This window comes from Lissotriton helveticus, chromosome 3_1 (genome assembly GCF_964261635.1).
Source record: "Lissotriton helveticus chromosome 3_1, aLisHel1.1, whole genome shotgun sequence".
Classification (NCBI taxonomy): Eukaryota; Metazoa; Chordata; class Amphibia; order Caudata; family Salamandridae; genus Lissotriton; species Lissotriton helveticus.
The window spans coordinates 1,481,239,774-1,481,383,952 of record NC_136061.1 but is presented as its reverse complement, the minus strand read 5'-3'; positions in this window follow the sequence as shown (position 1 = coordinate 1,481,383,952).

Here is a 144,179-nt window from a genome sequence, read left to right as displayed (position 1 = left end):
CTCATGCATTCCGGGGTAGGCTCGAGTGAATGTTACGCTACCAACCACAGAAGCTGATCTTTGGGTCCTGACACCCGTGGAGGTGGTGGTCCCTAGGGCCCGAGGGTCCTCAACGGACCCCCACCAGTAATTTAAGTTTACCCTGGCAAGGTGGTAGTCCCCGGGGCAGTGTGGGGAGGGGCAAGAACCCCCCACACAAATTTTAATTATTGAAGCCCCGGGAAGGTGGCAGTCCCTGGGGCTTGGGGGGCTCGTGAGGCCCCTGCCATTAAATAAAATGTGTGCCCCGGGGAGGTGGTGGTCCCCGGGGTAGTGTGGGGAGGGCCAGGAGCCCCCCACACTTTAATTTATTTTGAGCCCCAGGGAGGTGGCGGTCCCTGGGGCAGCATTTGGGGGCAGTAGCCCCCACATATTTTATTTTAAAAAAGCCCCGGGGAGGTGGCGGTCTTGGGGCTGCAGGGCAGGGAGTGTCCCACCCACATACATGTATCTAAGCCCCAGAAGGTGGCCCCTGGGGAACAGGGCCTCCCCAGGGGCCCCCACTAATTAACTGGGTATTGCCACTGGTACCTGGTCCACCTGGGGGCTTATAATTAACAAAGCGCGGGAGCCCGCACTCCAATTTTGTTTTACAAAAAATGCTTTGTTTGCCCTGGGGGTCCTTGAGAGACCCCCTGAGCAGGCCTAGGGGGGAAGGGTGTTTGTACCCAGCATCTTTTCTTGTTTTTTGCCTTTGTTTTACATTTTTCTTGTGACTCGGTTTTACTGAGTCACAAGATGGCTGCCAACACATTCTGGTTTAGAGTGTGACAGCCAATCAGAGTGAAGCTCGTGCCCAGGAGGGTTCGTGTATCCACCTTGGTGCTCAGATATTGATATTTTTATCTTTTGAATTTCTCAGCAATTACTGAACGGATTTACGCCATTTTAAAAAAAGCACGCTTTCTAGACCAAGACCTACCTTTTTGCCAAATTTGGTGTAATTTGGTATAATTACGTTCAGCAGTTCGGGCTGTAGCTTTGTCTAAAGTTTCCTATGGAAATTAAAAAAATGTATCTGCCCCTGCTTGAAGAATCACCCCGAAACTTTCATGACATGAAAATTTAATGCCCCCCATTAGGTTTGAAAATTACGTGAAGATTCGTCAACTGGTGCCAAAGATATTGGCAAATCAAAAAACGCTTTTCCTATGGATAATAGGTCCTAACTGTAACTACCTACTGGAGACCGCCAGTAGGCAATATTTATATATATATATATTTATTTATACTTATGTAACAATGAACACTTCTCAGCCTCCCGCCTCCCTCCTTAATGCGTCCCCACTTTACACCCAGCGAGAATGAAAGTAATCGGCACAACTCCATAATTCACCATCAATCTTTTTATTTGCAGCATGCATTAAGCTTTTATTTTTGTGCATGATTTATGCAGAACTAGGCCTGGAGTGGTAAAAGGATTTTGTCAGTCAGTCAGTCAAACCACTTTATTCAGTTAATAAAAACCATAAAAATACCATACTTAAATTACAAAACGATACATAAATCACATATAACACACAATAAAATGTCATAACCGAATCATCAAAAATAAGGGCGACATAAGACAATACTGGAAGGCTATAAATCAGAGCTCATGAAGTTACTTAAAATCTTGGCTGTAGATAAAACAATTAAAACAGTGCATCATTGCAATAAAATAATTGAATATTAAAAAGGCAATTATTAAAGGATTAATAACATGAGCTTTACGAATACTCATAAGATAACATAGGGTGCTGTATTTTCCTAAGTCTCACAGCAGCGACAAAAAAGCTTGCAATATTAAAAATCTCCCATGGGTCATTAAGCAGCTGTAAGTACAGTAAAGTGGGTGTGACCTGTATAAAACCTTTCCCCTTTAAAATCGGAACTAGGATCCTGCTGCGAATATCACGATAATGGTCACAGTACATAGTAAAAGGCAAAATGCATTGTGTCCTGAAGCGAAAAATTGTCACAGGTACAGGGACCTAAATCACACGTCCTGCTCCAGCCTTGCGAATTACCCAGAAAAAATAAATTAAATTAAGATGAATCTGGTTAAAAGCAGGCGGTGGAACAGCTTTGTGACAATCCTCAAGTAAGGTTCAATTTCGGGGGAGGTTTTTAACAAGAAATGGGCTTCAACAGACAGTTTCATTAACTCGATCTCCTCTCGCTCTACCGACTTCAAATTCAGAAAGTGTATTTTTACCCACGCCAAGTCAACTTTTCTTATTTTATCAGGGAAATAAAATAAGTCTGAACGTCGAAGGTTAGTTAAAATGCTCTTAACATAATTTAGTCATGGAATATTGTTAACACGGTCCAGGGTGACACAATCCCTAATGATCTTATGATTCAGAGTTTGTTGGGGGTTGAGCCAAGTGTTAAGCCAACAGAGCACCAGGGCCAGTCTCAGCCTGTCTGCCACATCACCAACACCTAACTCTTGATGAATTACAAAAGTAGGAGTGGATTCGGGGACAGACAAGAGGGTGCGTAGGAATTTATTTTCAGCTGTCTGTATCCCAACTGACTTGTAACCCCAAATGGCTGAGCCATATAGTGCAATGGCTAAATATTTGGCCCTGTAAATATTGAGCATGGCCTCTATTGGTTTAGCCCTCAGTCGCTATGCAAATCCATTCACGGCAGCCATAGACCTTGCCATTGCATTTATTTTTACTTTCTGTGGTGGAACCCAGGAGCCCCACTCATCTAAAAGTACTCCTAGATAAGTAAAGGAGGTCACCTTAGTCATTTCAGCACCTTTACAAAAGAATGTTTTTGTTTTAGATGTTTCCATCCCATGGTCATTATGTGTGATTTGGCTATGTTAACCACTAGAGCCAAAGATTTCATATAGGCCCTTAAGGAATCTAAAAGCCTCTGGAGCCCTACAGCTGTGCGGGCTAATAAGACGGCCTTGTCCGCGTATAGGAGCACAGGAATGGAGCTGTCCCCTATACGTCGTACGTCCAGACTAGCCCCTTCTAAAAACTTGCCTAAGTTATTAATATATAAAGTAAAAAGTAGTGGTGCTTGAATGCAACCTTGGCAAACACCTCTACCAGATGTAAAGTGTCTAGTGCATTTTCCGTCTTGGTTAACCCTCACCCTTGCGGTGAGATCCCAGTGTAGATCAGCCAGGAAGTAAACTAAAATTGAATCAATGTCAATGTCTAGCAGGATATGCCAGAGTTTGGATCGATTTACCTAGTCGAAAGGCGACGAAAGATTCATAAACGCCAGCTGTAGCGTACCCTCGTTAGCTATAGTATATTTGCCTGTTAATAGAAATAAATTTAGGCACTGATCCAAAGTACACCTACCACTTCTAAAACCATATTTGAAACTAGTTAAAACCTCATTTTCTTCCAGCCAATCCATTAACTTAGTTAAAATCACTCTCCCTAAAACTTAAACTGTGGAATCTATTAGTGAAATCGGCCTATAACAGAGAGGGTCCCCTCTCTGACCTTTTTTAAAAACCGGAATGATGATAGAAGATGCCCACAATGACGGGAAACCCTGACAATTTTACACATTAAAAACATTTGTCAGGATTTTGGCCCAGAAGGATGGATTTTGTTTATATAAATCCGGCGGGACACCATCAGGGCTGGGGGCCTTATTACTAGGCATTCGTATAATTGCTGATTCTACTTCACCTTCATTAAAAATGATTGTGGGGGAGGCCCTCCTGAGTTCGCAACTAGTCGGTGCTTCTGGGCTATCGGTGGCCTTATATATCGCCTCAAAAGGAGAAAGCGACTGTGATTCTGTGATATTGCATTCAATGGGGCATTTCCTGCCCCGGTTAAAAAAAGGTTTATTAACAATGGCCCAGAAGCTAAAGCTATCTTTTATAACCTCTACTGATAGTAGAGCACTCCAAGCTTCTTCTCTGATTTCCTTTTTCCGTAGAGATAGGGCTAGCTTGTACTCCTTTTGTAACCTAGCTATGTAATCTTGGTCTCGTGGGGCCCTTTTCAGTTCTGCTATCAATTTTCAATGGGCTTCAGAGCAGTTACTGTCAAACCATTTCTCTCCTATGGTGTGCCTAAATCTTGTTGGTAGGGTGAAGTCTGACGCTACCTGCGCTTATCTGCCTTCAAAGGCTAAAAGGACCCCCGGCCCCTGTTTGGAGTAATTGAGACAGGTTACAATTATATCCCAGCCTTCTCACAAAGGTCCTGGAAAAAGAGGTCCAGGAGTACTTTGGCCCATTTTAGCCTCCGTCCTTGATCAGTTGTTTACTGGCAGATTTCACCCTCTAGCTTTTCCGATTTCCCCTTTAGGCCGCAGCCTCTGTCCAACACAAGAATTACCGGATTATGGTAGCTAAAATGAGACCAGTTGGCATTATAGGAGGTTACTTGAGATAGAAGAGTAGAGGCAATAAAAATGAAATCTATACTAGTATTCCTCCCCGTGATTTAAAAGTAGGAATCCTCTCCTCAGTGTCAATGGAGCTTAGTTCAAAAAGATCTACAGTAGCCAAGAGCTCTTCCAAACATCCCCCATGTGGTGTATGCTCAAAATGTGGCGTTGGCAGATTTGCCGGCCCTAAAAATTATTTTCCCTGACAGTTCAAATCACATACCTGAATATTAAAATCGCCCATAATTATTATTGAATATTACGTGGTTTGCTTCAATCGATCCATTTCTAAAAAACATTTCTATTTAAGTAAATGTTCGTTTTTAAAAGCTACTTTCACCTGAATTATAAAAATTGACAAACAACACTTTAAACGAGCTGTGAGCAGTGAATTCAATTGCCTGACAATTGTAAGAACCCACATCCACCATCTTATTCAAAGCTGTAATACTGTACCTGGAGTGGTAAAAACGCTTTTGTCATTTTACAGCTCGGCTTCGATGACACTGTGATAATCCTATGCTTAAAGACTTTGCTATAGAACTGGCAAAATACTTTGTCCCTTTCTATCTTAGCATGGGTGACACTGTGATAATCCTTTGCTTAAAAACTTTGCTAGAAAAGCAGACATTTGAAGTGAGCAAATTTAGAGTGTTGCTGGTGTTTTAGGGTGCCCCACACAGGAGATGCTTTCCACCTGAACATTGGAACTTCCCAGAGATCTCTCCTTCTTTTTAGCATAATTGATGCAGCACTCTATGCCTGAAAGGGTATTGTTTTGACTTATACTGGGTGCTCTCTTGTGTCTGGACAAAGCTACACCTCTCTGAAGAGCTATAATGATAGCAAAACATGTGTCAAGGGTTGCTTTTGTTCATTCAGGTTGGCTTGGATGGTATTTTACAAATCCAAAGCTGTAATACTGTGCCTGGAGTGGTAAAAGGCTTTTGTTATTTTTTAGCTTGGCCTGGATGACACTGTGCTAATCCTATCCTTAAGGACTTTAGGTGTGATAAGACGATCTGTTTGCGTTTTCTTTTAAACCATAGAAATGTACTGAAAAATAATTAAAGGTTAAAGTAACGTTGTAGAGAGGTGAATTTGCCAGTGACAGCATTAACGATTTGAACAAAAAAATCTGTGAAAGGTTCTTTCGACTATCCACACACATTTGTTGCATTCTACAAACAGATGTTTTAATAAATTCAATAAAAACTAAAATGTGTTTACCGAGGTCAAAAGCCTCAAGTAATTAAATGATAAACTGAGGTGTGAAACAAATAGATTAAAGCTTGTTGGCGCAAGTCCAACATGCTGTTGTGTTCCTATCAACACACCTCTACTCTGCATGTTATTGCAAATAGTTACACTCCTTGTGCAAAGCATTAGCCATTAGATTTACATACATTCAAAACAATGTGCCCTTAGGGGATCAACATGTTTTTCAAAGGTTCTGAACAATAATAGTTTACCTTTTTATATTTATCCTTATTCTGATGTAGTTGATAGTCAAGTCTTGTTTATTTTATTGCCCTTGTCATAACAACTCAACAAAAGAACAATCACCAATAAAACATATAATTCAGATTAGAATATACAATAAAAAAGCTGAATAATATTGCACTATAGGCCACTGGGAAGTTACAGTTAGGTCTCCATAGGAAAAGCGTTTTTGAGTTTGCTTATAATTTTCGAGCTGTTTGACGAATCTTCACAAAGCTTTTTTTAAAAGTTCTCATTCACCTCACCATACTCCTGGAAAATGTTGGGGGTGATCTGTCAAGCGCGAGCTGGGAAAAAGGGGGTCCCAAAACGTATTTTCCCCATTCACTTTTACATAGGAAAATTGAACAGTGATAGCACAAAAATGCCAAATTTAGAAGAAAGCTAGATCTTGGTCCAGATGTAAATCTGTTCAGTAGTTTGTGAGACATTAAGGCTTAAAATCTGTATATTTTATTCTGCGAAGGATGCGTGGAAACGGCAGATCTCAAGATAAGATCTGACTTGCTGCTAACAGTTTAACAATGATGTGGCGGTAGAAATCTTAGGACTCGGGAACGCAGACCCTGTCCCACGTAAAAGTAAAAAAAGATCTCTACCTTGCCCCCTATGCCTGGTGAGGGGGATTCATAGTGGAGCCAAATATAACAAAAGGTTTCTATTGATGTCGCGGATTATCCACTTCAATTTAAAAAAAAAAGTCAATCTCTTGCCTTTGATTTAAAAAACCCTGGAGGAGCCGGGCCCAAGGGGGTAGTACAAACACAATTTGAGGGATGGAGAAGTGCAGCCTCCCTCCCTCAGGCTCTCTGAAGCCCCAGAGGACCAAATCTCAAGGATACTGGCTTGGGAGGCAGCTGGCATTGTGGGGCCTTGGGGTTTCCCCCAAACCTCAATAATGGCTGTGATGTGTGTGTTACAAAAAGGTTTAGCTCCTGCCAATCAGGAGACACTTATTTATATTCACTGCTCCAGAGAAGGAGAGCCCCTTAATGTCATGCACAGGCTTTTTACTTATATAATTGTGGAGATTGGTGATGCCCCTAGAAAGGCCAGGCACACAATCAAGAGTTTTTTTTAATTCTTGTGGGGGGGGGGGCTCCGGGAAGTCCAGCAGACCCAAAACAACGTTAAACAAACAAAGTCTCCTGCGTCATTTAATCCAGGACCCCAGTGAGCTTACAGTAGTTTTTAAAGCACTCCGATTTGAAGCTGTATGCTCTTCTGCTCGAGTACAGGAACCCTTGTGGTGGATTCTATGGCTGCACTTTGTGATCTGAAAAATGTTGAAAGAAATACTCAAAAGCATGTTTTTTTATTTTAAATAAGGTTCTATAAAAACAATGTTATGATAATAAAAGTTTTTACCATTCAAATGAAGATTCAATCAGGTAAGTGACATAGAGATTTGCCCAAGAGTCAGTAGCTCTTAATAGCACCTGTACACATAATCGAGCCTGACTCTTTCATGCAAGATCAAGGAATGCATCTCCTCAGAGGAGAGTGCAAAGAGGAATCTGGCATAAATAACCCAGCAATGCATAATTAAAAAAATGTCTTCTACGAAGTTACAACTCCTACGATTCCAATGAAGAGAACCAATCATGATCAAACATGTTACGATAATAAAGGTTTGATTAATTTTCAAAGTTAACTTACATGCAGTCTTTGCTGCATGACCTTCAGCTAGATAACCATAGTAGGATGATACAATTATATTAGGACATTCGCGCTTGCGGGTGTGTTCTCATTATTTCACTATCCACGGAACATACACAGACAAACATTCATACTAAAAACAAACAAGAAATTCATTTTAATTAACGTTTGCTGGTACGTTTTCAATAAGCATTTATTCTCCAACGAGAAAGAGGAAAGACATTCACAGCAGGCATAAAACATTGCAACTAATAGGAGTCATTTTAAATTGACGTCTTCATTACCTATGGTCAACTTTAAGCGGATATCAAACAATGTAATCTCTATGCATGATGTAGATTAATGTAAATAAATGTGTGGAAAAGCATTTAGTAATAAAATCACCATCAATCCTCCCTCTGATAACTCTGAGAGTAATTCCTCATTACACTCACAAATCCCATTGAGACGGTACTTCATATACCAGTTGTTTACTTTTGCTCTTTACATCTCTACTCCTCTAAATCTCTCACCTCATTATAAATTGGCTCTGCAACTTCTCAACTCTACCTACCTGTTCTCTCTCTTTTTCTTTCATTCAGTTTTGTCAACTGTTCTCAGCCATTACATTTTGACCCACTCTTTGCAGTAATTTGTTTAATTCCCCTTACAAAAAGAAATTAGCATATCACAGTAATTGCAATGATTAATAGAGGAGTTCATATAGTTCCAAAAAGCCCAGTGTCAATGCCACCAAGCCATCTGCAGATAATTCTTTCTCTAGTGCCTCCCAGGCACCTGTTTCTTCTAACTGCATCAAATATTAGGAAACATCTGCTATATTAGTAACAAACTTATTCATCTCACTACCCTTGTTAGGCACTAAGCACTGCTGGCCACATAGGATAGGCTCAGCCCCTTTTGTAATACATCTAAATTAAGCCTGTTTTGCAATACAATTGCCCTAATTGCCATAAGCTCCATATTGATAGCAGTTAGTGCCCCTGCAGCATTGGTTGCCAGATGGTCAACCAATATAGATCGTTTCCCTAACTTCAGGCCATTTTAAACTACTCAAACAGAACTAATCATAGTGCCAAAGATGTCCCCCACTATTTGAGGAACATTATGTTAGGTTTTTCCATGATTCACTATTCCATTGGCATCTATTACATCTACATGGCATACCTCAAGAAACATCAAAGCTAAGTAGTAGCTTTGTAGGAAGGATTATTCCTGCCCACATGAACTCGAGGAGCAACAGGTTCCTTCCTAGCAAATATCTGCTCTCCCAGAACTTCAAATCTCTTTACACATTACCTCCAACCCACCATCTGAGGATTTCTAACCTTATTCTTTTTTCTCCTTAAAAGAGATTTTCTCCCATTGCCAATCCAAATCTAACTTTGGATGAATTCCAGCATATATCAACATTTCTACTTCTTTGTCCTAATCTTTCATAGTTCCTCTAGTGACCTTTAGCTCAATTTCTTCCCTTCTTTCTTCCAATTATTCAATAAAATCTATCTTGGGTCTAGTCAATCACAGGATATTTTTTCTTTAAGGAAGCAGAGAACATCAATTTCTGTGAGAGACTTAAACAACGTTTCACTTTCTTTATATACTTAGCGTTATAATGTAGATGAAGAAGGTGTCATAGTTCACAAAATAATACTCATAGCTACCTTTCTGATCAAGAAGACTAAGATTTATGCTACAACAGAATGAAAAGAAAAGTACCAAATGGTGATATGTAACTCTCATTGCTGTGGATGCACTTAGGTAGGTGTGATGGAGCAAGGTTTCGTGGAAAAGAGACTTGCTCGGATGCAATCCACTTGTTTAACTTACTAACGAATTCATTAACAAAGTGTCATAAATAATTAATATGCACCACTTTGAACACACGGGTTAGTGTAGCTTGCATAAGTGTGTACTAATGCGGATAACAATGAAGACGGACTAATACCACCTTAAACAGGGAATTGTTTGCGCATTTGTCAACTACATCTACGTAGAATGACGTATTAATGCTTGGAGGGAAATTCGGGCGCATGAGCAGAAGACACTAAAATGTAGTCTTGAAGACTCGCGTGCATGGCATCTGCTTACTTGAAACGAAAACAAGCTATTCTACTAATGCTAATGCGGGAAAAGTATTAATAAGTAAAGGGGAATAGAGTAGAGGTGGGTGGTATACAGTGCAACCACTTTATTTGTGAAATTAATATTTGTCTTTCTGACTTTATCACTAGTGCATATTTGGGCCTCTCTCGTATAACTGAATTAAGCTGAGTGATGCAAACTCCGCACATGCCCACTGAGGGAAGCCATGAAGGTCATGACTGTGCTATTGAAAGGGAGCCAATAACAAGTGTTACACCATGAGAATGGATGGTGAAGAGTTCAACTATGAAGACTCGTATTCAAAATGTTAATAAAATGCTGCAAAGTGAACTAAAAGACATATGAGTACTACATTTATGAATAAAAATTAAGGGGATTGGTTTGCGAACAATAGTTGAACTGATTTTATTGACATGTAAGCATGGTGTGATGGAGCTTCCTCCCTTGCCTGACCAATCATATTTCGTATTTTTATGATATTGAAACATTAATTGTTGGAACATGCAGAACGAAAGGTATAACTAAGATAGCATTAGTTAGTTAGTCAGAGCTGAGAACTGAGAGAAGCGGATGAAGAATTGCAGAGAGTGCGAGAGATGCTGTTGCTGGCAGAGATGCTGTGAGATGCTGAATCTAATGCAGAACCTGAAGCAGAACCTTCCATCCTAATTGAAATTGGGTTAGATCAGAAGATCGTGGAAGAATCTCGAGGAGGAAGAGAGTGTCAGAGAGGGGTGCAGCCCAATCATCGAAATTCTAGAGAAGTCATTTATCCTGTCCTGAATCCTATCCTGGAGTCTTTGTCTCCTGCCCTATTACGGGGGACCCTCACCAGCCCTTTGGCCAGGGGGTTGGTCTTTCACACCATCCTTGGTAACTATATTTTTCTTGTTATTTGTTGAAGTCCTTTTCTCTCTGTCCTCTCCCTTTCAAAGCATTGATTATTGTATGAGTCCGAAGTATATGCTTGGTGTTTTATGAATTGAATTTTCTCTCCAATGAGTGACGGTGACTGCACTGTATTTTGGAATGGTTTCACATACATTAATTTAGGTAAAGATTTAAAACTTTCCTGAGTCTGTGGTTATTTACATTGAATAAAAGAACAGTTAGTTTTATGTTAATTTTCACCATCAACTAGTTCAAATAGTGGTCCATTGACCAGAAGAAAGAACCTTTTGATCAGTGAAAGGTTAGTTAGAAGTATTAAGTAACTAATCTTGAGCACTGTGGAAATCACACATTTAACCGACCAGTGGTTTTCACCACTTGTGAATTTATGGGCCCAGGTGAGTATATGGTAGTGGAGTATCTGTTGTTGGTGAACCGCTGGATCAGGTGCATATCTAACATTCATGCATATGCATGACTTGTGAGTATTCAAGCAAAAGATTAAAGGAAACAGTGTAAGGGAAATTTTCCACAGATCCATCTCAAAGTAAAATCTTCATATTAAATCAGTGCTGTTGCTCTATATAAGTTGAATTAGGTGTAGTTTTAGTGGAAGTACACTCAACAGAAGAATTTAAGCCCACTAGTAGAGCAACCATCAAGATAACTGAGGCAATTGCCACTATGGCTATGACTCTATGGTTGTTTAGTAAATTAGACACCATAATTTCTCTCAAGTCAGGCCAAAATAGCACAAAGATCAAAGCAGATTCTACTCAAGGTTTTCTAATCGTGTAAAGTGGCAAACGTCGATTAGTTCAAAATGAGTATACAAGTTCAGTTAACTTCAGAAGTTATCCCTAACCCTATATCAGCTTCTTTTCATAGTGACAAGCCTATCTTCTACTGGAGCATAAGCCCTAAATTGTTTCACAAATTGCGGGCAAAAGTCTTTAATCATCTGGATAGATCGCATGAATCAAGTCAGCCACAATACAAAATCAATCAGTATGCATTGTGTTAGACCGTTTCATGAAGGGTTTTCAAAAACGTTCTGTTGAGCCCCAGTCTCAAGTTTCCTTAAGCCAGTCTCACTCTCAGCAAAGTATGTCCATTCAGCAGCTGAGTACCTTCATCTTGGCACCTGTGTTATCTTCGATCGCTTCACTATTGGCTGTTGCTAGTCACTGTTGTTTTGTTCACTTCTCTGTCTTTTCGTTGATCGTTCCTAGGATGCTTTTCTCTGACACTACAGAGCTGTCTTTACCCTTTCTTGGCCATCTTTCTCTTCTCAACCTCTCTCTGACCAAGCTGCTTGCTCCTTTTTCAAGCTCAAAGAGCTCGCTCACAGTCTCTTCAGCTTGGTTCACTGTGGCTACTCTTGGCTCATTCACCACAGGTTCTGGACTTGCTTCAGGTTGGCTCTGAGATACTTGTGCTCAATCTTCGTCCACCTCTGAGTATTCAGTTTGCATTGGAGCTTGACTCTGCAAATCAAGTGTTGCTATCACTACTGATTCATCAGCTTGTCTCACTCTCTTGGTGAGGGAAGCATATACCAAATTTAGAAGACCTCCACACTTCACAGAAGTGTTCGTCACAAAGATGACTTGGAAGGGGTCAAGCCAGCGGGGCTCCTGGCAACTTTTCCTAATGTGTTTTTCTTTACTAGAACCCAGTCTCCCAAACTAAGGTCATGGAATTGTTCTTGCCTTGGAAGGGGAGTCACCAACTCATCCTGGTGAGAGACAGAATGGACCACATCAAATAGTCATTTGCGGTAGTCAAGAATCATATCATCAGTTATATTCACAGGTGCAGTTAGAGGCATAGCGGGAAATCTCATGGCTCTTGCCATTAGAATCTCCTGGGGTACAGCCAGTCCTGTTTAACGATCAAGAGTGCTTTGGAGACTCATCAGTACCAGGGGAAGGGCATTTGAGGGACAGCAACACACACACCTTGCTAAGTTGGAACTTCAACATCCTGTTGACCTTTTCGACAATGGCCAGCACCTCTGGCCTGTAACAACAATGGAACCTCTGATCTACTTGCAGGACTACACACAGCATTCACATGACTTCCTGATTGAAATGTGTCCTGACATCTGACTTCTTAAAAGCCAGTAGGTTGAACTGAGGAATCAACTCCCTCCACAATAGTTTGGCCATAGTGAGACTGTCATTATTTCTAGCCAATATGTTTCCACTAAATGGAAAAAGATGCACACTACCATTAAGATGTAGCGAAGCCCATTGCAAACAGGCATCTCGAGAACGTCAAGTTGCATACAATTGAAGGGACCAGCTGATCTTCCTATGAGACTCATGGTTACAACTGTCCTCCTGCCCACATTTACGGCTGGCAGATAACACATTGTGGCACAGATTCTCTACAATGACACGGAAATGGGTATGGAATCAATACGCCCTGAAAAGACGTAACAACAGGTTTGTGGCAAAATCATGTTCTGATTCACATGAATGATCTCTATTCAATATACAAGACTCAAGAGCACAGTATGTTATCTTCCTGTCCGCGTAGTGTCTTCCTGCTGTCGCATAATCACATCCATAATGTACTGCACATTTGACTAATGCTATTTTAGTGGGCAGCTTTAAAGCAACAACCAGGTCCATCATATAATTCCCATTTCATATCGGAGACCTAGAGGCAGTCATGAAGGATGTATGACGTTACAACGCAGGCTATTACAACGCCTGCCTTTACAGCGCGTTTTTTACATCGCAATCCATTACAACGCATAGTGCTTTTGGGTGTTGGATAGTGAATTATTTAATTTACTATTCCAACACCAGTCCCCGTGGACACTAGGGAAGGTGTTGGATAGTAAATTAAACTTATTCCCTATCCTAGAGCGCCCCCCAGCGCAATGCGTTGTAATGTTTTGCGTTGTAATGACTGCGTTGTAATGGTAGTGCGTTGTAAAAGTTTCGTTGTAAAGGTTGTTTACCAGTCATGAAGCCTCTCTGGGACCACTACTGCTCAAAATGTGACCAATACTAGGGTCAAGCTGGCCAATAGTTTATTCAGGCAGTGCTGGCAGTGCTTGATGAGCAGGGTGTGGGCTGTTTTTTTATCAGTTTGTGGGCCGATGTATGGTCAGGTAGGCCGGTTTGTACTGTGGATTCCCCTGATATTACCACAAGCTTTGCCTGAAGCAAACACAAATGCATGCCGTCTCATATACCTTGCAAAATACCCATATAGCATGACTTTACTAGTTGGAAGCTGACCTGATTTACGAATGTGGGTCACTTTTTGAGCTATTTAAGTCAGCACTTTTATTTTGGCACCCAGGCCTATGTTTGTCTCTGTCCGACCCTGGCCCATACAGGTTATCAGTATAGATGGTGACTCTCAAATAGTTAAAGACACAGCAAGCTCTAGTAAGAGCAATCAGTTCAGCAACCTGAAGTTACATTGCATGAGTAGGAAACTTTCCACAACACCTTCTAAGGTGCAAACGGCATAATCTGCTCTCACAATTCCTCGTCCATCTTTCAAACAAGAGCCGTCTACAAACAAGGTACAATCTGGCTGTTCCAGAGGGACATATCGAATTTCAGGTCTTTTTTTGTCACAGAATTCTGTAACGTCCAGGTAGCCATGGTCAACCCCATCATCATCTTCAACAGACATAGGCAAAGGCAATAGTGTGGCAAGATTAAGGAAAACACATTTCTATGTGTATTTTACTTGGTAGCAAGTATCACCTACTCATAGCAGGTATTCCCGCTGTTAGTCATGTGTTGAGTTTGAGTGCAAGTTAGCAAGATTTCAACAGAATGCTGATCCATATCTGTAAGCTGGTACACCATGACGACACTTAACATGGCTGAATGCTGACAACAACCTCAGCCACAGTCTTTAGTCAACCTGGCAATGCTGCGGCTATCGGGTTAAGAGTGGCAGAGAAGTAGGCGACAGGATGTTAAGATTCTCCATCGGTCTGTTTTGAAACAGACAGTGCACACCCTTTGCATTGACAGCAGTACAGGACAAAATCCTTCTCATAATGAAGCATTCTTAGATCCGAGTCATGATAGAGACTTTCTCTCAGCTCAGTAAAGGCACTCATGCATTAGTTCTCAAAAGGTAATCGACCACACACATCTTATATCTTATCAGTATAGATGGTGACTCTCAAATAGTTAAAGACACAGCAAGCTCTAGTAAGAGCAATCAGTTCAGCAACCTGAAGTTACATTGCATGAGTAGGAAACTTTCCACAACACCTTCTAAGGTGCAAACGGCATAATCTGCTCTCACAATTCCTCGTCCATCTTTCAAACAAGAGCCGTCTACAAACAAGGTACAATCTGGCTGTTCCAGAGGGACATATCGAATTTCAGGTCTTTTTTTTGTCACAGAATTCTGTAACGTCCAGGTAGCCATGGTCAACCCCATCATCATCTTCAACAGACATAGGCAAAGGCAATAGTGTGGCAAGATTAAGGAAAACACATTTCTATGTGTATGATCTAAGAATGCTTCATTATGAGAAGGATTTTTTTTTGCGTAAGCCTCTGTAGAGGTTTTGCCACTAGGGAAAAGATGGGAATCCACTGAAGACAGTAGCCAACCATTTCCAGAAACAACCTGATTTCTCTTTGTGTCGTGGGAGGGTTCATTTGTCAGAATGGTCGAGATTCTGTCAGGGGACACCTTTCTGGCTCCTTTCTCAACTTGATGTTCCAGATACAGAACCTCTCTCTGACAGTATCATAGGGGATATCTTGTGTCCATTCTGTGCCAAATGGTTCAACAGGGCGATTGTGTGTTACTTACATGCAACTTGTATTGTCGCCGCCAAAAGTAGGCCGTAAATATACTGGACCAGGCCTCTTTGTATACCCCTGTGGAGTTTGGCACAATGTCAGAACTTTATTTTGGAATAGGAACACAAAACGCATCCAACTATCCTCTTGTAGAGGAATAGAAAAGAATGTTTGACATGGGTTGATAACCATGAACCACTCAGCATCGCAGGGTAGTTAAAAAAGTATCACAGCAGAATTTAGTACCAAGGGACAACATAATACAACAGTATTATTGACCCATCGCAGCTCCAGCACAATTCTTGATTTTTTTTCTGGAAACCCATTATAGGTGAATTGCATGGAACCCCTAGAAATTACTGTAAATTGTCTTGCTCGGCATGGATTCAATCACAGATGTAATTCCAGCCAAGCCTCTGGTGAGAGGCTGCACTGGGGAGTCCGGGGATACTCTCCATTTTGCTTGATGGTTATTCTCACAGGCTCAACATCCTTGATTAGACCAATATATTTGCCAATAAAATCCCAGAAGTCCTTCTTTATTGAGTCTTTTAAGTCAGGAGGTAAATGTTTCTTGTCAAAGCCAGGAGCAATCCCATGGCTTACTCTTGAGTACTCGGTTTAAAGTCTGCATCTTCATTATGCATCTGAAGCTTAACAGTAATAGCAAGCAGCTGCAATAGATACCACTATTAACTTTGCAGAGTAGATTCCTGCCCTATAGAGTGACTGGACTTAAGTTGCATATTACAAATTGATGATCCTCTTCAAGACGGCCCATTTTCATGGGGGAGGCTTTGGCTGAAACAGGATTCCCAATCTGTTTATTTGATGTACCTACAAGTTGGACTTGTTTTTACGAGTGTGGTAGGTTTGGGTCCTCTTCAGATTTAACAGTAAAGCTGGTGGCTCCAGGGTCAATCCGAAAAGACATATGGGTCACTATGGTCTACCTCAATGACTGTGCCAAGCATACAATCTTCCTCCCTTCTGTTTTGAATGTGGCTTCTCACCAATAAGCCACACCCAATCACTGCACTCCCACCTGGGAGGCAAATATATCATTACACCTGTGAATAATATACACTTTTGAGCATGTCTTACCACCCCTGGCACAGCAAGACTTCAACACAAAACAAACAGCACCTTTTGAAAAGGAGTTTTATTTAACAACATGCAAAGGCTCTATCACTTTTAGAATAAGGCTTGGGGTTTATTACATAATACTCTCTAAACAAAGGCTCTTTCGGATAACAAATGCATAAGATTCAAATATCTGTAGCAAACTTATAATCTAAAGGCATGAATCAACAACTGAGCAAACTTATAATCTAAATGGCATGAATCAATAACTGAGCAAACTATAATACTGATTAATAAACAAGCATTAACTGATATAAGATAAGATACACTGGACGTCCTGCAAGAGATCAGAAAGATATATATACAGAGTAGAGGATCACTCTGGATGTGCACCTCCCACACCACAAAGAAAACACCTCAAACGATCACAGCCACTGGCTCACATCACAATGGCAATAACCACAAAACTCAATACATCACCTGATGCTTACACTGCCCACTTCTGGCCGGTGAAAGTCTTCACACAGCCGGGGATCAGAGCTCAGCAATCAGGGTTCAATCCGAGATAGACACGTCTGGCCTCACTTGGAATTCAAACACCCAAACTTCCACCAGACCAGTGGAGGCTCCCCCTGTTTATACAAGTGGAAACTTTGGTTGAAGCTTCTAGCAAGCCTCACCTCCTTTTCCCATCAGATTCCGTACTACTCCGTGCTGAGGACACAGCATCAGCTGATCAGGGCTTTGCTATGACTTTGAGAAGGAGCCTGTACATTCCTCCGATAAAGAACGGTTTCTCCAGTCAGAAAAGTGTGAAAAACAGGAGGAAAGCAAAACATGCCGTGTTCAGCTCTGCAGCTTTGTGCAGGGACAGAAAATGGCTTCAGCCATGAAAATGGAGTTAGTTAAGCCATGCACACAGAAAGGCCCAAAGCAAGACGAAATTGAAAAGCAAGATCACATGAGAGCATGTCAAAGGCAATAGTCAGCACTGCCATAAAGCAAGGTAAAGTCAGAAAACAGAATGGTCAAAGCCAATAGTAAGAACTCATAATTCTCACCAATACACAATACAATACACATTCCTGCACAACTGCACACCTTCAAATACACATCCCACACGCTCTGCTCTTGGCAAGACTGTTCCACTCCGTTACAGCTCCCACTGAAAGACAGCAAGATTACAGAACAGAAGCGAAGCAGGCAAATGCAGGACCATCCTACATTAAGGCTAGGGTAAAATAACACACTAAAATCATTTAAAATGGTGGTAGTTGGAGGTCATCATAGGGTGCCAGACTACAAAAGTGGCTCTTTCACTACATTCCACCCCATGACCTTCGAATATCACCATTCACATATATCGAAAATTGAATCACTTAACTAAAGACATAAAAACTGCATTTCTCAACTAAAAAACACTATGATTGAAAAACTCAGTAAAACCACAAAAGCATATGCCAAAGCAAGTCTCATCTGAGACACAATTATGTCATTTCTCAATTGAAAGCAAACCATCTAAAACTATGTGTCATAATTAAAAGAAGACTGCATTTCCCAAATACATGTAAAAGCATTAACTCTGGTGCTAAACTGAAAAGCACAAAAATACATATCTGGATACCTGTTTAATGGATACACAAAATAAATGAATCAAGCTTTTGAACTTCTACTGCTTAGGCAGCCAAACTAATATGAATTGCCCGCTGAAAAATAAAAGCATCATCAACAGGTGTCTCTCTGTTCAGTCTCTAGCTCAGAAAATATCTGCTCAAATTGCAGCACAACATCTCAGTTGTTCACCTTCTTTTGTGCTCAAACTAACAGTTCATCTGTGTGAAAGACACACAGCTCTTGAATTTTGTTTCCTTCACAGGTCAATAAAACGACTCCAATTGCAGCACATCCTGCTATTCACGTAAAAACCAACAGTCATCTGTGTGAAAGGCATACAGCCTTCTCACTAGTCGCGTCATCTCCATCTCCAGCGCATCAGTTCAGTTCGCTTGGCATAGAAGGACCACATCCGGTCCGGTCAGCCACAGGACTTCTGCTTCCACTGTCCGGTGATCACTCCAGGCTTGGGGGGGAGGGAAGGAAAAGGGCGGGAATCCCACTCATACGGGGACTGGGCGCCACACACACATCAAGGCGCTGCAGTATGATGATCTGGAAAAAAAAAGCATCACTCTTCTTGCAAAAAACATTTTTCATCACTGTCTGCACAGCTCTCCTCTAGCTCTGGGGAATTATCTGAGAATTCTACCCACGCTTTAATCTCATGACCCTTGGTATGAGAATAAAACTCTCTTTTTCTCTGCACAGCAAGAAGGGCTGGGGCAGTATCCTTCATGAATATTTCTCCACTCACTGCTGGATACGTGCTCCCTTTATCTATTGGCAGAAACCCAGGACACTTCATCTGCTCCGGTAGTTTTCCTTTCCTCAACCGGCATTTCACTTTCTATGGGACTTGTCTGGCTTGTGCATTTTGGCACATAAGAATCACAATTCAGATGAAATCTTGGGGAAATCCCTTTATTTTCTGCTCACCTGCTTGTATGATCTTTATCTCCTAGGTGCTCGTATTTAGGTATGCACACCAAATCTGAATCGTGTCTCCAAGACTTTAGCCTTGTCATCTGTAAGGAAATCAAAGCTTCAGTCATGCACCATCAGCACACTCTGTGGAATCTTATATTCTCAATCTCTACCCCTGGATTTTTCACGAGGACCTGAGAAACAACATTGTATTTCATTGTAATACTCTCTGTCCAGAATCTGTCAATGCGCAATAACACAAAAGTATCTGTAACTTTTAAAAACATATTTTCCCTTTCCCTATTCCTTACAAAAACTATAAAGAACACATTTCTCTTGAACTGACACACAAAAAAGACTGCCACATTTCTAAATTGACTACATTTTAAAACCATTCTACACAAACTGCTTGTGTAGAGTTAAAAACATTGCTGCATTCATTTCCTAAGATAACATTCCTCCCTGTAAAACAAAATTAATTATTCACCAACATGTCTAATTTATACCTACGAACAGTGATCGTTAACTCGAATAAAAAAAACTGGTCTGCTCATTTTCCTCAAGTTCTCTAAACTCACGTTTTTTCACATCTGACTCATCCTAGCTGGTCAAAACAAATGGCTTGGGTACATGTGTAATTCTCTCTTAAAAAAAACAACAACTTGTTTTCAAATTGCTTTAAAAACACATCTCTTCAGCTAATGTTCAAATCTGCTTCAAGGATGGCAAAAGGACACCTTTTAACTCCTATTCTCTGTACCTTTTTCCTACTTCATTTTTCGAACTATCAGAAGCTGCTCTCTGTGTGCTGTCTCTCAATCCCCCTTAAGCGCTGCACCTCCTTCTTAAGATTTCTGCGGCCTATTGCCAAAAATAACAAGCAGAGCCTTCGTTCTGGCCCCCACCTTATCTCCTCCAAGGCCGGAGTGCCATGCACGTCTGCCAACTTTCGTCTGCTCCTATCTGCTCTGCGACTCTCCTCATGGGGGGGGGGGGGTAAACCTGCGCATTTACAAGCCTCCCAAATATCCATCTGAAAGAAGCTGTCTCTGTCTGCTGGGGTGACCCCTCCAATTGGAATTTCTCCTCAGTCTTCCCAGAAAGCCTGACCTCTTCTCAGCGCTACTGGATGATCTCACTGCAAGCCTCCCAAACATCTAACTCAAAGATGCAAGCACTTCACCATCACTGACTGTGTATTTCATTTCTCCTCCTGCACCAGATTTTTACGTGCCATCCACTCCCAGGACATTTCATGTCTGAAACGGAAAACAGACTCACATTCTTTTCTCAACCCTTTCACCTCTTGTCAGAATGAAACAGAATTCACAAGCTAAACATTTTATTCAACTCTAATACACCACTGTCTACCTTTCTTCTGTTCTTATCTCAAAGCTATAAACTGCCCCCTGTCAGACCATGAGTCTGTATTTCACTTGTCCTAGTGCACATTTAAAATGCGTGTCTGTGCAGCACAAATTCACACCTCATGTGGAATCACTTCCTATGTTAAAATAATGTACATTCTATTTTAGTACTTTTAATCAGACCATATTTTTACATTGGTTACATTTTACAAATTAAGAACAACCAGGACAACGAGAAACTCTTTCCAGGCATTTTCAGAAAAGGACCAAGTTCATTAATTTGCCTGAGAAAGCAATTGCAAACGCTACTTTTATTTTATCATGTTCTCAAAGAAACCACACAATTTCAAGTGCTTTTTCCAAAGACTTCACATGAAGAACATCCCACATTTCAAGGTTCCAGTCCATTCCAACCTTTAAACGCAATGTTGTCCTATTGACCCTTCCTCTGCTTTTCCTTTACTTATTTTGCATGATACAAACAATATCCTTTTTCTGCAACAGTCTGGCAAGTTTCCCACTTATCTTTGCAATAATTTATTCTGACATGTTAACATTGCAGAGGTATTTTTGGCTCCACAAACCATGTCTCTCATGTCTCAAATTCACACTGCAGCTGAACATGTTTTGTATACATTTCTTACTAAAGGCTTGAAAGGGATCCAGCCCTTTCTGCCTAACGCAGCAAATCATTTATGAACACTTTTTACAAAATGCACTTAAACACACACTCCAATTCTCACTCAACCCAGCACAATTAGCTCACTCACAGGCTAGCACACCACATGGGCTACCTCCCATCCAAATATATACATATATCAATTGGTATCTGAGAGTCCACTTTCAATTTCTAGAAAACATATTTCTTCCCCTTTTAAATCAATGTTCATATCCTGCAACCGACTACGCCAAAACATTCCTCACCAATAAGCCATACCCAATCACTGCACTCCCATCTGGGAGGGAAATATATCATTACACCTTTGAATAATATACACTTTTGAGTATGTTTTACCACCTCTGGCACAGCAAGACTTCAACACAAAACAAACAGCACATTTTGAAAAGGAGTTGTATTTAACAACATGCAAAGACTCTATCACTTTTAGAATAAGGCTTGGGGTTTATTACATAATACTCTCTAAACAAAGGCGGTCTCAGATACCAAATGCATAAGATTCAAATATGTGTAGCAAACTTATAATCTAAAGGCATGAGTCAATAAATGAGCAAACTTATAATCTAAATGGCATGAATCAATAACTGACCAAACTATAATACTAATTAATAAACAAGCATTAACTGATACAAGATAAGATACACTGGACGTCCTGCAAGAGATCAGAAAGATATATATACAGAGTAGACGATCACTCTGGATGTGCACCTCCCAAATCACAAAGAAAACACCTCAAATGATCACAGCCACTGGCTCACATCACAATGGCAATAACCACAAAACTCAATACATCACCTGATGCATACACTGCCCACTTCTGGTGGAGAAGTCTTCACACAGCCGGGGATCAGAGCTCAGCAATCAGGGTTCAATCCGAGATAGACACGTCTGCCCTTACTCGGAATCTAAACTCCCAAACTTCCACCAGATTAGTGGAGGCTCCCCCTTCTAATACAAGTGGAAACGTTGGTCGAAGCTTCTAGCAAGCCTCGCCTCCTTTTCCCATCAGATTCCATACCACTCCGTGCCAAGGACACAGCATCAGCTGATCAGGCCTTTGCTATGACTTCGAGAAGGAGCCTGCACATTCCTCCGATAAGAGCCGGTTTCTCCAGTCAGAAAAGTGTGAAAAACAGGAGGAAAGCAAAACATGCCCTGTTCAGCTCTTCAGCTTCTGCTCTGTGTGTAAAACGATTTACTATGCTACATGTTTTTTGGTAAAATGTAAGATGGTGAGAGATGGTGAGATAGTATGAGCACAAACACACATATTGCATGCAGAGACAAACATGGTAGATTACCTGGTCATGTGCCTAAGATCACACTGTGAGTCAAGCTTGATTTGAAATGAATCTGGGTGAATAATTTGCTTAGTTGATGTGTTTAAAAATATGGGAATACATGTATTCTTGAAGTCAGTTAGGCTTTAGGATATGTACTAGTAGAGAATCTTAGGCAGCATGTCTGTTAGGCCTCTTAGTTCACAAATAGGCTCTAAGCTGTGAAATAAAGATCCAGGGTGTGCTGTTGAAATGAAAAAGGAATGTTATGTCTTGCTTATAAATATATGGTCTGTTTTTTGCCAGTAGAGACAGTGAGATAGTATGAGCACAAACACACATATTACATGCAGAGACAGACATGGTAGATTACATGTAACATCCTGGTCAAGTGCCTAAGATCACACTGTGAGTCAAACTTGAATTTAAATGAATCTGGGTGAATAATTTGCTCAGTTGATGTGTTTAAAAATATGTGAATACATGTATTCTTGAAGTCAGTTAGGCTTTAGGATATGTACTAGTAGAAAATGTTAGGCAGCATGTCTGTCTGGCCTCTTAGTTCCCAAATAGGCTCTAAGCTGTGAAATAAAGATCCATAGTGTGCTGTTGAAATGAATAAGGAATGTTATGTTTTGCTTATATATATATATGGTCTGTTTTTTTGCCAGTAGAGACAGTGAGATAGTATGAGCAGAAACACACATATTGCATGCAGAGACAGACATGGTAGATTACATGTAACATCCTGGTCATGTGCCTAAGATCACACTGTGAGTCAAGCTTGATTTTAAATGAATCTGGGTGAATAATTTGCTTAGTTGATGTGTTTAAAAATATGGGAATACATGTATTCTTGAAGTCAGTTAGGCTTTAGGATATGTACTAGTAGACAAACTTAGGCAGCATGTCTGTTAGGCCTCTTAATTCACAAATAGGCTCTAAGCTGTGCTATAAAGATCCAGGGTGTGCTGTTGAAATGAATAAGGAATGTTATGTCTTGCTTATATATATATGGTCTGTTTTTTGCCAGTAGAGACTGTGAGATAGTATGAGCAGAGACACACATATTGCATGCAGAGACAGACACGGTAGATTACATGTAACCTCCTGGTCATGTGCCTAAGATCACACTGTGAGTCAAGCTTGATTTTAAATGAATCTGGGTGAATACTTTGCTTAGTTGATGTGTTTAAAAATATGGGAATACATGTATTCTTGAAGTCAGTTAGGCTTTAGGATATGTACTAGTAGAGAATCTTAGGCAGCATGTCTGTCTGGCCTCTTAGTTCCCAAATAGGCTCTAAGCTGTGCAATAAAGATCCAGGGTGTGCTGTTGAAATGAATAAGGAATGTTATGTCTTGCTTATATATATATATATGGTCTGTTCTTTGCCAGTAGAGACAGTGAGATAGTATGAGCAGGAACACACATATTGTATGCAGAGACAGACATGGTAGATTAAATGTAACATCCTGGTCATGTGCCTAAGATCACACTGTGAGTCAAGCTTGATTTAAAATGAATCTGGGTGAATAATTTGCTTAGTTGATGTGTTTAAAAATATGGGAATACATGTATTCTTGAAGTCAGTTAGGCTTTAGGATATGTACTAGTAGAAAATCTTAGGTAGCATGTCTGTCTGGCCTCTTAGTTCTCAAATAGGCTCTAAGCTGTGCAATAAAGATCCAGGGTGTGCTGTTGAAATGAATAAGGAATGTTATGTCTTGCTTATATATATATATGGTCTGTTCTTTGCCAGTAGAGACAGTGAGATAGTATGAGCAGAAACACACATATTGCATGCAGAGACAGACATGGTAGATTACATGTAACATCCTGGTCATGTGCCTAAGATCACACTGTGAGTCAAGCTTGATTTTAAATGAATCTAGGTGAATAATTTCCTTAGTTGATGTGTTTAGAAATATGGGAATACATGTAGTCTTGAAGTCAGTTAGGCTTTAGGATATGTACTAGTAGACAAACTTAGTCAGCATGTCTGTTAGGCCTCTTAGTTCACAAATAGGCTCTAAGCTGTGCAATAAAGATCCAGGGTGTGCTGTTGAAATGAATAAGGAATGTTATGTCTCGCTTATATATATATATGGTCTGTTTTTTGCCTGTAGAGACAGTGAGATAGCATGAGCAGAAACACACATATTGCATGCAGAGACAGACATGGTAGATTACATTTAACATCCTGGTCATGTGCCTAAGATCACACTGTGAGTCAAGCTTGATTTTAAATGAATTTGGGTGAATAATTTGCTTAGTTGATGTGTTTAAAAATATGGGAATACATGTATTGTTGAAGTCAGTTAGGCTTTAGGCTATGTACTAGTAGAAAATCTTAGGCAGCATGTCTGTCTGGCCTCTTAGTTCCCAAATAGGCTCTAAGCTGTGCAATAAAGATCAAGGGTGTGCTGTTGAAATGAATAAGGAATGTTGTGTCTTGCTTATATATATATGGCCTGTTTTTTGCCAGTAGAGACAGTGAGATAGTATGAGCAGAGAGACACATATTGCATGCAGAGACAGACATGGTAGATTACATGTAACATCCTGGTCATGTGCCTAAGATCACACTGTGTGTCAAGCTTGATTTAAAATGAATTTGGGTGAATAATTTGCTTAGTTGATGTGAGACACAGGCACAGAGTACCCTTTAAGCCTCACTCATCTCATTCTGTGCCTGTGTCTCATTTCACTCTGTGCCTGTGTCTCATCTCACTCATTTATGGCAAGGATCACACTGAGTGCCTGTGTGAAATAAGGAATTATATTTTCACATTTTTCAATAATGTCACCTCTGTCTGCTCACAGTTTGCATCTCTTAGCTTAAACGGTACTCTGTGCCTGTGTCTCATCTCACTCTGTGCCTGTATCTCAACTCACTCTGTGACTGTGTCTCATCTCACTCTGTGCCTGCCCCATCTCTCTCTTTGTGTGTGTCATTTCTCTCTTTGCATTTCTCTTCTCACTCTGTGCCTGTGTCTCATCTCACTCTGTGTCTGTGTCTCATCTCACTCATTTTGGACAAGGATCACACTGAGTGTCCTTATTTCACACAGGCACAGAGTGAGATGAGACACGCAAAGAGAGAAATGACACACACAAAGAGAGAGATGGGGCAGGCACAGAGTGAGATGGGACACAGGCACAGAGTGAGGTGAGACACAGGCACAGAGTCAGGTGAGACACAGGCACAGAGTCAGATGAGACACGCAAAGAGTGAGATGGGACAGGCAGAGAGTGAGATTAATAATGAAACTGTACTGCACTGTTGCTGTGATACCATTTTATGATGTTAGCAGTGCATCATAATAAAGTGAGGAAATTAGTGAGAAGGTTGTATTATGCAAAAAGTCCAGCACTTAAGCTGAAACAGTTAAACAGTGCTATTTTGAATGGATCTGAATTAGATGTGAAGAACATTTGTGAAGAAATTGAGTTTTGTTATTATGGTGAAAAAGAGGGCAGTGCAGAAACTGATACAGTAATAGAAGGTAATGTGGAAGAGAATGTACAGATTTCAAGTACAGAAAAATATGACCATGAAATTACAAAGTATAAGGTCAATTCAAGTGAAAGGCCTAATTTTTCTTGTGTGTGTTGTCGACGAACTCATTATAAGAATCAGACTAGGTTAGTTGATTTATATGTAAAAAGTGAAATGGAAAATAATAATGAGTGGAAGGATTTTGCAACTTATTTGTTGGCAGAAAATTGTTTTGATTTGGGGTCTGATCAACGTATTTGTAAATATGGTTATAATAAATTAAATGAAAACAGAATGCCTGCTAGAGCTGTTCATAATAATCTGAAGTTGGTAGACATGTATCCTGAATTGATGGATTTAAATACCTATGAGTCTATTCTGATTCAATGTGTGCATCCTTTTCAGGCTATTGTTCGCATGGAGCCTAAGACAGGGAAATTGCCTCCTTCAGATTTACAGAGAGGATTAAAGGAAAGAGTTGTTTATTTGCCTCTAGATTTTAAGAAAAATATTGATACAATTGGTGTAGAAAAAGTAGAAGAGGAACCTCTGGTTATTCTAGTTAATGCTGTTCCGACAAAGAGTAAGAAAATCTGGCAAGAATTAGTGGATGTTAGGAAAGTCAAAAAGGCAACGTTGTATTTGGTAAAAAACAATCACTACTACAAAAATGTATATGTTGGAGAAGAGGAAACAACTGTAGAAGAGGACAGTGATTTATCAGCTGGGCAAGTTGAAAAAGTTGATGTCTCTAGAAGTGAAGACATTTATGAACATTATAGTGTTCATCCTTTGCATTCCAAAGAAGTAATGGGGAATGCTATTGACTTGTTTCAAATGAAAGAAGCAAAAGGAAGTCCCATTAGTGTATGGGAAGAAAGTTTGGAAGCTCGTTGTTTTCCTCAGTTATTTCCAACAGGTCAAGGTGAACGATATGACGACCGACCTGTTCAAAATCCTGCATCTGAATACCGGACTTTAAGATTATATGGAGAAGATCCAAGGTTTCATCAATGCATTCCATATTTGTTTCATCTACTGTTTGAGAGTGACTTGTCTGCACTTTCTTATGCAGTGAACCATATACTGAAAAGTGAAGTACATCTGAAAAATGTTTCTGCAAGGGACTTTATGGATAAAGTCAAACTGCAAGACAGTATTTTGGAATCTCACCTAATTAATCTCATGGCATGTCAGCGTGGTACCAGCGAGTATTGGTACCGTCGTCATGGGGAATTGAAATGTATGCTAAGAAACTTAGGAACTCCTACATGGTTCCTCACTCTTAGCTGTGCTGAGTATGCTTGGGAAGACTTACTTCAATTTCTACGAGAGGCAAATGTAAACATTGAAAATATAGAATACAAGACAACTGGAGAACTGTGCTCTTTGGATCCAGTTAATGTATGCAGGTATTTCAATCATAGGTTTGAAGCTATGATGTCTTTTATCACAAACAAAAAAAATCCTCCGCTTGGAGAGGTTTTGGATTTCTTTTGGAGAAAGGAGTATCAAGCAAGAGGTGCTCCTCACATACATATGCTGCTATGGATCAAAGATGCACCCAAATTCGGAACAGATTCAGATGAGACAGTGATGAGTTTTATTGAACAGTATTCTACATGTGCTGTTCCAAAAAGTACAGAAAAAAACAATTTAAGACATCAAGTTTTACGCTTTCAAACCCATCGTTGTGGAAAATACTGTAGTCGAAAATACAAATCCAAGGACAAGTTCTACACAAAATGTCGTTTTGCGTTTCCACGTCCAGTAACATCGAAAGGAAGAGTGAACAATTTTATGTCTTCTCTGCGACATACTGTGAGAAGAAAATCACCGAAAAATACATACAACTTAAGAAGAAATGAAGAGTCGAAATATATAAATGACTACAATCCAGTGATTTTGTCCATGTGGAATGCTAACATGGATATTCAATATGTTGCTGACTACTCATTTGCTGTGGCTCGATATGTGACGTCTTACATCACAAAATCAGAAAATACGGAACTGAAGGAAATGTGGGAGGAAATTTCACATGAAAAGAGTCTAAGTAAGAAGTTGTACAGTTACAGTCTGAAGATGTTGTCCCATCGAGAAATTGGAGCATATGAATGTTCTGATCGGTTATCATCAGCAAGTCTATATGCCAAATCTAGAACAATCATTTGGGTGAGTCTAGGTCTTGCTGCAACACAAAACCGAGTTTTGAAATCTGTACAAGAAATTGAGTATTTGGCGGAGAAAGAACCAAACAGTACAGATATTTTGAAGACAAACATGTTGGATACATACTATCCAAATAGAAGTAGTCATCTTGAGAACGTTTGTCTCTATGAAGTTCTGCAAAGCTATACTTTTAAGAAGAACATCACAGAAGATATCAATAAAGGAGTATATGCTGTAATTGGATGTGAAGGATGTCTGGTGAAACAAAGAAAAGGCCATTTGATTAATCATCGGAAATTGAGTTGCGAATCTCTTGACAAAAGGGAATTTTACTATTTAGCTCTTTTGCAACTCTTTAAGCCTTGGCGTACAGAAGAGGAACTACTTGGAGATTTTCTCAGTTATGAAGATTCCTTCAATGGAACCAAGGATACTATAGAATGTCCTGTTTTTTCAAATTATCTGCAAATGTTGAACGAGGAAATACAGCAAGAAGCTACAATTGCAGCAGAGATTGCTAGAGACAGTTCTCAAGACAGTCAGAGTTTTGCTTCATTGAGTCAGGATCCACTAGGAGGACCAATTATCCAAAATGAAGCTGCCACTGCCATGGATGAAGTGGAAAGAGCCATGGAACAAGCGCAGGAGGATGTAGTTAACTGAGAAGATTTGGAAAAAGAACTAAACATTGAGCAGAAACAAATATATGACGAAGTCACAGAAGAGATTGAGCATGGTTTATATCATGAGAAAAAAGAGTGCTCATGTACGTCATTTATGCCTGTCCGACTGTACGTGAGTGGAGAAGCAGGAACTGGAAAACGTTTTCTGATTAAAGCAATTGCAACTTATCTGCATAAAAGAACGGAGTCATCGCTGTCTTGTGTTGTTACCGCCCCAACTGGGTTGGCAGCACATAACATTAAAGGGATTACTTTACATCGTTTATTGATGCTGCCAGTAGAGCATGATAATAAATTACAATACCACAAGCTATCTGGAGAAGCTTGTTGTGAAGTTTCCCGAGTCTTGAAGAAAATCAAACTTCTTAGCATTGATGAGGTAAGCATGGTATCAAATGTAATGCTTGCTTTTGTGTATTTAAGAATGCAAGAAATTCTTAAAACAGAGTATGATGTGTTATTTGGAGGCAAACACATCATTGTTTTTGGAGAGCTACTGCAGCTAACTCCAGTGAAAGGCCAACCAGTGTTTAAAATGCTTACGCATGAAGATACCAGGAAGTGCCTAGGAAGCATTGTAAATGTTAACATATGGTTGAATTTCAAATATGCAGACTTGCTTCAAAATATGCGACAGTCAAAGGATGAAGATTATAAAAATATTCTACAAGATGTAAGAATTGGAAAAGTAAGTGAGCGTGGCAAAGAAGCTTTACATGCACGATTAATTTCAAATTTGTTTCCAAATGAAAAGATTCTCCCAGAGAATATTTGTAAGAAAATTCCTGAAAACAAATCTGTGATATGCGTGATGCCAACTCTGCAAAAATGTTTAATCTTCAACAACAAAATGTTAAAGTTAGGAAATCAAGAGATTGTGAAACTGGAAGTTATTGATAAAATAGAGCATGAAGGAGCAACTATTATTTTGTCAGAGAAGTTGAAATCAAAATTGGATTCTTTAGAGAAGACAATATCTAAAACTGCTGGTTTGGAAAAGACTCTGTATGCATGTTTAAATTGTCGTATAATTTTACGACGGAATTTACATGTGGAAAGAGATTTAGTAAATGGAGCAATGGGTCATGTTGTTGATTTTGTGAATTACCGAAATAGAGATGGAATTGAATTTTTAAAAATTTAATTTGATGGAATTGAAGAAGTACAACAAATCAGTCGTCGTTCTGCTCGATTTTTGCATGTGAAAGATATATATGTCCGCCAAAAACAGTTTCCTGTTTCTTTGGCATATGCGGTGACTATTCATAAATCTCAATGTTTAAGTGTAGATAGTGCTTTGGTGAATATTGGAAGTTCTGTGTTCAAGGAGGGTATGGTATATGTTGCTTTATCTCGAGTCAGAACTTTATCTGGATTGTACTCGATTGATTTTGATGAGACAAAGATTAGTGCAGATCTAAATTGTGTAAAAGAATATAATAGGTTAAGAAGAGAGTATGCTCCGAATTTACCTCAATATCCTCCATTTGAAAAGCGTGTGGTAGGCCGAAAAAGAAAAAATGAGAAAAATTGTAGTGAAGTTGTAGCAAAAAGAAAAAAAGTAGATGAACCAGTAATTGTAAGCATAAAGGAAAAGGATTCAGTTAAAGATGTTGTTGGATTTCAGTTTGAAAACAGTTCTGGTGTCAACTGCTATGCTAATGTAGTGGTTAATGTTGTTTTTTTTCTCCATACTGTACAAGAACAGATTGTTGAAAATCGTGATCAAAGATTTTGTTGTTTGTTGAATTCTGTGTTTGAAAAATGTAGCAGTGATAGAACAAAAATGTTTCTGAAATTCGAAATGTTTTAGACATATGTTCTGGTCTAAATCAATTTTCACAGAATATTCAGCAAGATTGTCAGGAATTTCTAATGTATATGCTTGTTGTATTCCAAGATGAAGGTATAGATGTAGAAAATCTTTTTGGCCTTTCTTATAAATGGCAGCATAACTGCGACAATTGTTCTTTTTCAAGTACTACTACAATAGACACTCAAAGATTTATATATTTGACTTTACCAGACTGCAAATCAGTGTCTTTTAATAATCTAGTTAGAGAAGTAAATCAAAACATGGTATGTACTCAATGTAAATCTGCAATGCTATCAACATTATTTATACAAAGATATGGACAGTACAGTATGTAATTTTAATGTTCCAACGATGTAGACCTGATGGAACTAAATTGACAACTTTAATTAAAAATTGTGTGGCTTCTCAATTATCAATTTCAGGAAGAACTTTTGCAACTGCAGCAATTATTTTCCATGATGGTCCTTCGACAACATCAGGACATTACACAGCTTATTTAAAATGTGAAAAAGGCTGGACTAATTGTAATGATACTCAATTGACTTTCAAACAACGTTTGCCTTTTTGACTTACCAAATTCTTACCTAGTGTTCTTACAACCGAAATTTTAGGAAAGGTAATTGGCCTATGAAGATTGGAGCAGTTAATAAAACGTAGTCTGCTGTTCAAAATTACTTTGTGAGTTAGAGTGATCAAGATAATAAAAAACTTGTAGTTGTCATAGAGGTAGTGTAAGTGTATCACATAGTGAGTGATATCAGTATTATAGGAAATGTTGATCATGAGTGAGCCAGAGGTGAAAATATAAGTATTGTTACATGATGTAAAAGATGTTGCAGCTTTTCTTTCAGAAAGTTGGGTAAATGGAAGCTTAAGTTTACTATTGAGTAATTTCCAAAGAAAAGGACTTTCCATATATTATTTGGCCTCGTGGAAAAGTAAGTGGATCACAAATGAGTTAAGATATGTTTTTTCTAAGTTTTACATTATATATTGAAACGTTGTATGGGTTTTTTAAACACAATCTTTTTGATTGTGGTTTTTTTTTGCCCGCTGTCATATGATGAGTAGTATTGAACTCACTGTTTAAAGTGAAATTCAGTATATTCTGAGAACAGCAAAAATAAAGCATATAACATGTTGTACAAGTTATTTTGTATTTTCTATTGTGAAATATATATTATACTCCCCTTATCTCACGCTCACTCACCTTTTTCCACCCTCTATCACCCCTCTTTACTCACTGCCCTTCTCTCAGTCTCCTTCACCTCCGTTCCCTTACTCCACTTCTCTCACTACCCCTCTTTCCCCATTCCTTTACTCCCCTTTCCTTCTCTCCCCTCCACCACTTTCCAACTCTCAGTCACTCTACTTCACTCCCCTTCCCCTTCTTTCCTTCCTTTGCTCCCTCAATAATTCCCCTTCTCTCACTCACCTTACTCCACTTCACTCACTCCTTCCCTCACTCCCTCTGTCCTCTCACATCCTCACTCCTCTTCCCTCACTCTCTCACTCTTACCCTCACTCCCTCCATCCCCTCACTTTGTCACTCCCCTTCCCTCACACTCACTCCCTTTAACTCACCAACACTCCCTCATTTACCTTTCTATGCTCCCTCACTTAGTCTCCTCTCACTCCTTCCTTCACTACCTCTATGTCCTCACTCCCTCAGTCCCCTTGTCTCACGCTCACTTGCCTTTATCCACCCTCTATCACTCTTCTTTCCTCAACCTCACTGCCCTTCTCTCACCTTCCCTCACCCCCGTTTCCTTACTCCACTTCCCTCACTTATCCTCATTCCCCATCCTTAACTCCCCTTACCCTCACTCTTCTCTCGCAGTCACCTTTTCCCAGTCCCTCTGCTTCAATACCCTTCCCCTTCTTTCCTTCCTTTGCTCCCTCAGTCATTCCCCTTCACTCACTCACCTTATTCCACTTTACTCACTCCTTCCCTCACTCCCTCTGTTCTCTCACTTCCTCACTCCTCTTCCCTCACTCACTCTTTGTTACCCTCACTCCCATTGTCCCCTCACTCTCTTTTGCCCCTACACTCACCCTCACTCACCTTCCATCTCTCATTGTCGTGAATGCACCCTCACTCACTCCCCCTTCCCTGTCACTCACTACCCTTTCCTTACTCCCCTTTCCTCCTTTAGTTTTCCTAACTCACATTCCTTTAATATCTTACTCACCTTCAGTTCATTTCTCTCTCCCTCTTTTCCTCTCTGTCACTGAATCTATCCGTCTCATTATCCTCTTAGTAATTTGCTCTACGTCTATTTCTTTTTCCCTCTCTCTGTCCTTCACCATTCCTTTGTTTCCCTTTCTGTGTCCTTCACTCCTACTTTATCTCTTAGTACCCTTTTATGACTTTTAATCTCCTGCCTTGTCTCTTGTATTTTGAAATATATATTAAAAAAATTATAACTTATTTTTTTCCTCTTTTTCAGATATTAAATTTAGTAAAAAATATGTAATTAAGTTTATATTACTTATAAGGTAAGTTTGAAACGAAATTTAGTTTCTCATCACTCTTTTCCTTAACCTCACTACTCTTCTCTCACCCACCCACACCCCGTTCCCTTACTACGCTTTCCTCATTTATTCGCATTCCCCATGTTTACTCACCTTTCTCCCACTCCCCTCCCACACTCACCTTCTTTCAGACCCCCTGATTTACTTCCCTTCCCCTCTCTTCCCATCCTTCGCTCCTTCACTCAGTCCCCTTCCCTTACTTACCTTACTCCATTTCACTCACTCCTTCTCTCACTCCCTCTGTCCTCTCACATCCTCACTCCCCTTCCCTCACTCTCTCACTCTTACCCTCACTCCCTCCATCCCCTCACTTTGTCACTCCCCCTTCCCTCACACTCACTCCCTTTAACTCACCAATACTCCCTCATTCATTTACCTTTCTATGCTCCCTCACGTAGTCTCCTTCTCTCACTCCTTCCTTCACTACCTCTATCCCCTCACTCCCTCACTCCCCTTGTCTTACCCTCACTTACTTTTATCCACCCTCTTTCACCCCTCTTTACTCACACTCTCTGCCCTTCTCTCACCCTCCCTCACCCCGTTCCCTTACTCCAGTTCCCTCACTACCCCTTATTCCCCATCCTTCTCTCCCCTTCCCTTTACTTTCATCCCCCACTCACCTTCTCTCAGTACCTATGCTTCAGTCCTCTTCCCCTCTATTTCCTTCCTTCGCTCACTCACTCATTTCCCTTGCCTCACTCATCTTACTCCACTTCACTCACTCCTTCTCTCACTCCCTCTGTCCTGTCACATCCTCATTCTCCTTCCCTCACTCCCTCTCTTTTAGCTTCACTACCTCTGTCCCCTCACTCTCTCTGTCCCCTTCCCTCATGCTCACTCCCTTTAACTCACCCACACTCCCTCACTTACCTTTCTATGCACCCTCACTCAGTCCCCTTCTCTCACTCTTTCCTTCACTCCCTCTGTCTCCTCACTTCCTCACTCCCGTTGTCTCACGCTCACTTGCCTTTATCCACCCTCTATCACCACTCTTTCCTCAACCTCACTGCTCTTCTCTTACCCTTCCTCACCCCCGCTGCCTTACTCCGCTTTCCTCACTTATCCTCATTCCCCATGTTCACTCCCCTTCCCCTCACTCATCTCCCACACTCACCTTCTTTCAGTCCCCCTGCTTCACTTCCCTTCCCCTCTCGTCCCTTCCTTCCTCCCTCACTCATTTTCCTTTCCTCTCTCACTGTACTCCACTTCACTCACTCCTTGAGAATATGTAAGGAATATAGCTCTTTTTGGAGAATTGGAGGTAGTTCTGAAAAGAACTGTTTTTTTCTTCTTTTTTAGTTTTAAATTATTTTTTTTTACTTTTCCCGAACGTTTTTAATTTTTGGGGGTATTTTTTATAGAACAAAAACAAAACTAGGGAATGCAAAACTGCTCAACAGGAGCAAAAAAAAAGGGGAAAATTAGGGCTGAGGGGCGCAGCGGTGTTCTTCCCTTTTTCTAACAATTAGTTGAATGCTCTGCTCCCCATAACAAAGCAGTTCGTCACACTGCTTACAACGAATTGTAATGTCTGCAAAAACAGGCTGATTATTTTTGGTATCATGACTGCTGGTCTTCCTCTCACCGATGATGTTGATGCCCCGGTGGAAGTGGAGGGGCCATCTCTTGGGGGATTGCGTGCCAGGTCCCTGGTGCTCTCCCTTACGAAATTATTTGGGTGCCTCCTCTGTACATGCCGGATCAAGTTGGCATTCCCAAACCTATATTTGCGGGTGGGATCCCCACATGACAAAGTTGTGTCACATAGTTTGCAGGTCACTTTTGCTGCATTAACTTTTTTTTGCCCCTCTGGGAAACTGAAGAACTTCCAAATGAAGTGCTCTTTCACTTTTCTCTAGGGGGTGTCCTCAGGTAGGAATTCCAGATCAGAGTCCGAAGAGGGCTCCCTGGAACCAGACATCTTTCCAAAAAAAGAAGCATTTTCAAGAAGAATGGAGTAGAGGTGTTCTCTCAGCACTTGCAAAGAGGTAGTGAGGGAAATGGGCGGAGACTTTCCATAGTTGTGTAAAAACTGTTATTAACCAATCAAAAGTGTTGTTTTAAGGTCACATGGCATGACGCGCGCTTACGCTGCGCGCTCCGGGGCGCTTCCGGGGGCGCTTAAGCGGCATGTACGTAGGCGCTTACGAAGGCGCTTCCGGGGGCGCTTACGCGGCGCGAATGTATGACGTGTTGCTCGATTTTCGGAAATGTGTTTAAAAGTCAAAATACGGTGATTAAAAATCAAAAATACTACTTTTGTGAGTATGCCACTGAATGTCTTGCATTATTATTTACTTTAAATACATACATATATTTTTTTTCGATCACGGGAATAGCGCTCACGCTGCGTGTACGGCTGCGCTTACCGGTACGCGCTCCCTGAGCGCTCCAGGGTTTAAATATTTTTAAAAAACAGGAAAAATACATTCCAAAAATAATATTATAAAAATATAGAATATTGGAATAATTAGAAAAAAATATAATAATTAATAGCTATAATAATTAGCTATTAAAAAAACTTACTAATTCACTTAAAAACCCATAGGTTTGTCACTCGATATAGTTAGGAATTAGCATTTAAAAAACCTTTGCAATTCACTGAAAAACCATAGGTTTCACACCAGTTATAGTTAGCTGAACATTTTACTCATACAAAACCATTGAAATTCCCACGTTATGGTTAGTTGTACTCACTATGACTCGCGCGCCCGCAATCCACTGCTGATGATGTCACATATTACATCATTCATGACATGGTCAGTGACATCACTGATGACATCACTGATGACATCTCAAATGACATCACTGCTGACATCACTGATGACATCTCAAATGACATCACTGATGACATCACTGATGACATCATTCATGAGATAATACAATGCACCTCCTCACACTCTAATCTAACCTTTGATACACCCTGTATTAAATACAGACTACCATTCTTGAAACCATTGACACACCAATACCAGTTACTACATATGCACTCACTGATTCCTAACTCTACACACACATCTACTCATTCACCCATGCAATCACTCATACATACAGTCACTCATCAATACAACACTATCATATGCACTCATACACCTATACAGACACTCACACACTGCCACTCATCCATGGAGTTACTCACACACCTAGTCAAACATGCAAAGAATCAATCACACTCCCATTTCTTCATCTATACAGTTATACACACAAAACCTTACTTATTCAAACATATACTAACACATACTTACTCTCTTTTACAATCACTGATACAAGTACACATTGATCCACGCAGCCACTTGCACAATCACTGGCTCTCATGTATAGTCATTTATATATGCCAACTCTCACATGCACTGTGTTTTACATATGTACTTACTTGGACATGTAGCACTGAGATATCCATTCACACACCAACACACCAATGCACACAGTCAACTGCCCATACAGTTGTTTCCTCATGCACTCTTGAACCCATACACCAAGTGAATCAACTGCTCACACATCTATGCACAGAGTCACACAACTCCCAGCCAGCAACACACACACTCAGCCTCACATACAAATACTTGGGCAACTGATCAACACATGCAGCAGCTTACACAACAACAGACATAATGATGCACACATTCAGACAATTTACTCACTAACCCATGCATTCAGTAAGACACATTTAATCACTCACTCATACAGTCAGTCACGCACCTACTAAATCCTTCATCCAGACACTTATACATCCACTCATTCTTCAATATGTAAAACATATTTAAACTTTACAGAAACAAACAGTCGCTGGATTATGTCATCAGTGATGTCATTTGAGATGTCATCAGTGATGTCATCAGTGATGTCACTGACCATGTCATGAATTATGTAATATGTGACATCATCAGCAGTGGATTACGGGCGCGTGAGTTATAGTGAGTACAACTAACTATAACGTGGGAATTTCAATGGTTTTGTATGAGTAAAATGTTCAGCTAACTATAACTGGTGTGAAACCTATGTTTTTTTCAGTGAATTTCAAAGGTTTTTTAAATGCTAATTCCTAACTATAATGAGTGTCAAACTTATGGTTTTTTCAGTGAATATATATATATATATATTACCTACTGGCGGTCGCCAGTAGGTATATATAGTTAGGATTTTTTCTCTATGGGATTTTTGAAAATTCTATGTCGAATAACTTTGGCGTTTGAGGACGGAATTGGCTGAAATTTTCAGGAAAATGGAACATTTTGTTTCTGAGCAGCCCCTGAAAATTTGGGGGGGTTTTGTCAAGGGGGGGCCGAGAAAAAAGGGGGGTCCCAAAACGCGTTTTTCCCATGCAATTTTCCATAGGGCGGTTGGCCTCACTTTTAGCTCGAACGGCTGAATGGATTTCCACGAAACTTGGCAAAATTGTAGGGACTGGTAGCCCGATGTGCCTTTGCTAGGTCTCAATATATGTGTTTCAGTGGATTTTGAGAAATTAACGTTCAAAAAAATATATATATCTGTAAGCGCGCTCCGGGCAGCGCCCCAGTTCGCGTACCTGACGCGTAACGGAACTTCGCGAAGCAAAGCTGATTGGCTCTCCGGTGTCTGTCAACATTCTAAACAGTCCGGAGCGGCCGCCATCTTGTCTCTCGGTAGGATCGAGAGACAAGAGGAGGCCAAACAAAGGGGTAAATGACCATAAGGGGGCATAGCAGATCCTCCCTGACCCCCTAGGTTTGATGTGGAGGCTTTAAAAGGGCCCCGCGGGGGAAAAGAAAAAAATAAATCGTTTTTTTTGCGTGGGGAGCGCCCGGTACGCGCACCGGGAAGCGGTCCGGGGAGCGTAATATAAGGAAAAAAGAATGATAGACTTTTTAAATATTGTATGTTTATTGATTGTTCGTTTTGTTGTTTTTTTTTTCGTTTTTTTTTATTTAAGTAGCAATATGTAGGTACCAATGCAGAGTCAAAAAATTAATATACACCGTCTCCTTTGTAGATATCTTGCATGTTGTTTCAGAAGTTATTGTGGAATATGGAATTCATACCATAGTGTGTCAGGAAAGCAGAAACAATATGGAGGCAGGAGATGATAAAGAGATGTTAAATACACATTGAAGATAATATAAAGTTGCACAGTATACTATAAGTCTGACTTTACATTATAATCAATTTGGTACTAGTTTATGAATTAGATATAAAAATGATTAAAGACTCGAACAATTTTTGATTATTAAATATAAATTTATGTTTCTGATTCTTTTTCAAAATGTAATAGAATGTCTAACATTTGACTGTCCGATATGTCTTCTTTTTGACTGAACATAACTTCCCACATTTGACCGTCCTCATATTGAAGTAAGAAATCCACAGATTCTACACATTGTAGAAGTTCATGGTCTCGTGATTCATCCATGAATTCCAAGTCAATGGGTTCAATGATTTCTTTAACAATTTCAAAGGAAACGTTCTGTTCTCCTTCCATTTTTGTGCTGAAATTTGCATAAAAAATAAATATATCAGTAGAGATAGGGCACTGTTGGGTTTAAGTTCAGACAGGTACTTTTCAGGCGTGAAGTAGTACTATTAAAAAGTGCCTGTGAAAAAGCCTAAGTAAATTCATAATTATACCACAGAAACCTAAATCAATCCATAATTATAATAAACAAGCCTTTCTCAATGTCTAACTCTTACAGAGGGATAGTATATAACTATCTGAAAATGTTTTCAAATTTATAAAATAACATCTTACCTTTTAAAAACAAGTTTAAGTTGTCAGTGAAAATGATCTTGCAATGTAGTTCAGGAAGTAGTAGTCAAAATGGCTGTGTTTCTCTCTCTTTCTTTATATATATTCAGGTACATAACCAATCAAATGTCAGGTAAAAAAAGTAGAAAATGAAAGTAACATTTTAATTGGTTGTCAATTCCAACACTTCAGATGTGTTTTGTGAAGTAATTTACCTCAGGGTATTTAGAGAGGTCTACAGGCTAAATGGCTAAATGGATTTCCAACCAAATTTGTGAAAATGGTAGGGATTGGTATGTAGTATGAGCTAATCTATATTTGGTGAAAGTGTCTCCAGTGGTTTTTCTGTATATTACTTTCCCACCTTTTTTGAGCGAGCGCTTCCCGGTGCGCGCCCCGGTACGCGAACCGGCAGCGTTACGGGAGTCCTCCATTTTGTGTTTCGGTAGATTTGAGATACAAGATGGAGGGCAAATAATGTTGAGAATGGGTAGAAGGGGGCACGGTAGATGTATCCTGACCCCCTAGGTTTTCTGAGGGTGGCTGAGGAGGCCCATATGTGCGGAAAAAAAACATTTTTTTTCAAATTTTCGCGCGGTTAGCGTCTGGTGCGCGTACCGGGTAGCGCTCCGGGGAGCGTACTTTCGTGAAAATTAGTGAAAAAAGATAGAGTAAAATAATAATTGTGAGTGATCAGATGTAGGGTAGCTCTGAAAAGAGCTTTTGGGTCCTGTGGCTGATGTAGGTACCTACAAGTAGGTACCAATGCACAGTCTTAAATTGAGGATGAAAATTCTGTTCCCCTCATCTGAGAAGTGAACTCCATCTGCTCTGTAGATGTCTTGCATGTAGTAACGCAAGTTATTGTTGTAGATGGAGCCCATTCCATGGTCTCTCATGTAAGCTGAAACAGATTTATTTACATGCTTCCTCGATTTCTCAATTTGTGGACAAAATTGGTTTGACCACCTCCATTTCTGTCTTTGGCATATATTTGAATATACCAAGGCAGTTTGAGGAAATAGTGCCATCAATTGCTCAAAGGTGTCCTTTAAAAGCATTTCCAGACCTACCCCAGTCAAAGTGCCCAAGTCATTTCCTCCACAGTGCACAATTAACAGGTCAGGTTTTGGCAAATGCAAAAAGGTTTTCACTAATGGTATCAATTGGTGACATCTTAATCCTCTGTGGCCAATCCAGTTGATTTCCACTTTTTGTAAATTGAGGTTGTGTAAATTTCTGTTATCAGCATACCTTTGAGCCCAGTGGATATAACTATGTCCAACAATCCAGACAGAAAACATGGTGAGAGGAGGTTCTGCTGCCGTCAGATGAAGTGTGGTAATGAAATGGCAGTTGAAACAGTAGGAGTATGTAATGAAAAAAACTGTGGAGTTTCTGTGGTAATTAATCAGTAGCAGTGATTGGTGGATTTTGATTGCTGAAAACAGAAAGTTAGGGTGCATGGATGAGTTCTTTGAAAGATGTAATTTGAATGGTCAATAAAAAATCATTTTATGAAAGATTTCACTGGATACGCAGGTGTACTGAGAGTTCAGAGTTCAATTGAAACATTGTTGTGTGAACTTGCAAACATGAGAGGTCTTTCAGGAGGTGGTTGCTATGGAAAAAAGGCAGAAAGGGCAGAGGGGGGAAGGGTGTTGATTTGAAAAAAGTGAGGGAAGAGTTTTGATTGGGTGACATGAGAGATATGTGTGATGAATTACAGCATTTCTGTGCCATTGTTGGTTGCAGCCTCCGGAGTGCATACCTTTTGCTCTGCTGAAGACAAATTGGTGTGTGTCTGAGACTGTTTTGAAACTCGAAAAGTATTTGCTAAGGGGAGAAAAAATTTATTTAATTTAGATAGAGAATAGTATGCTTTAAGGAGAAAATTATGAAGAAATTTGTGTATTTAAAATGTTGCTAGACTTTCATAGGTTGCTTGGGGCATATTTACAAGGTCTTTGAGTCCCTTTGATGTTATTTTCCCCATTTTAATTTAAGTCATTTCCCCGTGGTGCAAGGTCCTTGTAAATATGCCCCCATGTGTGCTTGGCAAATTTAGATTTTGTTTCTTTGAGTTACATAGCCATGTTAAAAGTGATGGAAAAATGGTGCAAGGGCCTTCAAAATACGCTTTCATGTGTGTTAGGGCATTTTAAGTCACTTCCCCTTGAATGTAGTTGAATAACTGCTTTAGTTGATGTGTTTAAAAACGTTTATTGAAGTCATTTAAGTTTCTTGATGTGTACTGCTAAAGTTTCATAGGCTGCTTGGGGCATATTTACAAGGCCTTTGAGTCCCTTTGATGTTATTTTCCCCATTTTAATTTAAGTCATTTCCCCGTGGTGCAAGGTCCTTGTAAATACGCCCCGATGTGTGCTTGGCAAATTTAGATTTTGTTTCTTTGAGTTACATAGCCATGTTAAAAGTGATGGAAAAATGGTTTAAGGGCCTTCACAATACGCTTTCATGTGTGTTAGGGCATTTTAAGTCACTTCCCCATGAATGTAGTTGAATAACTGCTTTACTTGATGTGTTTAAAAACGTTTATTGAAGTCATTTAAGTTTCTTGATATGTACTGCTAGAGTTTCATAGGTTGCTTGGGGCATATTTACAAGGTCTTTGAGTCCCTTTGATTTTATTTTTCCCATTTTAATTTAAGACATTTCCCCGTGGTGCAAGGTCCTTGTAAATACGCCCCCATGTGTGCTTGGCAAATTTAGATTTTGTTTCTTTGAGTTACATAGCCATGTTAAAAGTGATGCAAAAATGGTTTAAGGGCCTTCAAAATACGCTTTCATGTGTGTTAGGGCATTTTAAGTCACTTCCCCATGAATGTAGTTGAATAACTGCTTTACTTGATGTGTTTAAAAACGTTTATTGAAGTCATTTAAGTTTCTTGATATGTACTGCTAGAGTTTCATAGGCTGCTTGGGGCATATTTAAAAGGCCTTTGAGTCCCTTTGATGTTATTTTCCCCATTTTAATTTAAGTTATTTCCCTGTGGTGTAAAGTCCTTGTAAATACGCCCCCATGTGTGCTTGGCTAATTTAAGTACTGATAGGATGTGCTTCTACATAGGACCTGTGTTGTGTTTTCAAATTATGACCAGAAAATCGTTTTTAAAAAAAAAAACGCTTTTCACATTTATGAGAAGGTCATATTTTGTGTGCTTCTTTAAATAAATATTGAACTGAGAAATATTAAACTGAGGCTTCTGTAAGTGTCAAAGGAGGTGAGTAATGTACATTGCTCTGTTGGATACAGTCCTCATCCTCTGCGTACTCTTGGATATGCTAGACTAAATCTGCTCAATGAGATAACTAAGCTGAGGAAACACAGGTTATGTGATTCTGAAATGAGGAAAAGAAATTCCACATTTTTCAATTACATCACCTGTGTTTCCTAACTTTACGAATCACATTGTGCAGATGAGGTTTAGGCCTGTCCACGGACACAGAAGAGGTCTGGCCTTTGTTCAAGAGTGAAGTGGACATGACTCACTTCATTGGTAGGCCTGCACATGTATTATCTCCTCTTTACTCTTCAACAAGCCTAAATTTCATCTGCAACCCTGAGTAGGCCTCACCTCAAACAAACCTCTGGATAGGCCACACCTTATCGTCATCCTGAATCAATCATTTAAAATGTTAGGGGCAGATTTATGATGGCCGTGTGCCTCTTTTGCGCCACTGTGCGTCACTTTTGTGACGCAGCGGCGGTGCAAATGATTTGCTATGTTGCGACATATTTACAACTTGATGCATCTAGGCAGATGTGTCATGCTGTAAAGTCCTGTGCCACATGAAACCGATGCAGCAGTGATGCAAAAGATGCACCATGTTGCAAGACAGGCCTCACTTCATCTCCAACAAGATACCGTCAGTTTAAACTGTAAACATTTAGGACTGTGTAGGGGGCATGGAGAAGCTGAATCTTCTGTAAATGTCAAAATTGTTGTATACAGTGCTCAACTTCTGTGTACTCTTTGATATGCTAGACTCCATCTGCACAATGAGATACCTAAGCAAAGGAAACACAGGTGATGTGATTGTGAAATGAGGAAAAGAAATTCCACATTTTTCAATTACATCACCTGTGTTTCCTAACTTTACGAATCACATTGTGCAGATGAGGTTTAGGCGTGTCCCTTGGATGATTTAAATCCTGAGGATGATGAAGAACATGATGAGGATGCCGATTTGTCAGAATTGTATGACATAGGGTGGGAAGCTGACCTGCTTGAGCCTATGGAACTATAAACATTTATTTTTAAAAGTTACTGGAAATGAAAAGTAAACATGTAAACCGTTTCATTTAAAATTAAACACAACTTCAAAAACAGCTTGTGTGTAGTGTCTTTAATAAAATAGTCAAATATGCTCATAAAATTAGTTCAGATTCACATATAAAAGAGCAGAGGTCAAATGTAGAAGCATTTCATTTCTTTGCTACTATTTGTGACTACTAAATTTGCCAATGCACTAAAAATTATTGTATGTAAAATTGACAAGTAGTGTGTTACATTTTTGACGACTGTTATTGATTTACTGTTTGGTAATAGTGGTTGATAACATTTTTTATTATATTTTACCACAGATTCAACTGCAGATCATTTCAAAAGTACATAATGCCATCTAAAGAACGAAACCGAAAGGCTACAAAACGTAAAAGACAGCAGATTACTAAATGCTTGCAGCAGTCCTCTACAATAAAAACTCGTCAAGTCACCAAGAAAGCTCCGGGTAAGACAACAAAATCATTCCTAAGAAACATTTGTAGAAAAAAAGTAGTACTACAGAAAATGTTTTAGTCCAGAAAAAGAGAACCAATTTAAATGGAAAGGAAAGGCCAATCAAAAATGTTACTGCTAGAGCAGGAGATAACTCTGTGCATGGTAGTAGAAGGAAAAATCAGTTTAGGGACATTCGTAGACGAATGTTCCGCAACAGGATAATTGGCAATTTGTTAAAAAATATTAAGAAAGGGCAACAGAAAGTGTTTTTTTATAAGAGAAAAAAAAAAGTTGAGAAAATTATTGATCAGGCATTCGAAATTAAGCGAAAGTTATTTATTTTGATAATCATTAGAATTAGGAAACTAAACAAGGCAATTTATGATTTCAAAACAAATAGTAGATGGAAGAGAACAGTTAATCGTAGTAATTTTTGTGAAGTTTTTTCAGGAGAATGGATGCATAGTTCAAGTTGTGAGGCATTTTTTAATGAGGAGAGTTATTTCCAGAATAATGATTTGGTGCATGCAGTTGACACCAGTGGTCGAGCTTATGAGGTGAAAGATGGTTGTCCAGTTGAAAAAGAAAAACTTGTGACAACAGAGGCAGAAGAGGTGTTAGGTAATGAGGTTTTAGGAAGACGTCCTAAGGGACCAGTGTATACCTGGAAGTGTAGTAGTATTTGCAGTGTGCGACAGGATTCCATCAATTTGCTTTGTGATTTTGTACGGACATTTAATAAGAAAACTTTAAAACAGAAAATGAAGTTGTTGCAAGAATTAGATCCTTGCAGAGTGAGAGAAGTGACGGGTTTGCATGGTCATTCACTGGCTTGTCTTTCCAGGACAGTATGCCAGAGTGTTTTTCATCATTGCAGGATGCTAGCAGTGCATCATAATAAAGTGAGGAAATTAGTTAGAATGTTGTATTATGCTAAGAGTCCAGCAATTATGCTTAAACAATTATGCACTGGTCTTTTGCATGGTTCTGAAGTAGATGTGAAGAATATTTGTGAAGAAATTGAGTTTTGTTACTTTGCAAGTAAAGAGGAGAATGTTGAAATTGACCCAGAAGAAGAAGGTAATGTGGAAGATAGTGTACAGGTTTCCAGTACAGATAATTTTCAGAAAGAAATTGCCACGTTTCAGGTGAAATCAAGTGAGAGGCCTAATTTTACTTGTGTGTGTTGTCGACGCACTTATTATAAGAATCAGACTAAGTTAGTGGATTTATATGCGAAAAGTGAAAGTGAAAATAATAGTGAATGGAAGGATTTTGCAACATACTTGATGGTAGAAAATTGTTTTGATTTGGGATTGGATCAACGTGTGTGTACTTATTGTTGTAACAAATTAAATCAAAACCGGATGCCTGCTAGAGCGGTTCATAATAATCTGGAATTGGTTGAGATTCCTTCTGAATTGAAGGATTTAAATACTTATGAATCTATTTTGATTCAAAGTATCCATCCCTTTCAGGCTATTGTACGAATGGAGCCAAAGACAGGGAAATTGCCTCCTTCAGATTTACAGAGAGGATTAAAGGAAAGAGTTGTTTATTTGCCTCTAGATTTTAAGAAAAATATTGATACAATTGGTGTAGAAAAAGTAGAAGAGGAACCTCTGGTTATTCTAGTTAATGCTGTTCCGACAAAGAGTAAGAAAATCTGGCAAGATTTAGTGGATGTTAGGAAAGTCAAAAAGGCAACATTGTATTTGAAGAAAAACAATAAGTACTACAAGAATGTATATGTTGCAGAAGAGGAAGTAAGTGAAGAAGAGGATAGCGATTTGTGTGCTGGTCAAATTGAGAAAGTAGAAGCCTCTAAAAATGAAGAAATATATGAACATTATAGTGTTCATCCTTTGCATTCCAAGGAAGTCATGGGGAATGCTATTGACTTGTTTCAAATGAAACAAGCCAAAGGGAGTCCCATTAGTGTTTGGGAGGAAAGTTTGGAAGCTCGGTGTTTCCCACAGCTATTTCCAACAGGTCAAGGAGGAAGATATGATGAGCGACCTGATCAAATTCCTGCTTCTGAATACCGGACTTTATGATTGTATGCAGAATATCCTAGGTTTCGTCAATGCATTCCCTATTTGTTTCATCTAATGTTTGAAAGCGATCTGTCTGGACTGTCATATGCAGTGAACCACATCTTGAAAAGTGGTGTACAGATGCAAAATATCTCGGCAAGTGACTTTATGGATAAAGTCAATGTGCAAGACAGTATTTTGGATTCTCACCTGATTAATCTCATGGCGTGTCAGCGTGGTACTAATGAGTACTGGTACCGTCGTCATGGTGATTTAAAATGTATGCTGAGGAACTTAGGAACTCCCACATGGTTCCTCACTCTCAGCTGTTCCGAGTATGGCTGGGAAGATTTACTTGAATTTCTACGAGAGGCAAATGCAAACATTGAAAATATAGAATACAAGACACCTGGAGAACTGTGCTCTTTGGACCCAGTTAATGTATGCAGGTATTTCAATCATAGGTTTGAAGCTATGATGTCTTTTATCACAAAAAAAATCCTCCGCTTGGAGAGGTTTTGGATTTCTTTTGGAGAAAGGAGTATCAAGCAAGAGGTGCTCCTCACATACATATGCTGCTATGGATCAAAGATGCACCCAAATTTGGAACAGATTCAGATGAGACAGTGATGAGTTTTATTGAACAGTATTCTACATGTGCTGTTCCTAAAAGTACAGAAAAAAACAATTTAAGACATCAAGTTTTAGTTGTGGAAAATACTGTAGTCGAAAATACAAATCCAAGGACAAGTTCTACACAAAATGTCGTTTTGCGTTTCCACGTCCAGTAACATCGAAAGGAAGAGTGAACAATTTTATGTCTTCTCTGCGACATACTGTGACAAGAAAATCACCGAAAAATACATACAACTTAAGAAGAAATGAAGAGTCGAAATATATAAATGACTACAACCCAGTCATTTTGTCCATGTGGAATGCTAACATGGATATTCAATATGTTGCTGACAACTCAATTGCTGTGGCTCGATATGTGACGTCTTACATCACAAAATCAGAAAAGACGGAACTGAAGGAAATGTGGGAGGAAATTTCACATGAAAAGAGTCTAAGTAAGAAGTTGTACAGTTACAGTCTGAAGATGTTGTCCCATCGAGAAATTGGAGCATATGAATGTTCTGATCGGTTATCATCAGCAAGTCTATATGCCAAATCTAGAACAATCATTTGGGTGAGTCTAGGTCTTGCTGCAACACAAAACCGAGTTTTGAAATCTGTACAAGAAATTGAGTATTTGGCGGAGAAAGAACCAAACACTACAGATATTTTGAAGACAAACATGTTGGATACATACTATCCCAATAGAAGTAGTCATCTTGAGAACGTTTGTCTCTATGAAGTTCTGCAAAGCTATACTTTTAAGAAGAACATCACAGAAGATATCAATAAAGGAGTATATTCTGTAATTGGATGTGAAGGATGTCTGGTGAAACAAAGAAAAGGCCATTTGATTAATCATCGGAAATTGAGTTGCGAATCTCCTCACAAAAGGGAATTTTACTATTTAGCTCTTTTGCAACTCTTTAAGCCTTGGCGTACAGAAGAGGAACTACTTGGAGATTTTCTCAGTTATGAAGATTCCTTCAATGGAACCAAGGATACTATAGAATGTCCTGTTTTTTCAAATTATCTGCAAATGTTGAACGAGGAAATACAGCAAGAAGCTACAATTGCAGCAGAGATTGCTAGAGACAGTTCTCAAGACAGTCAGAGTTTTGCTTCATTGAGTCAGGATCCACTAGGAGGACCAATTATCCAAAATGAAGCTGCCACTGCCATGGATGAAGTGGAAAGAGCCATGGAACAAGCTCAGGAGGATGTAGTTAACTGAGAAGATTTGGAAAAAGAACTAAACATTGAGCAGAAACAAATATATGACGAAGTCACAGAAGAGATTGAGCATGGTTTATATCATGAGAAAAAAGAGTGCTCATGTATGTCATTTATGCCTGTCCGACTGTACGTGAGTGGAGAAGCAGGAACTGGAAAAAGTTTTCTGATTAAAGCAATTGCAACTTATCTGCATAAAAGAACGGAGTCATCGCTGTCTTGTCTTGTTACCGCCCCAACTGGGTTGGCAGCACATAACATTAAAGGGATTACTTTACATTGTTTATTGATGCTGCCAGTAGAGCATGATAATAAATTACAATACCACAAGCTATCTGGAGAAGCTTGTTGTGAAGTTTCCCGAGTCTTGAAGAAAATCAAACTTCTTAGCATTGATGAGGTAAGCATGGTATCAAATGTAATGCTTGCTTTTGTGCATTTAAGAATGCAAGAAATTCTTAAAACAGAGTATGATGTGTTATTTGGAGGCAAACACATCATTGTTTTTGGAGAGCTACTGCAGCTAACTCCAGTGAAAGGACAACCAGTGTTTAAAATGCTTACGCATGAAGATACCAGGTAGTGCCTAGGAAACATTGGAAATGTTAACATATGGTTAAATTTCAAATATGCAGAATTGCTTCAAAATATGCGACAGTCAAAGGATGAAGATTATAAAAATATTCTACAAGATGTAAGAATTGGAAAAGTAAGTGAGCGTGGCAAAGAAGCTTTACATGCACGATTAATTTCAAATTTGTTTCCAAATGAAAAGATTCTCCCAGAGAATATTTTTAAGAAAATTCCTGAAAACAAATCTGTGATATGGTGATGCCAACTCTGCAAGAATGTTCAATCTTCAACAACAAAATGTTAAAGTTAGAAAATCAAGAGATTGTGAAACTGGAAGCTATTGATAAAATAGAGCATGAAGGAGCAACTATTATTTTGTCAGAGAAGTTGAAATCAAAATTGGATTCTTTAGAGAAGACAATATCTAAAACTGCTGGTTTGGAAAAGACTCTGTATGCATGTTTAAATTGTCGTATAATTTTACGACGGAATTTACATGTGGAAAGAGATTTAGTAAATGGAGCAATGGGTCATGTTGTTGATTTTGTGAATTACCGAAATAGAGATGGAATTGAATTTTTAAAAATTAAATTTGATGGAATTGAAGAAGTACAACAAATCAGTCGTCGTTCTGCTCGATTTTTGCATGTGAAAGATATATATGTCCGCCAAAAACAGTTTCCTGTTTCTTTGGCATATGCGGTGACTATTCATAAATCTCAATGTTTAAGTGTAGATAGTGCTTTGGTGAATATTGGAAGTTCTGTGTTCAAGGAGGGTATGGCATATGTTGCTTTATCTCGAGTCAGAACTTTATCTGGATTGTACTTGATTGATTTTGATGAGACAAAGATTAGTGCAGATCTAAATTGTGTAAAAGAATATAATAGGTTAAGAAGAGAGTATGCTCCGAATTTACCTCAATATCCTCCATTTGAAAAGCGTGTGGTAGGCCGAAAAAGAAAAAATGAGAAAAATTGTAGTGAAGTTGTAGCAAAAAGAAAAAAAGTAGATGAACCAGTAATTGTAAGCATAAAGGAAAAGGATTCAGTTAAAGATGTTGTTGGATTTCAGTTTGAAAACAGTTCTGGTGTCAACTGCTATGCTAATGTAGTGGTTAATGTTGTTTTTTTTCTCCATACTGTACAAGAACAGATTGTTGAAAATCGTGATCAAAGATTTTGTTGTTTGTTGAATTCTGTGTTTGAAAAATGTAGCAGTGATAGAACAAAAATACAAAGTGTTTCTGAAATTCGAAATGTTTTAGACATATGTTCTGGTCTAAATCAATTTTCACTGAATATTCAGCAAGATTGTCAGGAATTTCTAATGTATATGCTTGTTGTATTGCAAGATGAAGGTATAGATGTAGAAAATCTTTTTGGCCTTTCTTATAAATGGCAGCATAACTGCGACAATTGTTCCTTTTCAAGTACTACTACAATAGACACTGAAAGATTTATATATTTGACTTTACCAGACTGCAAATCAGTGTCTTTTAATAATCTAGTTAGAGAAGCAAATCAAAACATGGTATGTACTCAATGTAAATCTGCAATGCTATCAACATTATTTATACAAAGATATGGACAGTACAGTATGTAATATTAATGTTCCAACGATGTAGACCTGATGGAACTAAATTGACAACTTTAATTAAAAAATTTGTGGCTTCTCAATTATCAATTTCAGGAAGAACTTTTGCAACTGCAGCAATTATTTTCCATGATGGTCCTTCGACAACATCAGGACATTACACAGCTTATTTAAAATGTGAAAAAGGCTGGACTAATTGTAATGATACTCAATTGACTTTCAAACAACGTTTGCCTTTTGACTTACCAAATTCTTACCTAGTGTTCTTACAACCGAAATTTTAGGAAAGGTAATTGGCCTATGAAGATTGGAGCAGTTAATAAAACGTAGTCTGCTGTTCAAAATTACTTTGTGAGTTAGAGTGATCAAGATAATAAAAAACTTGTAGTTGTCATAGAGGTAGTGTAAGTGTATCACATAGTGAGTGATATCAGTATTATAGGAAATGTTGATCATGAGTGAGCCAGAGGTGAAAATATAAGTATTGTTACATGATGTAAAAGATGTTGCAGCTTTTCTTTCAGAAAGTTGGGTAAATGGAAGCTTAAGTTTACTATTGAGTAATTTCCAAAGAAAAGGACTTTCCATATATTATTTGGCCTCGTGGAAAAGTAAGTGGATCACAAATAAGTTAAGATATGTTTTTTCTAAGTTTTACATTATATATTGAAACGTTGTATGGGTTTTTTAAACACAATCTTTTTGATTGTGTTTTTTTTTTTGCCCGCTGTCATATGATGAGTAGTATTGAACTCACTGTTTAAAGTGAAATTCAGTATATTCTGAGAACAGCAAAAATAAAGCATATAACATGTTGTACAAGTTATTTTGTATTTTCTATTGTGAAATATATATTATACTCCCCTTATCTCACGCTCACTCACCTTTTTCCACCCTCTATCACCCCTCTTTACTCACTGCCCTTCTCTCAGTCTCCTTCACCTCCGTTCCCTTACTCCACTTCTCTCACTACCCCTCTTTCCCCATTCCTTTACTCCCCTTTCCTTCTCTCCCCTCCACCACTTTCCAACTCTCAGTCACTCTACTTCACTCCCCTTCCCCTTCTTTCCTTCCTTTGCTCCCTCAATAATTCCCCTTCTCTCACTCACCTTACTCCACTTCACTCACTCTTTCCCTCACTCCCTCTGTCCTCTCACATCCTCACTCCTCCTCCCTCACTCTCTCACTCTTACCCTCACTCCCTCCATCCCCTCACTTTGTCACTCCCCCTTCCCTCACACTCACTCCCTTTAACTCACCAACACTCCCTCATTTACCTTTCTATGCTCCCTCACTTAGTCTCCTTCTCTCACTCCTTCCTTCACTACCTCTATGTCCTCACTCCCTCAGTCCCCTTGTCTCACGCTCACTCGCCTTTATCCACTCTCTATCACTCTTCTTTCCTCAACCTCACTGCCCTTCTCTCACCTTCCCTCACCCCCATTTCCTTACTCCACTTCCCTCACTTATCCTCATTCCCCATCCTTAACTCCCCTTACCCTCACTCTTCTCTCGCAGTCACCTTTTCCCAGTCCCTCTGCTTCAATACCCTTCCCCATCTTTCCTTCCTTTGCTCCCTCAGTCATTCCCCTTCACTCACTCACCTTATTCCACTTTACTCACTCCTTCCCTCACTCCCTCTGTTCTCTCACTTCCTCACTCCTCTTCCCTCACTCACTCTTTGTTACCCTCACTCCCATTGTCCCCTCACTCTCTTTTGCCCCTACACTCACCCTCACTCACCTTCCATCTCTCATTGTCTTGAATGCACCCTCACTCACTCCCCCTTCCCTGTCACTCACTACCCTTTCCTTACTCCCCTTTCCTCCTTTAGTTTTCCTAACTCACATTCCTTTAATATCTTACTCACCTTCAGTTCATTTCTCTCTCCCTCTTTTCCTCTCTGTCACTGAATCTATCCGCCTCATTATCCTCTTAGTAATTTGCTCTACGTCTATTTCTTTTTCCCTCTCTCTGTCCTTCACCATTCCTTTGTTTCCCTTTCTGTGTCCTTCACTCCTACTTTATCTCTTAGTACCCTTTTATGACTTTTAATCTCCTGCTTTGTCTCTTGTATTTTGAAATATATATTAAAAAAATTATAACTTATTTTTTTTCCTCTTTTACAGATATTAAATTTAGTAAAAAAATATGTAATTAAGTTTATATTACTTATACGGTAAGTTTGAAACAAAATGTAGTTTCTCATCACTCTTTTCCTTAACCTCACTACTCTTCTCTCACCCACCCACACCCCGTTCCCTTACTACGCTTCCCTCATTTATTCGCATTCCCCATGTTTACTCACCTTTCTCCCACTCCCCTCCCACACTCACCTTCTTTCAGACCCCCTGATTTACTTCCCTTTCCCTCTCTTCCCTTCCTTCGCTCCTTCACTCAGTCCCCTTCCCTTACTTACCTTACTCCATTTCACTCACTCCTTCTCTCACTCCCTCTGTCCTCTCACATCCTCACTCCTCCTCCCTCACTCTCTCACTCTTACCCTCACTCCCTCCATCCCCTCACTTTGTCACTCCCCCTTCCCTCACACTCACTCCCTTTAACTCACCAACACTCCCTCATTCATTTACCTTTCTATGCTCCCTCACTTAGTCTCCTTCTCTCACTCCTTCCTTCACTACCTCTATCCCCTCACTCCCTCACTCCCCTTGTCTTACCCTCACTTACTTTTATCCACCCTCTTTCACCCCTCTTTACTCACGCTCTCTGCCCTTCTCTCACCCTCCTTCACCCCGTTCCCTTACTCCAGTTCCTCACTACCCCTTATTCCCCATCCTTCTCTCCCCTTCCCTTTACTTTCATCCCCCACTCTCCTTCTCTCAGTACCTATGCTTCAGTCCTCTTCCCCTCTATTTCCTTCCTTCGCTCACTCACTCATTTCCCTTGCCTCACTCACCTTACTCCACTTCACTCACTCCTTCTCTCACTCCCTCTGTCCTGTCACATCCTCATTCTCCTTCCCTCACTCCCTCTCTTTTAGCTTCACTACCTCTGTCCCCTCACTCTCTCTGTCCCCTTCCCTCATGCTCACTCCCTTTAACTCACCCACACTCCCTCACTTACCTTTCTATGCACCCTCACTCAGTCCTCTTCTCTCACTCTTTCCTTCACTCCCTCTGTCTCCTCACTTCCTCACTCCCGTTGTCTCACGCTCACTTGCCTTTATCCACCCTCTATCACCACTCTTTCCTCAACCTCACTGCTCTTCTCTTACCCTTCCTCACCCCCGTTGCCTTACTCCGCTTTCCTCACTTATCCTCATTCCCCATGTTCACTCTCCTTCCCCTCACTCACCTCCCACACTCACCTTCTTTCAGTCCCCCTGCTTCACTTCCCTTCCCCTCTCGTCCCTTCCTTCCTCCCTCACTCATTTTCCTTTCCTCTCTCACTGTACTCCACTTCACTCACTCCTTGAGAATATGTAAGGAATATAGCTCTTTTTGGAGAATTGGAGGTAGATCTAAAAAGAACTGTTTTTTTTCTTCTTTTTTAGTTTAAATTTTTTTTTTACTTTTTCCGAACGTTTTTAATTTTTTGGGGTATTTTTTATAGAACAAAAACAAAACTAGGGAATGCAAAACTGCTCAACAGGAGCAAAAAAAAGGGGAAAATTAGGGCTGAGGGGTGCAGCGGTGTTCTTCCCTTTTTCTAACAATTAGTTGAATGCTCTGCTCCCCATAACAAAGCAGTTTGTCACACTGCTTACAACGAATTGTAATGTCTGCAAAAACAGGCTGATTATTTTTGGTATCATGACTGCTGGTCTTCCTCTCACCGATGATGTTGATGCTCCGGTGGAAGTGGAGGGGCCATCTCTTGGGGGATTGCGTGCCAGGTCCCTGGTGCTCTCCCTTGCGAAATTATTTGGGTGCCTCCTCTGTACATGCCGGATCAAGTTGGCATTCCCAAAACTATATTTGCGGGTGGGATCCCCACGTGACAAAGTTGTGTCACATAGTTTGCAGGTCACTTTTGCTGCATTAACTTTTTTTGCCCCTCTGGGAAACTGAAGAACTTCCAAATGAAGTGCTCTTTCACTTTTCTCTAGGGGGTGTCCTCAGGTAGGAATTCCAGATCAGAGTCCGAAGAGGGCTCCCTGGAACCAGACATCTTTCCAAAAAAAGAAGTATTTTCAAGAAGAATGGAGTAGAGGTGTTCTCTCAGCAATTGCAAAGAGGTAGTGAGGGAAATGGGTGGAGACTTTCCATAGTTGTGTAAAAAACTGTTATTAACCAATCAAAAGTGTTGTTTTAAGGTCACATGGCATGACGCGCGCTTACGCTGCGCGCTCCGGGGTGCTTCCGGGGGCGCTTAAGCGGCATGTACGTAGGCGCTTACGAAGGCGCTTCCGGGGGCGCTTACGCGGCGCGAATGTATGACGTGTTGCTCGATTTTCGGAAATGTGTTTAAAAGTCAAAATACGGTGATTAAAAATCAAAAATACTACTTTTGTGAGTATGCCACTGAATGTCTTGCATTATTATTTACTTTAAATACATACATATATATTTTTTTCGATCACGGGAATAGCGCTCACGCTACGTGTACGGCTGCGCTTACCGGTACGCGCTCCCTGAGCGCTCCAGGGTTTAAATATTTTTAAAAAACAGGAAAAATACATTCCAAAAATAATATTATAAAAATATAGAATATTGGAATAATTAGAAAAAAATATAATAATTAATAGCTATAATAATTAGCTATTAAAAAAACTTACTAATTCACTTAAAAAACCATAGGTTTGTCACTCGTTATAGTTAGGAATTAGCATTTAAAAAACCTTTGAAATTCACTGAAAAACCATAGGTTTCACACCAGTTATAGTTAGCTGAACATTTTACTCATACAAAACCATTGAAATTCCCACGTTATGGTTAGTTGTACTCACTATAACTCGCGCGCCCGCAATCCACTGCTGATGATGTCACATATTACATCATTCATGACATGGTCAGTGACATCACTGATGACATCACTGATGACATCTCAAATGACATCACTGCTGACATCACTGATGACATCTCAAATGACATCACTGATGACATCATTCATGAGATAATACAATGCACCTCCTCAAACTCTAATCTAACCTTTGATACACCCTGTATTAAATACAGATTACCATTCTTGAAACCATTGACACACCAATACCAGTTACTACATACGCACTCACTGATTCCTAACTCTACACACACATCTACTCATTCACCCATACAATCACTCATACATACAGTCACTCATCAATACAACACTATCATATGCACTCATACACCTATACAGACACTCACACACTGCCACTCATCCATGGAGTTACTCACACACCTAGTCAAACTGTAGTGTAGTTCCTATCTTCCCAATAGGCTCTGCGCATTGGAATAATACCTACAGCAGTAAAGGCCTAGGCCAGACGTTAACTAGGTCTACTACTGTCGATACTAGACTTAAGTTTTGGGTTTGCCAGCGTAGCTCAGAGTTCGCTAGAAACTTTCTCGAATGTTCAGGAAAGAATTACCTCCCCTGATTAGACAAGAAGGGATTTAGTTTCTGACAACCATAGAACATGACAACTTTGCTCTCCCCTAATCAAGAGTGTATCTCCAGAGTCGTGTGAGCACAAGGCAATTATTTTACTCAGTCAGTACGTGCATTCTTAGTCTCATCAGATTGTAGAGAAAAGGAAGAGACGGGCGTGTTCAATAAAAAGGTGTTATTTATTGATCAGTCTCTTTTCTCGTACAAGAGAAATGGATCGATATTATTGCAATACTTACAGTTAAGTAAAGTGCATACATTAAAAGCAATAGTATAAAATAATACTGTAAAAACATTGATATGGTTTCTGAGCCATATGATGTTTAAAATGATTAAAATATATTACATACACATATACATTTGACTAAACGTACTCAACTGGTGTTTCTAAATACGCCTACCCCGTGTACCTGACCTAAGTCTAATGCGTGGGCGGGAATAGAAAGTTACAGTTTAAGTTAAGTTTGTTTTTGCCAAGTGAATAACTAAAGAATTCTCTGTGAGGGGTTATTCAGTTCTGTACCTGGAAGTTAGGATGAAATGAGGAATGGTATCTCTTTCTCTGCTCTCGATATTCCAGGCCGCCTGCGAGGGCTGCCCGAAAGCGCCGGTGCTGGGTCTCTCGGCAGGAGATAGCAGCGCGTCTCTCAGCGTGTCAGGAAGGCGGGGCTGCTGCCAGCGGGGTCTGCTCTGCTCTTGGCTTCGGCAAGTATGGCTGCTCCGTCTCGTCACCACGCGTGTGTTTGCATAGGGCAAGATCGGCAATATTTATACCTTAAAGGTGCCGAGATTGACGTAAGGATGGACATAGATACGTCAATAAAGATGTCATACGACTTGCTCGTTAGCACATTCTTTTACTGAAGTTCTCTGTGAAATCAAAACAATGGCCGCACGGATTTTCCAGGTTGTCATAGGTTTGATTTGTTATGAGAACGTCGTATGCCTTATCAGGGGCTGGAGGAATGTCGCTTGTCTAATTAGATCTCAAGCGTTATTACCTAATCAGATAACACGTTCCTGTGCCGTGGTGTGACTGCGTCAGATAACGGTATCTGCATCATGGGGGCTTTTCTTGCCTCATGGGCTGACTGTTAGTTAACTTGATAGTTAGTTTAACCAGAATAGGGTCAGGAATAGGGGGATCGATTCAGAACCTATAGGAATACATGACAAAACATGCAAAGAATCAATCACACTCCCATTTCTTCATCTATACAGTTATACACACAAAACCTTACTTATTCAAACATATACTAACACATACTTACTCTCTTTTACAATCACTGATACAAGTACACATTGATCCACACAGCCACTTGCACAATCACTGGCTCTCATGTATAGTCATTTATATATGCCAACTCTCACATGCACTGTGTTTTACATATGTACTTACTTGGACATGTAGCACTGAGATATCCATTCACACACCAACACACCAATGCACACAGTCAACTGCCCATACAGTTGTTTCCTCATGCACTCTTGAACCCATACACCAAGTGAATCAACTGCTCCCACATCTATGCACAGAGTCACACAACTCCCAGCCAGCAACACACACACTCAGCCTCACATACAAATACTTGGGCAACTGATTAACACATGCAGCAGCTTACACAACAACAGACATAATGATGCACACATTCAGACAATTTACTCACTAACCCATGCATTCAGTAAGACACATTTAATCACTCACTCATACAGCCAGTCACGCACCTACTAAATCCTTCATCCAGACACTTATACATCCACTCATTCTTCAATATGTAAAACATATTTAAACTTTACAGAAACAAACAGTCGCTGGATTATGTCATCAGTGATGTCATTTGAGATGTCATCAGTGATGTCATCAGTGATGTCACTGACCATGTCATGAATGATGTAATATGTGACATCATCAGCAGTGGATTGCGGGCGCGTGAGTTATAGTGAGTACAACTAACTATAACTTGGGAATTTCAATGGTTTTGTATGAGTAAAATGTTCAGCTAACTATAACTGGTGTGAAACCTATGGTTTTTTCAGTGAATTTCAAAGGTTTTTTAAATGCTAATTCCTAACTATAATGAGTGTCAAACCTATGGTTTTTTCAGTGAATATATATTACCTACTGGCGGTCGCCAGTAGGTATATATAATTAGGATTTTTTCTCTATGGGATTTTTGAAAATTCTATGTCTAATAACTTTGGCGTTTGTGGACGGAATTGGCTGAAATTTTCAGGAAAATGGAACATTTCGTTTCTGAGCAGCCACTGAAATTTTGGGGGGGGGTCGTCAAGGGGGGTCCGAGAAAAAAGGGGGGTCCCAAAACACGTTTTTCCCATGTTAATTTCCATAGGGCGGTTGGCCTCACTTTTAGCCCGAACGGCTGAATGGATTTGCACGAAACTTGGCAAAATTGTATGGACTGTTAGCCTGATGTGCCTTTGCTAGGTCTCAAGATATGTGCTCCAGTGGATTTTGAGAAATTAACGTTCAAAAAAAGATATATATCTGTAAGCGCGCTCCGGGCAGCGCTCCGGTTCGCGTACTTGACGCGTAACGGAACTTCACGAAGCGAAGCTGATTGGCTCTCTGGTGTCTGTCAACATTCTAAACAGTCCGGAGCGGCCGCCATCTTGTCTCTCGGTAGGATCGAGAGACAAGAGGAGGCCAAAACAAAGGGGGAAATGACCATAAGGGGGCATAGTAGATCCTCCTTGACCCCCTAGGTTTGATGTGGAGGCTTTAAAAGGGCCCCGCGGGGCAAAAATCTTTTTTTTAAAAATTGTTTTTTTTGCGTGGGGAGCGCCCGGTACGCGCACCGGGAAGCGGTCTGTGGAGCGTACTATAAGGAAAAAAGAATGATAAACTTTTCAAATATTGTATGTTAATTGATTGTTTGTTTTGTTGATTTTTGTTTAATTTCTTTAATTTTTTAAGCAATTATTTATTATTGTGATTGTGTTTCAAAATTTAATAAAATGTCTAACATTTCACTGTCTGAAATGTTGTTATTTTCATTGAACATAGCTTGTAATGTTTGAGTGTGTAAAATGTCCTCATTTTCAAGGAGGACATCTACTGATTGCACACATTGCAGTAGTTCTTCGTCCCAAGTTTCATCCATAAAATTAATGTAATTTGGATCAATGATTTCTTCGTTGGTCTCTGGAAGGACAATTTCAAATGAAATTTTCTGCTCGCCTTCCATTTTGCCTGAAATTTGCATTAAAAAAAATATATTAGTAGAGATAGGGCACTGTTGGGATTAATTTTAGATAGGCAGTTTTTAACAGTGAATTTATCTTTGGGCAGTGTATAGTATCAGAGTGGAAGTAGGAATATAAAAAAGTGTATGTGATTTAAGGTAAATAAATTCATAATTATACAAGACAAGCCTAACTCCATCCATAACTATAACAGAGAAGTCTATCTAAATGTATAACTACTACAGAGGGATAGTATATAACTATCAGAAAAAATGTACCATATTAACTTAAAGTGCACAATATACTTCAGTTTTTAAGATAACAACTTACCTTTATAAAGAAGTTGAAGTAATTACTGAAAATCCTATTAAAATGTACACCAGGAAGTAGTAGTCAAAATGGCTGTGTTTCTCTCTCTTCTTTTTTTTATATATATTCAGGTACATAACCAATCAAATGTCAGGTAAAAAAAGTAGAAAATGAAAGTAACATTTTAATTGGTTGTCAATTCCAACACTTCAGATGTGTTTTGTGAAGTAATTTACCTCAGGGTATTTAGAGAGGTCTACAGGCTAAATAACTAAATGGAATTCCAACCAAATTAGTGAAAATGGTAGGGATTGGTATGTAGTATGAGCAATTCTATATTTGGTGAAAGTGTCTCCAGGGTTTCTTCTGTAAATTACTTTCCCACCTTTTTTAATGGAGCGCTTCCCGGTGAGCGCCCCGGTACGCGAACCTGCAGCGTTACGGGTGTCCACCATTTTGTGTTTCGGTCGAATTAAAATACAAGATGGAGGGCAAATAATGTTCAGAATGGGTAGAAGGGGGCACGGTAGACGTATCTTGACCCCCTAGGTTTTCTGAGGGTGGCTGAGGAGGCCCATATGTGCGGAAAAAAACCATTTTTTTTTTAAATTTCGCGCGGTTAGCTTCCGGTTCGCGTACCGGGTAGCGCTCCGGGAGCGTACTTTGTTGAAAATTTGTGAAAAAAGTTAGAGTAAAATAATAATTGTGAGTGATCAGATGTAGGGTAGCTCTGAGAAGAGCTTTTGGGTTTATGGTACATTTAGGTACTTATAAGTAGGTACCAATGCACAGTCTTAAATTCAAAATGAAAACTCTGTTGCCCTCATCTGAGAAGTGAACTCCATCACCTCTGTAGATATCTTGCATGTAGTAACGCAAGTTATTGTTGTACATGGAGCCCATTCCATGGTCTCTCATGTAAGCTGAAACAGATTTGTTTACATGCTTCCTCGACTTCTCAATTTGTGGACAAAATTGGTTCGACCACCTCCATTTCTGTCTTTGGCATATATTTGAATATACCAAGGCAGTTTGAGGAAAAAGTGCCATCAATTGCTCAAAGGTGTCCTTTAAAAGCATTTCCAGACCTACACCAGTCAAAGTGCCCAAGTCATTACCTCCACAGTGCACAATTAACAGGTCAGGTTTAGGCAAATGCATAAAGGTTTTCACCAATGGTATCAATTGGTGACATTTTAATCCTCTGTGGCCAAACCACTTAATTTCCACATCTTGTAAATTGAGATTAGGTAAATTTCTGTTCTCAGCATACCTTTGAGCCCAGTAGATGTAACTATGTCCAACAATCCAGACAGAAAACATGGTGAGAGAAGGTTCTGCTGCAGTCAGATGAAGTGTGGCAATGAAATGGCAGTTGGAAAAAAAAGAGTTTAAAATGAAAAAAACTGTGGAGTTTCTGTGTTAAGGAAGCAGTAGCAGTGATTGGTGGATTTTGATTGCTGAAAACAGAAAGTTAGGGTGCATGGATGTGTTCTTTGAAAGATGTAATTTGAATGGTCAAGAAAAAATCATTTAATGAAAGATTGCACTGGATACGCAGGTGCACTGAGAGTTCAGAGTTCAATTGAAACATTGTTGTGTGAACTTGCAAACATCAGAGGTCTTTCAGGAGGTGGTTGCTATGCAAAAAAGGCAGAAAGGCCAGAGGGGGGAAGGGTGTTGATTTGAAAAAAGTGAGGGAAGAGTTTTGATTGGGTGACATGAGAGATATGTGTGATGAGTTACAGCATTTCTGTGCTTTTCATAGCTGCAGACTCTGGAGTGCATACCTTTTGCTCTGCTAAAGACAATTTGGTGTGTTTCTGAGACTGTTTTGAAACTCATAAAGTATTTGCTAAGGTGAGAAAAGATTCATTTAATTTAGATAGAGAATAGTATGGTTTTGGGAGAAAGTTATGAAGAAAGTTGTGTATTTAAAATGTTGCTTGGTGTCAAGTGTTTTACAAATAGATTTTGTTTCTTTGTGTTACATAGCCATGTTAAAAGTGACACAAAAATGTTGCAAGGGCCTTAAAAAAAACGATTTCATGTGTCTTAGGCCATTTTAAGTCATTTCTCCTTGAATGTAGATATATAATTCATTTAGATGATGTGTTTAAAAACGATTTTTTAAAACAATTAGGTTTCTTGATATGTACTGCTAGAGCTTCATAGGTTGCTTGGGGCATATTTATAAGGCCTTTGAGTCTCTCTGATGTTATTTTTTCCATTTTAATTTAAGACCTTTCCCTTTGGTGCAAGGTCCTTGTAAATATGCCCCCATCTGTGCTTGGCAAACTTAGATTTTAATTCTTTGACTAACATAGCCATGTTAAAAGTGACACAAAAATGTTGCAAGGGCCTTAAAAAAACGATTTCATGTATCTTAGGCTATTTTAAGTCATTTCTCCTTGAATGTAGATATATAATTCATTTAGATGATGTGTTTAAAAACGATTTTTTAAAACAATTAGGTTTCTTGATATGTACTGCTAGAGCTTCATAGGTTGCTTGGGGCATATTTATAAGGCCTTTGAGTCTCTCTGATGTTATTTTTTCCATTTTAATTTAAGACCTTTCCCTTTGGTGCAAGGTCCTTGTAAATATGCCCCCATCTGTGCTTGGCAAATTTAGATTTTAATTATTTGACTAAAATAGCCATGTTAAAAGTGACACAAAAATGTTGCAAGGGCCTTAAAAAAAACGATTTCATGTGTCTTAGGCCATTTAAAGTCATTTCTCCTTGAATGTAGATATATAATTCATTTAGATGATGTGTTTAAAAACGATGTTTTAAAACAATTAGGTTTCTTGATATGTACTGCTAGAGCTTCATAGGTTGCTTGGGGCATATTTATAAGGCCTTTGAGTCTCTCTGATGTTATTTTTTCCATTTTAATTTAAGACCTTTCCCTTTGGTGCAAGGTCCTTGTAAATATGCCCACATCTGTGCTTGGCAAATTTAGATTTTAATTCTTTGACTAACATAGCCATGTCAAAAATGACCCAAAAATGTTGCAAGGGCCTTAAAAAAAACGCTTTCATGTGTCTTAGGCCTTTTTAAGTCATTTTATTTATGATAGGTGTGTGACTTTTTTTCGCCGCTGTGCGTCACTTTTGTGACGCAGCGGTGGTGCAAAAGATTTCCTATGTGGTGACATATTTACAACTTGAGGCATCTAGGCAGATGTGTCATGCTGTAAAGTCCCGTGCCACATGAAACCGATGCAGCAGTGATGCAAAATATGCACCATATCGCAAGACAGGCCTCATTTCATCTCCAACAAGATAAGAAGCTGAATGTTTTGTAAATGTCAAAATTGTTGTATACACTGCTCAACTTCTGTGTACTCTTTGATATGCTAGAGTCCATCTGCACTATGAGATACCTAAGCAAAGGAAACACAGGTGATGTGATTGTGAAATGAGGAAAAGAAACTCCATATTTTTCAATTACATCACCTGTGTTTCCTAAGTTTCCGAATGACATTGTGCAGATGAGGTTTAGGTCTGTCCACGGACACAGAAGAGGTCTGGCCTTTGTTCAAGAGTGAAGTGGATATGACTTACTTCATTGGTAGGCCTGCACATGTATTATCTGCTCTATACTCTTCAACAAGTGTAAATCTCATCTGCAACCCTGAGTAGGCCTCACCTCAAACAAACCTCTGGATAGGTCACACCTTATCGTCATCCTGAATCAATCATTTAAAATGTTAGGGACAGATTTATGATAGGTGTGTGACTCTTTTGCGCCACTGTGCGTCACTTTTGTGACGCAGCGGTGGTGCAAAAGATTTCCTATGTGGTGACATATTTACAACTTGATGCATCTAGGCAGATGTGTCATGCTGTAAAATACCGTGCCACATGAAACCGATGCAGCAGTGATGCAAAAGATGCACCATGTTGCAAGACAGGCCTCATTTCCTTTCCAACAAGATAAGATGCTGAATCTTCTGTAAATGTCAAAATTGTTGTATACAGTGCTCAACTTATGTGTACTCTTTGATATGCTAGAGTCCATCTGCACTATGAGATACCTAAGCAAAGGAAACACAGGTAATGTGATTGTGAAATGAGGAAAAGAAACTCCATATTTTTCAATTACATCACCTGTGTTTCCAAAATTTACAAATGACATTGTGCAGATGAGGTTTAGGTCTGTCCACGGACACAGAAGAGGTATGGCCTTTGTTCAAGAGTGAAGTGGATATGACTTACTTCATTGGTAGGTCTTCACATGTATTATCTCCTCTGTACTCTTCAACAAGTGTAAATCTCATCTGCAACCCTGAGTAGGCCTCACCTCAAACAAACCTCTGGATAGGCCACACCTTATCGTCATCCTGAATCAATCATTTAAAATGTTAGGGACAGATTTATGATAGGTGTGTGACTCTTTTGCGCCGCTGTGCGTCACTTTTGTGACGCAGCGGTGGTGCAAAAGATTTCCTATGTGGTGACATATTTACAACTTGATGCATCTAGGCAGATGTGTCATGCTGTAAAGTCCCGTGCCACATGAAATTGATGCAGCAGTGATCCAAACATGCACCATGTTGCAAGACAGGCCTCATTTCATCTCCAACAAGATAAGAAGCTGAATCTTCTGTAAATGTGAAAATTGTTGTATACACTGCTCAACTTATGTGTAGTCTTTGATATGCTAGAGTCCATCTGCACTATGAGATACCTAAGCAAAGGAAACACAGGTGATGTGATTGTGAAATGAGGAAAAGAAACTACATATTTTTCAATTACATCACATGTGTTTCCTAAGTTTACAAATGACATTGTGTAGATGAGGTTTAGGTCTGTCCACAGACACAGAAGAGGTCTGGCCTTTCTTGAAGAGTGAAGTGGACATAACTTACTTCATTGGTAGGCCTTCACATGTATTATCTCCTCTGTACTCTTCAACAAGCGTAAATTTCATCTGCAACCCTGAGTAGGCCTCACCTTAAAAAAACCTCTGGATAGGCCACACCTTATCGTCATCCTGAATCAATCATTTAAAATGTTAGGGACAGATTTATGATAGGTGTATGCCTCTTTTGCGTCACTGTGCGTCACTGTTGTGACGCAGCGGCGGTGCAAAAGATTTGCTATGTGGTGACATATTTACAACTTGAAGCATCTAGGCAGATGTGTTATGCTGTAAAGGCCTGTGCCACAGGAAAGTTGCGTCAGGTTTCATATAGGTGTTTTGTTGCAGGGTGGGCATTCATTTGCATGAAAGCCCTGTAAAACTAACACAGTGAAATTTAGAAGATTTCACTGAGTCAGATTTATAGCATTGCTGAATCAAATCCTTACGCCTGTTTGAAACAGGCATAAGGAGTGAAGCACCATGCAATGTGTGGCTTCCTCCTGTGCATTGCAGTAGACATGTCGTGTTTACGACGTGATTCGTGCAATGTGCTGCTTTTGCGGCACAGATGCATGACGCATCTGTGCTGTTTTTACTCAATGGTGCTCCACATTGTAAATGCGGCACAACATGGGTGGCAGAGCAGCGGTGCACGTTAACTGGTGCATCCCCGGGGATGCGCCAGTTAACATAAATCTGCCCCTTTACATTTAAGTATGAGCAGGGTAAAAAGAGTCGGTGGACATGGCTAAATAATAGCTGCAAAATGTTACTCTTGTTAAACAATTTTACTATTATAGTCTCTGACATTTGTGCCTTACTCTGCAACATCTCATTGTTGTTCTCTTTTTTTAAAGATAACAACAGGGCCGGACTGGTGCTTTCGGGCACCGGGCAATCCCCCGGTCGGCTGGAGGGGGTGGGGGGCCGATTTTGGATCAGGGGGCCGGTTTTGAAAGTGAGGGGCCGATTTTCGGTCCGACCCGAGTCTTAGTCTCCGTCTGTGTCCAAGTTCCCTTCAAGCAGCAGGTGTGTGCGCCGCCCATACTGCAGCAGCAACAAGCCTGTGACCGGCGGTGTGTTTGCACACTGTAACTTAGTGCAACCATCTAAAAAAAAGCGGAAGCGTTTCCAGGAGGGAGGAGGGAGGTGCCTGTGCGCACCGCGCAATCATGCCCTGCCTCCTCCGGCGCGTCTGCGCGCCGCCGCCTAGGGTGCAACTGATGTTCCCGCATGCGCATTGCACTGTGCACAGTGGGTGCGCATTGCACAGTGGGCAATTAAAACTGCGCAGACAGTCAGTGTGCCCTACAGCCAGGTTGCAGGAAGCCATCATCAGAACAGACGTCACGAGAGCCAGCCAGGAGAGGACCGGAGCGGCCACCATAATTTAACTATTGTACTTTGGTGGCTAGGCCGCTCGCTGCCCTGCCACCCGGCTGCCCGCGGCCGCCCCTGGAAGTAGCCCTCGGCGCCCTACTCCTGTGGCTGCCAGTGCCACCAGCCGGCGGCGGCCCGATGACCCGCCGTGTCCGTGACCGTGAGTAAGGGTATTTTTTCCGGGCCACCGTACCGATAATTAATCATTCAAAAGACATTCATTCAAAATCAGAATCATTAGCACAAACACTGAAGTTGGCGGGTGGGGCGTCGCGCAGTGGTGGTGGTGGTGGTCTGGACAGAGGGACCAGGCCTGAGCCAGGCATGTGATGCACTGCACACTTTTAAAGCTCTGGACTGGGGCCCGCGTCGGACTGCAGAGTAGGATGATGTTAGAGGGCCCACGTGTTTACACAGCGCCCGCCCTGCTTTAACTAGTCTGTGAATCAGATCCGGGCCGGCACAGCCAGGCTTTTGAACACGAGACACGAGTTATGCTGCGGAGGTCACTGTGACGTTATTCGCCACATTTTGTTAACGTTTTACTTAATCATTTTGGTATGTTTAAAGTTGTTAACACTGTCTAGGCATTAGTTGCAACTTGCACCTCATTAGTACCAGTTTAACACACAACAACCTTTGCAAAGGGCCTTCCACTACCAACACGTGTTGCTGCTGCACCAGGAGGAAGCATTTCGGACCACAGAGACACAGTGCTTGAAGACAATGTCACAGGAGCTTAACTTAGGCCATTCTTCTGAATTGGTGGTGATGGTGTGCTTATGTGGACACACCTGCTGCAGTTGGTGAATAAGACGAACCTCAAAAAGTGGCATATCGTGGGTAGAACAATTTAATCAGGGATGGGTGTGTGTGCTGTTGAAATGTATTTGCATACGTTAAATAAAACCATTGCACTACAATAAAATAAAAATTAAAAAGGAACCATTGTTCGTGACATTTAAAAGTTTATATAAGTGCAATTGTTTTGTGCCGTCATATGACTTGGGGCAGTTGTCGCTCTTGTTTCACTGCGACCAGTCCCATGGGGGAGTGCCACCCATCTGGCTCTTCGCTTTTCCAGATCTTGTTTCCTTTCCGTTCTCCTCGTGGGTACTAGTTCTCTCGTAAAGTGCTTGGGCTTTGCAGCTTTATTGGAAATTATAACAGATTTTTTGTGGGTTATGGTGCAAATGTTATGTGCCGTCATGCGACCCAGTGGCTTGTTCTGATAATTATTTTGCTCTGCTTTCGGCCCCGGAGGAGGATGACACCTGTCTGGCTCGTCGATTTTCAAATCTGCCTTCATGCCTGTCCTCCTCAAACACCACGTTTACTGTCGTTGGTATTAGGGATGGGGTTATGTCCTAATATCAAGTTAAGGGCCCAGTCCCGAGTAAAACATTAATCTTGTTTTGGCTGAAAACTCTAAGGGGCGGGATTAAAAGTTTCTAGGTTTTACCTCGCCCATCATTGCAAGTTATGGTAAAACCCAGACAGAGTTCTGCCTTTTAAAAGCAGGTTAAATTCATGCTGTGTAAATGGGAAAGTATGAGGAGACACAGGCAGTACTTTAATATTTTTATGTTATTCCTTATTACCAGGTCAAACACAGAACTGCACCGAAATGGTGGAGTCATAACACACTGAAATAGCAAATTGGGATACAGACTTGAGACTTACCATCCCATTATTACTGCTCAAATCGTGGTTAGCCCCTATATGGGAAACGCCTTGTTTAAGTGCGCTAAAAGCTTTCAGAATTGGGCCCACAGGAAACAATATGAATATGTTTTCATCACAGTGACTGTGTATGTGAAACAATCACATATTGTATGCATGCCAGCACCTTTTAATAAATTCCGCATGCTGCATTATTGAAAGTCTCGACTTTCAGGCTGGCGAGTGCCCATGCTGACAAACCAAACTTGAGGCTGGCAGTGGAACGCAATTCTGACACAGTATAATCTGCCCTTAATCACTCTCAGTTCATTCATTCACCAGGGCATGACGTTAGAGAGCACTGGTCTGCCTCTTACTGACTGGCATAAGGTCAAGAACTTAAAGCATCTCAGGGCACAGAGCCTTTAATGAGGGTGGCACTCTGCCCCCAAAGAAAAGCCCCTTGTAACTCTTTGGAGTTTATGCACCAAATGCAGCCAGGGACATTCTCTATTTCTGAGGAAACCCTCAGAAATCAACTCGTGATTCTACTGGTTACTCTGTGGGTGGGAAGTAATACCAGGCCGAATAGCAGCCATCTTGGATTTTGTTCCACAGTTTCTGATGCAAAGGCTATTTATTGCAGCATTTCACTGTGGACTGTGGACTGTGACTGGTTGGGCACCAGGTTAATTAGTTGCTCTTGCTGATGTTAGACGGACCGAGAGTCCCACAAAACGGAGCCGTTCAAACAGAATAGCCCACTAAAAGGTAGAAGATTGGCTATACTTTTGAAGACAAGGTGCCTGATTGAAACACGTGAGAAGGAGGCGTATTACTGTTGCTGTCTCTCCTGGGTCCTGAATAGGAGGTGCTTTACATAATAGGCAGTGTCTGTGATTATTTGACAATTTGTTTTCGCTTCTAAATTGGAAAGGACTATGAAGTGTAGGCTGTTGCTGACCTCAGCAAAGTGAAATGCAGAGTAGTGTTCCAGACTGAAATACAAAGAGTCTCAGCTTGTCCATGGCGAGCACGGATCTCCGAGCAATAAGGCAGCGCATGCTCAGAGCGGAAAGTCTGTCAGAAACTTTAGGAAGGGCCTTTTTTTACCCACCGCCCATTTCCACCACCACCACCCCTCATAGTCAATGCCAGCCGCGACTGCATACCACAGTACCACACTGAACAGAAGGGAGGACTGGGCAAGGGAAATACCATTACGATAATGTTATAGAATAAAGTGTTGGATTATTTTAAATGACACGTGTGCACAGAAGACAATAAGGACTGTGGCATGTGAGTTAGGATCTTTAAAATGTGCCAGAGCAACATATAGTCTTAGATAGCAGCTTCAAAGACCCATATGTATCTAGATATACAGGCGTAAGCATCGGTGGCTGAGTAGAACGGCAGGCCTTTTAATGGGAGACGTGTGCTCCGTGTTCTATGAAGTACAAATTCTAATTCTTAGAGGTGTGGGACGTATGATGGGATATAACATTCTGTGTTTTGTGATTGTTGTTGGGGGGTTCATTTTTGGAATTAATGGAACTGGTTTTCTGAGGCTAGATTTGGTGGTGGGAGACATTTTAAAAAGAGAGGGCAGGTCATTTTAAGAAGTGACGCTTCCGCTGGGTTCAGCACAAGGTGGCACCGATCAGCTATAAAAGGCTTAGAAAGAACTGCTCCAAGGTTTGAAATACTATGTCCAAGCCAGAAGTGGAGGAATGGGCGGTGGAATGTAAAGGTCCAACCAAGACTTGATGTTTAAAAAGAAGAGCGATTCATGTGGCAGCGTTTAAGGTCACAGATAGTTAATAATGTGTGCATGTGAAATGTGCAGTGTCGCAATAACTTAAGATTTAAAAGCACCTGCTGCAGAGTTCCTTGTGTGTCCAGCTTTCGGCAACAATGCAATTGTAAAGATAACTCTTGTGATTAATGTTCCTGCTAGAGAGAGAGATCGATCAGGAGTTGTATCTAGTGACAGTCTTGACTCGCCTCAAAGTAGCGCTGATGGTTAATGTGCCTGCTGGAAAGAACAGATCTGTATTAGATGTTATATCCCTGTATTTATGTCTCCCCTCTCTCTTTCTCCCTCTCCTCTCTCTCTCTCCACCTCCTTCTCTCTTACCTCTCCCCCTCCCTCTCTCTATCTCTTTCCATCCCTCTCTATCTCTTTCCATCCCTCTCCCCATCTTTCTCTCATTCCACTCCTTCCTCTCTCTCATTCTCTTCCTCTGTTTCCCCCTTTACTTCTCCCTTTCTCTTCTTCTGTCTCCCTCTCTCCCCCCCCCCTCCCCACGTAAGAAGCATAGCCAGATCTATTGCTGCAACTCAAGCTAAATCCGGGCAAGACGGAATTAGTCTTGTTCGGCAATAGTCAATCATTTTGGGGCCCTCATTACTGGCCTTCTAAATTAGGTCCTCCACCTGTCCCCTCTAAATCAGTCAAAAGCCTAGGGGTACTCATTGACAGCGAGCTCTCCTTAAAACCTCAGGTCAACTCTGTTGTGTCCACCTGCTTTTTTCTACTGCGGAAAATTAGAAAGATCTGTCAGATCCTCACTCAATCAGCACGGACCCAGGTAGTCAGAGCACTGGTGCTGTCTCAATTAGACTACGCCAACGCCATCTTTCTCGGCCTCCCTGTCACACTCAGTAGAAGTCTGCAGATGGCACAAAATCAGGCGGCTAGACTGATACACCGCCTCCTGCGATGGCAGTCAGCCAGACCTCTGCTGAGGCAACTTCATTGGCTCCCTATTCAACACCGTGTCACCTTCAAATTGGCCTGCATAGTCTTCAAATCTCTTCACACTCGTAGTCCTAAGTTCATTCAGAAACTTCTTCTTAGATATACCCCCTCCCGTAGCCTCCGGTCTGCTTCTCATACCCTTTTGATCACTCCTCGTTATAAGCTAGCACGCAAGGGAGGCCGCAGTTTCGCCACCCTTGCACCCAAGCTGTGGAATTCTCTTCCCTTGGAAATTCGTTCTTGTACCTCTCTTCTTCCATTCAGGAAGCTATTAAAGACATGGCTGTTTACCCAAGCGACGGCCTAGTGTAGGATGGTCCCCTCAGTAGTGTTTGCGTCCTGTTGGTTAGCGCCATGAAACCCTTGGGTGTGCGAGCGCTTTATAAAACTTTGATAAGATAAGTGCTTGTTCATGCGCCGGACGGGGGCTGGCTAGCTACGCGCGGGACGGGGGCTGGTCTGGCAAAATTTGCCAGGGCTGCTTTCAGTTCCCAGTCCGGCCCTGGATAACAACAACATCAAGCATGAGTGATAATGAGGAATCAGTTGATCTTGATCTTATCGTTGAACTTGTGATTGAAACGTCAGTGGAAGTGGATCCCTTAGATGATTTAAATCCTGAGGATGAAGAAGACTATGATGAGGATGCTGATTTGTCAGAATTGTATGACATAGGTTGGGAAGCTGACCTGCTTGAGCCTATGGAACTATAAACCTTTATTTTTAAAAGTTAGAAGAAATTAAAAGTAAAAATGTAAACGGTTTCATTTAAAATTAAACACACCTTCAAAAACAGGTTATGTGTAGTGTCTTCAATAAAATATTAAAATATGCTCATTAAATTAGATCAGATTCACATAAAAAACAGCACAGGTAAAATAAAGAAGAATTCCATTTCTTTTCTGCTATTTGTGTATTCTAAATTTGCCAAAGCACTAAAAAATATTCTATGTAAAAATGTCAAGTAGTGTGTTAAGTTTTTGAGGACTGTTATTGATTTACTGTTTGGTAATAGTGGTTAATAACATTTTTTATTATATTTTACCACAGATTCAACTGCAGATCATTTCAAAATTTGAGAATGCCAACCAAAGATAGAATTAAAAAGGCTGCAAAACGTCAAAGACAGCAGGTCCATGAAATAATGCAGCAGTCCTCTACAATAAAAAATCGTCAAGTCACCAAGAAAGCACCGGGTAAGACCACGAAAACATTCATAAGAAACATTTCTAGAAAAAAAAGTAGTACTACAGAAAATGTTTTTGTCCAGAAAAAGAGAAGCAATTTAAACGGAAAGGAAAGGCCAATCAAAAATGTTACTGCTAGAGCAAGAGATAACTCTGTGCATAATAGTAGAAGGAAACAACAGTTTAGGGACATTCGTAAACGAATGTTCCGCAACAGGATAATTGGCAATTTGCTAAAAAATATTAAGAAAGGTCAACAGAAAGTGGTTTTTTATAAGAGAAAAAAAAAGTTGAGAAAGTTATTGATCAGGCGTTTGAAATTAAACGAAAGTTATTTATTTTGATAATCAATAGAATTAGGAAGCTAAACAAGGCAATTTATGATTTCAAAAGAAATAGTAGATGGAAGAGAACAGTTAATCGTAGTAATTTTTGTGAAGTTTTTTCAGGAGAATGGATGCATAGTTCAAGTTGTGAGGCATTTTTCAATGAGGAAAGTTATTTCCAGGATAATGATTTGGTGCATGCAGTTGACACCAGCGGTCGAGCTTATGAGGTGAAAGATGGTTGTCCAGTTGAAAAAGAAAAACTTGTGACAACAGAGGCAGAGGATGTGTTAGGTAATGAGGTTTTAGGAAGACGTCCTAAGGGACCTGTGTACACCTGGAAGTGTAGTAGTATTTGCAGTGTGCGACAGGATTCTATCAATTTGCTTTGTGATTTTGTACGGACATTTAATAAGAAAAGTTTGAAGCAGAAAATGAAGTTGTTGCAAGAATTAGACCCTTGCAGAGTGAGAGAAGTGACAGGTTTGCATGGTCATTCACTGGCTTGTCTTTCCAGGAGAGTATGCCAGAGTGTTTTTCATCATTTCAGGATGCTAGCAGTGCATCATAATAAAGTGAGGAAATTAGTTAGAATGTTGTATTATGCTAAGAGTCCAGCAGTTATGCTTAAACAATTATGCGCTGCTCTTTTGCATGGTTCTGAAATAGATGTGAAGAATATGTGTGAAGAAATTGAGTTTTGTTACTTTGGAAGTAAAGAGGAGAATGGTGAAATTGACCCAGAAGAAGAGGGTAATGTGGAAGATAGTGTACAGGTTTCCAGTACAGATAATTTTCAGAAGGAAATTGCCACGTTTCAGGCGAAATCAAGTGAGAGGCCTAGTTTCACTTGTGTGTGTTGTCGACGCACTTATTATAAGAATCAGACTAATTTAGTGGATTTATATGCAAAAAGTGAAAGGGATAATAATAGTGAATGGAAGGATTTCGCTACATACTTGATGGTAGAAAATTGTTTTGATTTGGGATTGGATCAACGTGTGTGTACTTATTGTTGTAATAAATTAAATCAAAACCAGATGCCTGCTAGAGCGGTTCATAATAATCTGGAATTGGTTGAGATTCCTTCTGAATTGAAGGATTTAAATACTTATGAATCTATTTTGATTCAAAGTATCCATCCCTTTCAGGCTATTGTAAGAATGGAGCCAAAGACAGGGAAATTGCCTCCATCAGATTTACAGAGAGGATTAAAGGGAAGAGTTGTTTATTTGCCTCTAGATTTGAAGAAAAACATTAACACAATTGGAGTAGAAAAAGTGGAAGAGGAACCTCTGGTTATCTTAGTTAATGGGGTTCCGACAAAGAATAAGAAAATATGGCAAGATTTAGTGGATGTTAGGAAAGTCAAAAAAGCAACATTGTATTTGAAAAAAAAAAATAAGTACTATAAGAATGTATATGTTGCAGAAGAGGAAGTAAGTGAGGAAGAGGATAGCGATTTGTGTGCTGGTCAAATTGAGAAAGTAGAACCCTCTAAAAGTGAAGAAATATATGAACATTATAGTGTTCATCCTTTGCATTCCAAGGAAGTCATGGGGAATGCTATTGAGTTGTTTCAAATGAAACAAGCCAAAGGGAGTCCCATTAGTGTCTGGGAGGAAAGTTTGGAAGCTCGGTGTTTCCCACAGCTATTTCCAACAGGTCAAGGAGGAAGATATGATGAGCGACCTCATCAAATTCCTGCTTCTGAATACCGGACTTTACGATTGTATGCAGAAGATGCTAGGTTTCGACAATGCATTCCCTATTTGTTTCATCTCCTGTTTGAAAGCGATCTGTCTGGACTGTCATATGCAGTGAACCACATCTTGAAAAGTGGTACACAGATGCAAAACATCTCGGCAAGTGACTTTATGGATAAAGTCAATGTCCAAGACAGTATTTTGGATTATCACCTGATTAATCTCATGGCGTGTCAGCGTGGTACTAATGAGTACTGGTACCGTTGTCATGGTGATTTAAAATGTATGCTGAGGAACTTAGGAACTCCCACATGGTTTCTCACTCTGAGCTGTGCCGAGTATGGCTGGGAAGACTTACTTGAATTTCTACGAGAGGCAAATGGAAACATCGAAAACATCGAATTCAAGACACCCGGAGAACTGTGCTCTTTGGATCCAGTCAATGTATGCAGGTACTTCAATCATAGATTTGAAGCTATGATGTCTTTCATCATGAATAAGAAGAATCCACCTCTTGGAGAGGTGTTGGATTTCTTCTGGAGAAAGGAGTACCAAGCAAGAGGTGCTCCTCATATACATATGCTGCTGTGGATCAAGGATGCACCTAAATTTGGAACAGATCCAGAAGACTCAGTGATGAGTTTCATACAACAGTATTCTACGTGTGCTGTTCCAAACGCAAAGGAGAAGAAAAGCCTAAGAGAAAAAGTTCTACGTTTCCAAAGCCATCGTTGTGGAAAGTACTGTCGTTGTAAATTCAGAAACAAGGACAAGTTCTACACCAAATGTCGTTTTGGCTTTCCACGACCGGTGATTTCTAAAGGAAGAGTAAACAGTTTGATGTCTTCGCTGCGACATAATGTGATGAAGAAATCACCTAAAAACACATACAATTTGAAGAGGAACGAAGAGTCCAAGTACATCAACGACTACAACCCAGTGATTTTGTCTATGTGGAATGCTAACATGGATATACAGTTTGTGGCTGATAACTGTATGGCTGTGGCTCGGTATGTGACATCTTACATCACCAAAAAAGAAAAGACAGAATTGAAGGATATGTGGGAGGACATTTCCCATGAAAAGAGCCTCAGTAAGAAGTTGTACAGTTTCAGTCTGAAGATGTTGTCGCATCGAGAAATCGGAGCTTACGAATGTTCTGACCGCTTGTCTTCAGCAAGTCTCTATGCCAAATCTAGGAGTATCGTTTGGGCGAGTCTTGGTCTTGCTGCAACGCGTAATCGAGTTCTGAAACCTGTGCGGGAAATTGGGTATTTGGCGGAAAAGGAGCCAAACAGTACCGACATTTTGAAGACCAACATGTTGGATACATATTATCCAAATCGAAGCAGTCACCTCGAGAATGTTTGTCTGTATGAGGTTGTACAAAATTATATATTCAAGAGGAACATCAAAGAAGATATTGATAAAGGAGTGTATGCTGTAATTGGAAGTGAGGGATGTCTGGTAAAGCAAAGAAAATGCCACTTGGTAAACCATCGAAAATTGAGTGGCGAATCTCCTGAAAAAAAGGAGTTTTTCTATTTAGCACTTTTGCAACTTTTGAAGCCTTGGCGTGCAGAAGAGGAACTGCTTGGAGATTTCCTCTGTTACGAAGACTCTTTCACTGCCGCCAAGGAGACCATAGAATGTCCTGCTTTTCCCAAATATGTAGAAATGTTAAATGCGGAAATCGAGCAGGAAGCAACGATTGCAGCCGAGATTGCCAGAGACAGTTCTCAGGACAGTCAGAGTTCTGTTTCATTGAGTCAGGATCCACTAGGAGGCCCTGTTATTGAAAATGAAGCTGCCACTGCCATGAATGAAGTGGAAAGAGCCATGGCACATGCTCAGGAGGATGCGGTTAACTTAGTAGACTTGGAAAGACAACTCAACGTTGAGCAGAGGAAAATATATGACGAAGTTACCAAGCAAATTGATCACGGATTAAGTCATGAGAAGAAAGAGTGCTCATGTACGTCGTTGAAGCCTGTCCGACTGTACGTGAGTGGAGAAGCTGGAACTGGAAAGAGTTTCCTCATTAAAGCAATCTCATGTTATTTGAAGGAAAGGACTGAGTCATCGCTGTCTTGTGTTGTCACCGCTCCAACTGGACTGGCAGCACATAACATTAAAGGTATTACTTTGCATCGTCTACTGATGCTGCCAGTGGAGCATGATAACAAATTACAATACCACAAGTTATCTGGAGATGCTTGTTGTGAAGTTTCAAGAGTCTTGAGGAAAATGAAACTTCTTATCATTGATGAAGTAAGCATGGTTTCCAATGTCATGCTTGCCTTTGTGCATTTGAGAATGCAAGAAGTTCTTAAAACAGAGTGTGATGTGTTATTTGGTGGCAAACACATCATTGTTTTTGGAGATCTTCTGCAGCTGACACCAGTGAAAGGACAACCTGTGTTCAAAATGCTCACGCATGAAGATACCAGGAAGTGCCTAGGGAGCATTGGCAACGTCAATATATGGTTAAACTTCAATTATGCTGAACTGCATGAAAATATGCGTCAGGCGAAGGATGAAGTTTACAAGAATATTCTACAAGATGTTAGAATTGGAAAAGTGACCGAGCATGGGAAAGAAGCTTTACATGCACGATTACTGTCAAATTTATATCCAGAACAAGACGTTGTGCCTGAGAATATTTTTCAGAAAATTACTGAGAAGAAATCTGGAATATGTTTGATGCCAACTCTTGCAGAATGTGCCATCTTCAACAACAAAATGTTGCATTTAGAAAACCAAGAGATTGTGAAACTGGAAGCTATTGACAGAGTAGAGCATATGGGATCTACAATTATTTTGTCTGAGAATTTGAAAACAAAATTGGATTCATTAGAGAAGACTATATCTAAAACTGCAGGTTTTGAAAAGACTCTGAATGTGTGCTTAAATTGCCGTATAATTTTAAGAAGGAATTTACATGTTGAAAGAGGTCTGGTAAATGGATCAATGGGTAATGTTGTTGATTTTGTGAAATACAGAAATAGAGATGGAATTGAATTTTTAAAAATTAAATTTGATGGCATTGAGGAAGTACAGCTAATTGGTCGCTGCTCTGCTAGGTTTTTGCTTGTAAAAGACTTATATGTTCGCCGTAAACAGTTTCCTGTTTGCTTGGCATATGCGGTGACAATCCATAAATCGCAAGGTTTAAGTGGAGACAGTGCATTGGTGAATATTGGCAGCTCTGTGTTCAAGGAGGGTATGGCATATGTGGCATTGTCACGAGTTAGAACTTTATCGGGATCGTACTTGATTGAGTGTGATGTCACAAACATTTGTGCGGATCTAGATTGTGTTAAGGAATACAATAGGTTAAGAAGAGAGTATGCGCCACATTTGCCTCAATATCCTTTGTTTGAGAAACGTGTGGTAGGCCGGAAACGAAGAAATGTCACCAATACTATGGAGGTTGTAGCAAAAAGACGAAAAGTCGATGAACCTGAAATTATAAGCAGAAACAAAAAGGATTCTGTTGAAGATGTTGTTGGTTTTCAATTTGAAAACAGTTCTGGTGTCAACTGCTATGCTAATGTAGTGGTTAATGTTTTGTTTTCTCTAGAAAATCTAAAAGAAGAGATTGTGGTCAATTCTGATCAAAGATTTTGCAGTTTGTTAAATTCTGTGTTAGAGAAATGTAGCACTGAAAAAACAAAAATAGAAAGTGTGTCTGAAATTCGAAATCTGTTAGACAGATGTTCAGGTCAAACACAATTCTCTCAAAATATTTAGCAAGATTGTCAGGAGTTTTTAATGTATATGCTTGATGTATTGCATGCTGAAGGTGTAGATGTAGATCACCTGTTTGGGCTTTCTTATCAATGGCAGCATGACTGCGAGAACTGTAGGGTATCAAGTACTACTAGTGTAGACTCAGAAAGATTTATATATTTAACTTTGCCAGACAGTAAATCAGTCTCCTTTAATAAGCTAGTAAAAGCAGCTGATCACAACATGGAGTGTAGCCAATGTAAATCTGAAATGATGTCAACATTATTTATACGGACATATGGCCAGTATGTCATTTTAATGTTCCAACGATGTAGGCCTGATGGAACAAAATTGACAACTTTAATTAAAAATTTTGTAGCTTCGCAGTTGTCAATATCAGGAAGGACTTTTGTAACTGCAGCAATTATATATCATGATGGTCCTTCAATAACATCAGGACATTACACAGCTTATTTAAAGTCTAGAAATGGCTGGTCATTCTGCAACGATTCTGTTTTAACTTTAAAAAAAAAATTGCCGTACGACCTTAAAAATTCTTACCTGGTGTTTTTAAAACCAAAATTTTAGGGAAAGAATCTCGGGATGTGCTCTGAGGAATTTCAAGAGGTTCTAATGGCTCCTACACGATTTGGCCTTGAGGATAAGTGTAGTACAGAGACAATAGTTCCTGGAAAAAAAGAAGATTTTCTTACAGAAAGTGGTGGGCACAGATTAGTTGAAGGACAACAGAGTATTTCCCAAAGCAAACGGTCTTCTTACCATAACACTTGACGTCATGGAAAAATAACTGCACTTTGAATGAGTTCAGAAAAACTGTTTCTTTTTATAAGCTAATTGAAGCAGCCAATCAAAACATGGAGTAGAGGGAATGTAAGTCTGCAATGCTGTCTAAATTATTGGTCCAAACTTTTGATTATAATGTCATTTTAAAAATCCAATTATATAAATCTGATGAAAGTAAGTCTTCAACTTTAATTACAAATGTTGTGGCTACACAGTCGTTGATTTTAGGAAGAACATTTGTAACTGCAGCTATTATATTGCATGATGGTCATTTGACAAGATCCGCTGTTTCGGAAATTATTGCCATTTGACTACGATACAATGTTGCCTTTTTACTAAAAAATATTCTTACTTTCTGTTTTCAGAAAAGAGAATTTAGGGTAGGTAACTGGCGTATAATGATTCTAGGGGTTGATATAATTTTATCTACTGTTTTATATTGCTTTGTGATTAAAAGTGATGTAGAGAATTAAATAATTGTAGTAGTCATAGAGGTACTGTAAGTCTGCTTCATAGTAAGCAGTATCAGTGTCATAGGAAATGTACAACATGAGTGAGTAAAAAGGGTAAGATATTACTAGTCTAGGATTGTGAAAGTGATCTTGAACGTTTTCTTTCTGAAAGTTGCGGAAATACAAAATGACGGGATTTGCTTACAAGAATTCCAAGAGTTATAAATGGCTCTTACACGATTTGGCCTTGAGGAAACATGTGGTAGAGAGCGAGAAGTCATTTATTGTATGTAACATATTTTTCAAAACGATGGAGCTTTTCTTTCAGAAAGTGGCGGGCTGAAAAAACAGCACAACCGAGTGTAAGCTGTTCATAGGACATCCTTCGACGTCATGGAAAGTAAGTTACTTTTGAGGAGTTTTGATTTCTGATTGGTTATGTTATATGGGTTTTTTAAGCACAATCATTTTGATTGTGTTTTTTTTCCCCGCTGTTATATGATGAATACCTTCAAGTCACTGTTTTTAGTGAAATTTGATACATTCTGAGAACAGCAAAAATAAACCATTTAACATGTATAGTTAATTCTGTACTGTTTGTATTTATGATGTACATTTAGAACTGTGTAGGAGGCATGGAGAAGGTGAGGCTTCTGTAAGTGTCAAAGTTGTTGCATTCAGTGCGTACTCTTTCATATGCTGGACTACATCTGCATAATGAGATACCTAACCAAAGGAAACACAAGTGATGTGATTGTGAAATGAGCAAAAGAAATTGCATATTTTTCAAATACATTACCTGTGTTTCGTAACATTACGAATCAAATTGTGCAGATGAAGTTTAGGCCTCTCCAGGGAAACAGAGGAAGTTTGAACTTTATTGGTTGCCCTGCACATGTATTATCTCCTCTGTACTCTTCAACAAGGCTAAATTTGATCTGCAACCCTGAGTAGGCCTCACCTGAAACAAACGTCTGGATAGGACACACCTTATTGCCATCCTGAAACAATCATTTAAAATGTTAGGAACAGTTTTATGATGATTGTGCACCTCTTTTGCGCTGCGATTGCGTCACTTTTGTGAGACAACAGCAGTGCAAAAGATGCACCATGTTTCAAGATAGGCCTCAGTTCATCTGCATCAAGATACTGTTAGTTTAAAATGTATATCTTTAGGACTGTGTAGGGGGCCTGGAGAAGCAGAAGCTTCTGTAAGTGTCAAAGTTGTTGAAAAACTGTTTGTCCTTCAATTTTTCCCTTGTCTTTTCTAATTTTTAAATACATGTTTTAATATTTTTCAAATGTTTGTTCTCTCTTTCACAGATTGAAAGTATAAAAATAACAAGTGACTAAGTTAACGACAATTATAAGGTAAATGTTTTGTACTCTTTTCGTTACATTTCTATCACATTTAACTACTATTAGTTCCACTGCTTCATTTCTTTAACCCTAACTTTCCTGCCTTTGCTACTTCCCTCATTCCTTTCTCTATTACTTACTTACTTACTCTACTCCTTCCACTCCTTTTCTCAGTCCCTCTCCTCATAGTTCCTCACTCTTGTTCACTCACTCCGTCTCTATTACTCTTAGTGTCTCTGACTGATCACTCTTTCACTACTTGTTCATTATGCTTTCTCTGTGTAGTTGAAGCACACTAAGGGGAATATTATGAACACAGCCAATAAAATTTTTGCTGCTTTTATCGGCAGAAAACTGCTGCAAAAGCGGCTGTAGCGGCAGTTTTCTGCTGCAAAAGCGGCTTTAGCGACACATTTCTGCCAATAAAAGCTGCAAAACTTTTATTGCCTATGTTGATAATATGCCCCTATGTTATTTACATTTCTTTGCTGTTTCAATTATTCCTTTTCTGTTACTTCTTCTTTTCTGCTTTCTGTTTTTTCTCTCTGTTATTCCACATGTTTTAATCTTATTTTGAACATTCACTCACATTCTCTAAGAAACTCTTCTTTTTATTCTTCTACTCTCCTTTTTTTCTTTCACTTCCTTATCTATTTTCTTTTTCACAATTATACCCTCTTCCATCTTTTCTTCGGTAAATAAATCTATTAAACAGTATCTCTGGTTTAGTCCTTATAGCTGTCTTTGTTTTAACATTACTCTCTGTTTACTTCCCTTATACTTACTCTTCTTTTTATTTTTTTTATTTTTTTTGGTTCGCTCCCGGTTTCGCGTACCGGCGAGCGAACCGGGAAGCGAACCAAAAGAAATAGAGCTTGCCAGAGTGCTAAACATTCTAGCAATTTTTTTATAAAGGGGAGGTAGTTCTGAAAAGACCTGTTTTTTTTATGTTTTTGTTGTTTTATATATATATTTTTTTTTTCTGAACTTTTTTTTTGTATTTTTTGAACAGTTTTATGTTTTTTTGGGGGGAAACAACAAAAAACAGGCATTGGAAAGGGCTCAACAGGAGCAAAAAAATGTGTTTACTTTTTGGGGCGTTTAGAGCACTTGTGGTTTTCAAATGCTCTGTTTATTAAGTTAATGCTCATATTGGCAAATGAGAGCAATGTACCACAATATAAACAGGTAATCTTCATATGGACAAAGTTGTCCTGAATGTTTGGCACGGTTTCCCGTGCCTCTGGCCCCGACAGAGATACCTGTGACGATGTCCTGGCCACAGGAGTTGGTGGATTGTCCTGAAGGTGACGCATCTCTGCCCGGCTGTAGTTTAGTGGATGCCACCTCAGCATGTGACGGTGCATAGTATAGTTGCCGTAACTATACTTCTTTTCTGTGCCTCTAGATAAGTCCTCTTTACATATCAGGCACGTCACATATCGAGCATTAACTTTTTTCTGTCCTTCAGGAAATGAAAAAAACTGCCAAATGAAACTAGTTTTATGATGAGATACCTGGGGCTCCTCTTGTAAAAACGGTGTTTCCTGTATCTCCTGTTCCTCTTCTTCATCCTCTTCCTCCTCTGTGTTGGTAATGAACTGTGGAGGTGGTCCTCTCTTCCTATGAGGAGGTGGTGGTGGTGGTGGGGGTGCACCAGCTGAAGCTACTAATGAAGCCATTGCTCAGTGATCACAAAGGGTCTTCCTCTCACAAAGATGAAAGTCAGAGTGAAGAAAGAAGGAGGGGTTTTCATCATTTTGGAAAAAAAATAGGTCTAAACCAATGAAAAGTGTTATTTTTAGGTCACATGACCTAGCCTTACATCATTAGGAAACCAAAAGTGAAATGAACCAATGAAAAGTTTTATTAACAAGTCACATGACCTGTTACGCTTAAGTTACGCGCTGCGGAACGCGCCCCGGATCGCTTCCGGGGAGCGGCGCTTCGCACCTCGGTTCGCGCTCCGGAGCACTTCCGGGTGCGCTAACGCGGCGCGTCATAAGACGCATTACGCGGCAACACGATACGTCGCGCTTTCGCGACGCGCCCCGGATCGCTTCCGGGGAGCTGCGCTTCGCGCCGTGGTTCGCGTACCGGAGCACTTCCGGGTGCGCTAACGCGGCGCATCATAAGACGCATTACGCGACAACGCGATACGTCGCGCTTCCGTGACGCGTCACGATGTTGATTTCTAATGCGGCAGTTGCGCAAACGGAACGTTTACTGGTTCGCGGACCGGGTCGCGGCACCACATTGAGCTAACGGGAAGCTTCCCGGTTCGCGAACCGGGAGCGAACAAAAAAAAATAATAATAAAAAAAATTATTAATAAACATATAAAATATATTTTTTGATTTAAAGAAGAATACATTTTACAGCTATAGATATTAGCTTTTAAAAAACCAATGAAATTCACTGAAAAAACCATAGGTTATAGACCATATATAGTTAGGAATTAGCATTTACAAAACCTTGAAAATTCACTGAAAAAACCATAGGTTATAGACCATATATAGTTAGGAATTAGCATTTAAGAAACCTTTTTTTTACTCACACAAAACCATTGAAATTCCATATATAGTTAGTTGCACTAACTATATATCGCGCACCCGCAATCCACTGCTGATGATGTCACATATTACATCATTCATGACATGGTCAGTGACATCACTGATGACATCACTGATGACATCTCAAATGACATCACTGATAACATCTCAAATGACATCCCTGATGACATCACTGATGACATCTCAAATGACATCACTGATGACATCTCATTTGACATCAATGGTCACATCACTGATGATATCATTCATGTGACAATACAATGCATCTCCTCACACTTTAATATAACCTCTGTTACACCCAGTGTTAAATACAGAATATAATTTTTTAAACCATTGACACACCAATACTAGTTACTACATACGCACTCACTGATTCCTACGTCTACACACACATTCACTCATTCACCCATACAATCATTCATACATACAATCACTCATCTTTACAACACTATCATATGAACTCATACACCTATACAGACACTCACACTCTGCCACTGATCCATGGAGTTACTCACACACCTAGTCAGTCCTATAAAGAATCATTCACACTTCCATTTTCTAATCTATACAGTTAAACATAGAGTACCTTACATTTTCAAACATATACTAACACATACTTACTCTCTTATACAATCATTGATACAAGAACACATTGATCTGCACAGAGTCAGACATCTCCCAGCCAGCCACACACACACTCAGTCTCCCATACAAATACTTGGACAATCAATCAATAACCCATATAGTTACTCATATAGCTACTGATCAACACATGCAGCACTTTACAGAACAACAGACATAATGATGCACAAATTAAGACAGTTTAGTCACTAACCCATGCACTCAGTGAGACACATTTAATCACTTACTCATTCATAAAGTCAGTCACGCACCTACTAAATCTTTTATTTAGGCACTTCTACATCTACTCATTTTTCAATATGTAAAACATATTTAAACTTTACAGAAACACACAGTCAATGGATGATGTCATCAGTGATGTCATCAGTGATGTCATTTGAGATGTCATCAGTGATGTCATCAGTGATGTCACTGACCATGTCATGAATGATGTAATATGTGACATCATCAGCAGTGGATTGCGGGTGCACGATATATAGTTAGTGCAACTAACTACATATGGAATTTCAATGGTTTTGTGTGAGTAAAAAAAAGGTTTCTTAAATGCTAATTCCTAACTATATATGGTCTATAACCTATGGTTTTTTCAGTGAATATATATATATATATATATATATATATATATATATATATATATATATATATTACCTACTGGCGATAGCAGTAGGTATATATAGTTAGGATTGTTTTCCATAGGGAAATCGCAACATTCTATTGGGAATAACTTTGGCGCTGGTTGAGGAATCTTCCTGAAATTTTCCTTAACTTTGCCTTGCGGCGCTCCGCTCCTTCCCTGAAAGTTTGGGGGGGATTCGTCAAGCGGGGGCCGAGATAAAAGGGGGTCCCAAAACGTGTTTTCCCCATGTTAATTTCCATAGGGCGGTTGGACTAACTTTTAGCCCGAACGGCTGAATGGTTTTGTGCAAAATTGAGGGACTGGTAGCCCGATGTGCCTTTGCTATGTCTCAAGATATGTGCTCCAGTGGCAAAAATATATATTGGGCTACATTGGGCTATATATATGTTAAAGCCCAAATGTAGCCCAATGTAGCCCAATGTAGCCCAAAGATGGCCACCAGAGACAAAAAAAACAAATGTAGCCCAAATATCAGCCAGATGTAGCCCAACTATAGCCCAATGACAGAATGTCCCAGAGTGTTCTAAAGAACAACTAGAGCGCTAACAGTCTTACTTATGACAAATGTATGGCACACCTGAAGTCATCTTGATTGGAATAAAGTGTCAACACTTAAAACATTTAATTTGCAAAGGAACAAAATGAGGGGGTTAATTTTGCCATAGAAATTATGATTAGTGCTGAAGAAAGAAAAATTAGGGCACATTTTGAGTGACTTCTCAAATCCTCTTATATTTCATTAAAAAATTCTGATATGCAGTCTCCCAAGATGGCCACCAGAGACAAAAGAGCCCAAATGTAGGCCAAATATCAGCCAGATGTAGCCCAACTATAGCCCAATGACAGAATGTCCCAGAGTGTTCTAAAGAACAACTAGAACGCTAACAGTCTTACTTATGACAAAAGTATGGCACACCTGAAGTCATCTTGATTGGAATAAAGTGGTAACACTTAATACATTTAATTTGAAAAGGAACAAAATGAGGGGTTTCATTTTGCCATAGAAATTATATATATATATATATATATATATTCGCTGAAAAAACCATAGGTTACACACCAGTTATAGTTAGGAATTAGCATTTAAAAAACCTTTGAAATTCACTGAAAAAACCATAGGTTTGACACCAGTTATAGTTAGCTGGAAATTTTACTCGCATAAAACCATTGAAATTCCCACGTTATAGTTAGTTGGACTCACTATAACTTGCACGTCTGCAATGCACTGCTGATGACGTCACATATTACATCACTCATGCATATATTTAAATATTTAAACATTACTCCCTAATATATGTATTCACTAAGATACACTTAACAAGCCAGTTAACCAATCAATTTTTTTTTTTTAAAACACTGAAAAAACCATAGGTTTCAGGCCTTATATAGTTAGGAATTAGCATTTAAAAAAACTTTGAAATTCACTGAAAAAACCATAGGTTTCAGGCCTTATATAGTTAGGAATTAGCATTTAAAAAACATTTGAAATTCACTGAAAAAACCATAGGTTTCAGGCCTTACATAGTTAGGAATCAGCATTTAAAAAACCTTTGAAATTCACTGAAAAAACCATAGGTTTCAGGCCTTATATAGTTAGGAATTAGCATTTAAAAAAACCTTTGAAATTCACTGAAAAAACCATAGGTTTCAGGAGTTATATAGTTAGGAATTAGTTTTTAAAAAACCTTTGAAATTCACTCAAAAAACTATAAGTTTTAGTGGTGTTATAGTTAGCTGGACATTTTACTCATACAAAACCAATGAAATTGCTCCTATATAGTTAGTTGTACTAACTATATTTCGCGCACCCGCAATCCACTGCTGATGATGTCACATATTAGATCATTCATGACATGGTCAGTGACATCACTGATGACATCTGGGACTAAGGTCAGGGCAAGTTGGGCCCTTTATTTCATCCTGGTTTTAGCGACTTTTGCCTAACATCCATAATAATAACCCCTTAACGGGGTGACATGCCGATACACGGCGATATGTAGACCTACGAATGGACTGAATGTTAGAATAATGACATTAAGTGTTATGGATGTATAATAACATTGGTGATCGTTAATAACATATGCTTTAATAGCAGGATGAAAAGCCGATACACGGCTTTATGCTTTGAAGAGCAGGGAGACGCACACAAAAACGCTATTAAAGTTGTATAGTATTGCACTTTCCAATATGGCGCGACCCCTAGCCGACCTGTTTGAGTCCCTCTTCTATGTTAGATACTGGCACGTGACACCCCTTTAAAAGTTTGGCTGCTAAGCGCGCGTAAACAACACTGACGAAGGCTTGTAGCTGAAACGCGTCTGTTGACACTGTGAAATAAAACTCAGGAGAGCATTACCGACGTGTCTACGAGTGCTGATTTTCTGACTAACCTGGAGGAAATTGAGCGTGATGTGATTGCGGGGCCCCGCCGCCGCAGACTGCACCCACTCGTGAGTGGCCCGTCGTTCTGGCAGGGAAGAGAGCTTGGAATATATATATATATATATATATATATAAATATATATTTTCACTGAAAAAACCATAGGTTATAGACCATATATAGTTAGGAATTAGCATTTAGAAAACCTTATTTTACTCACACAAAACCATTGAAATTCCATATATAGTTAGTTGCACTAACTATATATCGCGCACCCGCAATCCACTGCTGATGATGTCACATATTACATCATTCATGACATGGTCAGTGACATCACTGATGACATCACTGATGACATCTCAAATGACATCACTGATGACATCACTGATAACAACATCCAGTGATTTTTTGTTTCTATAAAGTTTAAATATGTCTTACATATTGAAGAATGAGTGGATGTGTAAGTGTCTGGACGAAGGATTTAGTAGGTGCATGACTGACTGTATGAGTGAGTGATTAAATGTGTCTCACTGACTGCATGGGTTAGTGACTAAACTGTCTTAATTTGTGCATCATTATGTCTGTTGTTCTGTAAACTGCTGCATGTGTTGATCAGTAGCTATATGAGTAACTATATGGGTTATTGATTGATTGCCCAAGTATTTGTATGGGAGACTGAGTGTGTGTGTGGCTAGCTGGGAGGTGTGTGACTCTGTGCAGATCAATCTGTACTTGTATCAATGATTGTATAAGAAGGTAAGTATGTGTTAGTATATGTTTGAAAATGTAAGGTGCTCTATGTTTAACTGTATAGACAAGAAAATGGAAGTGTCATTGATTCTTTACAGGACTGACTAGGTGTGTGAGTAACTCCATGGATGAGTGGCAGACTGTGAGTGTCTGTATAGGTGTATGAGTGCATATGATAGTGTTGTAAAGATGAGTGATTGTATGTATGAATGATTGTATGGGTGAATGAGTGAAGGTGTGTGTAGACGTAGCAATCAGTGAGTGCGTATGTAGTAACTAGTATTGGTGTGTCAATGGTTTCAAAAATTATACTCTCTTTTTAACACTGGGTGAAACAGAGGTTATATTAAAATGTGAGGAGATGCATTGTATTGTCACATGAATGATATCATCAGTGATGTGGTCATTGATGTCAAATGAGATGTCATCAGTGATGTCATCAGTGATGTCATTTGAGATGTCATCAGTGATGTCATCAGTGATGTCACTGACCATGTCATGAATGATGTAATATGTGACATCATCAGCAGTGGATTGCGGGTGCGCGATATATAGTTAGTGCAACTAACTATATATGGAATTTCAATGGTTTTGTGTGAGTAAAATAAGGTTTTCTAAATGCTAATTCCTAACTATATATGGTCTATAACCTATGGTTTTTTCAGTGAATTTTCAAGGTTTTGTAAATGCTAATTCCTAACTATATATGGTCTATAACCTATGGTTTTTTCTGTGAATTTCATTGGTTTTTTAACAGCTAATATCTGTAGCTGTAAAATGTATTCTTCTTTAAATCCAAAAATATATTTTATATGTTTATGAATAATTTTTTTTTTAAATATTTTTTTTTCTTCGTTCCCGCTTCGCGAATCGGGAAGCTTCCCGTTAGCTGACCTTGATGCCGCGAAATAGACCGCGAGCCGGTAAACGTTTCTTTACCGCAAGTGCCGCGTTAGAAAACAACATCGTGACGCCTCCCGTCCGCATGACGTTTCACGTTGTCGCGTGATACGTCATATGACGTGCTACGTTAGCGAACTGGTACGCGAAGCGAGTCGCAAAGCGCAGGTTTCTGGAAGCAAACCGGGAGGCCCTGCAAAGCGCTTAACGTAAACACAGCAAGTCATGTGACTTGGTAATAACACTTTTCATTGGTTCATTTCACTTTTGGTTTCCTAATGATGTAAGACTAGGTCATATAATCTAAAATGAACACTTTTGATTGGTTGAGAACTCTTGTTTTTCCCAAATGATGAAAATCCCTCCTTCTTTCCTCACTCTGACTTTCATCATTGTGAGAGAAAGACCCTTTGTGATCACTGAGCAATGGCTTCTTTAGTAGCTTCAGCTGGTGCTTCCCCACCACCTCCACCACATCCAAGGAAGAGTGGACCACCTGCTCAAGTTATAATTCAACAAGAAGAAGAAGAAGAGGAACAGGACGACGAGCACGAAGAGAGGCAGTTTTTGCCTGAGCAGCCCAGGACGTCTCACCGGAAAGAAAACTTCATTTGGCAATTTTTTAAAATTCCCAAAGGTCAGAAAAAAGTAAATGCAAGATACGTAACTTGCCTTATATGTCAAGATAGACTGTCCAGAGGAACCGAGAAAAAATACAGTTTCGGAAACTACACAATGCATCGCCATATGACTAGGTGGCATCCTAACAACTACAGTGCTGCACAGTTTCGGAACGACCTAGATAATCTCCCTATTATGGCCAGAAGATCTGTTGTACCGGAAGTAACGGGACCAAAGGGCAGGGAGATGGTGCCAAATATACAAATGAAATTTGGTGAAGTAAAACACATCTGCGTATTTTGCGATGGATTCATTTCCTACGGAGAAAAAAGCATCACTCTGATCAACAGAGCTATTGACTATCATATGCAAGTTTGTACGAAACGCCCAAAATAATAAATACTTCTTTTTTTGTTTTGTTGCTCCTGTTGAGCCCTTTACAATGAATCGTTTTCATTGCCCCCTCCAAGAAAAACCCAAAAAAATATAAAGCTGTTCAGAAAAATTCAAAAAAAGTAAAAAAATGTTCCGAAAAATAATAAAAAAAATATAAAACAACAAAAACAATAAAAAAAAAAGTTCTTTTCAGAACTACCTCCCCGTTATTAAAAAATTGGTACAATATTTGGAACTGTGCCAACCTCTATTTCTCTTAGTTCGCTTCCCAGTTCGCTCGCCGGTACGCGAACTAGAAGCGAACCAAAAACAGTAAGTATAAGGGAAGGAAACAGACACTTATGTTAAAAGAAAGACAGCTATAGGGGAGTAAACTAGAGATACTATTACCCGTAATCCACTGCTGATGATGTCACATATTACATCATTCATGACATGCTCACTGACATCATCAGCAGAGGATTGCGGGTTTTTTGGCAACGTGCCTTATCCACGGTTTAATAACGCTGCCTTTTGCTTTATATAAGTTTTCAAATTGTATGAAATATATACCAATAGGTCGTTATGAACCTTTAGGTAGTGCTTTTCTTCATGAGGTCTGGTCGCTTCCATACACATACAGATGTTTCAAAGATGATCAAGAAGTTTATCTGAATGGAGAGGAATGCACTGAGACGCCAGATCATTCACTAATGTGTAGGCACATACAGTTACACGGTTCATGCAACAAACACCGACCAAATATGGCTTGCGTGTTGCAAGGCACGCCAGTTCCTGCTATCATCCCCACGTTCAAGTTGTTGGAAAATGGTAGTTATTTGATGCTCAATAATGAAGATTGTTCTGAGTTAATTGAAAAGGGTCTGCACCTCTGTACGGGTGTTCGCTATGTGAAGCACGAAAGTTTCACGGGCCGAACTCAAGGCCACCTCTCTCTGAGACAAAAGAGCTCTTATTCTTGCCATGCCGTTGAAATCTGTCCCAAGGTTGGTATTTGTGGCCAGATTGAAAACTCCCTATGTTCATGTGTGGGAGGAAATAGAACATTTCTGCAGCAAATAACCCGTTCACTTACTGTTACGATAAAAGGAATACTTTTAATTCAGATTTGCCTTTCAATTTCAGCAAGATGGTTCCGACTATCTTTAACGCATCCTCCACAAAGACCCTGGCGCACTTTTTTAAAGTTGTTACCAGTGGTCTCGTGACTTCATTTGAGAAAATCTTTGGAGTCATCCCTGCTTCCTTTCATTCTATTTTCTCCACTCTGGTTCATGGATTGGCATTTTTACTTGCATTACCAGCGGACGCTCTTGTGCTTTTTTACATTTTTAAATATGGATGTCCCTCCTATGCAACCTCCCACCCTGCAGCTGCTGACACTGTTCCGCAATCGCATGCTAGAATATTATGGCACAATGCCGTTGGCGATATTAAGCACGGCATATGGATTATCTTTTCGATTCTCCTACTTCACCTGTGTCCAGCCTGTATTTCACTGCCTGACCTGTGATTTCGATTGGGCCATTGATTTGTGTCTCTGCGGACCGGTTTCTCCTGACGTCGACTTTAATCAGCTGATGACTCCTATCATTACTCACGAGTTGGTTTGTCCTGGCGAAAGGATTATGGCTGTGGCATTGATGCATGGACTACTTGGTCCCTGGAATTTACTGGCGGCAGCACAGTCTTTCTTGGAACAGAGCTTTCTTGAAAACCCACCGAGCTGTCCTCTGATGGTGATAGAGGATCCGGTGCTGGGAGAGCACGTATGTTCTTTTCCGCTTTTAAATTGGATGGCTGAACTGTTTTCGGATGAAGACGGTGACTTCCTATTGGAGGCTGTTGCAGCTTATTTTGCATACACAGTTATGTCATAGACCTTTTTCATGTTTGATATGCTGAGTACTAGCATTTCATTGACAATTCATTGACTTATTTGTCAAGTTTTTATTATTTACCTTGCCTATTGGCTTAAGACTCGATAAAGTACTTGGCTGTTTTATTTTTCTTTAGCATTAAATTTTCCTAGTTTTTAATGCTTTACCTTGCGGACCGTCCACATATAAACTTGCAATCTGCTCTCATGAGATGGCACTTCTATTATCTTATTCAGTTAGTTTCCGGATCATGGGGAGGTGTCATCTAGGTCCTGGATATCTTTACACCGTGTTAAGTTAGCATGGGCTCATTACCGGTTTAAACGCCATTTTTCCTTTTTTGCAACTTCTGCACACGACACTTAGTTGTTGCTTTAGCTTTCCACCTAGTAGTTCATCGTGGTTTACATGAGAATAATATGTTATTGCTCTACTATCTGCTTTGCTTGTTAAACTATATCTGTACAGCGAGTGCTAAAGTTTCAAGAACAACACGATACAGAATTGTTATGAGGTCTGATCTCCACGACTTCATACTCATAACATAAGTGCAACTTCTGCCAATTCTGGGCATGAGGCGGGTTTTATATTGCTTTGCCGAACACACATACACAACAGTTGATGCGGTTCACATGAAGAGAGAGCTGGTGTATGCTGATGTGATTCCTTCAAATCTAAGACACTAAAGTATGGGCACGCCCTAAACCAACACAAAGAGACCTTCTTAGCAAATAATATAATATGTGTATTAGGGAGGGTGAGATATAAGCAGCCGCGGGCCGTGGAGGGAGTTACGGTGAGGCAGGGAGGCGGGGAGGGGGAGAAGCAGGGTGGAGCCCTCTCTACCTTGCCCCTACCCCTCCCCGCCTCCCTGCCCCACCGTAACTCCCTCCACGGCCCGCGGCTGCTTATAAGTGTTGCTAACTCTTATTCATTTACAGCATGTTAACATACTGTCACCATTCGCTTTTTATGTACTAGTAACTATGCTGGTAATTTTGCTACTAATAATATGTGTACTTGTATTCTCCACCCTGCTTCTCCCCCTCCCCGCCTCCCTGCCTCACCGTAACTCCCTCCACGGCCCGCGGCTGCTTATAAGTGTTGCTAACTCTTATTCATTTACAGCATGTTAACATACTATCACCATTCGCTTTTTATGTACTAGTAACTATGCTGGTAATTTTGCTACTGATAATATGTGTACTTGTGTTATCTAAGATACTACGCCTGAGAAGACGGCATTAGTAAATAAACATTTCAAATACACATGTGTTCTTCTTAACTCCATGTTCTGGTTTCTAAGAAATATATAACGACCGACTGTTCATGAGTTCCACGTATCCTGAGGTACTATAAGTTCATATTCTGGATTGTCTAAACATTGAGAGTTTGTTATATCCAATGTGACACTGTACCTAGCTTGCTAAGGAGTTTTTGATTACTAACGTGAGTTTTGGGACACCCTAATTCGCCGAGGTTCCAATCCTCTGTCCACAGTTCTGTGTGAGAACAGAAACCCTGCGACAGGGGCACCCCCGACCCTTGCTGGAGCTTCATCACACTTGCGATACAACTCCAGCAATCCGCCACCTTTACGGCACAGATACATCACGCATCTGTGCTGTTTTTGCCCCATGATGCGCCGCATTGTAAATGCAGCACACCATAGGTGACGGAACAGCTGTACAGAATGACTAACACATCCCTGGTGAAGCACCAGTCATCATAAATGTATCCCCATGCTTCTTATCTTGTTAGAGATGAACCGCCATATGTATCATCAAAGTTTTTTGCATTTCCTAAATAGCGAACTTTAAGGAATAAATAGCGATTCTTTACCATTCCTAGTTTGCGATTAGCTATTTGCTAATTACAAATTCCCCATTCATTTCCTTCATTTCCATAGGGCGGTTGGACTCACTTTTAGCTCGAACGGCTGAATGGATTTCCACGAAACTTGGCAAAATTGTAGGGACTGGTAGCCCGATGTGCCTTTGCTATGTCTCAAGATATATGCTCCAGTGGTTTTTACGAAAATTAACTTTGAAAAATATATATTGGGCTACATTGGCCTATATATATGTTGGAGCCCAAATGTAGCCCAATGTAGCCCAATGAAGCCCAATGTAGCCCAATGTAGCCCAAAGATGGCCGCCAGACACACAAAAAAACAAATGTAGCCCAAATATCAGCCAGATGTAGCCCAACTATAGCCCAGTGACAGAATGACCAATCAGCTTCGCAAACCTCCGTTACGCGAAGCGGAGCGCTGTTACAGATATATATCTTTTTTTGAACGTTAATTTCTCAAAATCCACTGGAGCACATATATTGAGACCTAGCAAAGGCACATCGGGCTACCAGTCCCTAATATTTTGCCAAGTTTCGTGCAAATCCATTCAGCCGTTCGATTATTATTATTATATTTTTTTTTGCCCCGCGGGGCCCTTTTAAAACCTCCACATCAAACCTAGGGGGTCAGCGAGGATCTACTATGCCCCCTTATAGTTATTTCCCCCTTTGTTTTGACCTCCTCTTGTCTCTCGATCCTACCGAGAGACAAGATGGCGGCCGCTACGGACTTTTTGGAATGTTGACAGACGCCGGAGAACCAATCAGCTTCGCTTCACAAAGCTCCGTTGCGCGTAAAGTACGCGTCCTGGGACGCTGCCAGGTCCGCTGTTACAGATATATATCTTTTTTTAAACGTTAATTTCTCAAAATCCACTGGAGCACATATATTGAGACCTACAAAAGGCACATCGGGCTACCAGTCCCTACAATTTTCCCAAGTTTCGTGCAAATCCATTCAGCCGTTCGGGCTAAAAGTGAGGCCAACCGCCCTATGGAAAACTCAATGTTAAAAACACGTTTTGGGACCCCCCTTTTTTCTCGGCCCCCCCTTGACGAACCCCCCCCAAATTTTCAAGGGCTGCTCAGAAACAAAATGTGCCATTTTCCTGAAAATTTCAGCCAATTCCGTCCACAAACGCCAAAGTTATTAGACATAGAATTTTCAAAAATCCCATAGAGAAAAAATCCTAACTATATATACCTACTGGCGACCGCCAGTAGGTAATATATATATATATATATATATATATATATATATATATGTTAGCTTCCAAAACACCAGCCTGCCGCACTCTAGAACGGGTGCCTGCATAACGGGGGTACCCGTCAACAATATCCAGCTCCAAACATCCAACTGGTCATAAACCTGTTAAAGACCGCAGCACTCATGGGGGTGGTTTTCAACAGATATTTTATTAGAAAGCTGTCAGCACATCAAGACGCGTTTCGGCGTTTAGCCTTCGTCAATTGTTGCAACAATTGATGAAGGCTAAACGCCGACACGCGTCTTGATGTGCTGATGGTTTTCTAATTGTCAGCTGGAAGAGGTTGCCGTTTTGAACTTTCCAAACGGATCAGCGCGATGTTGATATGCTAATTAGTCTGCCGAACGGGCCCACCACCTACTAAGGTAACAAATATAAATAAATAATTGCAGACAAATCACCCGATTTACTAAAATGGGACACTGATTTCTCGCTTTAGGGACTCCCAGTCCCAGGAGGCATTGAAAGAAGCGCACTATACATAAGCCCACTGAGGGGCTGAACTTACCTGAATAAATGAGCCTTAACGAACACTGCGAGTTCGAGTCTTTTGTTTCCCGCCCTGACGAAGAGGTTCGCCTTGAAACGCGTTGGCTACATGTAATGAGGTGGCGAAGTGAGGCAAACTGCATCGTACAGCCTTGTGGCTGAACATCGTCGAGAGACCTCTCAATGCTTGAGGGCCTTTGCGGAACAACATTATAAACACGGCTGCCCGGCCGTGGAGAGGAGCTCCATCTTCTGCTGCAAGTACTGGATTGTCAGCTGTAAGCATGGGCGTAAAATCCGTTCCGCTCGCGGATTTTGCGGATTTTCCGCAAATTTGCAATCTGCGAACTCTCGCGAATTTGTCTAAAATCCGTGAATTCGCTCGCGGCGGATTTTTTGCTTGGTGATACAATATTGCGTCATTAAGGGTTTGCCGAGTTGTTTTTCTCGATCATATTTTGCGAGTGCTGCGCCATTTTGGATCTTGCTGCGGGATCCCGCAGGAGTTTGGCGCCCGCGAATACGTAATTGCGGCTTGCCACCTTGCACAGCACACCTCGCGAGAGTTCGCAATTGCGAACATGTAGGTGCGGCGGACAGGAACAATCTTGCACTCGCGAAATAGATATTTTGCAATTCTGCACAAGAAATCCACCAGCAAACAGCATAAACCTTCAGAAAATGATGATTTGTATCAGAATCACTCCTCAGGTTGACATTTGCATGCACTTTGTTTTTGCAAGGAGTCCATTTTTGGGGGGGGGGGAGGAAGGAAGTGCCCCACAGTCTCCAACTTCCTGTTCCTGTCCAGCAGGCTCCTCCCTCCCAGTGCTTTCTTCATGTGCTGGTCACTTTCATTTGGACCTTGACCTGGAAGGATTACTTTTTGTGGGTGCTGCTGGATATTTGGATTTGAGGCCTTTTTGACTTTCTTTGGATCACTTTTGGATTAGAAATCAACTTTCACAAGTAAGTTTGTTTGGGGCATTACAGTTGCTGCAACTTCAATTTTGGAACTTTTTCAGAACATTAAATAAAATATATTGTGGGCAGCCACAGTATCCAGTAGGACTAGGGTTGGTTATGGGTGCATGATGCAAATGTTTTGTTGATTTTAAAAACCATTGAGGCCATGGATGGGCTGGGATTGTGCTGATTTTTGTGGTTTTTGTCGTTTTTTTGGGGCAGCTGGTGGGGCGCTTTGCCCAGGGGTGGTGAGTGTTGCATGGGCCTAGTCTTTCTGTGGGGTGTCTTCTTGAATTTAAACATCATTGCGGCCATGGATGCGCTGGGATTGTGCTGATTTTTGTGGTTTTTGTCATTTTTTTGGGGGCTGCTGGTGTGGCCTTTTGCCCAGGGGTAGTGGTGGTGCATGGACTGAGTGTGCCTGTGGGGTCTCACTCTCTTTAATGTAAACATCCTGGATGGCATTGGATTGTGGTGATTTTGGGGTGTTTTTCGGTTTTTTTGGGGTGTACTGTTGATGTGGACTGGCCATGTGGGTGATGGTGGTGGCCACCTTGAGTGCTGGTACAGGCAACATGTGCTTGGGGTGCAAGGGGCCATTTTGAAGAGAGGCAGTGTCTGAGGCCTGCACTTATTTTGCCTACTTTTCATCCATTATGCCCAGGGGTAGTGAGTGGTGCATGGGCCTAGTCTTTCGGTGGGGTGTCTTCTTGAATTTAAACACCATTGAGGCCATGGATGGGCTGGGATTGTGCTGAATTTTGTGGTTTTTTGTCGTTTTTTGGGGCTGCTGGTGGGGCCCTTTGCTCAGGGGTGGTGAGTGTTGCATGGGCCTAGTCTTTCTGTGGGGTGTCTTCTTGAATTTAAACATCATTGAGGCCATGGATGGGCTGGGATTGTGCTGATTTTTGTGGTTTTTGTCGTTTTTTTGGGGCTGCTGGTGTGGCCTTTTGCCCAGGGGTAGTGGTGCATGGACTGAGTGTGCCTGTGGGGTCTCACTCTCTTTAATGTAAACATCCTGGATGGCATTGGATTGTGGTGATTTTTGGGTGTTTTTCGTTTTTTTTGGGGTGTACTGTTGATGTGGACTGGCCATTTGGGTGGTGGTGGTGGCCATCTTGAGTGCTGGTACAGGCAACATGTGCTTGGGGTGCAAGGGGCCATTTTGAAGAGAGGCAGTGTCTGAGGCCTGCACTTATTTTGCCTACTTTTCATCCATTATGCCCAGGGGTAGTGAGTGGTGCATGGGCCTAGTCTTTCGGTGGGGTGTCTTCTTGAATTTAAACACCATTGAGGCCATGGATGGGCTGGGAATATGCTGAATTTTGTGGTTTTTTGTCGTTTTTTGGGGCTGCTGGTGGGGCCCTTTGCTCAGGGGTGGTGAGTGTTGCATGGGCCTAGTCTTTCTGTGGGGTGTCTTCTTGAATTTAAACATCATTGAGGCCATGGATGGGCTGGGATTGTGCTGATTTTTGTGCTTTTTGTCATTTTTTGGGGCTGCTGGTGTGGCCTTTTGCCCAGGGGTAGTGGTGCATGGACTGAGTATGCCTGTGGGGTCTCACTCTCTTTAATGTAAACATCCTGGATGGCATTGGATTGTGGTGATTTTGGGGTGTTTTTCGGTTTGTTTGGGGTGTACTGTTGATGTGGACTGGCCATGTGGGTGGTGGTGGTGGCCATCTTGAGTGCTGGTACAGGCAACATGTGCTTGGGGTGCAAGGGGCCATTTTGAAGAGAGGCAGTGTCTGAGGCCTGCACTTATTTTGCCTACTTTTCATCCATTATGCCCAGGGGTAGTGAGTGGTGCATGGGCCTAGTCTTTCGGTGGGGTGTCTTCTTGAATTTAAACACCATTGAGGCCATGGATGGGCTGGGATTGTGCTGAATTTTGTGTTTTTTGTCGTTTTTTGGGGCTGCTGGTGGGGCCCTTTGCTCAGGGGTGGTGAGTGTTGCATGGGCCTAGTCTTTCTGTGGGGTGTCTTCTTGAATTTAAACATCATTGAGGCCATGGATGGGCTGGGATTGTGCTGATTTTTGTGCTTGTTGTCGTTTTTTTGGGCTGCTGGTGTGGCCTTTTGCCCAGGGGTAGTGGTGCATGGACTGAGTGTGCCTGTGGGGTCTCACTCTCTTTAATGTAAACATCCTGGATGGCATTGGATTGTGGTGATTTTTGGGTGTTTTTCGTTTTTTTTGGGGTGTACTGTTGATGTGGACTGGCCATGTGGGTGGTGGTGGTGGCCATCTTGAGTGCTGGTACAGGCAACATGTGCTTGGGGTGCAAGGGGCCATTTTGAAGAGAGGCAGTGTCTGAGGCCTGCACTTATTTTGCCTACTTTTCATCCATTATGCCCAGGGGTAGTGAGTGGTGCATGGGCCTAGTCTTTCGGTGGGGTGTCTTCTTGAATTTAAACACCATTGAGGCCATGGATGGGCTGGGATTGTGCTGAATTTTGTGTTTTTTTGTTGTTTTTTGGGGCTGCTGGTGGGGCCCTTTGCTCAGGGGTGGTGAGTGTTGCATGGGCCTAGTCTTTCTGTGGGGTGTCTTCTTGAATTTAAACATCATTGAGGCCATGGATGGGCTGGGATTGTGCTGATTTTTGTGTGATTTTCCATTTTTTGGGGTGTTCATGGGGACTGGCCATGTGGGTGGGGGCCATTTTTAGTGCTGCAACAGGCAGGCCCTGGCCATGTGCTGGGAGGCAGGCGGACATTTTGAATGCAGGCAGTGTTCTTAGGTCTGCAACCATTTTGCTTAGCTTTCAACCTTTATGCCCAGGGGTAGTGAGTGTTGCATGGGCCTAGTCTTTCTGTGGGGTGTCTTGAATGTAAACATCATGGATGGCATGGGATTGTGCTGATTTTTCTGTGTTTTTCGATTTTTTGGGGTGTATAACTGAACTGATGTTCCTCTGTCTTCCATTGCTTTTAGGTGCACAAGACTCAAGAGAACCACCAGTGCCAGGAAGAAGTCCTGTAGCGGTGTGTGTGTGCAGCATAACGTCACGCGACGTCACGTCTGGACACAGACAACTCTGCAACTCGTGCAACTGCTGCCTGCTGTTCTGACCTGCTCTGAAGAAGATGGCCCCAAAAAAAGTTACCCGTAGCTCCACCAGCAAGAAAGTTGCCAGTAAGGAGCAGAAGAAGCAAGTTACCAAGGAGACTGGTGTGCCGGCCGCCCCTTTTTTTGGGAGTAAAAAAAAAAGTATGCCTGCAGCAGCAGCGGGATCTGCTGGGGACCAAGCTGGGAGCAGCACCCCCGCTCCATTGGGCTCAGTGCCACCACCACTACCACGCCAACTTAAGTCCAAGCCCTTCACTGCTGCAGAGGCACTTAGTCTAGTTGTTCAATCACCATCGACCAGTGATGTTGGCTCATCGCAAGAAAGTAGCAGCAATGTCCCTCAATCAACACAGGTTGTTGTAACTCATCTGACGAGTGTTGAACAACCACAGCCGCAACAAAAACCACATGTGCAAGTACAAGCCCAAGTACATGTGGAAGGAGAGGCAGCGCAAGGAGATGCGCAAGCAGAGGTGCATGGAGGGTCACAAGTGCCCACAATAGTTGTTCCTTCCGAAGTAGGGGCACATCAGGAAATCGACAATCAAGGCGAGGTATCATTTGAGGAAGCCACTCCTCCTGATGATCATTCATTGTCTTCCACACCCCTAGCAAGGAAGAGATCAAGGGTGGTGTCTACATCTTCTTCAAGCACACCTCCTTCTGATGATACGGATCAAAATTGGGAACCAGCACCACTGCCGTCTGAGAGTGAGGCACACCATTTATTTATATTTTATTTATTTATCGATTTATTGAGCGCGGTTGCTGCCCGGAGGCGTCCAAGCGCTGCGAGTTCAAACAGAGACGTGACGGGCAGAGGTACAAGGGCTAGATGGGTTTGGCGAATAATATTGTTTTCAGCTTCTTGCGGAATGAGAGCAGGTCGGATGTGGACCGAAGAGAGAGTGGGAGGTCATTCCAGAGCTTGGCGGCGTTCAAAGAGAATAGCCTGCCTCCCGACCTGGCTCTCTTAACTCTGGGAACGGTTGCCAGGAAGGCATCCGTGGACCGGAGGTTCCTGTTAGGATGGTAAGGGGTGACCAGGCTGTTGTTAATTGCTGATCCGGTCTTCCAGAAGGCCCGATGCGTAATGCACAGTGCCTTAAAAGCCACTCTCTGCCTCATTGGCAACCAATGAAGGCTTTTCAGGGCGTGTCTAGCAGACTGGGACCGTGGAATCTGGAGTATGGTACGTGCTGCGCAGTTTTGTACCACCTGCAGTTTCCGGAGGGTCATCTCAGGCGCCCCTAGGTAGAGAGCGTTGTTTGAGTCCAGACGGGACTGGATGAGGCCTTGAACCGCCACCTTCTTGGCGTCCAGGGGCAAAAGTGGGAGGACCTTCCTCAATGATCTAAGTAGGCCAAAGCATGTGGCGGACAGCCGGGTGGCCTGAGTGGAGAAGGAGAGCTTATTATCTAGCCATACTCCCAGGCTCTTCACACTATCCTTGGGGGTGGGGGGGACACCTAGGCATCTGACAAAGGTAGTTAAGCGTAAAAGGAAGCTCGTCCAAAGTCTCAGAGTTATGGAGTGTGATGAGGCTCAACAAGAAGTGGCAGATACTGCTGCTGATGAAGACTCTGACAACGACGACCCAGTCATCATAAAGGTCACTGCAGCCCCAGCGGGCATGCAGCAAACAGACATTTTGACCCTAGCCCGAAGAGCTGCTGAGCGTGATGATGATGATGTTGTCGATGAGGAGGTAGTGGAAACACCACAATCATTTGAGTTAAGTAGTACACCAACTCGTACCGCTTCCATATTTCTTTCTCGCAAGAAGGGACCTCCATCCACCTCGACCTTAATTAGTGGCGGTGAAAGTGCACAACGTACTAAAGTTCGGCAATCCACATCCTCCACTTCATCTGGCATTAGCAGCATGACCACCACCACCAGTATCGCCGCCTCCTCCGGCCCCCACAGACAATTCAAGTCCCCAGTTTGGGACTTCTTTACTGTTTGCCCAAAAAGGGAAAAGTTCACCATTTGTAGCATTTGTAAGCTTGCAGTTAGTCGTGGTAAGTTTGGTACCAACTATGGTACCGGAGGCCAGAGAGGTCATCTTAGGAGACAGCACGCTGTCCAATGGTTTGCGCACCTGAAGGAGATCAAGGAAGTCCGAATTGGAAGTCAAGAAAACGTTGATGTTTCATCTGATGATGACGAGGAGGAAGAAGACGTGTCAAACACTTCACTTACACCCAGTACCCCTGTCAGCAGCACACCCCATGTGAGGCACACTAAGAGTGTTGGAGCGAGTGAGACACCAATGCGAAAAAGTTCACCAGCGAGCATAATTGGGTCAACGAAGTCATTATCATCCCGTAAATGCTTGGTCCAGGGCAACATTAGAACCATGTTTTGTTCAGACGCGCCATATGAACGCAACCCCCCACTGACGCGTCTGTATAACACTAAGCTGGCTAAAATGCTAGCTCTGGACCTTCTCCCTTTTTCTTTTGTAGAAGTGGTAGGTTTTCTAGAATTAGTGGCAGCACTCTGCCCTAAATGGAAGGTTCCTAGCCGGTTCTATTTTGCCCGAGTTGCGGTTCCAGCACTACATGAACATGTGCTGGAGGTGATTGGGGCAGCTTTGCAGAAGAGTGCTGTTCACACTATACATCTGACAACAGTTTGTGGACCAGTGGCGCAGGCGCTGATTACATGTGCATCACTGCACACTGGGTCTCTTTTTCAGGGGTTAAAGCAAAGCTAAACGCAGGTGTTGACCCTGACCACGTTTTTAAAGCTGCTCGGAAACATGCAACACTAGCCATGTTTGGCTTGGAGAAACGTCACACAGCACGAAACATTTTGGACGAGTTTAACAAAAAGGTCTTTCACTGGCTGTCCCCAAAAAAACGCCAGATTGGTTATGTTTCCACGGATAATGGCGCCAATGTAGTTAAGGCCATGGCGCTGGGTGACTATTTCAGAGTGCCGTGTTTGGCGCACTGTATCAACCTGGTAGTTCAAAAATTCTTGAGTGATAAAGACAGTCCAGCGTGCGAGGTAATGGCCACCTGCCGAAAAATGTGCAACCATTTCAGCCATTCTTTTAAGGCCCGGAAGCATCTGAGGAGCCTGCTACATCAACGTCGAATGCCTGTGAAAGCACTCATCCAGGAGGTGTCAACACGTTGGAACTCAACCTTCTACATGCTTGAGCGTCTGTATGAGCAGTATACGGTACTCGATCACTATTTCTTAAAACAGGGTACAGCTCAGAAGGACCTGAGGATGGATGCGGCGCAATGGGACATAGTTAAAAGCATGACAGAAATGCTTCGTCCTTTTGAGGTCTTCACGCGTGCAGTCAGCAAGGAGGACTGTAATTTGGGAAAAGCTATCCCATTGTTGTGCATGCTGGAGCACCAACTGAAGGCGGTGTCTTCTGAGTTAGAAAAAGATGAAAAAACAAAGACCCTTTTGTTTTGTCGGAGAAATTATTAGAGCGCCTACGTGGTGATGAACGTCTTAAAATGATCAACTCAGAACAGCATTACATTTGTGCTACTATTCTGGATCCACGCTACAAAAAGGCGCTGGCAGGCCGAGCATTCTTTCCTTTTGCTGATGAAGATGTTAAAAAGTACAAACTTTGGCTAGCCAGGTCAGCCAAGAGGTTTAAAAAAGAACGGCAGGATATTAAAGGAGAAGGCAGTACATCAGCATCAGCATCAGCAGGCCATCCCCAGTCAAAAGAATCCACTTCTGCACCTGTGGCTGTGGCACAAGTGACCTCTCAGCCATTAAAGACACCGGCAACCGGATCATCTGCACCACACACAAGAGTAACATTGGCTGCTGAAGGGGATTGGCTAACTTGGTTTGGGTATGGTTCTCGAAAAAAGGTCACAGGCACAGCAAAAAGTAAGCAAAGTGGAGGAACCGTTGAGGACCTTGAGTCGATGGTGCAGGACTATCTGAATGACTCAACAGAGGTCTTTCTTAATGATGAGCCATTGGAGTATTGGCATGGGAAAAAACAATTGTGGCCACAGCTCTCCAACCTGGCTATAAACTACTTGTCTTGCCCACTCGCAAGTGAGTCTTCTGAACGTGTTTTCAGTGCTGCTGGTGGCATTGTAACTCCCAAACGGAGCCGCCTCTTGCCCAAAAATGTGGAGAGGTTAACAATGATAAAGATGAATCAGCACCTCATACCACCAGATTACAAAGTACGAGAAACCACGCCGCATGAAGACGAGGAGGACAGCAACGTAGATGAGGGAATTTGTTCTCTGTTCGGTGACACTGACCGCATCCTGCCTGAATTCGCAGAGTATGATGACGAACTCTTATTCTTATTCCCTGACACCGAGCCCTGAAAATGAGACAATGAATCAATAACTTTCTTTTTCGTCCTTATTTACTATTATTCCTGTGTGTCTGTCTTTCTTTGTTTTGCACAGTTAATTTAATTCAAACTTTAATCACCTAATCACAAAAACAAGCCCATCAGCAGAACTGTCTTCACTTGTTTGCTTATTGATTTGAAGGTGCCGCAGTCCTCATTCCTCAGGTTCACAAGTTCAGAAGAACATGCTCCTCTATCCTCCTCCTCCAGACTCCTATTTCCCTCAAAGCAGAGGGCTGGATTACACCCAATGAAGAAAGACTCAGCACTTGTGGGGGTGTTCTACTTCTTTGCGGTGAGTTGAGGGCTCTGGGGCCATTGCTGTGAAGCTCTAATAATGGATAAAAGTGGTTTGGACCAAATATGAGGCGGAAATTTCTTGCAGTTTTTGCTGACTTGCTTGCCTTTGAGGTGCTCTTTGGCGGGGTTCCGGGTGTTTGTGGGTGAGTTTTGGGGTCTGGGAGCACTGCTGCGACAGTCTAATCTTGATTGCATTTGCTTTTCAGGAAATCCGTGGTGGAAAACAGGAGTTATGATGATGACCTAGCTGCACAGCGCGTTTGGACCGAAGGCCGAGCGATATTGTAAGTATGAGATTTTGCTTTTTGGCTGTTTGGGGGTGTTGTCGTTGTCGTGCTTTTTTGCGGGTGGGTTGGCGGGTCTTGGGGCATTCCTGGGAAGGTCTAATACCGGATAGAAGTGGTTTGGACAAAATCCATGCAGAATTTTTTTTTGCTATTTCTGACATCTTGCTCAATGTAGCGTTTTCGGGGGCCAGTTTGGGGGGCTTCCTGGTGTTTGTGGGTGGGTTTCGGGGTCTTTGTCGGAGCACTGCTGCGACAGTCTAATCTTGATTGCATTTGCTTTTCAGGAAATCCGTGGTGGAAAACAGGAGTTATGATGATGATGATGACCTAGCTGCACAGCGCTTTTGGACCGAAGGCCGAGAGATATTGTAAGTATGAGATTTAGCTTTTTGGCTGTTTGGGGGTGTTGTCATGCTTTTTTGCGGGTGGGTTGGCGGGTCTTGGGGCATTCCTGGGAAGGTCTAATTTTGTTCTAAAACACAGTTTACAGTACACCTAGCTTGAGGGGAAAGATCCGCTAAATTAATTTGGCCATACTTATTTATCCTTCAAAAGGTGACTCAGACAGACTACGCACTTTCCAAAATATTGTACTGTCTATTACGAAAATCAAAGTGTGACTAATTGGACAACACAGCGTACATACCTTATATTTATTTATCAGTGGTATTGTAATAGCACTTACTGTTTTCCGTTCAATAATTACAGGCCGGGTTTCAGTCTGTGCAATGGGGAAAAAAGATGGAGTCAGGCTTCACATTAACGAGCCGCAATTTAACATCCGCCAGGCAGGCAGTGGACAGGGTGTCTTCTGTCAGTGGTCACCAACATTGATGGACGAAGCGTCAGCTGGAATGGAGGAGTGCCGCTAATAAGAGGAATTGTTTGCTGCATGCAACTTACTTACCAAATTCAACAGGACAACTCCAACAACAACATACAGATACAGTATCCATTGTTTTCTTCTATGAGTGTGACTGCATTTCTTGGATCTCTCTCTGCTTCTAAATTGATCCCTACAGCCATTCTATAGGTTTTACTTCGGCTAATTTCTAAACCTAATGTAATGTAAGAAGTGTTTCTCTGAGTGCAGAGATAGGCTAGTGAAAACGCTGCAGCCCTGTACTGTCGCATTCTAGTACTACTTACTTTTCAGTAACAATGCATGCAGTAGGGCATGCACTTCCTTTATGTCCCTTAAAAGATTTGTGGTTAGCTTTGTACCCAAAGATTTCTTTATCTTCAATTATTGTTTGTCCATGCTGTGCTTTTTTTTTCTTCTCTCAACAAAACCTACCCAAAAAGAAACCCCCATTCCCATCCATTTTCCAAACCCTAACCCTCTTCCCCCGGGCTGTGTGGTTTTGCTTGATGTGTGACTAAAGGACATCAATAATTCCACACACTTGCTGGGGAGGATAAGGTCATAGCAACAGGCTGGTGAAGGAATCCGAGGATATATTCTAGACTTACTCAGCTTCAGTACTATTTCTTGTAGTAGTAGGAGCCAATGTCAAATAAATTCAACGCAAGTACTAGTTATACTTGCAATACTTTACCATTTGTTAGGCTACATTGTGGCACTGTTCTAGTGTACTGTCACCTGCTATATTCTCTATCGTACCGTAACCGTTGTAATGCTACAGTAAGGACAAACCAGGTTTCATTTTCTTTTTTCCATAGGCATGCAACTGCCACTGTGTCACACCACTAGTACCACCGCAATGAGGACATTTCATCCGCCCAGGATTGCCAACCTTAATCCCCATTTCCCGTGGAGCCAGCCCTGGGCCTAGCCCTACTTTCAAACACAAATTCCAGGTAAGATAAGCGTTTGGTGGGAGGTAGTATAATGGAGTATTAGGACTAGACGAGAGATTGACGGTAGTACTACTAAAGTCCTAGGACTCTTCAGGAAAACAAACTTACTGTTAAACCCCCACCCACCAGACTCAAAAGCAGTAAAAAACAGGTATGGTCAGATAAAGTTTAAAAAAGTATATTTATGTAGCCCTAACAAAATAATCTCCCTCAAGACCCTCCCTAACCCCAACGATTGTCTTTCAAAAGTCCCAAAAAGAACCCAACTCCCAAATCCCATCCCCCAAAAGTCTCTAAAAAAAGGGCAAGGGACACTACACTACGGGAGGGTGCTGTTGAATTTAGCGGCCAGGGCATCATACTCCTTGCGGAGGGTGGCATGGTCGAAGCGGAGGCCCTCCACCAAGTTCTTGTAGCTAAGGACCTCCTGCTCCAGGTAGGACACTCTGAGTCCTAAGCGGCGCTGGCGTGCCTTGCAACTCCTGTGGGGGGCAGCTGGTGTCTTTGCTGCTTGGCGGTGGAGGTTGGCTTTGGTAGCCCGGCTCCGTACCGCTGGAGCACTGCGCTGGCTGGCAGCCCGTGGGGGCACGGAGGAGGATGCAGCTGTCCCAGTGGAGGATGTTGTGGTTCCACCGGTTGACTGCGTGTCCTCCTCCTCCAGGGCCACCAGCCGCCGATATTCGGCGACAGTGGCATCCAGCCTCCGTTGCCGGGCCATTCGAGCCTGCTCCCTCCGTGATGGTCGATTTGATTTGGAAGGAGCAACTATATGAAGAAAGAAAGACATAGTCTGTAACCAATGCTCCTTAACATTAATAACACAAAGTGATTGAGCAGAAAGTTGTGTCACAGTACAAGTAGCAAATTGAAAGCACAGTACATAATTATTGAGGACAGTATCTATCTAACCTCCCACTTCTTCATCCTTGCTCTAACATTAGTGGGAGTTTAAGGAACAAATTCTACGACCACTATGGACTTCCATTACAGTCGACTATGACAGTACACTAGTCTTATTCTTCTTCTGCTCTCTTGTTTAGGAAAATTGATACGTTATCTTATGCAAGCCGGCATAATGCCAGCGCAGTGAACTTGCACCCGAGAAAAACAGACGCACACCATGATGAGTGAGACAGACTTGCGTTACTGTACCGGTCCAGTACATGCAGGTGGTGAAGCCCTTACTTTTCTATTACGGGTGGCACTGAGAATACTCTGTTACAAGGGCTACTGCTTAATTAATTTAGCTTTCACCCTACAGTGCCAATGAGTACTAGAAAAGGAAAATGAAGAAGCTAAATAATTTGATTATCTATCACTTCACATGGGATGTATTTGATGACATATGGGATGACTTTAGGTGCTTTGCTTATTATTGAGTGAACAGTGATACACCCACACATGAATGACGCACTACTACTAAACTAAAGTTATTAAGAGAGGTACGGAGTGTCCACCGTAATAACCGGATATATGCTGTGCTTGCAGTTGCAATACAAACTACTGCTACTATTCATGGTAGTTTTTGGAAAAATTTACAACTTCTTTTCCTTGCCTTCCCTACACTGGAACGGACGTGTGGGTGCGTTGTTACATGCTCTTCACGGTAACACTTAGTTCATCCAGTGACCATCTACTCTCTCTAGATACACATATGCTATCTAAGAGTCAGATAATACCATGCTCCAGGCATCCATCCGTTCAAAGTATATGCACACATACAGTTTCTGTTTCACCGACCCAGGCTGTTCTCCTTCCACCCATCCTTGCTTCATCATTGACCCAGCCATGCACCATACCATATTCTTTCCTTCCCAGCCACCTCGGGGACCAAGCAAACACATATCATTCTTCTTTGCCAGCCATCATAAAATTTCTCGTCCTTCCACACTTAATTACACCCTTCTTTCGCTTTTCGTTCATCCCATCCATCCAGTTCATCTAAGATCTTATTGGGATTCTTCTCACCAAAAACTTCACAGCTAAGTCGAAGTACATTTAGAGGAGGCTACTACCTGGTTGATTTATAATACACCCGTGCAGAAAGCACACTATGCAGTCTTCAATCTCAATAAGTAAGGAATATATAGCTTACCTCTTCCCGCCACCACCGTGTGAACCCTCACAGGAACGTCCGGCACTTGCACCGAATCCTCCCCAGAGTCCTCGTCCAACAACACCACCTCCGCGCTGGCCCCGCCACCAGATGTTACACCTACAAAGTACATTTAAGAATGTTAGAATACACCACTCACTAGTATATAATATTTGGTCTAGGAGGAATAAAGAAATGTTAAAAAAACGAAAGACAATGTAATAATTTGTAACTGTCTACTCTAAAGTAAAAATTTCCCTTTTTCCAGGGAAGGCTGTTGTCTTGCTGCACTTTTTGGCACAACTGATGAATGCTTGCTTTAGTTGCTTTTTATTTTTAACACACACCACTTTTTCTCCTAACAGAAGCTTGACTTCTAAGAACACGATCAGGGTCAAGCTCAAGTTCAAACCAGGTGAGAGCTCAGCTCGACCACAAGAAATGTGTCCAATTAATCGTTAGCACTAAGCACTTTTCCATTTTCAGTTAAACGTTTACTTTTATGACAAAGTTGATTTTCATAAATGTGTTTACTTTTAATAAAGCTTTTAAACTTAAATAGACTCTGTGGTTTTTGGTCCTCCAGACTACAGTGGATGAGCTAAAGGTTTTGGAATTTTTGCAAGCATGAGTGCCTCTGACACTTCTTGACTCTGACTCCGTACTCTTGTCCTGCGTTGGATAATCTAATCATCATTGGGGATCAATCATCGGTGACTTTGGGAGCTAAATGACTCTGCCACACTATCTAGTCAGTAAGGAGATTGGGGGTTCTTCAAAGTCTGATATCACTGAGGTATGTGGAAAGAAAGTCTACCTGCGCCTATTTTAATTGATAAACAATGCACTATTTAGTGTTCATAGTTCGGTTTGTGCAGATTTGTCCCTGCAACAGTAGTAGAATGGATTGTCCTCCTATCCAAACCAAAAGTAAAGTAGTATGTTATTCTTTCTTGGTGGTCATTCACCTTTTTATTGTTGGCAATTGTCAAAGCATAAACATTTAGAAGACTTGAAAAGACATTGTGGACAATCCCAGAGGACTGCACTCAGTGCATAGAGCTATTGCTGACTAGAATGGGAGTCCAATGGAATTGCCAAATGGGCAATCTTAGTTAGCTACACAGACAGACTAATAAGAATAATCTAGTAATACCACAGGGAGTCATAGTCGAGGCAGGATAAGATTTTAGATCCAGTCTACAAGAAGATCAAAGACGATTTAGAAAAAATCGAATGAGGAACGCTAGGAAAAAATAGGTACTTTATATTAAAATTAAAACTTACTGGGGCCAGCAAAGGAGCCCTCGCCTGCCCGATCCTGGCCTGCATCTTCCTGAACAGCACCCTCCTCTTCCTCCTGTGTCCTCTTGCCCCTGGTGGAAGCTGATGTACAACATGAAAGAAAGAAAGACCAGAAAACATGGATGATATTTGTCAACCAAATCAAACTTTTCAAAAGAACAATAACAAAATATTTTGGCGAAATAGCAAATAGATAGAAAACTATTCCACGGGATATATTGACCAATCTCATGTGGTATACTACTACGTTATTCGTATTGCCTGATTTGCGGACCGTTGACTTTGAAAGTTCCTTTGTAACTCACTAAACAGACTACTAAAAAGGTTTGCCTAGGCCTGGCAGGCAGCAGCCCGTCAGGAGGCCATCAGGGGGCGTTCCGGCGCAAGGGAGGGCGTTCCTGCGCAGGAACGAATCCTAAAAGTGGCTGAGGGAAATCTACAAGATGTCAATCAGTCACTTTTAGGACAATGATGCGTGACTGAAACCCTGCGCCTGCTTGAAGCCGACGTACGGCTTGATGCAGCATTGGGGAGATAGGGCACCCCAGAGCATTGCTGGAGCTGCGCCATCATTGGCACGCAACTCCAGCAATGCGCCGCCTTTACGGCACAGATGCGTAAGGCTTCTGTGACGTTTTGGGCCCATGGGTGGTGGTGGTGGCATGGCGCACAATTACTGCCGCATCCCTGCTACTTTGCAGGGATGCGCCGGTAATTGAAAATATGACCCTTAGTGTCTAGCATTAAGCAGTTCTTTACACTACACTCATACATAATTTATCAGGCCAATGAAATGAACACAAAATACAAAAGAAATAAGCATAGTAGCAAGGCTACTGAGAAGGAGAGCAGTGCACCTGAAATGCATAGAAGATTTTGAAATATAATTTACCTACAATGTAATCGGCAGCATTATTGCTCTTGGTAAAGAACAAAGATTTGCAAATAACAGAGCCGGATAAAACGGAGTAGTGATGAAATAGCTAGAAATAGCTACTACTACTCACCAAGCCCGGGGACCTCTACGCCGAGCACGTCCAGCAAGTCGCGTTCCCGGTCCATGACATCCGTCCAGCGGTGGGTAGCCTGGTTATAAGTGCGCCGGACCCCAGAGAGTTTAAACATGGCCCGGCACACCTTCTCCCACCGCTTCCGGCGCTCCCGGATGCCGTAGCCGGTTGCGATCTTGCCGCCTCCCAGGATGGTCTTGGGGAGGCGGCGCTGGACGTGGAATATTAGTGCGGCCACCTCCTCCGCACTAAAAATCTCCCGGGCTGTCACTGTCTCCCCCCTCAAACGCCCGCACGGGAGCCGGGCACGGGGTGTGGGACCCTTCCCCTTCTCAGGATGCTTCCCGGCTCCCTTTACCATGGTCTGGGCAGAAATGAAGTTAAATAATAAAGAAGAAATAGAATAGGGAAGAAGAAAAGAAAAGAGTTTAAAAAAGTAGTTTAAAATTAACAAAAAGTAGCAGAAAACACAAAAATATAGAGCTAGAAAAATAGAGGGATAGATAATAAGTAAAATAGCACAAAAAAACTTCAAACAAGCAAAGGATGGCAGAGATTCAGAGAGGATACAAAAAGCATGCCCAGAACCATAGCAATGAATGAGAAACAAGATGGCTGCGCCCGTTCACGACCGCGTGGGTAAGTTCGCGCGAGATTTTCCTCGCGATCACGCGCGAAATTGTACTAGCGAGCCGCACACGTTTGCGAGATTACACATAGCGGGCGGAAACGGAATTACGTCATGCAAACAAGATGGCCGCGCCCGTGTATGACCGCTAGGGTAACTTCGCAAACGTATCGCTACAAGCGCCTTGCGAACACGCACAAAATCACGCGAACATACACGCCGCAAAAAAAAATAGTGTATTCGCACAAATTCGCGGCTTCCGAAATCGATCTCGCTCGGATTCGCGCCCCGCAAATTGCGAGAAATTGCAGAAAAACGATTTTTGCAAAACTGAAAGCAATCAGCAGGTGCAAAAGTTCAAACTTAACATTAGTAACCATTCACTCTAGTGCTTCCTGAGGGGCCCCTCCAGAGTTCAGTTGCCTATTTGCAACTATTCTATGACCCTGCTATGACCCAAACAGCAGGCTCATAGAATAGCTACAAGTAGAACATAAAGGTCATGTGAAAATAAAATGCACTGCAACAGAAAGCAAATTACAGATAAGGAAGGAAGCAGGTGCCAGCCAGACTGGAAGTTTCAAAATTACTGACACATTAATCAACCCCAAATTAATTCATGGCAGTTGAAGAAGGGCAGGTGTGCTTGCTTTCACTGCAACAGAAAGCAAATTACAGATAAGGAAGGAAGCAGGTGCCAGCCAGACTGGAAGTTTCAAAATCACTGACACATTAATCAACCCCAAATTAATTCATGGCAGTTGAAGCAGGGCAGGTGTCCTTGCTTTTTTTCTCCCCCATAATCTACAGTGATAAACAAACCTAATGGGTGGCAGTGAGGATGTACCAGAGGGTGGCATGGGTGTACCAGAGGGTGGCAGTGGTGAAACAGAGGGTGCTGTGAACCTGTGATGATAAACCAGACGTAGAAACAACATAGTCGCGGTCGTTGCGAGCCGACAAGTAAGTTCGCAATTGCGAACTGGTCCACAAATCCTCGCGAACGTTCGCGAACACAAAAAACACAAAAATCCGCAAATCCGCGAGAGTTCGCGGATTTTACGGATTGCGAATCCGTAAATACGCAAATTGGCGTACACGAGATCCGCTAGATCCGCCCATGCTTAGTCAGCTGGAAGAGGTTGCCGTTTTGAACTTTCCAAACGGATCAGCACGATGTTGATATGCTAATTAGTCTGCCGAACGGGCCCACCACCTACTAAGGTACCAAATATAAATAAATGATTGCAGACAAATCACCCGATTTACTAAAATGGGACACTGATTTCTCGCTTTAGGGACTCCCAGTCCCAGGAGGCATTGAAAGAAGCGCACTATGCATAAGCCCACTGAGGGGCTGAACTTACCTGAATAAATGAGCCTTAACGAACACTGCGAGTTCGAGTCTTTTGTTTGCCGCCCTGGCGAAGAGGTTCACCTTGAAACGCGTTGGCTACATGTAATGAGGTGGCGAAGTGAGGGAAACTGCATCGTAGAGCCTTGTGGCTGAACATCGTCGAGAGACCTCTCAATGCTTGAGGGCCTTTGCGGAACATCATTATAAACACGGCTGCCCGGCCATGGAGAGGAGCTCCATCTTCTGCTGCAAGTACTGGATTGTCAGCTGGAAGAGGTTGCCGTTTTGAACTTTCCAAACGGATCAGCACGATGTTTATATGCTAATTAGTCTGCCGAACGGGCCCACCACCTACTAAGGTAACAAATATAAATAAATAATTGCAGACAAATCACCCGATTTACTAAAATGGGACACTGATTTCTCGCTTTAGGGACTCCCAGTCCCAGGAGGCATTGAAAGAAGCGCACTATGCATAAGCCCACTGAGGGGCTGAACTTACCTGAATAAATGAGCCTTAACGAACACTGCGAGTTCGAGTCTTTTGTTTGCCGCCCTGACGAAGAGGTTCACCTTGAAACGCGTTGCCTATATGTAATGAGGTGGCGAAGTGAGGGAAACTGCATCGAAGAGCCTTGTGGCTGAACATCGTCGAGAGACCTCTCAATGCTTGAGGGCCTTTGCGGAACAACATTATAAACACGGCTGCCCGGCCGTGGAGAGGAGCTCCATCTTCTGCTGCAAGTACTGAATTGTCAGCTGGAAGAGGTTGCCGTTTTGAACTTTCCAAACGGATCAGCACGATGTTGATATGCTAATTAGTCTGCCGAACGGGCCCACCACCTACTAAGGTAACAAATATAAATAAATAATTGCAGACAAATCACCCGATTTACTAAAATGGGACACTGATTTCTCGCTTTAGGGACTCCCAGTCCCAGGAGGCATTAAAAGAAGCGCACTATGCACACGCCCACTGAGGGGCTGAACTTACCTGAATAAATGAGCCTTAACGAACACTGCGAGTTCGAGTCTTTTGTTTCCCGCCCTGACGAAGTGGTTCGCCTTGAAACGCGTTGGCTACATGTAATGAGGTGGCGAAGTGAGGGAAACTGCATCGTACAGCCTTGTGGCTGAACATCGTCGAGAGACCTCTCAATGCTTGAGGGCCTTTGCGGAACAACATTATAAACACGGCTGCCCGGCCGTGGAGAGGAGCTCCATCTTCTGCTGCAAGTACTGGATTGTCAGCTGGAAGAGGTTGCCGTTTTGAACTTTCCAAACGGATCAGCACGATGTTGATATGCTAATTAGTCTGCCGAACGGGCCCACCACCTACTAAGGTAACAAATTTAAATAAATAATTGCAGACAAATCACAAGATTTACTAAAATGGGACACTGATTTCTCGCATTAGGGACTCCCAGTCCCAGGAGGCATTAAAAGAAGCGCTCTATGCCCACGCCCACTGAGGGGCTGAACTTACCTGAATAAATGAGCCTTAACGAACACTGCGAGTTCGAGTCTTTTGTTTCCCGCCCTGACGAAGTGGTTCGCCTTGAAACGCGTTGGCTACATGTAATGAGGTGGCGAAGTGAGGGAAACTGCATCGTACAGCCTTGTGGCTGAACATCGTCGAGAGACCTCTCAATGCTTGAGGGCCTTTGCGGAACAACATTATAAACACGGCTGCCCGGCCGTGGAGAGGAGCTCCATCTTCTGCTGCAAGTACTGGATTGTCAGCTGGAAGAGGTTGCCGTTTTGAACTTTCCAAACGGATCAGCACGATGTTGATATGCTAATTAGTCTGCCGAACGGGCCCACCACCTACTAAGGTAACAAATATAAATAAATAATTGCAGACAAATCACCCGATTTACTAAAATGGGACACTGATTTCTCGCTTTAGGGACTCCCAGTCCCAGGAGGCATTGAAAGAAGCGCAATATGCATAAGCCCACTGAGGGGCTGAACTTACCTGAATAAATGAGCCTTAACGAACACTGCGAGTTCGAGTCTTTTGTTTGCCGCCCTGACGAAAAGGTTCACCTTGAAACGCGTTGGCTACATGTAATGAGGTGGCGAAGTGAGGGAAACTGCATCATACAGCCTTGTGGCTGAACATCGTCGAGAGACCTCTCAATGCTTGAGGGCCTTTGCGGAACAACATTATAAACACGGCTGCCCGGCCGTGGAGAGGAGCTCCATCTTCTGCTGCAAGTACTGAATTGTCAGCTGGAAGAGGTTGCCGTTTTGAACTTTCCAAACGGATCAGCATGATGTTGATATGCTAATTAGTCTGTCGAACGGGCCCGCCACCTACTAAGGTAACAAATATAAATAAATAATTGCAGACAAATCACCCGATTTACTAAAATGGGACACTGATTTCTCGCTTTAGGGACTCCCAGTCCCAGGAGGCATTGAAAGAAGCGCACTATGCATAAGCCCACTGAGGGGCTGAACTTACCTGAATAAATGAGCCTTAACGAACACTGCGAGTTCGAGTCTTTTGTTTGCCGCCCTGACGAAGAGGTTCACCTTGAAACGCGTTGCCTACATGTAATGAGGTGGCGAAGAAAGGGAAACTGCATCGTAAAGCCTTGTGGCTGAACATCGTCGAGAGACCTCTCAATGCTTGAGGGCCTTTGCGGAACAACATTATAAACACGGCTGCCTGGCCGTGGAGAGGAGCTCCATCTTCTGCTGCAAGTACTGGATTGTCAGCTGGAAGAGGTTGCCGTTTTGAACTTTCCAAACGGATCAGCACGATGTTGATATGCTAATTAGTCTGCCGAACGGGCCCACCACCTACTAAGGTAACAAATATAAATAAATAATTGCAGACAAATCACCCGATTTACTAAAATGGGACACTGATTTCTCGCTTTAGGGACTCCCAGTCCCAGGAGGCATTGAAAGAAGCGCACTATGCATAAGCCCACTGAGGGGCTGAACTTACCTGAATAAATGAGCCTTAACGAACACTGCGAGTTCGAGTCTTTTGTTTGCCGCCCTGACGAAGAGGTTCACCTTGAAACGCGTTGCCTACATGTAATGAGGTGGTGAAGTGAGGGAAACTGCATCGTAAAGCCTTGTCGCTGAACATCGTCGAGAGACCTCTCAATGCTTGAGGGCCTTTGTGGAACAACATTATAAACACGGCTGCCCGGCCGTGGAGAGGAGCTCCATCTTCTGCTGCAAGTACTGAATTGTCAGCTGAAAGAGGTTGCCGTTTTGAACTTTCCAAACGGATCAGCACAATGTTGATATGCTAATTAGTCTGCCGAACGGGCCCACCACCTACTAAGGTAACAAAAATAAATAAATAATTGCAGACAAATCACACGATTTACCAAAATGGGACACTGATTTCTCGCATTAGGGACTCCCAGTCCCAGGAGGCATTAAAAGAAGCGCACTATGCCCACGCCCACTGAGGGGCTGAACTTACCTGAATAAATGAGCCTTAACGAACACTGCGAGTTCGAGTCTTTTGTTTCCCGCCCTGATGAAGAGGTTCGCCTTGAAACGCGTTGGCTACATGTAATGAGGTGATGAAGTGAGGCAAACTGCATCGTACAGCCTTGTGGCTGAACATCGTCGAGAGACCTCTCAATGCTTGAGGGCCTTTGCGGAACAACATTATAAACACGGCTGCCCGGCCGTGGAGAGGAGCTCCATCTTCTGCTGCAAGTACTGGATTGTCAGCTGGAAGAGGTTGCCGTTTTGAACTTTCCAAATGGATCAGCACGATGTTGCTATGCTAATTAGTCTGCCGAACGGGCCCACCACCTACTAAGGAAACAAATATAAATAAATAATTGCAGACAAATACCCCCATTTACTAAAATGGGACACTGATTTCTCGCTTTAGGGACTCCCAGACCCAGGAGGCATTGAAAGAAGCACACTATGCATAAGCCCACTGAGGGGCTGAACTTACCTGAATAAATGAGCCTTAACAAACACTGCGAGTTCGAGTCTTTTGTTTGCCGCCCTGACGAAGAGGTTCACCTTGAAACGCGTTGGCTACATGTAATGAGGTGGCGAAGTGAGGCAAACTGCATTGTACAGCCTTGTGGCTGAACATCGTCGAGAGACATCTCAATGCTTGAGGGCCTTTGCGGAACAACATTATAAACACGGCTGCCCGGCCGTGGAGAGGAGCTCCATCTTCTGCTGCAAGTACTGAATTGTCAGCTGGAAGAGGTTGCCGTTTTGAACTTTCCAAACGGATCAGCACGATGTTGATATGCTAATTAGTGTGCCGAACGGGCCCACCACCTACTAAGGTAACAAATATAAATAAATAATTGCAGACAAATCACCCGATTTACTAAAATGGGACACTGATTTCTCGCTTTAGGGACTCCCAGTCCCAGGAGGCATTAAAAGAAGCGCACTATGCACATGCCCACTGAGGTGCTGAACTTACCTGAATAAATGAGCCTTAACGAACACTGCGAGTTCGAGTCTTTTGTTTCCCGCCCTGACGAAGAGGTTCGCCTTGAAACGCGTTGGCTACATGTAATGAGGTGGCGAAGTGAGGCAAACTGCATCGTACAGCCTTGTGGCTGAACATCGTCGAGAGACCTCTCAATGCTTGAGGGCCTTTGCGGAACAACATTATAAACACGGCTGCCCGGCCGTGGAGAGGAGCTCCATCTTCTGCTGCAAGTACTGAATTGTCAGCTGGAAGAGGTTGCCGTTTTGAACTTTCCAAACGGATCAGCACGATGTTGATATGCTAATTAGTCTGCCGAACGGGCCCACCACCTACTAAGGTAACAAATATAAATAAATAATTGCAGACAAATCACCCGATTTACTAAAATGGGACACTGATTTCTCGCTTTAGGGACTCCCAGTCCCAGGAGGCATTGAAAGAAGCGCACTATGCATAAGCCCACTGAGGGGCTGAACTTACCTGAATAAATGAGCCTTAACGAACACTGCGAATTCGAGTCTTTTGTTTGCCGCCCTGACGAAGAGGTTCACCTTGAAACGTGTTGCCTACATGTAATGAGGTGGCGAAGTGAGGGAAACTGCATCGTAAAGCCTTGTGGCTGAACATCGTCGAGAGACCTCTCAATGCTTGAGGGCCTTTGTGGAACAACATTATAAACACGGCTGCCCGGCCGTGGAGAGGAGCTCCATCTTCTGCTGCAAGTACTGGATTGTCAGCTGGAAGAGGTGGCCGTTTTGAACTTTCCAAACGGATCAGCACGTTGTTGATATGCTAATTAGTCTGCCGAACAGGCCCACCACCTACTAAGGTAACAAATATAAATAAATAATTGCAGACAAATCACCTGATTTACTAAAATGGGACACTGATTTCTCGCTTTAGGGACTCCCAGACCCAGGAGGCATTGAAAGAAGCACACTATGCATAAGCCCACTGAGGGGCTGAACTTACCTGAATAAATGAGCCTTAACGAACACTGCAAGTTCGAGTCTTTTGTTTGCCGCCCTGACGAAGAGGTTCACCTTGAAACGCGTTGGCTACATGTAATGAGGTGGCGAAGTGAGGGAAACTGCATCGTACAGCCTTGTGGCTGAACATCGTCGAGAGACCTCTCAATGCTTGAGGGCCTTTGCGGAACAGCATTATAAACACGGCTGCCCGGCCGTGGAGAGGAGCTCCATCTTCTGCTGCAAGTACTGAATTTTCAGCTGGAAGAGGTTGCCGTTTTGAACTTTCCAAACGGATCAGCACGATGTTGATATGCTAATTAGTCTGCTGAACGGGCCCACCACCTACTAAGGTAACAAATATAAATAAATAATTGCAGACAAATCACCCGATTTACTAAAATGGGACACTGATTTCTCGCTTTAGGGACTCCCAGTCCCAGGAGGCATTAAAAGAAGCGCACTATGCACATGCCCACTGAGGTGCTGAACTTACCTGAATAAATGAGCCTTAACGAACACTGCGAGTTCGAGTCTTTTGTTTCCCACCCTGACGAAGAGGTTCGCCTTGAAACGCGTTGGCTACATGTAATGAGGTGGCGAAGTGAGGGAAACTGCATCGTACAGCCTTGTGGCTGAACATCGTCGAGAGACCTTTCAATGCTTGAGCGCCTTTGCAGAACAACATTATAAACACGGCTGCCCGGCCGTGGAGAGGAGCTCCATCTTCTGCTGCAAGTACTGAATTGTCAGCTGGAAGAGGTTGCCATTTTGAACTTTCCAAACGGATCAGCACAATGTTGAAATGCTAATTAGTCTGCCGAACGGGCCCACCACCTACTAAGGTAACAAATATAAATGAATAATTGCAGACAAATCACCCGATTTACTAAAATGGGACACTGATTTCTCGCTTTAGGGACTCCCAGTCCCAAGAGGCATTGAAAGAAGCGCACTATGTACACGCCCAATGAGGGGCTGAACTTACTTGAATAAATGAGCCTTAACGAACACTGCGAGTTCGAGTCTTTTGTTTGCCGCCCTGACAAACAGGTTCGCCTTGAAACGCGTTGGCTACATGTAATGAGGTGGCGAAGTGAGGCAAATTGCATCAAACAGCATTGAGGCTGAACATCGTCGAGAGACCTCTCAATGCTTGAGGGCCTTTGCGGAAAAACATTATGAACACAGCTGCCCGGCCGTGGAGAGGAGCTCCATCTTCTGCTGCAAGTACTGGATTGTCAGTTGGAAGAGGTTGCCGTTTTGAACTTTCCAAACGGATCAGCACGATGTTGATATGCTAATTAGTCTGCCGAGTGGGCCCACCACCTACTAAGGTAACAAATATAAATAAATAATTGCAGACAAATCACCCGATTCACTAAAATGAGACACTGATTTCTCGCTTTAGGGACTCCCAGTCCCAGGAGGCATTGAAAGAAGTGCACTATGCACACGCCCACTGAGTGCTGAACTTACCTGAATAAATGAGCCTTAACGAACACTGCGAGTTCGAGTCTTTTGTTTCCCGCCCTGACGAAGAGGTTCGCCTTGAAACGCGTTGGCTACATGTAATGAGGTAGCGAAGTGAGGTAAACTGCATCGTACAGCCTTGTGGCTGAACATCGTTGAGAGACCTCTCAATGCTTGAGGGCCTTTGCGGAACAACATTATAAACATGGCTGCCCAGCCATGGAGAGGAGCTCCATCTTCTGCTGCAAGTACTGGATTGTCAGCTGGAAGAGGTTGCCGTTTTGAACATTCCAAACGGATCTGCACGATGTTGATATGCTAATTAGTCTGCCGAATGGGCCCACCACCTACTAAGGTAACAAATATAAATAAATAATTGCAGACAAATCACCCGATTTACTAAAATGGGACACTGATTTCTCGCTTTAGGGACACTCAGTCCCAGGAGGCATTGAAAGAAGTGCACTATGCACAAGCCCACTGAGGGGCTGAACTTACCTGAATAAATGAGCCTTAACGAACACTGCGAGTTCGAGTCTTTTGTTTGCCGCCCTGACGAAGAGGTTCGCCTTGAAACGCGTTGGCTACATGTAATGAGGTGGCGAAGTGAGGGAAACTGCATTGTACAGCCTTTTGGCTGAACATCGTCGAGAGACCTTTCAATGCTTGAGGTCCTTTGCGGAACAACATTATAAACACGGCTGCCTGGTCGTGGAGAGGAGCTCCAACTTCGGCTGCAAGTACTGGATTGTCAGCTGGAAGAGGTTGCCGTTTTGAACTTTCCATACGGATCAGCACGATGTTGATATGCTAATTAGTCTGCCGAACGGGCCCACCACCTACTAAGGTAACAAATATAAATAAATAATTGCAGACAAATCACCGATTTACTAAAATGGGACACTGATTTCTTGCTTTAGGGACTCCCAGTCCCAGGAGGCATTGAAAGAAGCGCACTATGCACACGCCCACTGAGGGGCTGAAATTACCTGATTAAATGAGCCTTAACGAACACTGCGAGTTCGAGTCTTTTGTTTGCCGCCCAGACGAAGAGGTTCGCCTTGAAACGCGTTGGCTACATCTGATCTGCATCTGATTTTTCCTTTCTGGCGCCAGGATACCCGTAGGGTGACAGATGCGCGGTATAAATATTAAATACAATACAATACAATACAATACAATACAATACAATACAATACAATACAATACATGTAATGATGTGGCGAAGTGAGGCAAACTGCATAGTACAGCCTTGTGGCTGAACATCGTCAAGAGACCTCTCAATGCTTCAGGGCCTTTGCGGAACAACATTATAAACACAGCTGCCCGGCCGTGGAGAGGAGCTCCATCTTCTGCTGCAAGTACTGGATTGTCAGCTGGAAGAGGTTGCCGTTTTTAACTTTCCAAACGGATCAGCACGATGTTGATATGCTAATTAGTCTGCCGAACGGGCCCACCACCTACTAAGGTAACAAATATAAATAAATAATTGCAGACAAATCACCCGATTTACTAAAATGGGACACTGATTTCTCACTTTAGAGACTCCCAGTCCCAGGAGGCATTGAAAGAAGCACACTATGCACACGCCCACTGAGGGGCTGAACTTACCTGAATAAATGAGCCTTAACGAACACTGCGAGTTTGAGTCTTTTGTTTGCCACCCTGACGAAGAGGTTCGCCTTGAAACGCGTTGGTTACATGTAATGAGGTGGCGAAGTGAGGCAAACTGCATCGTACAGCCTTGTGGCTGAACATCGTCGAGAGACGTCTCAATGCTTGAGGGCCTTTGTGGAACAACATTATAAACACGGCTGCCCGGCCGTGGAGAGGAGCTTCATCTTCTGCTGCAAGTACTGGATTGTCAGCTGGAAGAGGTTGCCATTTTGAACTTTCCAAACGGATCAGCACGATGTTGATATGCTAATTAGTCTGCCGAGTGGGCCCACCACCTACTAAGGTAACAAATATAAATAAATAATTGCAGACAAATCCCCCGATTCACTAAAATGAGACACTGATTTCTCGCTTTAGGGACTCCCAGTCCCAGGAGGCATTGAAAGAAGTGCACTATGCACACGCCCACTGAGGGGCTGAACTTACCTGAATAAATGAGCCTTAACGAACACTGCGAGTTCTGGTCTTTTGTTTCCCGCCCTGACGAAGAGGTTCGCCTTGAAACGCGTTGGCTACATGTAATGAGGTGGCGAAGTGAGGTAAACTGCATCGTACAGCCTTGTGGCTGAACATCGTTGAGAGACCTCTCAATGCTTGAGGGCCTTTGCGGAACAACATTATAAACACGGCTGCCCGGCCGTTGGGAGGAGCTCCATCTTCTGCTGCAAGTACTGGATTGTCAGCTGGAAGAGGTTGCGGTTTTGAACATTCCAAACGGATCTGCACGATGTTGATATGCTAATTAGTCTGCCGAACAGGCCCACCCCCTACTAAGGTAACAAATATAAATAAATAATTGCAGACAAATCCCCCGATTTACTAAAATGGGACACTGATTTCTCGCTTTAGGGACTCCCAGTCCCAGCAGGCATTGAAAGAAGCGCACTATGCACACGACCACTGAGGGTCTGAACACACCTGAATAAATGAGCCTTAACGAACACTGCGAGTTCGAGTCTTTTGTTTGCCGCCTTGATGAAGAGGTTCGCCTTGAAACGCGTTGGCTACATGTAATGAGGTGGCGAAGTGAGGGAAACTGCATCGTACAGCCTTGTGGCTGAACATCGTCGAGAGACCTCTCAATGCTTGAGGGCCTTTGCGGAACAACATTATAAACACGGCTGCCTGGCCGTGGAGAGCAGCTCCATCTTCTGCTGCAAGTAATGAATTGTCAGCTGGAAGAGCTTGCCGTTTTGAACTTTCCAAATGGATCAGCACGATGTTGATATGCTAATTAGTCTGCCGAACGGGCCCACCACCTACTAAGGTAACAAATATAAATAAATAATTGCAGACAAATCACCCGATTTACTAAAATGGGACACTGATTTCTCGCTTTAGGGACTCCCAGTCCCAGGAGGCATTAAAAGAAGCGCACTATGCACATGCCCACTGAGGTGCTGAACTTACCTGAATAAATGAGCCTTAACGAACACTGCGAGTTCGAGTCTTTTGTTTCCCGCCCTGACGAAGAGGTTCGCCTTGAAACGCGTTGGCTACATGTAATGAGGTGGCGAAGTGAGGCAAACTTCATCGTACAGCCTTGTGGCTGAACATCGTCGAGAGACCTCTCAATGCTTGAGGGCCTTTGCGGAACAACATTATAAACACGGCTGCCCAGCCGTGGAGAGGAGCTCCATCTTCTGCTGCAAGTACTGGATTGTCAGCTGGAAGAGGTTGCCGTTTTGAACTTTCCAAACGGATCAGCACGATGTAGATATGCTAATTAGTCTGCCGAACGGGCCCACCCCCTACTGAGGTAACAAATATAAATAAATAATTGCAGACAAATCACCCGATTTACTAAAATGGGACACTGATTTCTCGCTTTAGGGACTCCCAGACCCAGGAGGCATTGAAAGAAGCACACTATGCATAAGCCCACTGAGGGGCTGAACTTACCTGAATAAATGAGCCTTAACGAACACTGCGAGTTCGAGTCTTTTGTTTGCCGCCCGGACGAAGAGGTTCACCTTGAAACGCGTTGGCTACATGTAATGAGGTGGCGAAGTGAGGGAAACTGCATCGTACAGCCTTGTGGCTGAACATCGTCGAGAGACCTCTCAATGCTTGAGGGCCTTTGCGGAACAACATTATAAACACGGCTGCCCGGCCGTGGAGAGGAGCTCCATCTTCTGCTGCAAGTACTGAATTGTCAGCTGGAAGAGGTTGCCGTTTTGAACTTTCCAAACGGATCAGCACGATGTTGATATGCTAATTAGTCTGCCGAACGGGCCCACCACCTACTAAGGTAACAAATATAAATAAATAATTGCAGACAAATCACCCGATTTACTAAAATGGGACACTGATTTCTCGCTTTAGGGACTCCCAGTCCCAGGAGGCATTGAAAGAAGCGCACTATGCATAAGCCCACTGAGGGGCTGAACTTACCTGAATAAATGAGCCTTAACGAACACTGCGAGTTCGAGTCTTTTGTTTGCCGCCCTGACGAAGAGGTTCACCTTGAAACGTGTTGCCTACATGTAATGAGGTGGCGAAGTGAGGGAAACTGCATCGTAAAGCCTTGTGGCTGAACATCGTCGAGAGACCTCTCAATGCTTGAGGGCCTTTGCGGAACAACATTATAAACACGGCTGCCCGGCCGTGGAGAGGAGCTCCATCTTCTGCTGCAAGTACTGTATTGTCTGCTGAAAGAGGTTGCTGTTTTGAACTTTCCAAACGGATCAGCACAATGTTGATATGCTAATTAGTCTGCCGAACGGGCCCACCACCTACTAAGGTATCAAAAATAAATAAATAATTGCAGCCAAATCACACGATTTACCAAAATGGGACACTTATTTCTCGCATTAGGGACTCCCAGTCCCAGGAGGTATTAAAAGAAGCGCACTATGCCCACGCCCACTGAGGGGCTGAACTTACCTGAATAAATGAGCCTTAACGAACACTGCGAATTCGAGTCTTTTGTTTCCCGCCCTGACGAAGAGGTTCGCCTTGAAACGCGTTGGCTACATGTAATGAGGTGGCGAAGTGAGGCAAACTGCATCGTACAGCCTTGTGGCTGAACATCGTCGAGAGACCTCTCAATGCTTGAGGGCCTTTGCGGAACAACATTATAAACACGGCTGCCTGGTCGTGGAGAGGAGCTCCAACTTCGGCTGCAAGTACTGGATTGTCAGCTGGAAGAGGTTGCCGTTTTGAACTTTCCATACGGATCAGCACGATGTTGATATGCTAATTAGTCTGCCGAACGGGCCCACCACCTACTAAGGTAACAAATATAAATAAATAATTGCAGACAAATCACCGATTTACTAAAATGGGACACTGATTTCTTGCTTTAGGGACTCCCAGTCCCAGGAGGCATTGAAAGAAGCGCACTATGCACACGCCCACTGAGGGGCTGAAATTACCTGATTAAATGAGCCTTAACGAACACTGCGAGTTCGAGTCTTTTGTTTGCCGCCCAGACGAAGAGGTTCGCCTTGAAACGCGTTGGCTACATCTGATCTGCATCTGATTTTTCCTTTCTGGCGCCAGGATACCCGTAGGGTGACAGATGCGCGGTATAAATATTAAATACAATACAATACAATACAATACAATACAATACAATACAATACAATACAATACATGTAATGATGTGGCGAAGTGAGGCAAACTGCATAGTACAGCCTTGTGGCTGAACATCGTCAAGAGACCTCTCAATGCTTCAGGGCCTTTGCGGAACAACATTATAAACACAGCTGCCCGGCCGTGGAGAGGAGCTCCATCTTCTGCTGCAAGTACTGGATTGTCAGCTGGAAGAGGTTGCCGTTTTTAACTTTCCAAACGGATCAGCACGATGTTGATATGCTAATTAGTCTGCCGAACGGGCCCACCACCTACTAAGGTAACAAATATAAATAAATAATTGCAGACAAATCACCCGATTTACTAAAATGGGACACTGATTTCTCACTTTAGAGACTCCCAGTCCCAGGAGGCATTGAAAGAAGCACACTATGCACACGCCCACTGAGGGGCTGAACTTACCTGAATAAATGAGCCTTAACGAACACTGCGAGTTTGAGTCTTTTGTTTGCCACCCTGACGAAGAGGTTCGCCTTGAAACGCGTTGGTTACATGTAATGAGGTGGCGAAGTGAGGCAAACTGCATCGTACAGCCTTGTGGCTGAACATCGTCGAGAGACGTCTCAATGCTTGAGGGCCTTTGTGGAACAACATTATAAACACGGCTGCCCGGCCGTGGAGAGGAGCTTCATCTTCTGCTGCAAGTACTGGATTGTCAGCTGGAAGAGGTTGCCATTTTGAACTTTCCAAACGGATCAGCACGATGTTGATATGCTAATTAGTCTGCCGAGTGGGCCCACCACCTACTAAGGTAACAAATATAAATAAATAATTGCAGACAAATCCCCCGATTCACTAAAATGAGACACTGATTTCTCGCTTTAGGGACTCCCAGTCCCAGGAGGCATTGAAAGAAGTGCACTATGCACACGCCCACTGAGGGGCTGAACTTACCTGAATAAATGAGCCTTAACGAACACTGCGAGTTCTGGTCTTTTGTTTCCCGCCCTGACGAAGAGGTTCGCCTTGAAACGCGTTGGCTACATGTAATGAGGTGGCGAAGTGAGGTAAACTGCATCGTACAGCCTTGTGGCTGAACATCGTTGAGAGACCTCTCAATGCTTGAGGGCCTTTGCGGAACAACATTATAAACACGGCTGCCCGGCCGTTGGGAGGAGCTCCATCTTCTGCTGCAAGTACTGGATTGTCAGCTGGAAGAGGTTGCGGTTTTGAACATTCCAAACGGATCTGCACGATGTTGATATGCTAATTAGTCTGCCGAACAGGCCCACCCCCTACTAAGGTAACAAATATAAATAAATAATTGCAGACAAATCCCCCGATTTACTAAAATGGGACACTGATTTCTCGCTTTAGGGACTCCCAGTCCCAGCAGGCATTGAAAGAAGCGCACTATGCACACGACCACTGAGGGTCTGAACACACCTGAATAAATGAGCCTTAACGAACACTGCGAGTTCGAGTCATTTGTTTGCCGCCTTGATGAAGAGGTTCGCCTTGAAACGCGTTGGCTACATGTAATGAGGTGGCGAAGTGAGGGAAACTGCATCGTACAGCCTTGTGGCTGAACATCGTCGAGAGACCTCTCAATGCTTGAGGGCCTTTGCGGAACAACATTATAAACACGGCTGCCTGGCCGTGGAGAGCAGCTCCATCTTCTGCTGCAAGTAATGAATTGTCAGCTGGAAGAGCTTGCCGTTTTGAACTTTCCAAATGGATCAGCACGATGTTGATATGCTAATTAGTCTGCCGAACGGGCCCACCACCTACTAAGGTAACAAATATAAATAAATAATTGCAGACAAATCACCCGATTTACTAAAATGGGACACTGATTTCTCGCTTTAGGGACTCCCAGTCCCAGGAGGCATTAAAAGAAGCGCACTATGCACATGCCCACTGAGGTGCTGAACTTACCTGAATAAATGAGCCTTAACGAACACTGCGAGTTCGAGTCTTTTGTTTCCCGCCCTGACGAAGAGGTTCGCCTTGAAACGCGTTGGCTACATGTAATGAGGTGGCGAAGTGAGGCAAACTTCATCGTACAGCCTTGTGGCTGAACATCGTCGAGAGACCTCTCAATGCTTGAGGGCCTTTGCGGAACAACATTATAAACACGGCTGCCCAGCCGTGGAGAGGAGCTCCATCTTCTGCTGCAAGTACTGGATTGTCAGCTGGAAGAGGTTGCCGTTTTGAACTTTCCAAACGGATCAGCACGATGTAGATATGCTAATTAGTCTGCCGAACGGGCCCACCCCCTACTGAGGTAACAAATATAAATAAATAATTGCAGACAAATCACCCGATTTACTAAAATGGGACACTGATTTCTCGCTTTAGGGACTCCCAGACCCAGGAGGCATTGAAAGAAGCACACTATGCATAAGCCCACTGAGGGGCTGAACTTACCTGAATAAATGAGCCTTAACGAACACTGCGAGTTCGAGTCTTTTGTTTGCCGCCCGGACGAAGAGGTTCACCTTGAAACGCGTTGGCTACATGTAATGAGGTGGCGAAGTGAGGGAAACTGCATCGTACAGCCTTGTGGCTGAACATCGTCGAGAGACCTCTCAATGCTTGAGGGCCTTTGCGGAACAACATTATAAACACGGCTGCCCGGCCGTGGAGAGGAGCTCCATCTTCTGCTGCAAGTACTGAATTGTCAGCTGGAAGAGGTTGCCGTTTTGAACTTTCCAAACGGATCAGCACGATGTTGATATGCTAATTAGTCTGCCGAACGGGCCCACCACCTACTAAGGTAACAAATATAAATAAATAATTGCAGACAAATCACCCGATTTACTAAAATGGGACACTGATTTCTCGCTTTAGGGACTCCCAGTCCCAGGAGGCATTGAAAGAAGCGCACTATGCATAAGCCCACTGAGGGGCTGAACTTACCTGAATAAATGAGCCTTAACGAACACTGCGAGTTCGAGTCTTTTGTTTGCCGCCCTGACGAAGAGGTTCACCTTGAAACGTGTTGCCTACATGTAATGAGGTGGCGAAGTGAGGGAAACTGCATCGTAAAGCCTTGTGGCTGAACATCGTCGAGAGACCTCTCAATGCTTGAGGGCCTTTGCGGAACAACATTATAAACACGGCTGCCCGGCCGTGGAGAGGAGCTCCATCTTCTGCTGCAAGTACTGTATTGTCTGCTGAAAGAGGTTGCTGTTTTGAACTTTCCAAACGGATCAGCACAATGTTGATATGCTAATTAGTCTGCCGAACGGGCCCACCACCTACTAAGGTATCAAAAATAAATAAATAATTGCAGCCAAATCACACGATTTACCAAAATGGGACACTTATTTCTCGCATTAGGGACTCCCAGTCCCAGGAGGTATTAAAAGAAGCGCACTATGCCCACGCCCACTGAGGGGCTGAACTTACCTGAATAAATGAGCCTTAACGAACACTGCGAATTCGAGTCTTTTGTTTCCCGCCCTGACGAAGAGGTTCGCCTTGAAACGCGTTGGCTACATGTAATGAGGTGGCGAAGTGAGGCAAACTGCATCGTACAGCCTTGTGGCTGAACATCGTCGAGAGACCTCTCAATGCTTGAGGGCCTTTGCGGAACAACATTATAAACACGGCTGCCCGGCCGTGGAGAGGAGCTCCATCTTCTGCTGCAAGTACTGGATTGTCAGCTGGAAGAGGTTGCCGTTTTGAACTTTCCAAACGGATCAGCACGATGTTGATATGCTAATTAGTCTGCCGAACAGGCCCACCACCTACTAAGGTAACAAATATAAATAAATAATTGCAGACAAATCACCCGATTTACTAAAATGGGACACTGATTTCTCGCTTTAGGGACTCCCAGTCCCAGGAGGCATTAAAAGAAGCGCACTATGCACATGCCCACTGAGGTGCTGAACTTACCTGAATAAATGAGCCTTAACGAACACTGCGAGTTCGAGTCTTTTGTTTCCTGCCCTGACGAAGAGGTTCGCCTTGAAACGCGTTGGCTACATGTAATGAGGTGGCGAAGTGAGGGAAACTGCATCGTACAGCCTTGTGGCTGAACATCATCGAGAGACCCCTCAATGCTTGAGGGCCTTTGCGGAACAACATTATAAACACGGCTGCCCGGCCGTGGAGAGGAGCTCCATCTTCTGCTGCAAGTACTGAATTGTCAGCTGGAAGAGGTTGCCATTTTGAACTTTCCAAACGGATCAGCACAATGTTGATATGCTAATTAGTCTGCCGAACGGGCCCACCACCTACTAATGTAACAAATATAAATGAATAATTGCAGACAAATCACCCGATTTACTAAAATGGGACACTGATTTCTCGCTTTAGGGACTCCCAGTCCCAAGAGGCATTGAAAGAAGCGCACTATGTACACGCCCAATGAGGGGCTGAACTTACTTGAATAAATGAGCCTTAACGAACACTGTGAGTTCGAGTCTTTTGTTTGCCGCCCTGACAAACAGGTTCGCCTTGAAACGCGTTGGCTACATGTAATGAGGTGGCGAAGTGAGGCAAATTGCATCAAACAGCATTGTGGCTGAACATCGTCGAGAGACCTCTCAATGCTTGAGGGCCTTTGCGGAACAACATTATGAACACAGCTGCCCGGCCGTGGAGAGGAGCTCCATCTTCTGCTGCAAGTACTGGATTGTCAGTTGGAAGAGGTTGCCGTTTTGAACTTTCCAAACGGATCAGCACGATGTTGATATGCTAATTAGTCTGCCAAACGGGCCCACCACCTACTAAGGTAACAAATATAAATAAATAATTGCAGACAAATCACCCGATTTACTAAAATGGGACACTGATTTCTCACTTTAGAGACTCCCAGTCCCAGGAGGCATTGAAAGAAGCGCACTATGCACACGCCCACTGAGGGGCTGAACTTACCTGAATAAATGAGCCTTAACGAACAGTGCGAGTTTGAGTCTTTTGTTTGCCACCCTGATGAAGAGGTTCGCCTTGAAACGCGATGGCTACATGTAATGAGGTGGCGAAGTGAGGCAAACTGCATCGTACAGCCTTGTGGCTGAACATCGTCGAGAGACATCTCAATGCTTGAGGGCCTTTGTGGAACAACATTATAAACACGGCTGCCCGGCCGTGGAGAGGAGCTCCATCTTCTGCTGCAAGTACTGGATTGTCAGTTGGAAGAGGTTGCCGTTTTGAACTTTCCTAACGGATCAGCACGATGTTGATATGCTAATTAGTCTGCCGAGTGGGCCCACCACCTACTAAGGTAACAAATATAAATAAATAATTGCAGACAAATCACCCGATTTACTAAAATGGGACACTGATTTCTCACTTTAGAGACTCCCAGTCCCAGGAGGCATTGAAAGAAGCGCACTATGCACACGCCCACTGAGGGGCTGAACTTACCTGAATAAATGAGCCTTAACGAACACTGCGAGTTCGAGTCTTTTGTTTCCCGCCCTGACGAAGAGGTTCGCCTTGAAACGCGTTGGCTACATGTAATGAGGTGGCGAAGTGAGGGAAACTGCATCGTACAGCCTTGTGGCTGAACATCGTTGAGAGACCTCTCAATGCTTGAGGGCCTTTGCGGAACAACATTATAAACATGGCTGCCCAGCCGTGGAGAGGAGCTCCATCTTCTGCTGCAAGTACTGGATTGTCAGCTGGAAGAGGTTGCCGTTTTGAACATTCCAAACGGATCTGCACGATGTTGATATGCTAATTAGTCTGCCGAATGGGCCCACCACCTACTAAGGTAACAAATATAAATAAATAATTGCAGACAAATCACCCGATTTACTAAAATGGGACACTGATTTCTCGCTTTAGGGACACTCAGTCCCAGGAGGCATTGAAAGAAGTGCACTATGCACACGCCCACTGAGGGGCTGAACTTACCTGAATAAATGAGCCTTAACGAACACTGCGAGTTCGAGTCTTTTGTTTGCCGCCCTGACGAAGAGGTTCGCCTTGAAACGCGTTGGCTACATGTAATGAGGTGGCGAAGTGAGGGAAACTGCATTGTACAGCCTTTTGGCTGAACATCGTCGAGAGACCTTTCAATGCTTGAGGTCCTTTGCGGAACAACATTATAAACACGGCTGCCTGGTCGTGGAGAGGAGCTCCAACTTCGGCTGCAAGTACTGGATTGTCAGCTGGAAGAGGTTGCCGTTTTGAACTTTCCATACGGATCAGCACGATGTTGATATGCTAATTAGTCTGCCGAACGGGCCCACCACCTACTAAGGTAACAAATATAAATAAATAATTGCAGACAAATCACCGATTTACTAAAATGGGACACTGATTTCTTGCTTTAGGGACTCCCAGTCCCAGGAGGCATTGAAAGAAGCGCACTGTGCACACGCCCACTGAGGGGCTGAAATTACCTGATTAAATGAGCCTTAACGAACACTGCAAGTTCGAGTCTTTTGTTTGCCGCCCAGACGAAGAGGTTCGCCTTGAAACGCGTTGGCTACATCTGATCTGCATCTGATTTTTCCTTTCTGGTGCCAGGATACCCGTAGGGTGACAGATGCGCGGTATAAATATTAAATACAATACAATACAATACAATACAATACAATACAATACAATACATGTAATGATGTGGCGAAGTGAGGCAAACTGCATAGTACAGCCTTGTGGCTGAACATCGTCGAGAGACCTCTCAATGCTTCAGGGCCTTTGCGGAACAACATTATAAACACAGCTGCCCGGCCGTGGAGAGGAGCTCCATCTTCTGCTGCAAGTACTGGATTGTCAGCTGGAAGAGGTTGCCGTTTTTAACTTTCCAAACGGATCAGCACGATGTTGATATGCTAATTAGTCTGCCGAACGGGCCCACCACCTACTAAGGTAACAAATATAAATAAATAATTGCAGACAAATCACCCGATTTACTAAAATGGGACACTGATTTCTCACTTTAGAGACTCCCAGTCCCAGGAGGCATTGAAAGAAGCACACTATGCACACGCCCACTGAGGGGCTGAACTTACCTGAATAAATGAGCCTTAACGAACACTGCGAGTTTGAGTCTTTTGTTTGCCACCCTGACGAAGAGGTTCGCCTTGAAACGCGTTGGTTACATGTAATGAGGTGGCGAAGTGAGGCAAACTGCATCGTACAGCCTTGTGGCTGAACATCGTCGAGAGACGTCTCAATGCTTGAGGGCCTTTGTGGAACAACATTATAAACACGGCTGCCCGGCCGTGGAGAGGAGCTTCATCTTCTGCTGCAAGTACTGGATTGTCAGCTGGAAGAGGTTGCCATTTTGAACTTTCCAAACGGATCAGCACGATGTTGATATGCTAATTAGTCTGCCGAGTGGGCCCACCACCTACTAAGGTAACAAATATAAATAAATAATTGCAGACAAATCCCCCGATTCACTAAAATGAGACACTGATTTCTCGCTTTAGGGACTCCCAGTCCCAGGAGGCATTGAAAGAAGTGCACTATGCACACGCCCACTGAGGGGCTGAACTTACCTGAATAAATGAGCCTTAACGAACACTGCGAGTTCTGGTCTTTTGTTTCCCGCCCTGACGAAGAGGTTCGCCTTGAAACGCGTTGGCTACATGTAATGAGGTGGCGAAGTGAGGTAAACTGCATCGTACAGCCTTGTGGCTGAACATCGTTGAGAGACCTCTCAATGCTTGAGGGCCTTTGCGGAACAACATTATAAACACGGCTGCCCGGCCGTTGGGAGGAGCTCCATCTTCTGCTGCAAGTACTGGATTGTCAGCTGGAAGAGGTTGCGGTTTTGAACATTCCAAACGGATCTGCACGATGTTGATATGCTAATTAGTCTGCCGAACAGGCCCACCCACTACTAAGGTAACAAATATAAATAAATAATTGCAGACAAATCCCCCGATTTACTAAAATGGGACACTGATTTCTCGCTTTAGGGACTCCCAGTCCCAGGAGGCATTGAAAGAAGCGCACTATGCACACGACCACTGAGGGTCTGAACACACCTGAATAAATGAGCCTTAACGAACACTGCGAGTTCGAGTCTTTTGTTTGCCGCCTTGATGAAGAGGTTCGCCTTGAAACGCGTTGGCTACATGTAATGAGGTGGCGAAGTGAGGGAAACTGCATCGTACAGCCTTGTGGCTGAACATCGTCGAGAGACCTCTCAATGCTTGAGGGCCTTTGCGGAACAACATTATAAACACGGCTGCCTGGCCGTGGAGAGGAGCTCCATCTTCTGCTGCAAGTAATGAATTGTCAGCTGGAAGAGCTTGCCGTTTTGAACTTTCCAAATGGATCAGCACGATGTTGATATGCTAATTAGTCTGCCGAACGGGCCCACCACCTACTAAGGTAACAAATATAAATAAATAATTGCAGACAAATCCCCCGATTTACTAAAACGGGACACTGATTTCTCGCTTTAGGGACACCCAGTCCCAGGAGGCATTGAAAGAAGTGCACTATGCACACGCCCACTGAGGGGCTGAACTTACCTGAATAAATGAGCCTTAACAAACACTGCGAGTTCGAGTCTTTTGTTTGCCGCCCTAACGAAGAGGTTCGCCTTGAAACGCGTTGGCTACATGTAATGAGGTGGCGAAGTGAGGCAAACTGCATCGTACAGCCTTGTGGCTGAACATCGTCGAGAGACCTCTCAATGCTTGAGGGCCTTTGCGGAACAACATTATAAACACGGCTGCCCGGCCGTGGAGAGGAGCTCCATCTTCTGCTGCAAGTACTGGATTGTCAGCTGGAAGAGGTTGCCGTTTTGAACTTTCCAAACGGATCAGCACGATGTTGATATGCTAATTAGTCTGCGAACGGGCCCACCACCTACTAAGGTAACAAATATAAATAAATATTTGCAGACAAATCACCTGATTTACTAAAATGGGACACTGATTTCTCGCTTTAGGGACTCCCAGTCCCAGGAGGCATTGAAAGAAGCGCACTATGCATAAGCCCACTGAGGGGCTGAACTTACCTGAATAAATGAGCCTTAACGAACACTGCGAGTTCGAGTCTTTTGTTTGCCGCCCTGACGAAGAGGTTCACCTTGAAACGCGTTGCCTACATGTAATGAGGTGGCGTAGTGAGGGAAACTGCATCGTAAAGCCTTGTGGCTGAACATCGTCGAGAGACCTCTCAATGCTTGAGGGCCTTTGTGGAACAACATTATAAACACGGCTGCCCGGCCGTGGAGAGGAGCTCCATCTTCTGCTGCAAGTACTGAATTGTCAGCTGAAAGAGGTTGCCGTTTTGAAATTTCCAAACGGATCAGCACAATGTTGATATGCTAATTAGTCTGCCGAACAGGCCCACCACCTACTAAGGTAACAAAAATAAATAAATAATTGCAGACAAATCACACGATTTACCAAAATGGGACACTGATTTCTCGCATTAGGGACTCCCAGTCCCAGGAGGCATTAAAAGAAGCGCACTATGCACACGCCCACTGAGGGGCTGAACTTACCTGAATAAATTAGCCTTAACGAACACTGCGAGTTCGAGTCTTTTGTTTCCCGCCCTGACGAAGAGGTTCGCCTTGAAACGCGTTAACTACATGTAATGAGGTGGCGAAGTGAGGCAAACTGCATCGTACAGCCTTGTGGCTGAACATCGTCGAGAGACCTCTCAATGCTTGAGGGCCTTTGCGGAACAACATTATAAACACGGCTGCCCGGCCGTGGAGAGGAGCTCCATCTTCTGCTGCAAGTACTGGATTGTCAGCTGGAAGAGGTTGCCGTTTTGAACTTTCCAAACGGATCAGCACGATGTTGATATGCTAATTAGTCTGCGAACGGGCCCACCACCTACTAAGGTAACAAATATAAATAAATATTTGCAGACAAATCACCTGATTTACTAAAATGGGACACTGATTTCTCGCTTTAGGGACTCCCAGTCCCAGGAGGCATTGAAAGAAGCGCACTATGCATAAGCCCACTGAGGGGCTGAACTTACCTGAATAAATGAGCCTTAACGAACACTGCGAGTTCGAGTCTTTTGTTTGCCGCCCTGACGAAGAGGTTCACCTTGAAACGCGTTGCCTACATGTAATGAGGTGGCGTAGTGAGGGAAACTGCATCGTAAAGCCTTGTGGCTGAACATCGTCGAGAGACCTCTCAATGCTTGAGGGCCTTTGTGGAACAACATTATAAACACGGCTGCCCGGCCGTGGAGAGGAGCTCCATCTTCTGCTGCAAGTACTGAATTGTCAGCTGAAAGAGGTTGCCGTTTTGAAATTTCCAAACGGATCAGCACAATGTTGATATGCTAATTAGTCTGCCGAACAGGCCCACCACCTACTAAGGTAACAAAAATAAATAAATAATTGCAGACAAATCACACGATTTACCAAAATGGGACACTGATTTCTCGCATTAGGGACTCCCAGTCCCAGGAGGCATTAAAAGAAGCGCACTATGCACACGCCCACTGAGGGGCTGAACTTACCTGAATAAATTAGCCTTAACGAACACTGCGAGTTCGAGTCTTTTGTTTCCCGCCCTGACGAAGAGGTTCGCCTTGAAACGCGTTAACTACATGTAATGAGGTGGCGAAGTGAGGCAAACTGCATCGTACAGCCTTGTGGCTGAACATCGTCGAGAGACCTCTCAATGCTTGAGGGCCTTTGTGGAACAACATTATAAACACGGATGCCCGGCCGTGGAGAGGAGCTCCGTCTTCTGCTGCAAGTACTGGATTGTCAGCTGGAAGAGGTTGCCATTTTGAACTTTCCAAACGGATCAGCACGATGTTGATATGCTAATTAGTCTGCCGAACGGGCCCACCACCTACTAAGATAACAAATATAAATAAATAATTGCAGACAAATCACCCGATTTACTAAAATGGGACACTGATTTCTCGCTTTAGGGACTCCCAGTCCCAGGAGGCATTGAAAGAAGCGCACTATGCATAAGCCCACTTACGGGCTGAACTTACCTGAATAAATGAGCCTTAACGAACACTGCGAGTTCGAGTCTTTTGTTTGCCGCCCTGACGAAGAGGTTCACCTTGAAATGCGTTGGCTACATGTAATGAGGTGGCGAAGTGAGGGAAACTGCATCGTACAGCCTTGTGGCTGAACATCGTCGAGAAACCTCTCAATGCTTGAGGGCCTTTGCGGAACAACATTATAAACACGGCTGCCCGGCCGTGGAGAGGAGCTCCATCTTCTGCTGCAAGTACTGAATTGTCAGCTGGAAGAGATTGCCGTTTTGAACTTTCCAAACGGATCAGCACGATGTGGATATGCTAATTAGTCTGCCGAACGGGCCCACCACCTACTAAGGTAACAAATATAAATAAATAATTGCAGCCAAATCACCCGATTTACTAAAATGGGACACTGATTTCTCGCTTTAGGGACTCCCAGTCCCAAGAGGCATTGAAAGAAGCGCACTACGTACATGCCCAATGAGGGGCTGAACTTACCTGAATAAATGAGCCTTAACGAACACTGCGAGTTCGAGTCTTTTGTTTGCCGCCCTGACAAACAGGTTCGCCTTGAAACGCGTTGGCTACATGTAATGAGGTGGCGAAGTGAGGCAAATTGCATCAAACAGCATTGAGGCTGAACATCGTCGAGAGACCTCTCAATGCTTGAGGGCCTTTGCGGAACAACATTATAAACACGGCTGCCTGGCCGTGGAGAGGAGCTCCATCTTCTGCTGCAAGTACTAAATTGTCAGCTGAAAGAGGTTGCCGTTTTGAACTTTCCAAACGGATCAGCACAATGTTGATATGCTAATTAGTCTGCCGAACGGGCCCACCACCTACTAAGGTAACAAAAATAAATAAATAATTGCAGACAAATCACACGATTTACCAAAATGGGACACTGATTTCTCGCATTAGGGACTCCCAGTCCCAGGAGGCATTAAAAGAAGCGCACTATGCACACGCCCACTGAGGGGCTGAACTTACCTGAATAAATTAGCCTTAACGAACACTGCGAGTTCGAGTCTTTTGTTTCCCGCCCTGACGAAGAGGTTCTCCTTGAAACGCGTTGGCTACATGTAATGAGGTGGCGAAGTGAGGCAAACTGCATCGTACAGCCTTGTGGCTGAACATCGTCGAGAGACCTCTCAATGCTTGAGGGCCTTTGCGGAACAACATTATAAACACGGATGCCCGGCCGTGGAGAGGAGCTCCGTCTTCTGCTGCAAGTACTGGATTGTCAGCTGGAAGAGGTTGCCATTTTGAACTTTCCAAACGGATCAGCACGATGTTGATATGCTAATTAGTCTGCCGAACGGGCCCACCACCTACTAAGATAACAAATATAAATAAATAATTGCAGACAAATCACCCGATTTACTAAAATGGGACACTGATTTCTCGCTTTAGGGACTCCCAGTCCCAGGAGGCATTGAAAGAAGCGCACTATGCATAAGCCCACTGACGGGCTGAACTTACCTGAATAAATGAGCCTTAACGAACACTGCGAGTTCGAGTCTTTTGTTTGCCGCCCTGACGAAGAGGTTCACCTTGAAATGCGTTGGCTACATGTAATGAGGTGGCGAAGTGAGGGAAACTGCATCGTACAGCCTTGTGGCTGAACATCGTCGAGAAACCTCTCAATGCTTGAGGGCCTTTGCGGAACAACATTATAAACACGGCTGCCCGGCCGTGGAGAGGAGCTCCATCTTCTGCTGCAAGTACTGAATTGTCAGCTGGAAGAGATTGCCGTTTTGAACTTTCCAAACGGATCAGCACGATGTGGATATGCTAATTAGTCTGCCGAACGGGCCCACCACCTACTAAGGTAACAAATATAAATAAATAATTGCAGCCAAATCACCCGATTTACTAAAATGGGACACTGATTTCTCGCTTTAGGGACTCCCAGTCCCAAGAGGCATTGAAAGAAGCGCACTACGTACACGCCCAATGAGGGGCTGAACTTACCTGAATAAATGAGCCTTAACGAACACTGCGAGTTCGAGTCTTTTGTTTGCCGCCCTGACAAACAGGTTCGCCTTGAAACGCGTTGGCTACATGTAATGAGGTGGCGAAGTGAGGCAAATTGCATCAAACAGCATTGAGGCTGAACATCGTCGAGAGACCTCTCAATGCTTGAGGGCCTTTGCGGAACAACATTATAAACACGGCTGCCTGGCCGTGGAGAGGAGCTCCATCTTCTGCTGCAAGTACTGAATTGTCAGCTGAAAGAGGTTGCCGTTTTGAACTTTCCAAACGGATCAGCACAATGTTGATATGCTAATTAGTCTGCCGAACGGGCCCACCACCTACTAAGGTAACAAAAATAAATAAATAATTGCAGACAAATCACACGATTTACCAAAATGGGACACTGATTTCTCGCATTAGGGACTCCCAGTCCCAGGAGGCATTTAAAGAAGCGCACTATGCACACGCCCACTGAGGGGCTGAACTTACCTGAATAAATTAGCCTTAACGAACACTGCGAGTTCGAGTCTTTTGTTTCCCGCCCTGACGAAGAGGTTCTCCTTGAAACGCGTTGGCTACATGTAATGAGGTGGCGAAGTGAGGCAAACTGCATCGTACAGCCTTGTGGCTGAACATCGTCGAGAGACCTCTCAATGCTTGAGGGCCTTTGCGGAACAACATTATAAACACGGCTGCCCGGCCGTGGAGAGGAGCTCCATCTTCTGCTGCAAGTACTGGATTGTCAGCTGGAAGAGGTTGCCGTTTTGAACTTTCCAAACGGATCAGCACGATGTAGATATGCTAATTAGTCTGCCGAACGGGCCCACCCCCTACTGAGGTAACAAATATAAATAAATAATTGCAGACAAATCACCCGATTTACTAAAATGGGACACTGATTTCTCGCTTTAGGGACTCCCAGACCCAGGAGGCATTGAAAGAAGCACACTATGCATAAGCCCACTGAGGGGCTGAACTTACCTGAATAAATGAGCCTTAACGAACACTGCGAGTTTGAGTCTTTTGTTTGCCGCCCGGACGAAGAGGTTCACCTTGAAACGCGTTGGCTACATGTAATGAGGTGGCGAAGTGAGGGAAACTGCATCGTACAGCCTTGTGGCTGAACATCGTCGAGAGACCTCTCAATGCTTGAGGGCCTTTGCGGAACAACATTATAAACACGGCTGCCCGGCCGTGGAGAGGAGCTCCATCTTCTGCTGCAAGTACTGAATTGTCAGCTGGAAGAGGTTGCCGTTTTGAACTTTCCAAACGGATCAGCACGATGTTGATATGCTAATTAGTCTGCCGAACGGGCCCACCACCTACTAAGGTAACAAATATAAATAAATAATTGCAGACAAATCACCCGATTTACTAAAATGGGACACTGATTTCTCGCTTTAGGGACTCCCAGTCCCAGGAGGCATTGAAAGAAGCGCACTATGCATAAGCCCACTGAGGGGCTCAACTTACCTGAATAAATGAGCCTTAACGAACACTGCGAGTTCGAGTCTTTTGTTTGCCGCCCTGACGAAGAGGTTCACCTTGAAACGTGTTGCCTACATGTAATGAGGTGGCGAAGTGAGGGAAACTGCATCGTAAAGCCTTGTGGCTGAACATCGTCGAGAGACCTCTCAATGCTTGAGGGCCTTTGTGGAACAACATTATAAACACGGCTGCCCGGCCGTGGAGAGGAGCTCCATCTTCTGCTGCAAGTACTGTATTGTCTGCTGAAAGAGGTTGCTGTTTTGAACTTTCCAAACGGATCAGCACAATGTTGATATGCTAATTAGTCTGCCGAACGGGCCCACCACCTACTAAGGTATCAAAAATAAATAAATAATTGCAGCCAAATCACACGATTTACCAAAATGGGACACTGATTTCTCGCATTAGGGACTCCCAGTCCCAGGAGGTATTAAAAGAAGCGCACTATGCCCACGCCCACTGAGGGGCTGAACTTACCTGAATAAATGAGCCTTAACGAACACTGCGAATTCGAGTCTTTTGTTTCCCGCCCTGACGAAGAGGTTCGCCTTGAAACGCGTTGGCTACATGTAATGAGGTGGCGAAGTGAGGCAAACTGCATCGTACAGCCTTGTGGCTGAACATCGTCGAGAGACCTCTCAATGCTTGGGGGCCTTTGCGGAACAACATTATAAACACGGCTGCCCGGCCGTGGAGAGGAGCTCCATCTTCTGCTGCAAGTACTGGATTGTCAGCTGGAAGAGGTTGCCATTTTGAACTTTCCAAACGGATCAGCACGATGTTGATATGCTAATTAGTCTGCCGAACAGGCCCACCACCTACTAAGGTAACAAATATAAATAAATAATTGCAGACAAATCACCCGATTTACTAAAATGGGACACTGATTTCTCGCTTTAGGGACTCCCAGACCCAGGAGGCATTGAAAGAAGCACACTATGCATAAGCCCACTGAGGGGCTGAACTTACCTGAATAAATGAGCCTTAACGAACACTGCGAGTTCGAGTCTTTTGTTTGCCGCCCTGACGAAGAGGTTCACCTTGAAACGCGTTGGCTAAATGTAATGAGGTGGCGAAGTGAGGGAAACTGCATCGTACAGCCTTGTGGCTGAACATCGTCGAGAGACCTCTCAATGCTTGAGGGCCTTTGCGGAACAGCATTATAAACACGGCTGCCCGGCCGTGGAGAGGAGCTCCATCTTCTGCTGCAAGTACTGAATTTTCAGCTGGAAGAGGTTGCCGTTTTGAACTTTCCAAACGGATCAGCACGATGTTGATATGCTAATTAGTCTGCTGAACGGGCCCACCACCTACTAAGGTAACAAATATAAATAAATAATTGCAGACAAATCACCCGATTTACTAAAATGGGACACTGATTTCTCGCTTTAGGGACTCCCAGTCCCAGGAGGCATTAAAAGAAGCGCACTATGCACATGCCCACTGAGGTGCTGAACTTACCTGAATAAATTAGCCTTAACGAACACTGCGAGTTCGAGTCTTTTGTTTCCCGCCCTGACGAAGAGGTTCGCCTTGAAACGCGTTGGCTACATGTAATGAGGTGGCGAAGTGAGGGAAACTGCATCGTACAGCCTTGTGGCTGAACATCGTCGAGAGACCTCTCAATGCTTGAGGGCCTTTGCGGAACAACATTATAAACACGGCTGCCCGGCCGTGGAGAGGAGCTCCATCTTCTGCTGCAAGTACTGAATTGTCAGCTGGAAGAGGTTGCCATTTTGAACTTTCCAAACGGATCAGCACAATGTTGATATGCTAATTAGTCTGCCGAACGGGCCCACCACCTACTAAGGTAACAAATATAAATGAATAATTGCAGACAAATCACCCGATTTACTAAAATGGGACACTGATTTCTCGCTTTAGGGACTCCCAGTCCCAAGAGGCATTGAAAGAAGTGCACTATGTACACGCCCAATGAGGGGCTGAACTTACTTGAATAAATGAGCCTTAACGAACACTGCGAGTTCGAGTCTTTTGTTTGCCGCCCTGACAAACAGGTTCACCTTGAAACGCGTTGGCTACATGTAATGAGGTGGCGAAGTGAGGCAAATTGCATCAAACAGCATTGTGGCTGAACATCGTCGAGAGACCTCTCAATGCTTGAGGGCCTTTGCGGAACAACATTATGAACACAGCTGCCCGGCCGTGGAGAGGAGCTCCATCTTCTGCTGCAAGTACTGGATTGTCAGTTGGAAGAGGTTGCCGTTTTGAACTTTCCAAACGGATCAGCACGATGTTGATATGCTAATTAGTCTGCCAAACGGGCCCACCACCTACTAAGGTAACAAATATAAATAAATAATTGCAGACAAATCACCCGATTTACTAAAATGGGACACTGATTTCTCACTTTAGAGACTCCCAGTCCCAGGAGGCATTGAAAGAAGCGCACTATGCACACGCCCACTGAGGGGCTGAACTTACCTGAATAAATGAGCCTTAACGAACAGTGCAAGTTTGAGTCTTTTGTTTGCCACCCTGACGAAGAGGTTCGCCTTGAAACGCGTTGGCTACATGTAATGAGGTGGCGAAGTGAGGCAAACTGCATCGTACAGCCTTGTGGCTGAACATCGTCGAGAGACATCTCAATGCTTGAGGGCCTTTGTGGAACAACATTATAAACACGGCTGCCCGGCCGTGGAGAGGAGCTCCATCTTCTGCTGCAAGTACTGGATTGTCAGTTGGAAGAGGTTGCCGTTTTGAACTTTCCTAACGGATCAGCACGATGTTGATATGCTAATTAGTCTGCCGAGTGGGCCCACCACCTACTAAGGTAACAAATATAAATAAATAATTGCAGACAAATCACCCGATTCACTAAAATGAGACACTGATTTCTCGCTTTAGGGACTCCCAGTCCCAGGAGGCATTGAAAGAAGTGCACTATGCACACGCCCACTGAGGGGCTGAACTTACCTGAATAAATGAGCCTTAACGAACACTGCGAGTTCGAGTCTTTTGTTTCCCGCCCTGACGAAGAGGTTCGCCTTGAAACGCGTTGGCTACATGTAATGAGGTGGCGAAGTGAGGCAAACTGCATCGTACAGCCTTGTGGCTGAACATCGTTGAGAGACCTCTCAATGCTTGAGGGCCTTTGCGGAACAACATTATAAACATGGCTGCCCAGCCGTGGAGAGGAGCTCCATCTTCTGCTGCAAGTACTGGATTGTCAGCTGGAAGAGGTTGCCGTTTTGAACATTCCAAACGGATCTGCACGATGTTGATATGCTAATTAGTCTGCCGAATGGGCCCACCACCTACTAAGGTAACAAATATAAATAAATAATTGCAGACAAATCACCCGATTTACTAAAATGGGACACTGATTTCTCGCTTTAGGGACACTCAGTCCCAGGAGGCATTGAAAGAAGTGCACTATGCACACGCCCACTGAGGGGCTGAACTTACCTGAATAAATGAGCCTTAACGAACACTGCGAGTTCGAGTCTTTTGTTTGCCGCCCAGACGAAGAGGTTCGCCTTGAAACGCGTTGGCTACATCTGATCTGCATCTGATTTTTCCTTTCTGGCGCCAGGATACCCGTAGGGTGACAGATGCGCGGTATAAATATTAAATACAATACAATACAATACAATACAATACAATACAATACAATACAATACAATACATGTAATGATGTGGCGAAATGAGGCAAACTGCATCTTACAGCCTTGTGGCTGAACATCGTCGAGAGACGTCTCAATGCTTGAGGGCCTTTGTGGAACAACATTATAAACACGGCTGCCCGGCCGTGGAGAGGAGCTTCATCTTCTGCTGCAAGTACTGGATTGTCAGCTGGAAGAGGTTGCCATTTTGAACTTTCCAAACGGATCAGCACGATGTTGATATGCTAATTAGTCTGCCGAGTGGGCCCACCACCTACTAAGGTAACAAATATAAATAAATAATTGCAGACAAATCCCCCGATTCACTAAAATGAGACACTGATTTCTCGCTTTAGGGACTCCCAGTCCCAGGAGGCATTGAAAGAAGTGCACTATGCACACGCCTACTGAATTGTCAGCTGAAAGAGGTTGCCTTTTTGAACTTTCCAAACGGATCAGCACAATGTTGATATGCTAATTAGTCTGCCGAACGGGCCCACCACCTACTAAGGTAACAAAAATAAATAAATAATTGCAGACAAATCACACGATTTACCAAAATGGGACACTGATTTCTCGCATTAGGGACTCCCAGTCCCAGGAGGCATTAAAAGAAGCGCACTATGCACACGCCCACTGAGGGGCTGAACTTACCTGAATAAATTAGCCTTAACGAACACTGCGAGTTCGAGTCTTTTGTTTCCCTCCCTGACGAAGAGGTTCGCCTTGAAACGCGTTGGCTACATGTAATGAGGTGGCGAAGTGTGGCAAACTGCATCGTGAAGCCTTGTGGCTGAACATCGTCGAGAGACCTCTCAATGCTTGAGGGCCTTTGCGGAACAACATTATAAACACGGCTGCCCGGCCGTGGAGAGGAGCTTCATCTTCTGCTGCAAGTACTGGATTGTCAGCTGGAAGAGGTTGCCATTTTGAACTTTCCAAACGGATCAGCACGATGTTGATATGCTAATTAGTCTGCCGAGTGGGCCCACCACCTACTAAGGTAACAAATATAAATAAATAATTGCAGACAAATCCCCCGATTCACTAAAATGAGACACTGATTTCTCGCTTTAGGGACTCCCAGTCCCAGGAGGCATTGAAAGAAGTGCACTATGCACACGCCCACTGAGGGGCTGAACTTACCTGAATAAATGAGCCCTAACGAACACTGCGAGTTCTGGTCTTTTGTTTCCCGCCCTGACGAAAAGGTTCGCCTTGAAACGCGTTGGCTACATGTAATGAGGTGGCGAAGTGAGGTAAACTGCATCGTACAGCCTTGTGGCTGAACATCGTTGAGAGACCTCTCAATGCTTGAGGGCCTTTGCGGAACAACATTATAAACACGGCTGCCCGGCCGTTGGGAGGAGCTCCATCTTCTGCTGCAAGTACTGGATTGTCAGCTGGAAGAGGTTGCGGTTTTGAACATTCCAAACGGATCTGCACGATGTTGATATGCTAATTAGTCTGCCGAACAGGCCCACCCCCTACTAAGGTAACAAATATAAATAAATAATTGCAGACAAATCCCCCGATTTACTAAAATGGGACACTGATTTCTCGCTTTAGGGACTCCCAGTCCCAGGAGGCATTGAAAGAAGCGCACTATGCACACGACCACTGAGGGTCTGAACACACCTGAATAAATGAGCCTTAACGAACACTGCGAGTTCGAGTCTTTTGTTTGCCGCCTTGATGAAGAGGTTCGCCTTGAAACGCGTTCGCTACATGTAATGAGGTGGCGAAGTGAGGGAAACTGCATCGTACAGCCTTGTGGCTGAACATCGTCGAGAGACCTCTCAATGCTTGAGGGCCTTTGCGGAACAACATTATAAACACGGCTGCCTGGCCGTGGAGAGGAGCTCCATCTTCTGCTGCAAGTAATGAATTGTCAGCTGGAAGAGCTTGCCGTTTTGAACTTTCCAAATGGATCAGCACGATGTTGATATGCTAATTAGTCTGCCGAACGGGCCCACCACCTACTAAGGTAACAAATATAAATAAATAATTGCAGACAAATCACCCGATTTACTAAAACGGGACACTGATTTCTCGCTTTAGGGACACCCAGTCCCAGGAGGCATTGAAAGAAGTGCACTATGCACACGCCCACTGAGGGGCTGAACTTACCTGAATAAATGAGCCTTAACGAGCACTGCGAGTTCGAGTCTTTTGTTTGCCGCCCTAACGAAGAGGTTCGCCTTGAAACGCGTTGGCTACATGTAATGAGGTGGCGAAGTGAGGCAAACTGCATCGTACAGCCTTGTGGCTGAACATCGTCGAGAGACCTCTCAATGCTTTAGGGCCTTTGCGGAACAACATTATAAACACGGCTGCCCGGCCGTGGAGAGGAGCTCCATCTTCTGCTGCAAGTACTGAATTGTCAGCTGGAAGAGATTGCCGTTTTGAACTTTCCAAACGGATCAGCACGATGTTGATATGCTAATTAGTCTGCCGAACGGGCCCACCACCTACTAAGGTAACAAATATAAATAAATAATTGCAGCCAAATCACCCGATTTACTAAAATGGGACACTGATTTCTCGCTTTAGGGACTCCCAGTCCCAAGAGGCATTAAAAGAAGCGCACTACGTACACGCCCAATGAGGGGCTGAACTTACCTGAATAAATGAGCCTTAACGAACACTGCGAGTTCGAGTCTTTTGTTTGCCGCCCTGACAAACAGGTTCGCCTTGAAACGTGTTGGCTACATGTAATGAGGTGGCGAAGTGAGGCAAATTGCATCAAACAGCATTGAGGCTGAACATCGTCGAGAGACCTCTCAATGCTTGAGGGCCTTTGCGGAACAACATTATGAACACGGCTGCCCGGCCGTCGAGAGGAGCTCCATCTTCTGCTGCAAGTACTGGATTGTCAGCTGGAAGAGGTTGCTGTTTTGAACTTTCCAAACGGATCAGCACGATGTTGATATGCTAATTAGTCTGCGAGGGGCCCACCACCTATTAAGGTAACAAATATAAATAAATATTTGCAGACAAATCACCCGATTTACAAAAATGGGACACTGATTTCTCGCTTTAGGGACTCCCAGTCCCAGGAGGCATTGAAAGAAGCGCACTATGCATAAGCCCACTGAGGGGCTGAACTTACCTGAATAAATGAGCCTTAACGAACACTGCGAGTTCGAGTCTTTTGTTTGCCGCCCTGACGAAGAGGTTCACCTTGAAACGCGTTGCCTACATGTAATGAGTTGGCGAAGTTAGGGAAACTGCATCGTAAAGCCTTGTGGCTGAACATCGTCGAGATACCTCTCAATGCTTGAGGGCCTTTGTGGAACAACATTATAAACACGGCTGCCCGGCCGTGGAGAGGAGCTCCATCTTCTGCTGCAAGTACTGAATTGTCAGCTGAAAGAGGTTGCCTTTTTGAACTTTCCAAACGGATCAGCACAATGTTGATATGCTAATTAGTCTGCCGAACGGGCCCACCACCTACTAAGGTAACAAAAATAAATAAATAATTGCAGACAAATCACACGATTTACCAAAATGGGACACTGATTTCTCGCATTAGGGACTCCCAGTCCCAGGAGGCATTAAAAGAAGCGCACTATGCACACGCCCACTGAGGGGCTGAACTTACCTGAATAAATTAGCCTTAACGAACACTGCGAGTTCGA